Here is a 144,179-nt window from a genome sequence, read left to right as displayed (position 1 = left end):
GTATAATTGAAGCATACCAGTCCAAATAATTCATAAAGCACTCGACTTGCAGCATCCGATTCCAGAGATAACAATCCTCAGCATCTTCGGCACAGAATTATCACAGGTGGTTGAAGGCCTTAAACCTAATCTCCGGGATGCGACATGCAAATTTGAAGGCTGTTCCTTTGCTTCAGTCAGCCAGTGTGCATCTATCAGTCCATTTCAACATCAAATGTTCCTTATCGCGCAATGCTATCTCATATTTCAAAGGCTGTGGTTGATATGGCATGACTCCAGCCTGATAAGAGCACAAACACCTGCTTGCTCTGCAGGCGTGCAGCTTGGAGAGCCCTTTATATTGGCTTTGGATTGCTTTGCTGCAATATATGGTTTAATCTCTCTGTTTTTCACCTGCCTTTCCAAATCCTCTCCATGTATTTTTTCTCATTCTGATGTGTAGTAATTTTCTGCAAATTGTAGCACAAAGGACTATAAAAAGCTTTGCAGACAATTTGTGAAAATTGCTTTCAGTTGACGTAAGTTTTTCATGTGTCCTTTTCTCCTTTCATTTTTCCATTCCTTTATGCATCTTTCTGGGCCTTGTGAGCGAGTGTTCGTGTGCATGCGAGTGTGCTCGTACGTGGCTTTAGAGCAAGCTACTCTCACTACTTTCTGTTTCGCTGTGTAGGTTAACCACCACAACAGAGAAATTCACAATTCATGAGGAGCAAATACTCAATTCTCAGTATTCTCTGAAGACCATTCGAAGGGGAGGTGAAATGACTCTCATGAATGACGAATACAAAACTGTTCCCAAAAGAAATGTTAATCAATGCTGTAGATGTCTATTGAACCAATGGAAAATGTAACACAAGCAATGCTTCTCTTGTCTTTTATAACCTGACACTTTAAACAAGGAATGCACGTACTGTCTTAAAATTCATAACACAGTACAGACAGTACAGGAAAATACTACGGACACACAGCGAATGGCGGCTAATTTAGGCTATTTTGTGGCCGAACATGAGAAAAGCAACAATGGGAAGAGATTTGGGGCTGTTTCAGACATGAATCAAATCAAATGTTCTCAAGCCCTTTAATTATTCAACACTTAGAGACCAAAATCAATTAAAAGGATCACAGAATACATCCATGTGCACTTTTGGTGGTTTTGCAGCAGCACTCGGGGTGCATTTGGTAACAGGCTGAGCTAAAGAAAAATGTGTCATTCCTTGTAGGTGGACATGTTACGTGTTGGTATCAATAACGGCAAATAGCATTCGTGCATGTATCAGTCAAGAGAGGTTTTATGGTATTTTGGGCAAATATATTTGCCAAAATCAAAAAGCCTGTACAATGTGTGTAATACAACACAGAAGCCCGTATTAAGAAATGTTTATTTGAAACTCAAACAATGAAACCACTGTTAACTGTTTTCATTACTCCTGAACACTGCAGCATCCCTAAGTTGACTTCACCAACTGAGCAGAGGAATCGTGAAGCACGGCAGTGATTATCGTGGATGTGTTTTAACATCTCTGAAGAAGAGACAGCACACAGTTACCTTTCCCAGACTGCAATTAACAGCACAGAGACGAGTGATGCCAACAGCAGCAAAAACAAATTCTGGAGGGATCAACTCACTTCTGATGATGTGGTCGTCGTTGATAGTCCAAGTCGATATGCATCCGATCCTTCCTCTTGAAGAACCTGCAAAAACAGAGGCGGGAAATTAAAGCCTCGTATTGCTCAATACACATCAAAATACATTGGTAAGTCATGGTAAATGACCAATTAGTTATATCCTCTTGGTTATAATGGCCCAGCATCTATGAGATAAATAATGTACTGATTCAGGGTGCAGCTAATATTTTAAATGAAACTAAATGTAAGTTAAAACAGACAAAGATGAGGATTATGCTTACAGAAATCAGAATGAAATTATAACATTTGATACAAGAATTACATTATAGAAATGTAAATGAGGTAATTATATTTCTTTATGCTCTCCGCATTAGAAGGAGATGAGTTGCACGTACAGTAGCTGTAGGCCATACACTAATTACATTTGGATTTAGTGAGACAGTCCTTGTGTGACAAGGTTTACATCTAAACATACTAAAAGAAGAAAAGCTTTCATACGGAGAATTAACTCAACATCAGACATTCATGTCCGCCTCATTTAAATACACGACATGTCACGACACAACAAAAGCGTCTTACGGCCAAATTGGTTTTGTACAATTGCAAGCTGATGGACATTAGGCACACTGTGTCCACATTAAGCTTTGATGCAATCAAGGCAGTGATAGTTTTGTTGCTGGTCTGGCTGGAAATTGGCAGTAATAAGGATGTTTAAAGACATGCAGTGGAGACTATTGACGTCCCAGGCCTTTGAGACCAGCCTATAGATTTTTTTTCACTCGATTACCAGCTCCAGTTGCCAATCTGCTATCATTATTAAGGCCGTCTAGTCTTTACAGGCACCGTAGAATACAAATGAACTGAACTCTGTAATTATACTTGTCATGGAGCAACCAGTTATGTGCAAGGGCAGTTGGAGTAACTTGAACTTTCTCAAATGTCAACTATCCTTGCATTGAAATCATCATGCATGTACATGCAGCGCATCACAGTAGCACGAACGTTTTCCCGAGCACATCTCCACCCACACGTACTGCACTCATGCACTCGAAGACACGGACACAAAGACAACACATAACCAAACACAGTAAAATGTGTGTAGAAATGTTTTCTGGCTAGCGCGTGTGTAGGCTTAATGATGAGATAGCACGAGGCAGAGAGCGAATCCGTTCAGTTTGACACATGTTTTATTATTCCTCCATTATGCAACCATTGCTAAATGTCATGTAAATGCTTCAATGAATTTCAATTTACCATAAAGCCACTAAGCCCCAATTTGTACTTTGAGTTGATAAAGTGAAATTGAGGGATGAGAAAAAGTGGCACGGTAGAGAGAAGACACTGCATGGGACACTTCCCTGAGAGTAGTATTATCCAACTATGAATACAGAATGTCACTAACGGTGAGGGGGAAAAAGTCATTTGTCAGCTGTATCAAGACTCAGAGTAATTAATGTAGAAACAGCAGTATTGTGATTAGCCTTGCTGAACAAGTACAAGATAGGATGTGTCCAAATCTGTGTTGATTAAACGCCGGAACATTCACGGCAGTTCGGGGAACTAAATCTGCATCTGTAAGTGTTGGAGCTTTCAGTCTGACCGCTTATCTACATTTCATATACTGATGAAACTCTTTACAGAATGGCATGTAAATGAATCCAAGTTCACAGTCGGTCACATTTGGAGCTAATTATTTGACTTCACTTACCCAAAGACTTAGACAAACCTTGACGGGGAGCACACAACAAGTAAACAATATAGTGGCTATACCTGGACATTAGGCTTTTCCACTGAGTCACGTTGAGCTCTATATATGTAAGTATGTATGATAAATTAGACCTCTTAAGTGTGGATTACAGCAAAACAATATAAGCTGTCCTGACAGACCAGTATTCCAAAATATGCAACGTCCCAGATCTGATTCTTGCCAGAGACCTTAATTGTATTATGACTGCAAAAGCAAACCATTTCACTCCAGATCTCGTAGACGCCAGATGTTAGGCACAGTTACACTTTGAGCTAAATGCTCAGAAGACGCAGACAGTGAAATGACTAACACGCTGATCTTTAGCAGGATATATTCATCATCTTAGCAGACAGAAAGACATAGAAAGGCTGAGGCTGAAGGGAAAGTCATTAGTTTTGCACGTATTCACAACCAAAGCATTGGATAAATTCTGTTTTTGACTTGATGTTGGCACTGTATGAAAATGGAAGGGATCTGTACAATATTTCATATCAATCATCCAAAAGTTATTGGGATATTTCAGTCGGGACCAAAGTTGTGGAAAGACTGACTGATGGACAGAGCGACGTTGGCATCCTTAGAGGAGTCACTCCACTAACGTGTAGCAAGTACTTCCAGAATAACATCAAACTGAGGACCATATAATAGGAAACGATGAGTTCTTGAGAACATATATGGATATGCTATATGAGCAAATCATTAGGTAAAGATTATTTAATAACTATCTTTGCATTGACATACAGACACTTTCTTCATGAGTTGTTCCTGATCAGCTCTGACACTTTGACACCATGAATATGTACTAGTGTGGGCTAATGGAACGAGTGCTGAGTTATATGTGAAAATATCACCAATTAAAGACAACCAAAAAAAAAAAAAAAAAAAAAAAAAAAACCTCTCGGTCCGTTGAGTAAGCAATGTGTGTAATATCCCCCCAGGGTAAAATTGCAAGGCAAACAAACGCTGAGAGAAATGTGTTGACTTGAATTGTTTCAAAAGTGGGTTTTGTTGAATTGGTTATGTCAGCAAGAGTAACATTAACCATGCCCTTGCCTTTTGGAGAGAAATTAGGAAGAGGCCAGAATATAAATCTGGATGTGTAATACTCGACCCTGCACCTCAACAGATCTAACGTCTAAATCAATTTGGCAGATGGAGAATGAAAGTAAGCAGCACTTGTGCTAAGAGGTTTTTGGTCAGTTAGATTCCACATAAAACTTCCCGGCTCTGTATCCTTGAGATACAGAGACGGGAAGGAACGGAAACATGTTTAATACACATTTATATAAGAAGTTAAATTCTCCATCGGGTTAAGAAAAGGTTGGAAGTATTACTGCTCGTGTTTGACTCATTCGGCTGTCGTTCATTTGAGCCAGAGAGCGGTGCCAGCTGGCCACTGGCTGCTACCTGGCTGTTCATTTTGCTGTCATTTCAGCCCAGACTCGAGATGAGCACAATGAGTTTGAATTTCAGCAACAGCAATTACTAAGGAACAATTAGTCCAATTAGAGGATGAAATATTTGGCACGACTAAATGTAAATGGATGATATGAAGCTCGATTGCAGAAATATCATAGAAACACAAGAAGAAGAAGATTAACTTGAATCATAATGCTATGCTGGGGAAATTAAAGGTTGATTGAAATGAAGCGACTAGACTATAAGGTCAGAGTATTAAACCTTAAAATGGGTCTTCAAAACTGAGTATAATGACAGTATATCAATAGTAAATAGCATAGTATATGTCACAAATATATATATTTATTTGATATACTGTGTCTGCTTTCCATATCTGCGCATCTGCTTTGCATCTTTTGGTTAGTGTCTAACAATGCAGCACTGCGTTAGATTAGATTTGATTAGAGTCAGCTTTATTGTCACTGCACAGCACAAGTACCGAGACAATGAGATGCAGCCTAGCTTCTAACCAGAGGTACAAAAAGCATACATACAGACAGAGATGTACAGAGATATACATACTGTACATAAATAACAGTTAAGGGTGTGTATGAGTACGAGTGAAATGAGATGGTATAACTGCAAATATACAAGTACGTGTAATGCTCGTGGCAGACATTATATACAGAATATGAGCCGTATATGAGTGTATGAAGATGTAGATATGTACCGTATAGACAGTTGAATATCAATACAGTACAGATATATACAGCATGGACAGTGGCATAAATATGTATTGGCATGTGAGAGCATAAATAGTGCAGCAGTGTGGCAGTGGGCAGTGGTAAGTGAGTAGGGGCCAGCAGCCAGCTGGCTGACATAGTGCAAACGTCTGGAGGAGTGAGTGACTGACGGGGTCCATGGTGGAGGGGAGAAGAAAAGTGCAGACCTTGGAAGGTGAGTTGGGGGGGTTTGGGGACAGAAAAGTTCAGTCATTGAAAGAGTGGGAGGGGGATAGTTTAGCAAGGTGACACTTGAAGAGAAAAAGCCGCTCCTGCTGGTCCTGGAACAGAGAGTTCTGCAACAAAGGAGGAGGGCAAGCCTCTGTGACCGGGCTGAGAGGTGTCCCCGATGACGCTGTTTGCCCACACACACTGCTTGCGCTGGACAGCCTCAGTGGTGGGTGGAGAAACAGTGATGCATTGGGAAGTCTTCTCCACCCTCTGCAGTGCTTTCCAGTATGAGGCAGAGCAATTGCTATACCATACTGAGAGGCAGTTGGTAAGGTTGCTGAAGTTCAAAACAATCTGAGAGGACACGTGGATATGAAGAGATGCTTGTGAGCACTCTTGACCAGAGTTGTGGTCCAAGTGAGAGACATCCAGAAAGTTGAAGCTGGAAACACACTCAACCACATCCTGTTGATACACATGGGGCTGTGTGTGTCGCCTTTGGTCTTTCCAAAGTCCACAATGATCTCTTTGATCTCCTTGATGTTGAGGTCCAGGTTGTTATTGGCGCACCATATGGTCAGATACTGGACCTCCTCCCTGTAGGCCAACTCATCACTGATGAGGCCAACCACCGTTGTAGAACCATGAACAGGTGTGAGGTCATAGGTGAACAGGGAGTAGAGAAGAGGACTGACTGAGTTTGGTAGCCTCATATGTCTTAGTGATTTCTGGAATGAGCCGGAAATTGCTGCTAAAACTGTCCAGGTTGAGAGCTGACTTCCAAAAGTTCCTGCTGGCCTAACAAATGGGCCGATAGCTACTAATTTGCAGGATGTGGAGAGATGCTGAGCCATCTCCGTCTCGACTATTTTATTTTGTCCATATTTTTATTAACATTAATATCCCTCATTTCATTGTTTTGCATGTCTTGTATTATGAGCCTCTGTGCTGAATCTTTTAAATAGTATCTGATAATGTAGTATAGTATAGTGTCCTGAATGATGTTTTTACTACCATTAATATTACTTTTTCTTTTTATCATTCTTATGGATGCTTATAAATTTCAATACCTTTTACCTTAATATTCTGTTTTTAAGGATGACTTAGTAACATCTGTCCAGGGACTACAGATGAAAAATAACCTTTTGGCTAACTCTGGTACATTTACATCAATGGCTGTTAATGTGCACTGTCCCATAGACCAGTGAATCAATAAAATTCAGTCTTTCCCTGGAGACCCTGACCTTAATCATCCTCACTACATGCTTAACCTTAACCCCAATCCTCAAACTTCCAGTCTTAAAGCTTTGAATGCAATGATTTACACCAGCACACACAATGTGACTGTTAATTCAAACTTTTTCTGCCACAACAACTTTGTTATTTGTTGTGGCAGAAAAAGTTTGAATTAACTGAAGCCTTCCTCCTACTCCTTCTTCCCCAAGGGTCAGAGTAAAAGAATGTCAGTTGCAGTTCAGTTTTAGAAAGATGCTACTTATCCAGTATGTAAGAACAGATGGTCAGGAAGCTTTTTCCGTTCATGTCATTTTGTCCAACAAAAATGCAGTTGTGTATTGTGATCGGCATAAATCTGCAAATTGTCTCACCTCACCTAAGTGAAGCTTGTACTGAGTGAAAAGTAATTCATTTACAAAATGACTTACTGTTGAGCTTAATTTTCATAATAAAACTTTCCCATGAACCTCCGTTTTAAACCACGCCGTTATTAGGTTTATTGGCCCTCAGGCGTACAGGAGCACAATCATCTACTTAATTGGACTATGACACTCGAAAATGCCTTCCAGTGCTACAGGGCATTTGAAGCATATGAAGAGTCCCTTCAAAATGAACAGTGTGAATGTCCATTGTGAAATGAGGTGCTCCCGCTTTGTATGAAAATCATTCGTATGCGAGCTTTGGACATGTTTTACTTGACACCAGCACAGGGTGCCCTTCAATGTAGTTTTACAGAGGCAGCCGTATATACAAAAGTACATATGTCTGGAGCAAATGCGGTGAGATTTGTCTTAAATGTAGAAGGAAATAATGAAGCAGAGTATAAAAGCTCTACAAAAAATCCAACAGCTCGTGAAGGCTGTAGTCATGGCACAGTGGTGATTTATAGTGGAGTGAAAGCCTTGGGGCGTCAGCAACAGACCAGCAACAAGCACGCTTTCAGCCAGGTGTGTATGGATGTGCTGAGCAGAGTCATGTCCCTCAGCGTGAAATTACCAGCAAGTGTCATAATTTTGGAATAGAAGAAAATGTCAAATTTGATATCTTATGGTCAGCAATGATATGCAGAGGAAAGGAGTTTAGAGCACCACTTGAGCACCATTGCCTCCTTCAGACCTTGATATTTCTCCGAATTCCTATATCTCTTCTTGTTGATGTTGCAGAGCCACACGAGACAGCCACTTCCACTGCTTTCTGTTGCTTCTCCATTACCACAATGTCTGCTTGGTTGGCCAGTACTTGTTTATCTGTCTGGATCAGCAGGTCCCACAGGATCTTAGCTCTGCTGTTCTCAACCAACAGGGGCTGACTTGGATCCTGATAGCTATATATCTAGCTGGAGCCATAGATAAGGTGTAGGCTCATATCTCTGGCAAGAAATATATACATACGCATTTCAATATGCTGCTCCTCGAAGCAATAAAGTTTGCAGACTCTGTAAGACTCTGCTTTACTTTTTCTCATAGAACTACAATTAGTGTCGTTCATTTGCAGTCACATTTGCTTTTGAATATGAGCGTGACATTCCAACTCAAAAGCAAGTTAGCATGCTGGAAATAGTGAAAAAAAAAAAAAAAGACAGCGTATGAGCAGCACATTATATGTAATGCTAAGAACAAGCAGAGCAATCATGGAAAAACAGAGAACAGAGGGAGATAATGCTGGTGTGACTGAGGTATTTTTAGAGACAGCGTGCACATGAACATCCATCACTGACTCTCACTCTGGGAGTGGTGGCAGTGCGCATGGTGGGAGACATGGCGGCGGAGAGAACGGAGAGGGGAGCGAAAAGGGTTCTTTTCTGTCAGAGAAAGTCCACGTGCTCTTCCCAAAATGAATTTCATCTCATATACATGCGTAAATCTCGTCAGCCCCCCATCTCTCTCTTGGCGGGAAAAGCCGTTCGGAGAGACAGCTGAGATAAATCAGCGCGTGGGGCCCGATGTAGCCTGTGTGGGCTGGGACAGAGATGAAGCCACTGCAAGCGGCCTCTGGCTTTAATGATGTGCAGTGAGCCAGTGGAGGCGTGTAAATCTGCAGCTGGCATCTCATTCTCTGCAGCCTCAATTCCTCCCCAACCTCTGAGATATCTCTGTCAAAGTCACCTCTGTGCACCTGTGTCAGTTTCAGGTGTAACAATCCCTACAGTAGGTTAGGAGATACAGCAGGAAGTTGTACAGATGGCCAGAAATTGCTGCCCGAGGTTGCGACCTCACACAAATTCATGAATAAATGATGTTACGATGTTACTACAGAGGTATATCTACTAAATTAAAAGCCTGCATTGCAGGAGTTACACAGAACATGTCTTCGCGAAACACTCAAATAAACCTCAGGAGGCAGTTAATCTAGCTCCATCGAGGGAACGGCATGGGTGTGGTAAGTCATTAAACGCAGCAAACAGTTGCCAGTGGCATACATCAAACTTAAGTTAAAACACCCCTGTAAAGAAAAATGCTTTCCCCTGAAATAAGAATGGGAGGTAAACACACTCACTTTGATTAAAACTAATGGGAATGATGATGTACAGGACACAGTAATGGAATTGGGATTGTCACCACAAAAGCCTCAAACCATAACCAAGTCATTAATCAAGCAACGAGGTCAAATCTTTCCTATAAACTCTACATTTTTGTGATCGTTTATCGAAGCTTTTTACAAAATTTTGCAACCCTGTGATCAATTATGTCACGTGGGCAAATGCCAATATTTCATTCTTGCAATCGACCATGAGAGATTTGTGCGTAGATTGGAAAATAATTAAAGGCTGGAGGTCCGTTTGTTTGTCAGTGCTCGAACACAGTGCAGGACGTAACACACACGATTGGTAAAAGTGATGGGGAGATTGTATGCGACGGCTCTGGGATGAAAGGCATTAGTAACTTTTAAATCAACCCGTCGATCATGCGTCACTGCTCTGTAACTGCTTGAACGGCGATCTGAGCGCGACCTCTGTGAAAGGCAGGAAAACATCGTGAACAGGCTGGCAGTCTATTGCAGGGCTGGCATACTGACAGACAAACACACTCTCGCCTCACATCTATGGGCTACTTAGAGGGAGGGGAGGGCTTTCAAACCTCACACCACCTCACAAACTCAAACATCGGTTGGATTTTCCTTTGACTTTGACTCTGACTGCCAGCGTTGGAAGCTACAAGACGTAGTGTTAAAGGGTACTGTTAAATGTTTAATTTCAAACAAGGCTGTTCTCATCAGAAAAACAGCCGCGCTGGTTGTTTGTTTGAATGCAGGAAATAACCATATGTTCACATCTGACAAGCAGCCTCTTGTGTGAGTAATGACTATTCTGCCTAAGTAGAAAGGGCGGAACTAGTGTGACACTCCAAAATGGGATACATTGTGTTTAACTGCTTCCTCACTATCTTTGAACATATATGTAGTCATGTGCCACTTTAGTGCTTCTGAATGTTTCCTTATCCGTATTAGGAAAAATAACTTTGCTGCCATACCTGTAATGTTGTGCATTTACCAACAAGGCAAACAACCACGTACACAGTGTTATCTCCTGCAAACAGAGGCGTTTTACAGTGTGTAATACCAGGCAATTCAACACAGCAACACAATTGCACAATGCAATTCGGATGTCGGTATAATTCGTGGCCTTTGTATTGGCATTGGCATTTGTAATTATAAGGTTCTGTGTGTGATCTGAATGCTTTTGTGATATTGAGTTATAAAGTTTTAATATTCAGCAGGTACATCACAATGTGAAATATCAAATGCTATCGCACTGTAAATGGGGTTAGAGCAGGTTATAGGACTTTCTAATACTGAAAACTCATTTAAGGCTTGGGATTGTGAGGTAGTTTCTTGTAAGACATAAATGAAAGCAACAAATTTTAAAGGAAAAATTGACTCTGGCTCTGTTTTGATTAAAAAAAAAACCTAATATTAAATATTGCAGAGCATTCAGATATAAGATCGGTGATAGATTTTTGGGAACTCTCCAAAATGTGTCTATTTCATTCTGTCGGCTGTCACTCGGTCATGAGCGCTAAACCCCAGGAAGTCACAGTGGCAGATGATCCGCCCACTCACACACTGAATGGAAAGAGTTGGTGGAATGGTGCAGTCTAATGCTTTGGAGAGATCATGGCAGGATGTGTTGACATAATATTCTTGACCTTGTGCTTTCACAGAGGGTCTGCTGCAGGGTCCAGGGAGTGGAACTGTAATTTAGATAGCTAACATTTTGTTGTCTCTCATCTTCTCTCCAGCCTCTAAGGATTGTCTGAGTGCGGTCAGCAATGCACAAGAGGCAAGGTTGTTTGGACTGATTCCTTTAAAGTATCATGCATGAATTCTCTAAAGCTCTTAGCTCAGTACTACCTGATTGTTGGTCCTTAATCAGAATCAGTGTCAGAATCAGAATACTTTATTGATCCCAGGGTTAAATTGGGTCGTGTGCAATTGCTCTCACTGTACAACAGTAATAGAACAGAAAAAGGAAATAAGGAATATCTTATGGCACAGCAAATAGAATACAAATACAATCTCTCTATTTTGCATCATCTGAAATCCTGTCCCTGGAGGCCATACGTCCTCTGGAAGAATTCAACGCTCCAATAAACGACAGTGCTAAAGGTAAGAAAGCTGTTTATTTGCAAAAGTTTTGGGGCGGCTAGGCTTTTCAGTACCTGTTCTCCTGAGGGTACCTACCAGAATGAGCTCAACTCTCCACAGAATTCACCTCCAGACACGGGGCTAAGAGCTACATTCGTCTCCAGTGGACAAGCTTGCCTGTAATTGAATTGGCCCCAGCACCGTACTGGAGGAATAGGTTGTGATGTGTTTATTCATTTTTTGGGCATAACCCAGAGAATTCACCATGCATGGAAAGAACAGATTGTCAGCATAGTCAAAACAGCGGTTATCTTTCTCGCGCCGCATGTGACCAGACATTGTTCATTCATTTAATGCCCTGAGTCGAGTGCATCCGTTTATATGGGTTATTCATAAACGTTAAGGGATGGAAGTGATTTATATAGACCTACACTGTTTTGAAAAAGTTATCTGGATAGATGGGTTGAGAGGATACAGAATGACGTTACTTGTATTGAGGAGCTGTTATTCAACCCTTTTCCTCATTTGTTGATGTAAACGTGTATTTGTTGGGGAATTACACTCAAAGTTTGTTGTAATGTAATACTGCCAGATGAAGACAAGCAAAGTGGGATCGAGGGGAGTCGTGCCACTTGCACTGAAGCTTGCACGGATCTGCAGCTCGCTGCGTTTGCACTCTCAAACTCAGACATGTTCATTTTTGTATTCCACTTATAGAAATGGTCCCCTAAAGTAATTCCTATAAGATTAAATATAAGTATTCTCTCCTTTAAATATATATAAACACACTGTAAAAATGTTTGCACATCCTTGACACTGCAAGTGTTCTTGTCAGTGCTGAGGTATTCCGGATGACTGACCATTATCAGTCCTTGATGTTGCCTCTGGTCAGAAGCCCAACATGTTGTGGTAAATGCGAGATGCCCTCTGTTGAGTCGGATGAGCTCCAGATTGCTCTCAAAGGAGGGCTGACGTATTGAAGAGAGAACCCTTTATTGTGACTTATTATTTCCTCTTTCTACCAGTTTAAGACTCTTTTCATCTATGGCTTTCATAGTGTTACTGCACAAAGCCTGAGTTTCCTCCAGCTGCTCTGGTTTCCTCCCACAGTCCAAAGGAGTGTAAGTCAGGTGAATTGCTGGTAGGTGTTAGTGTGAATTTACCCGCAGGTATGAGAGTGAATGTGGTTTTCCACGTATGAACCCTGCGATAGAGCCGCAACCAGGTGTGTTTCCATTCCTTTCACTGAGCAGTGCATGCTGGGACAGAGTGCAGCCCCCAGTGTGGCCCCGAAGAAGCGATTAAGTGCAGAAAATTGATGAATGGTTGGAGTGGCGAGGATTATTGCCCCTAACAAAACACATACACCGAAATGTTTGCTCCCTTCTTGACAATGTTTTGTATATCATGCTCAATGACAAGAGAAGTTCATTACATCAAGACAACACACAACAAAAAGGAGATTATTTAAAGTCTACTTTCGTGAAAAAGATATATTGGATTGTGCTGTATATCTCTTAAATTCAGTTTTTCAAAGCTTATTGAATTGCATTTGTGTACACAGGAGCACTAAGCAGATTTGGAGAGAACCACTGAGCTACATAAACATGCTGCACCGCCTGAACCCAAATACCTCTTCAGATTTCACTTATTGAGTCCCCTGTAGTGTTGTTAGGTGCACAATGAAGTGCCCAATTAAATCACTGCTGTTTAACTGCCAGCATATTTGTCTTTCTAACCAAAATTGGAACGAAGCAGAAGAGATGTTTGACGGGATTGTTTCGTTCCTTTTTTGAGAGCGTAACCTCAAAGGACAGATCTGAATCTGTCTTCTTTCGAGTCTTTCTGTCTCCTTCGCTTCTAATGTTTGAAACGAAAAAGAAGGCAGATTGTAATTAGAAAAGAGAGGGCTAAAAAGCAGTGACAAGACTGAGGAAGAGAAGAAGGAAGAACAAACTGCTGGTAACACGGATGGGAACAATGCAAACAGCTGGAAGAAAAATAGAAAATGAAGTAATTGACTGAAAGACAAATGGCAAGGCGGAATACGGATTAATAACTGGGTGTTATGAATGCAAACATTTTCACTGTCACATCTTTCCTGCTCTCAGAATGAGGATGTTCAGCTCGAACAGATTTGTTGAAGCCAGAGTAGTTATGAAGAGAATAAAATAATGTATCTGAGGTACTTGTTCCCATTCAACATACATGGTAATATTATTTTAACTACTAAAAACTCTCTGAACAAATATTCATCATATCCTAACCTGTAAGAATAGTAAGATAGAACAAAGCTGCAGATCAGGTGCTATTTCCTGCCAACATTTCTCTAGTTCATATATGGCCTCCATATTTTCTGTCCGCGTGACGCGTCATGCAGCCACGGCGCTTTCAATCGTCCTGCCACTTCACACAGGCGCTGAGACAAAAAGCATATATATTGGGTCGACTCGTGGTTCTGCTTCAACTGTGCGAGAGCTATGATTGGTCCTCGCCCCCCCTCCGTCTACACTGCAGGGCAAACGATGCCCGATGAAGCTGAAATTCAGCCTCACTCTAAAATGTGAAACAGACTCAAATGGTACAGTGCACGTCCATCTTAGCAAGTTCGGACAGGATGTAGTTCCTTTTGCAATCCAGCTGCATTGAAAAAAGTTGAATTATTTGAAGCACGTGAAAGTAAATCGAAAGCGAGGGTGCGTGAGCGCTGTGGAGCTTTGCTTTGGAGTGGAGCTCTTCACAGCTGACACATGCTTATTACCAATGCACGGTTTGCATTTCACTGCGATGTTCTTGTCCCTTTCGCCAGCAAATTCAAAACACTGCGACGACGTAAAGGATGTCCTCTCCGCCGCCTAGCTAGCTGAGCTACACATGCGCACTGACACAACCGTAGGCTTGGACGCCTTCCACTGGTACATAGCAGGAATTTGGCAACAAAAGGAAGAGGGAAGCACGACGAGTTACTCGTTACAACAGAAAAGTAATCTAAGTACTTTAAGTAAGTACCAACACAGCTGCTAAAGAGGGAGAGAGTACATGGACCTTAAAATCAAAGCCTTACTGTGCTTGCTTGACTGTGTTTCATTTATAATAGAAACCTTTTTTGAAGTCTGTTGTTTGACCTTTGTGATCATCATACTTACATGCTGCTCAGTGTTTTAATTTAAGTCGCCGTCCAATTCAGTGCACATATCACGGAAGATTTATCTGCAGTGCAGCACACTCATTTCCACCCCTCTGAGGAGGGTTATAAGGGCTACACAAATGCATTTGTATTGACTTTACACTTGAGAACTCTCTGTTGGGTCTCTCTGAGCTTCTATTGTTGACTTTTTTTCTGCATTTTGAAACTGAATGCAGGTATATAAAAGGATTAGTTAATATGCTTAATGCATCTGAGACCTTTCTGAACACTTACTGTGAAACTGGACTGTATAAGCCTGTTGTTTGTTCCCAGCCCTGCGATCAGCACTGACTCCCTGTGTGCCTGGGCGTTCCTTTTGATCGGTCTGCTGGTAATTCCTAGATCCTGGCTTGTGACCAAAGGTGACCGTGCCTTTGCTGTTAGAGCCCTCAGACTGTGGAACACTCTGCCTATTGAGATCAGACGGGCTGCATCATTAGCGTCTTTTAGATCCCCTCTGTCTTTTATAAGAAAAGGTTAATGAATATTTAATACATTGCTGGGTTTTATTATCCCACTCTTGCCATTTTCATTTTTTTTAGTTTGTTGTTTTATTTGCTTTTGTTTTTATCTGCATTTTTTTCTGTAATGCACTTTGTAGCCTTATTAAGGAAAGTGCCATATAAATAACGTTTATTATTATATTATATACTGAAGGACTGCCAACATGGGTGTCCAAAAAATAACAAAAACCCCTGTGTTGACCCAGAATCGATCAGGGCTGTTATTTATCACTAATACTGAATAATCCCCTGTAATTGGATATAGAAGTAACAAGTGCGGGTTCAAAGACTCGCTCTCAATGGAGGACATAGATAATCTCAGGCTTTTATCAATGAGTTATAATTCTTATCACTGGCATTTGGTCAGGGGTGAAACATCCCATCATGAAGGTTTTTATGCTTATTTTCACAGAACTGACTAAAGTTTAGCAACTGGTATAAAATACAAGATGTGTGATGCAGTGTCTCTCAAGGACGTCTGGTATTATACTTGGTGCTCTTGTGCTCTAAGGCTTTTTTTTTTTTTTTTTGGTTTATGGAATTTTTGCAACAGAGATTGGTTCTGCCTTCTGTTCTTTGTTTTCTAATGTTTTCCAGACAAACAAGCATAAGCAAGCAAACACAGAAACAGGTGAGAAGCCTCGTATCCATATGAGGCACATCTAATCCAGCTGTTTTTAGCTATGTTCGCTTATCGCAAGTCACAGAGTGGAGTTGGCAAACAAAGCCACAGTGGTGTGTTGATGCAAATGAAAGTCATCTCATTGCATGGCTCTCACCGCTGTGCTGTGCCTTGCTGAGTTATTGTGCGCAATCTGCCTCTGGGGAATCTCCTGAGGTCCAGCGTAAGTGCAATGCATAAGCCGGACGTTCGTGAAAACACAACTTGATCTACGGGGGACGTGCTCAGCATAAGAGGACTTGGATGCGAGACTTAGTTAGGATGATGAGTCACTTTATTTTCAGGTGTCAGCAAAGATATTAACACAGCTGTGAAATGGCAGACATTTAAGTCCTGGAACTTCAAAAATTAAAGCCGGCAAATATCACTTGGCATTTGAGTAAACATTTCCCTCTAAAAACTGTTATGAAGTTGTTTTCAAAGCAGGCTCACTTTGCCAATTCCTTTGATACCTGTAATTAAAGATCGGCATTTTAATTTTAAATCTTGAAAGATTTCCCACTTTGCAAACATATAAAAATAAAAACATCCCACAAGGTATTAATTCCTCTGTATGTGCAGTGATTCTGTGGCCAGAAAAAAAAAAAAAAAAAAAAAGACTGGATGCATTTTGGGTAAATATAGCTGCTTCCTCTAATCCTGTACAATTTAGGCTTGAGGTCGCCATCAAAGTGGGTGGTAGCCTTGATTTATGCAGAGATGAGGCCGGCACTCTCAAAATGTAGTTCTGCCTGAATGCAATATTGAGCAAAAACAGGAAAGGTTTTGAGACAGACGAGTGATTTTAAAGGTAACCGATGGAAAAGCACTATAATTAAAAATAATCAATTTTTCAGGCTGTGAGAAAGTGTTATGAAACACTGGTGTGCAGTGTGTACAGTTTCAAAACAGTCTGAGTACAGAGATTATAACTAATTGTAATTACGTATAATCATAGAATTTTTATGGCAAGATGTTTCACGTACTGGCAGGAATAAAGAAAAGGACTAGAGGAGTGAGTGCAACTGTCATGACACATGCTTTGGCAAACACATGCAGTGAGCAATGGCTCATCTAACACTGTTGATATGTAACACCTGTGTCAGTCCTGTGTGAGTCTCCATTAGTGTGGTTCAGAGTTCAGCCGACAGTCCAGAATGAGGAGGGAAAGGATGGAAGCACAAACCCAATGTTAATAATGACAATATCTGCCATGCTTTGAGGCAGAGAAAGTGAGAAATCCACCGAGACATACATGACCGTTCTACTCCTATCTCAATTAGTATGGCCACGAGGCCATATGGCCACTATACTGCCACTATTTCTGGTGAGGACTGGCTGGTTTAGGGCGTCTCACCCGAGTGACACACTGCTTCAGGCATCACTGCCATGCTTTGTGTCAGATGGCTTTAAACCTTTTATTGACCACAGTTCAACAACTTGAGCCTGAACTCTCACGGTGTCTTTCAGCTGAATTTATGCTTCTATAGAACGAGTGGTTCAATGCAACATGACCTGGATCAAAGCAGAAAACACTGAAATCATACCATTCATACATTTTCTTGCAAGGAATGGCATCGGCACAATGTGAACCGTACCACTTCATGCAAAGGCTGCACGTTTCTTTGTAACGCATGAGGGGGGACAAACGAGGAGTTAACGAGTTCTAGTGACCAGAACTTCCAAGGACAGTCCCCAGGTTTGGTGCTTTGTCTTGGGCTGGCAGGGTCCCCAGAGAAGTTTTTCCCCTCTCTGCATGGCATTAGTATCAAGGAAGGTACTACAAATGTATTACTGCAACTCTGTATCATGCATTCCTTTACATCTTTACTCCAAAATGAAGGTGCTATGTTTTCATGTGTCCTACGAAGCAAGATAAATGGTTTAGCGGGGTATGTTGAGCCTAAAGCTCAGAGTTTTTTCAATGTCACAAAGGTGGCTCTCTTTTAACCTGGCTAGATCACTACGCAGATCACTAACCTGCTCTGGAGGAGATTATGTTCGGAGCACCAGATTTAAATTGGTTGTAAAAGCAGCCCTCTTTCACTCGCTCTTTTCCCGGCGACATTGTCTATGAGAATATTCTCAGCTGAGGGAATACGTTATATATGCAAACCTGCTGAGCCGTATGTCAGTAATGTCACTGAATGATTGTAATGTCATGTAATTACAGCAGTGCAAACTGTATGCATCGCGTTACGTTTTAAATCTCACACAGCATATCATCCATACAGTGAAAGAATGGTGAAGGCACAAAAACTACTTTGGATTATGTCTTGATGCTCGGTCCCGATTTGCTGCAGAGTCTGTTTTACACTGCCGGTGCCGCAGAACACCAATTAGAGAATTGATTAGCCTATTGGTATTCATCGCAGATGATTATGGGATGGTGTCAGACCTAAATGCATGCATCGCCTCGGATTGGGATTTTAGGTTTTGTCGAGGCAGCGCACGCAAAGAAAACCTGGCTATGTCGAACTCGATTTGTGGCAAATCCCCCCGGGCTCACGCACCTCTTCAGTGGTTGCTTGCTTGTTTTAAATGTTTAAGAATTTTCTTGATATAAAAGCAGACCTGGCTCAGCCCTAAGCCACTCTAACTCATCTAAGCTCGATATTTCAGTGTTAAGTAGCAAGTGTTACCCATCATGAATGTATAGAATTGTTGAACTGCTAAAAAGTACACAAAAATAAACCCCAACATATTCCAATAGTTGCCCATGCAGGTGCATATACAGTATAATTGCTTCCTTAATTACTAGTCACAGGTGTCTACCTGAATTGGGATAATTATCAGTGGTGCTCGATCAAAACTATGCACTGCTAGTCATGGGTTTTGTAATCTAACATTTAATATTAGCTGGTTCTCTCTTGTCAGACAAGCTATGGGGGAAAGGCTTTTTCAGAGACCGCCATCTAATGCATCTAATGTCAAACCGAAGCATATAAACATACAGAGCAAAGAAAATTGGATGCAAAATTAAGTGCTTTTTATGAGTCAGCGATGTGTTTAGAAAACTGACAGCCAATTACACCAGCCTGCAGTCAGTTACATGTTACATTTATGTATTTATTTTCTTAATTGGCCAGAGAGCACTTAAAACACTTAAATATATGCACACTGCGAAATAACATGCATCCAACGTGGTATGTCTCTAAGTGAAAGAGTCACGGCCATCATACAGAAATATCAACCTATCCCGTGTAATTCTTGGTACTGTTGATTGAACCAGGACTGTGAAGAAAACAAGAGTAGGGAGGAATGAGGTGGCACCATGAGTCAGACAGCAGCTCTGTGCGCTTGTTGGGTTGGTCATAAGAGTCCGAGTAGCAAAAGCCAACTCAAGGGTGTGGTCATTTTGAATTCTTGTCAGTTACAGCGTACTCCAATGATAATACATTTTCTTGGTAGAAAAAAAAGTCTTAAAAAAACGTCCATAGAAACTTCTGAAAGCAGTCCTGCAGCATAATCCCCTCCTCTACTGTCCATTCATATTCTCGGTAAGGTTCGCCAAAATTGCTAAATGCACTGTTTCCATGTGTCTCATGTTTCACCTGAGTACAAGTGCCTCGGAAATCTTGTGCTTGGTGCCTTCATTTAGGGGGTCATTACATGATGGAGACAGACGTGCTGGCGTAAAGAAGTGAGTTACACTCTGCTCATCCTTTGCTATGACGCAGAGCAGGACCACTCATAACAGCCCGAGTTCCCTCTGACCTCTGGACTGAAAGTGCACGCCGGCAGCCACGCTCCTGTTGTGTCTCTGCTCCAATCTTCCAAAAGAGGAAGTGACATATTGGCGTTGGGGAGCTTTGGGGCGGAGCGGGGCTGCATCAGGGGAATGGACTGGAGCCTCGAGGTCCAGACTGTTTCACTATGCTGCTGTTTTTTTTGTAGATGCAGATTTGCCCTTGCTGACCAGCAGAGACATTCAGTGTGTGTTCTCTAGGTGGAAAACGCTCATCAAAGTCACAAATACTGAATATTTGAATATATTTAAATAAGAATAAGCATATACTTAATAAAATATTATTCAATATGTGGTTAGGCTATTAACAACAACAGAGAAAAACACATATACAGAATTGGAAATGTCACACAAGATGATTTGCTCATTATAAGGGGCAAGGAGGGTGATGAAGAAAATCATCTATACATCATCTATACAGACTTGTGCAACATTGTATGGAAACCCTAGTTTAGCAGAGTTCTGTTGAGCTGCAGGTACGTGTTTGGTGGGACAACATAACACACTGACTTACATGTTAAACAATGCACTTCCCTTATTACTGAAACATGAATAGTTTGAATGAATGAATAGTTTATTTTGTTCTTTTTCTCAGTAGGCTTGAGTGTGCAAATGTTTCGACTTGTTTGACAACGCCCCAGTGACTTCAGGGAGGTTTGTGGCTTGCAAGCCTGTGGAGGAAGTCCTGGTGTGTTCCACCGCGAGAAACCAGACAGGAAGAGAAAGGCACGATTACAGTGACCCCAGGCTGCAAATCCAAACGAAAAACGCTCTTCTCCACAGCTGAATATTATTCAGCCGGTGAATAAAAGGGACGTATCTGAGGGAGATTTGGTGCTTGTTCGTATTCAAGCTTTCAATCATCAGCGATCGCAGGGCCGCGGCGTGTAGTTAGCGACACACAGCTCTCACTTAATGCTATGCTCTCTTGACCACTCCGGGGAGCAGCGGGGAGATAGAGTCCTGCCATCCACAGCTTTCATCAAAAGCCATTTGTCAGTGTTTTTTAGTGCACATCAGTACACAGAGCTGAGAGGGTCTAACCCGCTGCCCCCTTACCAACCACAGACATACTGCATCAAGTGGAAAATGGGCCTGAAATGTGCAGTGACGTGACAGACGCTGTCGATATGTGTGTGGGGAAATTGTTTATTCCTGCAGTGAATTTTTAAGCAGCGTTGATTTGAATTTTCTTTGAATACAAAGCAAAGCCGAACTAAAATATGAGCGAATTATGGAAAAGGTTTTGTGGTTTGCTGGTTTCTCTTGATACTGGACTCAGCGATGAAATAAAGTGTCTCCTTTGATGATGTCAACTGAAAGTTTGAGGTCAAAACAAAGACACAAATAACAATGAAAATCAGTTCACAGAGAGGGCAAAAAAGCCAGAGTGGGCTTATTGATTATCTCTACTTAATTAATGTAAAAAAGGGAAAAAAAAAGGATTATAAAACATGGATTAAAGATTTGCTCTGAAGCAGGATAATAATAACAATAATATTAATAATTCCTTTGTATCTGATTGAATCGCCAGAATCTTACAGAGCAGCAGAGCAGAGGTCAGTTTCAAAGTGTGATGAAGTCCATCAAAACCACTTTACCTTCAGAGCTTTCTACAGTAAAGGTAATTAAAAATTGGCAACTCGGTCTAAGGTTGAGATGATCACTGCCGATATGTTGTTTCTACTAAGATCTTCTTCATCTCATCTGCCAGTCCACAACTTTAGCCAGTCCCAATCAACTGGAGATGTGTGACGACAAATGAGTGTTTCATATCAGTTTCTCTTGATCATCTTCATGGCAGTCACACTCAATTGTGAGATGTGTGAAGAAAAATTTCATTTGCACTGAGTGGTGCTCCAGAAGCTTTGTGGTATCATTAGAAGCGTCAAGAAGTTCAAAAAATTGAACTTTTTTCTAACATTTTTTTTGTAAGGAAAATTGCTGCTGTACAGTCCTCCACACATTTCTAATCCCCACTGGTCATGTTTCAGGAGCGGAGTTTATTGCCTGCCGAGTTTTGCTGACTTGTTTATTTGATAATTTTTTTCTTGATGTTTGTGCCTCTACCATCGGTAAGTAGGCTTTGTGGTTAAATGGTTTCCTTTTGTGTGTTTTGTTTTTATTGTTGATGTACAATCGGGAGTCTGCACTGGGTGTTTTATTTTGAAAATTTACTGGATTCTCTACACCGCTCCTGTCTCTGACTTCCTGTCTGGCTCGATCTGATCTGTGCAGATTGATCGTCTGTCAGAAATAGACTCGGCGCACATTCTCCACAGAGCAGAGCGTAGGTATGCTTCTGGGATGCTTCTGAAACATAGCACCCGGTGGAAATGCACTCATTCACTAGAACGGCAGACAGAATAGGACGTTATGCGTAACTGGAGGTTACTATTAAACAGGATGACAATGTTGATTGGAAATGCACATGTGAGAAGCTGGGACCAGAAAATGATCCACATTTTTTGCTTAAAAAAATTCTCAATGATTATATAATCTGGTTATCTGCCAGGAAGCAACTTGAGCTAGTTAGTTCAAATGTTAGCTACCAATCAGCAGCCATGCTTACATCAGCCCTCAAACAGCTTTTAAAACCTTATCTGTTGATAAGGATGTTGTGCTAAAGAGGTTGCTGTTGGCGATAAAAGCCTCACAATATAGTTTTCTCCGCTTAGATTTGTTACACCTGCCGGCTGACAAGTTTTTACCAGTTAAAAAACATAGAGGCAAACAGCTGAGTCGGTCACAATCAGCTGGAGATATGTGAGGACAAACGAGTGTTTCATTTCAGGTGACAGCAGAGGAGAGCAGCAAACGTTTACCACAGTTGACGCCTGATTATAAATTTTTTTATAGATATCTGGTGTTCCTCAAGCCAAGGGCATTGATTGACTTCTGTTTTGCCTGCATGGCAGTCACACTCAATCTGAGGTGTGTGAGAAAAAAATGTGTGTTTCATTTTATTGCAAAATAAGTGCATTATTTTCATTATCGCACAGATAATTAAATGTGTGGAGTTAAACAGGTACTGTAGGTGTTAAAATAGGATGTCGGTGCAACAAAACCGATCGCTCCACAAGCACAATGACGACATGAATGAGTGTTATAAAATGAAGAGACAGGCAGTTGTGAAATGATTCAGCTGCTGTAATAAATAAATTCTATCAATTTTACTTCAGCTCACTAACTTTCAGAGAAGCTTCATTGGGGTTTAACTTTTTTTTTCTATTTTGCATGCCTGCTGTACAGTATTTTTATGTTAGTCCTTCTTTCAGATGAATGCAGACTTTGTGTTTACCGCCATCCCCTGCAGTCCAGATGTAGACCCTGACAAGCTGCTGAAGACATTCATAAAGATGGGACAGAGGGGTGACACACTTGAGAGCATTACGGCCCCCATGGCTCAGTTTAGAGCCCATTCTGAAATAAACAGGAGTTCTGCTGTCTTAAAATGTCATGTTTTATATTTAAGCTCTGAAAACATCATCAGTTACGGAAACCGCACCGAACAAACCATTCGACTATTCACAGGTCAATATAGTGAACTAAAAAACAGTAACTCTGCAAGCTACAACATCATTTTCTAACTCTGACTGCTTCATCTGAGCTTCAGAATAAGGTCTGTGGATTTAGTCCTCCATGTCTCACAGTCTAGCTGCGTTATGAAGGGCTCACTTCACTTCCAGTATGGACACGAGGCATGTGAGAGTGTTTCATGCTGTGTTTAAGGAAACCTAATATGCACTTCTGCCTATTTTGACTTTATTATTGAACGCAGAATGATATTTATAGTACGTGAGTGTATTTTATTTGATCTCATGGTGTTTAATTTTGTGAATGTGCATTCTACAGGTCGCAGGAGGAATACATATTATCACTGGATGCCAGTGTATAAACCAGCAGGCATCAGGACTGTCCCTGATGGCAAAACGGACAACTGCATTCGTGGCTGCCATCATGTTTGAGGCCTAGACCACCCTCTGAACTATCTATCAGCGAGCTGTTAGGAGCTTGTGATGGTGAGGCAGACATGACGCAGTTTTCCATGGTGGTTTATGGTCATTATTGCTCCCTCCATTGCTCTGATGATGGACTAACGCATTCTAAAAGCTTTTGACACGTACTTGAGCTCATCTCACGTTGACTCGGGCTGTCTTTTGTGTGTTATCTCCCTCCTGCTTTTGTAAGTCTTGTTGTCATTCTTCCTTTTAGATATGCAGTGTTCCTCTTCGCTTTTAACTTTGGTGGTTGTTAATTTTGCTCTTGTCTATTGTCCTGCTTTTACTGACCGCCTTCAGCACATAAGTGCCTTTAATAAAATTGTTTTTTCAAAGAGAGACATTTAACAGTCCAGTGACGGGATAAGCAATTTGCATTTGCACGTTATAACTGTGTCATTAAATGCTGATTATTTAAGTACGTATATACCTTTAACTTTCATCCGTGGAGCTGTGGGTGAGGATGTACAGTTAGTGGAAGCAATGTTGTAAACGTACTTACAAGATTTAGCAAGACCAGAAACATTGATATACAAAATACTGTAGAAATCAGATTCTGATTCTTAAAGAAAACATGTCAAATTTCACCTGCATATACAGCAGAATTTGGACAGAAAAATGTAAACTTAGACATGAAGCTCTAGCGATGCCTGCTCGCTCATAATTTCTAAGCTGTCATTGGCTGTCAATTGAGATATCAGCTGTTCTCACCAGCTGGTCAAATCTGTCCAATAGCACAGCAACACACCTTCATTGTGAGCCAATCATCATGCTGCTGCATATTTAAATATGACTCTCTCTCTCTGCCTCAGTAGAGAGAGAGAGTCATCAGCCACCACCAGTGTCTGGACTCCATGGGGGGGGTTATCTGGCTGCTGTAGAGTTTAAGCCCCAAAGACTTTCTGATAACACTCACTTATCTTCTGTCATAATAAACAATTATCTTTCCTGCATTCACTTTTCTCTTCTGATTGAAATCCATTTCACAGTTCTGGTTATAAATGTGAATTAAGAGGAGACTGTATTTTGAGCATTGAGCATGAGCATTTTGATTTCCCAGTTGGTGACCCATTTACAGTACTTTTCCATTCGTCAGCTATTGTTAATACTTTTGCTAGCCTTGTTGTGTTGGCAAAACAGCTGTCAGGTGTTCAAAAACAACCAAACAAAAAAAAAAACAGATTTTATTGCTATCACCTCAATTTGTGTGTCTCTCAAGATGGTGGAATATAGTAGGGTCGAAAACTGAAAAGAGACTTTCCCTTTGTGGGTTCCAATTATTTAATTTTATAGATGAGGAGGAATGTGTGCAACTGAGGCAGCCTCAAACTATGACTAATTTCTTTACGCATCTTCACACAGACAGAGCTCCGTTTCACAAACAGTCAGCATTCGATCGGCTGCAGTCGGGACGGTATTTATGCCTGACGGCTACAATCTGACAGCTAAGCAGTGTACATATGTCCAATAATGTGTGCACTTAGGATAGAAAGCGATCATCAAAGGAGGCAGTGCTGCCCATGTTGACAGGGGATGCCAAGAAACTGTATATATGTGCTGAGTTTAATAGACAGCGTCAGTATTTCTGGATGGATCTCGAAGCAGTACCGTCTTTTGAGTGGTTATATGCAGAGCTACGCCGCACTGCTGACATCTTTCCCATCAAAGTAACTTGCACACATTTCATCCTGGCGACAGGTGCTGCATCAGCCCCACAGGGTACCTGGGGAATGTGTGGGAATATCTTAAGCCTTCCTGATGCAGCTTGTAATGGTGGTGAACAATAAATATGTGAGGCACCGATGCACCAAGAAGCATAATCAAAGACAGATTCCTTGGTATGTATGAGATCATTGGGGTGCAAGTTTATGGGAATAAGGTCACGTTCCACGGGCAAATTCAATTAGGGTGACATGCAGAAATAGCTCAAAATGAGTTTTTGCACGAGGTTATCAGTTTTTTCCTGGAATGCTTCCTGCTTTGCGCTGTCCAATTGGACCTCAAAGATGAGTGATTTCAGAGAGCTGAATGGACAGTGGTTGCAATTAAGAAATTCTTTTAAAAAACGTTCGGATCGAGACATGACAGTGATTTCAGTTATTCAGGCAAAATGCAGACTGGCTGAATTTATTAGAATTTTTACTGAGGTAGATTTTAGAATGTTGCTCCAACTCAGGCTTCAAGGCATCAGCTCAATCTCAATGTGTAGCCATATTAAGCAAAACTCAATTAAAAGCATCAGACATTTAAGGGGAAAGCTGTCGACTGGCCATACTTCTCTCCAGTTTTGCAGAACAAGAAAGAGGTGTGGGTTTGTATAAATTTGAGCCCCAAATTCCCCAAAATTATAATCTCACAAAACTGCATATCTTAATCTTGTTCTAACATGTGATTCAATTGGCATTTTTTTCTGATTCGAATCTTGATACATACAAGTATTATGTCCAATACCCTTATGCTGTTGAAGCAAGTGCACACACACACACACACACAAACACACACACACACACACACACTGTGATTGATAGCACTGAAACAAAGAGCAGAACAAATCTATTGTCCTGTTAAGATCAGCAATCTGACTGCACCCAATGGTTGATGTCAGCAGACTGACTTATGAGACAGCATCCATCCTTACACAGTGTGTCTTAGTATCAGCTCTCATTGTAGTAGCGTTAAACAAATACTGTGAGCACCAGACACCATTAAATCCCTGCCACTGAATGACTGCCAAAATCTGATCAGACGGACAAATTGGTGAAAAAAAATGCTTCCATCCATGCACTCCATGTGATTTATTGTTATCAGAATGGTACTTTGCTCTACATAAAGGTTAATTTCTTAAAGTTATGTCCTCACTGTCATGTCTAATAATTTTAGAATACTACTGATAAAAAACAGACAAAAGCTGTGGTCTTTGAAAACAATGAAAAGGACAGAGAAATAGAGGATGCATAATGAGCACTGCAGTGCTTTCTTTTGTAATCTAAGGCGTTGCAATTTACAGTAGACAAGTGTTTTTTTTCTTCTCCTTTTTTTTTTTTTTTTTTTTTTTTTTAGAAAAACTGCTGATAAAAGCCTCCAAAGCCAGGAGGCATCTGATCTTCATACATACATTATACAAAAAAAGTTCAGCTTTATGTAACCATAATATGGGAACATTTTGTCTCCTGCTCCAGTTCTTTCATCACAAATTAAATGCAGTGTGCCTGGCAAAAACAATGAATAAATTAACAGCTTTAAAACACAAAATGCAAGTGACAGGCAACTAGAGGAGTGACAGCAACAATGATAGGCATGTAGGAAGAGGACTTGGCTGGATCGTTGCTTCCAGGCATTCAAACAGGGAGTGGAGCTCAGAGATGTGGTGTGTTCATTGTGCAAACATCACCTGCTGAAAACTATTTGTGCTGCAGTTTCCACTGCGGGGCTGCTCAATCGCAACAAAACACAAATACAAATACAAATAAACATGCGTCTCATATGCGCACAGGTACACACGTGCGCACAGGCACAGCTTTTCCATCGCAGGCTAATCTGTTGCCACTGGAATGAGAAACCAAACCTGACGCGACGCTTAGACGCAGCTTTCCGCTCGTCCAAAGCTGCAAAGTTGCTGCTTCACGCTTAGTGCGGCCAGTGTGCAGCAGATGGGAAAAAGCCTGAGCACACACAGCGTAAGCTTGTGTGGAGTGAGAGAATTTGTGCTGCTGTTTATGAATGCGTGAGTGTACAGGCAGGATACTGTAAGTGAAATACACAAATTCCCAGCCACTGTATGTATATATCACTCTATGTCCTCATTTAAATGTAAAAATCTAGGTTGCCTGAACAGCGGGAAACTCCAACAAATACAACAGGGGATAAGAAGCTTCAAGCTATCTTTGTGTTTCAACATGTTTGCCCTATTTTCACCTGATTGCATGTGGCCTGACTGACACCAGACTATGGGAAAAATATCTGTTAATGAAAAGAATCCAGTGGTATTAAAGATGCTGAAAATAGAGTTGGATCAATATTGTTCATGCTAAAACAGAAGACTGATATATATTGATTTTTAAACAATTACCCATTTCCGTAACATTATACCTTAAGTGCCCCTCTTTAGCATTTATAAGCAGTATAAATGGTTTATAACACACTATGACATAGTTGCATTAATCACTAATTATAGCTTCTATCTAATCCAATCTAACATAAACATTTATTAAATTCCATACACTGCTTATATAGACTAAGTCTGGCTTGAGCTAACAGCCTCAGACTGTTCAAATGCAGAGCACCAACAAGATGTTGTAGTGGCTCAGAGTTCCATAGGGAGTAATGGGGACCTCAATACAAATTGAAGATTATGCTTAAATAGCACATTGTGTAATAGGATTATTCGCAGCCCAGCCACAATGTATGTATTACAAGCTGGGGATAACGCGTCACAATGTGTGCAGAAATATTGAACAATGCAACGGCTAAAAACCCTCAACCACTTATACAGACAAATACAGTGTCAGCACTGCTAATGCATCTTTTCTATATTGAAATATTCGCACTGCTTCCCTTTCTGCTCCCTTTCAGGAAGCCACTACTTTTGTATATTCATCTTTCGTGGCAACTACTTGGCAACCACCGATGCACAACTGGTGCCAGCTAGCATGAGTTAACATGAATAAATATGCATGAATGCCCTGGTAGATATTGTTGACACTGAAATATTTGTTTCACCGTTTTTTTACCCATAATAAATTAGACACCTCAGTGCAGATTTGTACAGTAATGCATATTTTATTGACGTTTAATCAATGGATAATGCTAAATAACATAAATGAATAAATGGCCTTAAAAACGCCAAGCTGTCATCGCCATTAATTTAGCTGCAAAGCAGGGAAAGTTCACATACTGAATTTAATGCCAAGTGCATCAGCTTGTGGCTTCCAGGGAAGCCTAAATCTTGATGGCCAGTTAATTCAGAGGACTGTAATTAAAGGTCAAAATTATTAATTCATGCATGATATATCAAATACCGCTGATCTAATACAAGATACGCAGGGCTGGATCTCAGCACTGGTGCTGTATTGCAGTATTTCTCATGTAAATATATTAGATGTCAATGGCAAAGCTAACTGTGTTTACGCCATAAGAATATAGATGAAAATCAGCTTGAGGCCATCCTTAATGTATGCGCCCCATTGTCTGCGTTTGTATTTAATTACTCCTTTAATCTCAACACTAAAATGACTAATTCAATGTTAAAACAGCCTCCACTGCCTGTTGTTCACACCTGCGACTTGAGCAGTGAAGCCCTGAGACTTATTGTGGTGCTGATACGTGTTACATGTGAACTCCAGTCAGTTTGTGGCTGCGGCCTTCAGAAGCTGCACTGAAGGATGCATTTAAAGACTTTTTTCATATAATGCTGAAGTGCAAGAGAAGGAGTATATGACTGACACCAGAAAAAGACCTCGAAGATGGTGAATTTTAATTGGGAGCATATTCCTTATTTAAATAAAATATGATTAAAAAGAATGTGGCTGAAGCGAGGTCTGTAGCCAGCTTCCTATCAGACCTCCATTGCTGCTAAAAGTGGATTGCATGCAGATATTCACTGCACTTTTTTTTTTTTTTTTTTAGCATTCGATCTTTTGAAGACTGCTGAAATACTGGTGAGCTTTGATTGTGCACAGTGGAAAAACTCAGAGCTCCTCCTGAAGTCAACAAGAGGGGAGAGTCAACAAGAATGAATGTGATATCGTCACAATTTGTGGTGACTTTTACCTTTTGACTATATATATATATATATATATATATATATTTATACACACACACACACACACACATATATAAAAATGTCTGGCCATTGGAGAACAGTATAGCATGTAATCTTACTGCCCCAACAGACACACTATATGACAGAACCCTGCTTTCCCACCCTGCCCCACTTATTTTCTGCCTATTTACTCTGACCTCATATACTCATAGCACTGCTGCCTCTCTTTTAACCAACCGAAGGAAATCCACTGTAGTGACAGTAATCTCTAATCCCTGTATATCAGTGTGTTCTACAAAACCTTCTTATTGAACACCTGGAGACAAGGATGAAGCCATTCTTAGAGGGCTTACCTCGCTTTCCTCTTAAATTAGCTATTTACCATATGCCGCCGCATCGCTCGCGCTACATTTAAGTTCCATTGCATTCATCATGCAGTGAGTGCATGCATCATTAGCATCGCTGCTCCCAATCGGGATTAAACTTCTAACCCTCGCAGTGTTAGTGCTTTGCTCCATCAACACACCAAATACAGACACACTCAGATAGCAAAGAATATGAACTGGGTGTACAAACAGGACTGTATCTTTTAAAAGTTGTTAGCCTTAGTCCAACCCTTTCACATGATCTGCTCTATTATTCTCTCTTAGCACAAAGCTGCACACTTCATATTTCAAACAAATTAGCAAGATTAGGCCAGGGGAGGAGGATGTGTATATCTGTGAAAGTTGGATTATAGTACTTTTCACATTAAGCACTGAAATCTACCGAGGTATGCTCATCAAGTATGACAGATTTTGAAAAAATAAAAGATGTGTGTTTTGAAAATATGTAAATTTGAGTTGTGTGTGCCCAGTCAGACTCAGTATCAAGTCGTGTTGTGTGCATTCAAAACTGGCTTGTTCCCCCAAATGGGATTCATGATTCAGGTGTGGTTTGCTCCATGTTTGCAGGGTACAATCCTTCAACAGTAAAAAAAAAAAAAAAATGGACACGAAAGAAGACCAGTTACCTCTCAGAGAAGCAATTACAGGAAGCAATAAAGGCGTAGAAGTGCATTCAAGAGAAGCAATTTTTGGTACCTCTCTCCCCTTGGCAGTCCACTTGTTCTCACTTGCACACAGAAATAGAGCGAGGGAGAGAGGGGGAGCAGGGGAGTCGCAGTCTCAGAGGTCTCATCCCTTCCCTTTCTCCCTGCTTGCCATTTCTCATTGCAATACTGCATTGTTTACTTTCTACAGATGTGGGCAGAAAATGGTGAGACAAAGAGAAGAAATTTGGACTAACTAGATACTGCTGAGAGAGCACAACAGGGTCACAGTGGGGCCTGATGAATGGTGGCCCACTTTCAAACAGAACGGAGGCTGTCTTCCTCAGACGGGGTCCAGTGCATCTGGTAATGGCACAGATCTCGTAAAGCAGAGCGACTGTGGCAGAGTTCAGCGCCCACAAGGTCGGAGAGAAGTGTGTACTGTATTAGCACAATCATAAACAAACACACACACACGTGCCTGTGTGGGTGTGGGCTAATTATATCATGTTTCTGCTCATCCTGATATATGCCGCCATTGAACATCCCATCATCCTTTGCAAAGAGGTCAGCTGCAGCCTACACTTTGGAAAATGTCTTTTTTTTCCATGCTTCGATTACATTTCTGAGTGCCTTGATTAACGACTGCTAAATCTCATTATGTGTCAAATTTAGAAGCATGTTAGATCAACAAATCAATGATTACAGTGACTATTATTTGTAGTTATAGGTTATCTGCAGAGCTTTGTTTGTGGGCCATTTTCCCCAGCCACTGAATGATATAATCAGTAATATTCTTCATAAACACACATGCAGAACACTAGTTAAACAATATTAGATAATGTCCTATAACATATCTGTTGGGTACAGTCTGGTAACTTACAATGAGCAGAAAATAACATGATTCTATAATAAAATATTGTATTTATACCACCTATATGACATACTCAACACTATCATAATAGTAGCTTATCATATCATATAATACCAAATGCTCTTTTATAGCTACTCAACAGTGAGCTTGACATTTTTCTCATATTTCTGCCTGTGCTTCCGGTGCAGAGTCTCTCCAGCTAACAGGGAAGAGATCCGTCCACAGTCTGCAGCCAGCCAAGGCTGAACAGAGGAGGTAAAATATTCGAAAAATCACTGCTGACTACTATTGACCTTTTACCTCTGATGAGCAAGAGGGCACACGAGACAATGATCCACACAGTCGTCTGCCAAACGGCAACGTCAACATCACTCCAGTGCCAGGGAGACAACACGCCACCAGTCTGAGTCATTAATTAACGCGGTTTTCTTCTGTAAAACCAAACGCAAACAGATAAATAAATAAATGTTCCATCCTCACTGTCAACAATTTGACTGCAGTATGAATAAAATCTGCAGTGTTGCCAGTTTGTCCCTTGTGGCTAAATATTAGCAGAACAGTTTTGCAGCCACATATCAACCACACCAAGTTACCCCACCCCCCCAAACTCACAACACCCACTACTGCTTGTAAACTAATGCAGCCACAAGTTTTGTGTGCATCGTTAAGCCCTAACAAATGTGCCGGACGGGTTTCCTTTCTCACAGAACATTTGCAATGCTGATTTTTGGAATATTTTGAAATCTGTTTGTGTACAGCCATGTTTACATCAGCTAGCAGTCTCCATCTTCCTCACCTTTTTCCGGAGCATTTCTACAGCTGTTGACCAGTGACACAGCGTGGGCTGTGTGCATTAGATACCTACATAACCGCACAAAAGTCACACTAAACAAGGGACATGCTAACCAAAGTTGTGCCTCCAGTCGGAGCTCCATAGCACCAGCACCAGATGCTCCACAGGTTACCTTTAAATCCACCACCAAAGATAAATGTTGGGGTAATCTGAATACACTGGTGACTGGCATAAGATGCGTCGTTAGTGCACTTAACGTCACAAACACAATGAAATGACTCTTCATGCTATCACAGTTTGATCCATTCAGCATGAGGCTTATTTTTAGATGAATGGGGCACTACCTTGGAACGCTGTATACAGATTCCTTAATGCATCCATCACTGAAGAGTATCCACAGAACAAGTCAGGGCTGCACTAAAGATTATTTCCAGCACTAATTAATTTGTCAATTATTTTACAAAGTACAAAGTGACATCTCGAAAGTGCAGCCAAAGATATTCTGTTAACAATGACATCAAATGGAGGAAAGCAGCAAATCTTTGCATTTGAAGAGCTGATACCAGCAAATGTTTTGCATTTTTGTTTGATCAATAACCTAAGTGATTAACCAATTATCACAATTGCTCTTCTCAACTGACATATAAATGGTTTATTCATTGTTTCAGCACTAGCGAGAGTAACTGTGGTCCAGAAAGTAGCTGGTTGTGAATACAGATGGGTAGAAAAGGAATTGTGTTCAGTGGCATCAAACGTGATGGTGATCATTTAATCCATATTTTCACAGAGCAATTACAAGGTAGTTATCACCTGAAAGAACAGGTGACCAAATCTTAGTTCAAAGACATGCATGGTGAGATCTATAAAATAAGGATTACAGTGCGGCAGGAGACTTGCAGAGCACGCTGTTCCTGCTTTTTAAATGTTAAAGATTACCCTCTGTCGAATCAGTGGATAAAAACAGGAAAAATATTAAATACTGTGGTGAATCCAGCATTATCCTTTCCACGTCCCCTCAGGCTTGTTTTTGCGAGAGACGGATGTTTGTACCTCTACTTGCACTTTCCCTTTGGAAATATTCATCAGAAGTGCTGGCTGCTTTCACTCCATAACCTCTTCCTCTATCTGGCTCTCTGTATCTTTCCCTCTCCCTTCCTCTCCTCTAATGGCTTAAGTCTTCCCTGGGGGAAAGATAGCCAGGGATGATGCTTCTGTGGATGGGTTTAGAGTTGCTGAAGGTCTTTCTTGTCATGGGAACAATATAAAAATGATAAAGCTGGATTTTGTCAGGGCTTTCTTGATGTATTTCATTTTCTCAAAGCCAGATGACTGCTCTCTGCTTGGCTATGGCCCTGGTCTGGTTTTGAATCATATTCACAAGCTGTCTCTCCTAGTTATCTTGTTCTTTATTGCCTCTACTGTATTACTTCTTGCCATTGCTGGATGCCCAGATGAGAATCACAACTAAGGTGTCCTGAAGCCCATTTAACACATTTATACTTTTCTCCCAGAGGTGCAGATATTTCTCATTGTATCTTGAATAATAGCATTGAAAATTACATAGTGTCACCTTTTTTTTTCTTTTCTTACTCAAGGAAATGCCAGCTAATCTGTACTCAGACAGGGCTGCACTGCTGGAATTAACTACATTTCTTCAGAAAAGATATTTCATATTACCTCTCAATAATGATTTACCGCTGACTAAAACAACTCTGACACAAGCACATTCACGTAACATGATGTACTCAGATGAGATCCGCTTTGCAATTAATTACTTGCTAACAACATACTCTGAGCGATAAAAGCTTATAATGAGAAGCTTTATGAAATGAAGGTGGGTCAGGTTTTTCATTTCCGATGGCGACCAACAGGGCAATACATGGCTTCATTCATGGTAGCTGCATCCATGATCCATAGCACTAACTGAACTCAGACACAAATCAGTGTTTAAGCACGAGCAGTAACTGGTTGATAGCACAGCAGTCAGGAATATAAATATAAATATTTTCCTCCTATAGCATATTATGTACCTCTACACTGTGGTACATGGTGACTTTTACGTCAGTGAAAGTTCTGAGTACTTTTCCCGCCATTGTTATTAAGTGATTACTTAATTTAAAAGGGGGGGGGGGTTCTTTAAAACTCTCAAATGCTGCATACAAAACTAAAACTTCACATCTCTCGGACGTTACTGTCAGTTTCACAAGCATTTTGACATTTTTTATATTGGTGCTTAATGATGCTTTAATTTGAATCATTTCACATATTTTTTCTAGATCTCGATTTGCTTCACACACTCAGCGCGTAATTTGCGCTGTCTACATGTGAGATTTGTGTGGTACTAACATGCTTATGACGTATTTGACAGCAGGAAATTATCGGGGCAACAGCGCGGTCATGGCCATCTCTGCCGATTTGTCTGATGATGCATGATGTCAGATAGTAGCACGGAAAATGAGACTGCGCACTTTACTGAGGCTGGCACTCGCAAAACTTACGCATTAAGCTGCGATGTCTTATGAACGCCGGTCACAGTGAAACATTAAGAGACTTTTATTTCTCCTGAGCACTTTATAGGTGACAATATTAATCTCTTTGACATGAAGGACTTTTCAACACTGTATATGTTCTTGATTCAAAGCACTGGTAATGATCCACTACATCCACATCTGTTCCTTTCATTACGCTTTACACACTCACTATTTACTCTCAGAGCCACCTTCAGCCTTGATGGCACCCTCATAGGACTGAATTAATAGTTTGATCCAAATAGTCAAATAGTCACATAGACTTGCAGACAGAAATGTGAGGAGAATGGAGGAAGGCTTGTTTCTTTTTCATTTTGTTTCACATTTCTTTTATGCTGCTTGTACCGACTTTCTTTGTCCTCACTGTTCAGAAAAGCAATTGTCAAATTGCTCCACAGATGGATTCTGACAAACATGTCCATATCACAAGGACATAATCCTACAGCAGCACCTCATGTCTTATATAATGGAGCACTAAAAATAGTGCAGCAGACTGAAATGACAAAAAAAACAAAAAAAACTTTGGAGTACTACATTTGCAGTAAAACAAACTGCTGTAGGTATTTTTCAGCATGACTCAGTGCGCCTAAAGAAAAAGCCCAGAAAGCTGTCTAACCAGCTCTGCAACACGCTGGCATGTGGAACACTCAAACACACACAGCCTTAATGTTTATTGAGCGTTATGTCATTGAGCTGAACCTTTCATTTCCTTGTATTTTAAAGCTGTACATGTAGGAACTGAACCATCGAGTAATATGAACAGTGAGCCTTCAAATGTAATAGCGGCATGCCATGGCAACAAATGCAGTGCCATTCAGAAGGAAATACAGCAGGAGAGATGCACGCTGCTGCCCAGCTCGATGAGCGAGCGAGCGCTCATCAAGAGGGTGCAACAAAACCACCGTAGGATCACATCGCTCAGGGAACAGGACTAAAGGTCTCGAGCCCCCTCACTGGAAGCAGCTAATATTCACTGAATATTGAACAGAGTGGACTACATACTCCTGAGCTGGCAACAGCTAAGAAACAAAACATTTCTCCAGGGCGTTGGATACATTTAATTCTTATGCACAGCAAATTTCATTGAAAGTATCTCATTATGATCTGCAACATTGGCCAACAGGAAATTTTGACTGTGGCGTTGGATTGAAGGCTAGGAGGTAACTAAAGCCTTAGAACTCGTCCCCGGGGGGGACATTTCATGGCAGTCTGGCCAGTAGAATAAATTGTGTCTTGCTTTAAATCAAACTCTTGGTCTGATGGAACAACAAAGTGACAATGCCTTGTGTCCAGCTTTAAGAGGGTAAAAAGCCTTTACCTTCCAATGGGAGAATGACTAAAATATAGATTTGCTCTTCAGTATAAGTATATAAGCAGTAAATCCTACAGGGAAACAATGTCTTGCTTGGTAATTTCAATTTTCAGAATTCAGAGCAAAAAATGCATATAAATAAGTGCATTTGGAAATAAAATATGATATAAACGCTTGGTCAGGACCCCTTGGCATCACATTTCAAGGCAGTGGGAACCCCTTCAGCGTCATTTTTCCACATGGAGGTAGTCCAATTTCTGTTGACAGCCTGCTCTCACTTCCAAAATGTCAAATGACATGTTATAAAAAGTCCACCCGTGCAGCAGGTTGGGGAGGTTGGATGGGTCAAGTGCAGGACTTTCAACCAGAAGACCAAGGTTTGAATCCTGTGTGAGCGAAGTATCATGCCTAACTTAATGTACACAAGGAATGTATGTAACTAAGGTGCTTATTTTTAGCCAAATCATGATCTCTTCATAAAAATAAACTGCAACTGTTTCACAACATTAACCTCGTGTTTATTATTGCTTCATTTTGAAAGTCTGCTAACTCGCTGGATTAACCTCTAACCAACTAATGTTTGCTCAATTTCTAATGGTTTGGTTTTTGCCTCCACATCCTGTTTGACTCACTGCAACACCATTTTAAACTGAAAAAAAAAAAAAAAAAAAAACATTCTTTGGAAGAGCTTAAAGTAATGCTAAAAGACTTATAATAATAAGAGTTGTGACTATCCTTAGCTTCACATGTAAATTTAAATGTTCAGTTGCATTTTTCTCCTTTTATCTTGGCCATTTGGTTTAGTCTGTTTCCATCTGTGTGCCATCAACTTACTGTCACACTTACCAGACTTATTCACACCATCTGACTCTGGTTATCGTATTAAAATTAACCATTCATAGATGCAAAAACAATGCCAAAATGCAGTGGTGCCAAATTGAACAGAAGCGCTATCACTGCATTGTCAGAAGACAGCTGCGATCAGTCAGAAGGTGAAAAACAACTTTCTGTTACACACAGAGAGCTCTGACACAGTTTTTTTTTTTCTGTAAGTACATTTATGTTGCTGTGAGCAACCTCTTTGCTGCTGCTTGTGTTTGAATAATGACCAAATACGACTCTTAATTCTTGCAAGGCAAGGTCGCCATCACTAGTTTGCTACTAAGATACAAATGAACATAAGCAAAACTGGGTGCAAAATGACTATTTCCAGTAAGTTCACTGTAGTCGTTATCCATTTCTGTAGCCTATTTAGAACAAGATGCTTTGTTTGCAAAGCAGAATTGCAAAGGAAGTACTATTACTCTAAGCACAATGAGGGTATAATGATTTGTCTGTTAATTTGAAATGTTGGTGACAGGTTTAGGTGCATTTTGACAGCTTGAGCATTTTGCTGTGTATTTTATAAATTACAGCATATCACAATTCAATATTCAACAAAGATATTTGAAATAGGATAAAGATGGCTGTTTTTTTGTTTTGTTTTTTTCATTTGAGCTGTATAAACCCCACTATCTTCTGCTGTGACAGACCCTTGATATTATATCCTGTAGTGTAGAGTTAATGTATTTGCTCTTATGGAAAACAATAATATTCATAATTTAAAAAAAAAAAAAACAGTGCATGATAAGGAATCCCACTTGCTCCAGAAAAGACTGCAACACCAAGAAGGACAGAGAGTCACTGGGACAATGACAAATGTAGGACATCTGATTTAATATGAAACATGGGAGAGCCTTATGGGGGAAGAGCATTGAAAGCAGCGCAGCTACAGAGCAGAGCATCCCCTATAGGCCCATCCCATGTCACCGCTGGGCAGTGGCTCCACCACCACCATCACCACCACACCTGTTTCTCCACAACAGGAAGGTAGCCTCCTAACCTTGCCCACACAGCCTTAATCTTCCAAATGCTGCCCGAGCATTTGAATTTCTGCACATCAATCTCAGGGCCCCGTCCTGCCTTGATTAATGGTCCCCATCTATCACGGCACCATGTGGCGTGCAGGCCTTGCCCCGCCAGACAGCTTTGCTTTAGAATAATGGGTGCACTCCATCCCAGTCCCTACCATGCAATGATTGTGCATCTTTGTGATCTATCTGTCAAGCCCCTCTGTCAAAAGGGACAACAGGGGACAGTGCAGGTGGAAGCAATCAGGACGGGGGGGGCAGCAATGCAGCATTTACCTACAGTATGCAACAGAATGCCTTTGATTGTGGCTTGCTGTGCTGCCTGATAAACACAGAAGTATTTTCTCACAGACAATGCCGTGTCTCTCATTCTGTTGCACATGGGAGCATGAAGCCTTGGAGACATTCACTCTGCCATCAATAACGTTGGCAGGAAAAGCCAAGCCACTAATGGTGACTGCAGGTTCTATTCATGTATGGTCACTTTGTTGCTTCTCTGATATTCTAAACAAAATGATATGATGTACATCCACCCAAATTCACCGTCTCATGAACACACGGGGTGGGTGAGGAGTTCATTTTCAACTGGACAGGAACATACAGCAAAGCGACCGTCACGTTGGTTTAAAGGTACTCTGTTTAGGAAACACTTGTTTTCATCAATATTCGGAAAATAATTAGCTGCAATTATGTCTGTCTCTTACCAAAGCAATTACATGCCACATGATCATGGCCCTTTTTTGGGCACGCCAGTATTCTGTGGAGTCAAGAGCTATTCATGCCTTTAAACAAGCCATTCATCACTGTCATATGAATATTTCTCACTCTTGATGGCGCTTTTGTGTGCCTTATTACAGGCAGACAGGAGAACAAAAACTCATAGTCCCTATGGAAAACACATAAACCAGGCAGAAATGTGTCTCTCTTTAATTGAGAACTCGCTCGTAACAGCGATAATTAAAGTGCCATAGCGGTGCAGCATTTTGCATGGCAGAGGAACAAGTGTGGCCGCGTTCAGACGTCGGATCTAACCACTACATCTTGGTCGCTTGATATTCTCCGGCATTGTTTTTTTTAAATGTCGCAGCCCTATTACATTGCCCACTGGGATCGGCGCCGATATGTGGGAGTATTGTGTTGCTGCCTGTTGCTGACATTTCGACCGGCTGGATATTGCTGCTGCATTCCCCAAACATCACCCACTGGTCCACTGCTCACGTCTGTTCCAGGCGTGAAAATGAATGCCCCCAAGCCCCCCCTCGACCCCCACTCCTCACAGACGATCATAGCTCAAAGCTGGGAAGGAGCAGAAATAGAAGGAAGTTAAATTGCTCTTTAAGGTTTTCATACGTTACTGCAAGTGATGCTTAATATATGATATACCTGAAAAATCCTTTATAAATCTTTTCCGAACTTTGTTTCGAGGCAAATCTGTTATTAGGAGAATAGTTTCAAAAGCAATGCCCATCAGCGAGGCACATACATTATGGTATACACAAGCTTCTACGGACAGGATGGTCATACAGTCACAAGTGATAGTAGACACAGTTTTTGACACAACTGGCACCTTCTAGGGGCACTTACAATAGGTGACATCCTCACAGTCGAGGGCTCTAAGAAGCAAACTGTGAGATAGCAACGTCTCCTGGCCAGGACCTCTGTTGCAAATCACCCCCCTTTGCTCACTGCCCATGTTTCCTGTTTGTGCCAGCTGTCACATAATAAGAAATTGCCAAAAAAAGACAGGATTTTAGAAGGAGGGGGAAAGGAAAGAAGAAATTCATAGAATCCGTTACAGATCTCACATGGACGAAGTCTTTCTGTTATGAAACCACGCACACCACAGCCTCAGAAGCAAGAGTGAATCTGTGTTAGTATTAAAAGCATTAAATTACAACTCATGAGTACAGTTTGTCAAAGGAAAAAGAGAACATGTTCTTTTACTGACAGAAATTATTGATTCGTGGGGCACTTTTCATTTTATGAAAAGTCCAGTGAATTGAAGCATTATATATATATATATATATATATATATATATATATAGAGAGAGAGAGAGAGAGAGAGAGAGAGTAATTTAAGTCATATTATAATCTTGGATTATCCAACAAAAGTACCAGAGCCATCATCTGATCTGCCAGTATTTGTCCACTATGGCACTAGGAACAGGTTGAAATGGATGGTCAGGTGCATAAAGTTCTAGCAATTAAGAATAAATGACCATATTAATATATGTCTGCTACCTTCTCGGTCACTAAATTTGGTTTAGAAAATGCCCTCATACACTTTTGCTTTCATCACAAGAATTGCACATATAAAATGGGGTTTTTGTTATTCTGGATGTAGGCGCATTTCTGACAGACAAAGTGGGAGAGGGGGGAGGGCAGGAGCCAAAAACATGCGTGCATTCTCAGTTGACCTTGCCTGAGTTGGTGTGCAGCGGATGGCACATATATCACAATCCTGCACCGCTTTGGCGAATGGAAAGCGGCTGGAATGTTTTATGTGTGCAGGTTAAGAAAAACCATCACTGTGCATCTGGAAAGTAAATTTTCCAGCCAGGCCTGATGTCTTTCCTGTATGAAAGTAGGGCCGCGAGAGTCAAGAGCGAATACTCTGACCCACATACAGGTAGGCTCCAGGCTTAGCTGCACAGTCATATTACTTTCTTAGCATTTGTCACGTGTTGCAGCGCTGTGTGTTGCATTGTGTCTCTTTGTGTTCTCTCCTGTGCGTGTATGAGTGTGTGTATGTCCAGGTACCACCCTCCCCCACCTTGCAGCTGCAGTGAGTGATTGGTTGCAGCTGTTTTCTACCATCTCATCAGAGCCGGGAGTTTGAAAGACCTGGAGAGAGCTACAGACGGTGCCAGTGGGCCATTTGACAGACGTCCGTCTCTGTGTTGCCGGTGTGTGTCGGGTGTAGTAATATCACTCCATTTGGAGTTGCTAGCATGTTGCTGGTGTGCGCCGAGGTCAGTAAGCGTATTTGTTTTGGAGGGAGGATGTTTATAAGTGTTTTTATTTTTTTATTTAGTGGCTTCAGTTAATGTTCATCATAAGTTATTTACTTTGGACTTCATATGTTAATAAATCCATAATTTGTGCATTTACTTCAGTTTCCTTGCTTATTTTTTCCTGGGCTTCATTTTATTGTTAGTCCTCATGCCCGGGGCTTTCTCAAGGATGTAGACAGCATTTAAACAACAGATTAAGTGTTTCTAGGAGAGAAAAAGAGATGATTTCATTTCATTTTAACTTGCTAAAATAAATGGAAAATTGAATGCAACTGTGAATGAATGTGGTGCATTCCTGTTAAGCATACATGCAGCTTGTGGGCAGGCGAGCCAGAACTGCTTGGGGCCCCAGGCCATGACCCCCGAGGGCAGACAAACTTCACTTCACAGCAGCAGTGTCTCAAAATGTGACCACAAGCCCTCCTCCGCCTTAAACAACCAATGGATGACATCTCAGTAGGAAACATCCCTAAAGGGGCCCCATGTCATCCCTGTCGAACTTTGATGATTTGCAATTACCTTCTTGAATGTTTGGATTGAAAGTCAGTGAAGGCAAATGAAGACTTATCTGTCTGGAAGTGAAAAAGGAGAGAAAGGGTGAGGAGAAAAAGCAAGAGAGTTGTAAGTGGATCAGATAATGATTATTAAGTATAACAGCAAATAACTGAAGGCTGTTATTTAACGTAGCCTCAACCAATGGTGGAGAGATTTGGAATAACTTCAGCTAGCGACCCTGCTAACTGAAGTATGACAGGCAGAGTTGGAGCGATAAACTAAGTATTCTAAACAGTCTACCTTAAATCATGTCTAAATAGGTGAAGCGTCAGCAGAAGTGGACAGTATCGCCCTCTCAGTGCTCTCCTCCTCTCTCAGTCATGCTTGTGATGCTGTCACTCCTCCTGTTTTCTAAGCTCAGTTTTTCTCCACCACTGTTGATGTGAGTGGCAGCATTTTCAAAATCAGTGCTTTATGTGTTATATTGCATGTCAACTGTATATTACGCTCGCTTATTTGCAGTCCGTGACAGTTGTATTTGTCTGTTTGTATTGTTTGTGTTTAATGTTGCATCAATGTTTAGGCTGCCCTTGTGGCCATGTCACTCTTGGGAAAAGAGAATTTGATCTCAATGAGACTTTACCTGATTTAATAAAGGATATATATATTTTGTAAATTGCAAGGTTTACATTTTGACAATACTACTAAATAAACGCTGAAGGGGCCCCCTGGGAATGTTTGCGTAGGGGCTCCACAAACTCTGATATCGCCACTGCTGTCATGTTCTCTGACCTATTTTAGAAGCCTTGTAGCTTTGCTTTAAAACAGTTTTTGGAAAAGCGACAGGCCTAATGAGCATGGACTTTAGCTTGCCAAAGTGGAATACAAAATGCATGCCGTTCATTTGCCAGTGTGGGCCCTATTTTGTTTTCATTCAAAATTCAGTAGGTTATGGGCCACGGGTGTTTCATGTGAGCTGGGCGCCATTAAATGGTGAATTCCATACTACATCAGTTATGCGCGAAATAATGAACAGGACAGATAGCTGGCATAGAATGAGTGAGCAAGAACAAACATGGAGCAGCCTGTGCAGCTTAGGAAGGTTTTAGAGGAGGGGCAAGTGACTGATCCTGGTTCAGTGTCATCAAGAAATATTGCCATGGGGACTGTCATAGACAGACAGAGAGATTTTATTGCGCTGTTACAGCAGCATGATCAACAACGCATTAATAGTAGCAATAAAGGTTAAAAGCAGAATTGCAGATCTGCAGAACAAGACAGTGAATATGGAATAAAGAAAAGTTCAATATATACATGAAAACCAGTGAAGATAATAAAGAATGGGTGTGCAAAAATGGCAGTGAATAATGTCCACTATATATGTATGATAAAAACAGCATGTCCAGATGATGGCGCAGTCGCGTGTTCACCTGTCAGAGGTGAGCTGTTGTACAGTGTTAAGGTGAAAGGCAAGAATGATTTCCTGAAACGTTCTCTCTGACCGTTTTAGAGAATGAGCTCTACTGTCCCTGCAGTGTGTCATGGAGGGGTGGGGATGGATCGTCCATGATGGAGAGCAGCTTGTTCAGTGACCTCCAGCTCCACGCTGACTCACACGTCTCCAGGTTTTCACCAATGATAGTCCCAGCCTTGTGAATGAGTTTATTGATCCTGCTGGCACCTCTGGTACTGATGCTGCTCCTCCAGCAGGCCACAGTAGTTGGCGCTCAGCACCACAGACTGGAGGAGGATTTCCAGCATCTTGTTCATGCATTGAAGGATCTAAGCTTCCTCAGAAAGTAGAGTCTGCTCATCCCTTGTTTTGCACAGCGTCTGTGTTTGTCCTGCAGTCCAGTCTGTTGTTCAAGTGGACAACTGCTTACTTACTTACTAACAATTCCAGCCTGCTCGCCCATTAGTTTTATAGGCATGGTCGCAGTTCTCATCTTCCTAAAACTGACCATCTACTTGTCTTGTTTACATCTGATGACATGGCCAACGCATTAGTAGTTTAAATAACATTATTTTGGCTTTCAATAGAGAGAAACGCTGTGCAGCCATTTTTATTGATCTCTCAAATGCATTTAATACTGTTGCTCATACTTTGCTTTTAAAAAGTTTTCTCAAGATCAGATTTGATGAAACTGCATGTGCATTGTTTCAGAGTTTCCTCTTAAACAGACATCAGTGTGTCACTATCGGTAGTATTAAACTAATTGTGAAAATTGCCAAAGGTGTCCCACAGGGCTCCATCCTGGGACCTGTTCTGTTCACTCAGATTATACAGGTAATGTACATTCAGTCTCTTCAACAGTGCTGTGCTGATTTACAAGTTGCGCTCAGTGAGCATAAATAAATTCTCCATGCACATAAAAATAATTCAGATTTTTCACCTGAGCTAAAAATATTAATAATGATCTCCTCATCATCTTTACTAAGAATGGTATGGATATTGAAAGAGTCATGCAGTACAAGTATCTTGGAATTGAGCATATTAATGAAAAAAAGTGCTTTCTTCTTTAGGAATAAAGCATGTTTTGTTCCTCTGCGTTTTACGTTTACTTATTGAGGTAACCTCTCTCTCAGCCTTGGTATACGGTGACATTTTATACATGTATGCTTCAGCTGTGACTTTGAAGCCCTTGGATGCTATATATTATATCACATATGGTGTGCTCTGCTCTAAGATTTAATACTGGTGATATTTAAAATAGTCATTATTGTGGGCTGTATGCTAAGGTTAGGTGGCCCCCTCTCTCTCAGTACAGTGACTCTCACTCATAGATACTGGGTATTATTTATTTATAAAGCCCTTACTCTTTTTCCCCCCTTACATAACTTCTTTGTTGTCTTTTAATGTGGGCCCTTAACAAACATACTGGATTAAATTACATGTTCCACTCCACAAAGTATGTGAATATGAGTGGGATTAATCTTGGATCCATGCAGTGCTTTCTTTCAGTTTTAGACTGCCACACTACCTCAAGAAAGAGCTTTATTCACAGTTTGCTCTCTGCATCTTAAGGGAACAGTAGGCTGCAACAAAATTATCCGAAGATGGCGCCTTAAAACAGTAGCTATGTTTGCAATGCTTTTTTATGAGGATAACACTGAAAAGACATCTCATAAAATGAATAAATCCCTCTGTGACCTTGTTGCTTCTCACAGCCAAGATAAAGACAACTGCCAGGTCCTGTGACACAATTCCAAGTTTTATTATATAGAATATAAACTTAACACTGACCGCTCCTTGACTGATGCTTGCTACAAACTTGAGAGGCGCAAATATACCCGATTACACAAGAAGCTCTTGCTCGTTTTTGTCAACATAAACTCCTCTATGTCCCTGCTTTCTATTTTCATGATAGTTATGAATGCTTGCACTAAATACGACCAGTAAATGTGTGCAGTCGGCCGATAAGTACTGAATGTTTGTTTCACACAGCTGTTAATGAAGGTTATAGATTGTATCCCTGGATGTGGAGAGCCCTCCACATATGTCTGCAGTTGTACACACTGACATTTATACCAGTACTGATTCAGCCAATCTGGACAGAGCCACCAACTCCTACCAATATGGGCTGAAAAAATAGCCATACCCTAAACCAACATCTTCACAGCGAGGTGACAAGTCAAATTAAAGGTTGCACGAAAAGTGTTCTGCCTGCGGTCAAAGACATATGGTTACAGTATGTAACCATTATTCCAATTTCCTTCTAACAGGCTCTTTGGGTTTAAAGGAGCAGAGTAAAATGCCTGCACTTACTGTAATCACACCAATATACACAGCTGTACCGTAGCATAGTTTACAATTAGGGCCACCATTCAAGGCACTTCCATACTAGGTACCATACCTCTATATCCCACAATACCATGCCTCTATATATGAAATTCAATTCCATTAAGCAACCGGTAGCCTTCACTGCCTCAGCACCGGTAACAATGATTAAAATGCATTTAAAAAGGCACACATGTACAAAAGTGGGAAATGAACTGAATAATTATGATGACTTCTCATATCTAATTTGAGAAACTAACCACTGCTGATTTCACCCGAGAAATCTGTACAGATTCTGGCCGATTTCAGTGTCCCCCAGTTTGAGCAATCCCAAGGTCTGATTTCCCACAAGGCATCTTTCATAAGATCTGTTTTAAACTGTTGTGAGCTTGTCTTCAGATTATTATATCAGAAGAATTGCACAAAGTAATGCTTCTTTTCCCTATTTTTATCAGCTCTGAGGATGCTGTCGATATGTTTGAATAAGCTTTGTTGAAACTTTCAGTGGACAAAACTGACATGGTGCATGTTCAATGTGAGCAGATGTGTAATGGTTGATTAATCGGTGTGTACCATATGAGCATGAAGTTCACAGCTTCTGGCCATACAGAAAAGGCAGATTAAAACCGTTAACACAATGTAACTCACCGCTTCGTTCCCACCTTGCACAGTTTTTGTACTTGTACTAAACTGCTAAACAAATAAACTAAACTAAACAGAAAAGATGGAGGTGGTGACTTTGTCTGGAACATGACTTGTGGAGCTCTCTGAACCTTGACCATCAGCAGTGAGGGAACTGTCCGTGGTGCTTGCCACAGTTTCATCAGACAGTGCAGAGCTGGGCCTGTGACTGTGCTTCTGTGATTGTTGCAGCAGTGTTGGCTGTTTGTGAGTGGAAAACCATAAGCATTTTACATCCTGTTGCTGAGTCGTGGAACTTCCCATCCTGTTTCCCCTAGTTGTAGGCTTGTGCTATCCCAGTTATTTTTGTCACAGCTCAGCTGTATGGTCAACCATTTTAGCCTAACAAGCTGTAGCATTTCCGTTTTTCACCTTAATCATCAGACGGTTTATTCATGAGGCATCACTGAACCTCTGTCATCGCTCTCTGCTTGGGTCAGTATCGCAACCCCTGCTGTCAGCCTCAGTTTTCTGCATTGACGTGGCTGCTGCCGTGTTGACAGGACGAGGAAGCAGAATGGCACGGCAGAGTGTTTCATCCGCACATTACTCTATTTGGGATGGCAGAGGATCAGGTGAAAAATAGGTGCAGGGCATTAAGTCACACAGTTCTATCTCAGCTGGAAGAAAATAGGCTTGGTATCACAGATAGAGAGAAAGCCAAACTTTAAGCAACCCTTCATCACTTGGCCTTGAGGTCTTTCCTGCAGGCAGCACGGATGTCACATCACTCTTGCACTGTCTGTGGTACTAAAGACGATTGTGCAGGTACAGGCACAACAAGCAGTGGATGATCACAACAAGCAGATTTACTCTCCATATCAGGACTCCCAAATGTCAAAGCACAGTTTATTAATAACTGGTAGGAAGGATGGAGGAGGAGGCGGAGGATGAGAAAGGATGTGGGTGATTGTTATATGTAAAGAAACACTCTCACACATTATTCCACTCCTATAGATGAGGCAGATCCTTGCAACCTTTTCAAGTCAATAAAGGCACTTTCTTCACATGTAATTATCTGGATGTTCTTAAGGCTATGATAAAAGGTGATGACAGATTCACACATCTCTATACACAAGGTTCATTTCATTCCTTGTTAGTTTTCCTCGTAAAATATACCTACAAGGCCAGTATCGGCAATTGATACCAATGCATCAAATGAGAAATAATAATAATGTAATTTGCAAGACATTACAAACCAGAGCTAGCTAAAGCAAACTAGCTTAAAATTAAAAACGATTTAAAATAAGTCAGCTCTTTCTATTTTTAGCTTCAGCTTATGTGTTTATGATGATGCAAGGCGGCCGTCTTTGGCTGAGTCGTGAAACCCCTTGGATTCCCTGGAGTGGGCCTGGCTGTAAATTCAGTGTGGAAATGGGTGCAGATTAAAGCTTCATTAGTCAAGGTTTTAGTAGCTATGTACTGTGCATGCTCTCCCCCGCCCGCTGCATCCTTGCTTCTCTCCCTCAACACGTGTATTGAAACAGACTAACGCATACACAGCAGCGGAATGAAATTACTCAGACGATACAAGAGGTAGTACACAAACACACACACACAAACATGCATACTGTGCCTCACTGTTCTGAGAAAGCTGTTTATTTCAGACACAAGCACCATTTTTCTTTTATATACGTTGTTTTCCAAACCAGCACTTGCTTCATTCTGCTGTACTCTCCATGTTACATAAATTTTATATGTAGTTTATTGTGTATCTCACACACACAACTATTTCTTCTATAGTATGTCAGCTTGTCATTGTTTTTTTTTTTACAAAATGCGAAAACTTTTGCAAAACCGCAAAATGAAGCATCTGAATCATCTCTTTTATCAAATTTCAGTAAGAAAACATTAACTGCTGTGTAGTATGAATGAAATAATTAATGACAGCTCAGTTATTTTCAACATTACTTAAAGCTACTATGACAAATAGAAATCACAGGAATAACAACTTTTTCTGCCAAGCCTTAAAGGACCAGGGTGTAGGATTTAGGGGGATCAATGGCAGAAATGTAATATTCATGGTTAAATGCTGATTGAATGAAAATAAGAATCTAGAGAGGGGGTTCTCTTCCACGGAGTCCGCCATGTTGCACCGCCATGTTTCTACAGAAGCCCAGAACGAACACACCAAATACTGGCTCTAAAGAGGCCTTTTTGTTTCCCATGGCCACTATAAGGGAGGGTGAGATGAGGGCTATTCAGCTGGTTGCAATCAGCAATGTCCCCGTTACATGCCATTTAATTCTACACACTGGTCCTTTAATAATGTACCTTCAGTTGTGATAATGATGACAGAGAAGTATCATCTTATTACTGCATCAGCATTAGTGAACAGTGTGCAATGCTCAAGTCCACCCCTATGGTTGGAATATGGTGTTTTGAGTTTCATGAGGCGTTTTGCTTAACATCACATACTCCTCCATGGGTGACAGAACATACCCTGTGGCACACTTTGCAATTTTCCGTTTATTTATTCTCTCCCACACAGAAGCCGGAAATATTTAGCTTCCTATTCTTCGTGATAGTTTTGCAAACTCTTGCTTCTGACAGGGGGGTTTGAAGAGGAGGCACAGGCCATTTTTAAATCGGAGGCTGACTCCCACTGCCTGCCAACAACTCCTAAACATGGCAACAGCGAATGCAAACACACACAGACACCATCACACGCAGAGCGAGTGAGAAAACTAAGGACAAAGAGCTCCCCGCCTGCTTTTGTCATTACATTTGCTCTCTATTAGTCGCATCTTAGAAATTTACTGATTTCATGTTTTTTTTTTCTTATTCCTCTCTATATATTGTAAGTGAAGAAAAATAGAGCAAATTATTTAAGTTACTGACTCAAAGCAGAAAAATGTTTTTCACTAGATAAAGCTTCCTTGTGTGTCCTCCACAGTGGGGATGAGCTACATGATCATGACTGTCGTGTATATACAAAAACTAATCAATAATCAGTGTTTCTTTGGAAACAAGTATTAGGTTCTGCAGAATACAGCTGATTGAAAATGAATTTTTTTTTTGTAATTAATGTGATTCAATTTTAATTGCTGTTCATGTGTCACTGATGTTCTTGCCAAAGATTGTTCATTTAAAATACAACAGTTGTAAAAATGCAGTGTTGTCTGTTTACACAGTCAAGTACGGCTATGACTCATATCTGTACCTACAGGATAATAGTACACTTGCATCAGGAGACAGAAAAAGAGAGGGGAACATCAAAGGGAATGCAGACCGGCTTCACACAGCCCTGCATGTTTAAAACGCATGCATAATACAATACCAAAAGCCTGAGAAAAAGGTTGTCGGAGAATGTTCAGGGTCACTTCTGACACAAAACAGTGTTAGAAGGCATAGATTCCTTTAGTCATATTCTTCACTGTGTGTGTGTGTGTGTGTGTTTTTGTGAGTGTGCGTGTTTGTGTGTGTTTGTGAATGTCTTTCATATTTCAGCAGATGTAATAGTCACAGGAGAAGAGTCTTTATTTCATTCTCATTCTATTGCTCCTTGAGTTTGTTTTAGTGCATAATGCAGTGATTCCTTCCATCCCCCAAATTTATCTTTTGAGAATTTGTTGAGTTTCAAAACATAAGCCGTGACCTGAGAGGAAATGCCACTCTTAGTGGGTGCCATTAATCACTATAATACTGCCAACAGGAAAAGGAAAATGACGCCGAACACTTGCAAGATGGTTGTGCAAGATGTACTGAAAGTTGACAGACCCCAACTGATATGACTCAGAGACACCCTATCTGGCTCTGTGTTTTTGACAATCAACAGTAGAGAGTGACAGGATGTGTGGAGGAAGAGAAGAAGAGGGTAAAAAACAAAGTTGATCTTAACCGGGTGATCTTATGGCAGTTATATGGTAACACTAATCCCCCAGGAACCCCTGAAAAAGATATCGAATAATATAACACAACAGGCTGTTAATATGGACTAAAACTGCACACTGGCCAGTTTTATTCAGATGAAGAATTAGAGAGCCAGCTAATAATACCACAGTTGCATAGAGATACTTTCAGGCTCAAGGAGGAAATATTACTGGAAGCACAAAAAAACCCTAACCAATGCCTTTGTTATGTCGACATACAGACACATAACATGATCTGTAACTTCACTTAGTCCCAGAAAACACAGTACAGCAGTCTTAATTTATTGTGCCATAATTCCACTTCCACTATAGATACAGAGACTGTGAAGACAAACTACCTAAAAAAGAAAAAGAAATCTAAGCAGGATTATAACATTGTTGCTTCAGGCAATTGATGAGACAGCCAACTTGGCCTAAATAGGTATCCAACAGAGAATTTATAATCTGCATTGTCTTTTTTAACAATCCCTTAGGAATTAGCTCTTACTGTCACAGCCGACTTCAGTAATGTATTAATGTATGGAGTTTGGTTCACTTTGCTCCTCCCGTTTAAGTACAGACTACAGTTTCATTTTAGAACCAAAAGTAGACTGAGTTCAGCATAGAGTTTCAATCTATCGCACTGTCTTTCTTTGCAGATGACAGGCCGTCGTATGGGGCTATAATAAACCATCAGGAACATGGTTGCTGCAATGACAAAAAACCCCTATAGCATTAAGTTTGTGGCTCTTCTAAATTAAAGCATTAGGAAAAGTCATTGTAATAGTCGCAGTGGCTGGGGTATCTTAATTATCCCAGAGCTGAAGATTATTGTGGAATATGTGTAAACAAAGTACCATGTAGACCTTATTGCCTCTGCTTAATTAAATTTCCTCCTTGATTGAAAAATGCTCAGTCATTGTCAGTGATGTGATTTAGTTGAATTGTTTCTCTTTGCCATTCGCTGGTTCCAGCGTCGTCCTATATTTCCACACAGCTTTGAGTTAAAGGGAGTATCTGATAATGCAATCTCTATGATCTACTTTTTAAGGCTGGTTAATGTAATGATGATTAGAAAAGCAGGAAACGGGTTCTGCTGAATGTAAACTCTATCAGGGAAAAGCTCTGGCTCCTAAATGAATGCAATATGTGTGATCTAAAGACCAGGACCATGATTAGTGAAGTGGTTGCGTATTCATCTGTGGTGCAGTAATGTGTGACATCGGTGGAGGTTCCTGGTGAATCAGTAGGCAATTGGCCCCAATCCAACAGCGGACCCTGCATATATTATAATAATCGTGCTTCCTCCTGATACTGTGCGCCATGCTGGTTGCCTCACGTCGGAGCTCAGGCACAGGCAAGGTGACATTAACGTGCTTTTGTAGCTCAGGCCCTGATGGACTCCAGTGAGGATGTTTTTTGGTGCATTTTCTGCTTCAGCTGCAGCGAATCTTACAACTAAGCACCATATGTCTTAGCACTCTTAAATTAGTGTTTAGTCTGCGTACTCTACTGAAGGAATGTACTACATTTTACAACAAAAGATATACATTAAATGATTTAGAATGAGAAGATTCATATGTGCACTATTTGATCCCCAGGTGTTTTTTGAAGTTATTTTGTATGAGCAAAAAGCCTTTTTGATCTAAGAACATTTCACTTTTCAGAAGTCAATAAAAGCAATCGGAGAAACAAAAGCGTTTTTTGTGTTATTGTTCTCTCTGTTCGGCTCCTCAAAAACAACATTTCAATGATGTAATTCTTTTCATGCTCGCTGTGGAACTTTAAGGCTTGTGAAAGTTATCAACCCCCTCTCTCTCCAAAGGGTTGACCTGGAAAACACTGCCAGCCAAACTCATTTGAACAACATCAATGAAGGTGACCTCTGAACAGCAGGGCGCACGCTGCAGTGGCAATGCTTCAAACGCAATTTAACTGGAAATCACACAATCCGCCTTTATTCTCATTGAGTTCTTCTGTCAAAGAGTCATTTATGAGATATAGTTGTGGGTAATGTTGCAATTAGTGATGTGTTCTGCATTTAATATTCACTAAAATGAGGTTCTGTCAGAGCAAAGGCAATATGTGAGCTGGGGACTGCGCAGGGCAACGCAAGAAGAAATCACTTTGGCCATGATTTGAATTGCTGATGAGGAAGACCTTTACTAGGCCTTTGCTACAAACTAAAAGCTGCTGTTCACCTTTGTAATCAAATGCACTTTTATCTGTTATAATGGCACTTTAACATACCTTACACCTAAGATGTTCACTGGAGGTTATTGGTCTGTCTCACACTTTAAAAGGCAACCCTTACTCTATGCAGGTATCCTTTCACCAAAGTTAAATTTTACAGTTTCCTGTTAATGAGTGTTTTGTAATTGCTAATGCTGGCAATTACACAGTTGCCTCCTCTGCCCTATTCACAGCCCACAACAACAAACCTCTAATAGCTCTGTATGTATGGCAAAAAAAAAAATGGATGAGAGTGGCGGCGCACTCTATCCCTCTATCCGTCACTATTTATAGCCCAAACAATTAAGCTGAGGAGACCTTCATTAGCCTGCTGCTATTCAGCGGGACCCTGAGTCGCCTTGCCAGCCAGCCAAACAGGTGTTCCTTAATAATCACTGCTGAATTGCCAGCAACACTGGTTTGCGATTTTCCCTCCATATGTTTCAAGCTGTTAGCAGTCCTCTGCTGAGAAATGAATGACTTTCTGAGCCTCATTACAATATCTTACAGTACTTACAGGTGGCTGTTGGCTGGCAGTCTGACCCTAATATAAGACAAACTGGCAATGTTTATGACATTCAGCTGCAGCATCAAAATAACATATCACAGTATTTATTATCGGCAGAAGTTATTACTATGCCAATAGTATTACGATCAGAATATAAAGTTATTGTCGTGCCTGCACTCTTACTGCAACACCTCTTTTGCTCCTGGAAAATTGACTGTGTTTGCTTTCCTCTGAAGGATGAACACAGTCGTTATGAAGATGCTGCTACTGTGCTGACACAGTGGTAAGGGATGCATATTTGGTTATTTATGGGCATATTCACTACGAGGCACCTTGATTACGACCAAACATATATGGGCATTTTTAGCATTGCAGATTGGCTGCAATTCTCCACTGTAGCCGTGCCAAAAGCCAGGAGATGAGAGGCTGCCAGAGGTTTTGTAAATACTGCAGTGGCACGGCACCACTTGGGCCAGTTAGGCTTTGGTTCATTTGTTATCTCATCAAGCAGTGATAAAATATAATCACTGCGGGTTGTATATTGAGGGGTTGGTTTTGGTTTAGTTTGCTTCATTTTTCACCCTAGCATATCTGCACATGCATGCAATGTGTTAAAAAAGTATGTAAGCCCTCAAAAGCAAAATGTATACATGAAGAAAATATAACACCATTAAGTATTCTGTTTTTTTCCACACCTGCTTGTAAATGCACCAACTCAAAACCACAATTTATGAATTTGCTTAAAGTAAACTGCAGTATTCTTCACTTTCATACAATACAATAAACAACAAAGCACCTGAAATAAAACATTAGTACAGTTAACGGCACAGCATACAGTAAGCAGCAGAGCATAGCTCAGCAAATGAGTTAGAAAACAATGCTGCAGTAAAAAACAGGATGCAACTGATGCAAAGTGAGCAGGCTATTTTAAAGAGATGGCTTTTAAGAGCCAGTTCTGAATCCTGTAATGGAGTCCAGCATGTGGACGTGAAGGGGGGAGGGCGTTCCAAAGTTTGGGTGCAGCATCAGAGAAGGCCCTAGCACCCACTGCGCTGAGGCTGCCAGGAGATGTAAGCCTGAAGGAGGCCTGTGAGATAAACAGGGGATAGATTATGGAGCGCTTTAAATGTTAATAGTGAGATTTTAAAGTTAATCCGCTGTGACACAGGGAGCCAGTGTAGCTGAATCAGCAGGGGAGTGACATGTTCAGTGGACTTTGAACATCTACTATGAACATCACAACTTTCGTCATGCACCAAATATTGCCACTGATCTTCAATGTGATGCAAAATATTTATACGCTATATATATATATATAAACATAATTTATATGAGACTGAGAGGCCCGTGGCCTGCACACCTTTCTTTTAGAAGCTGGTCTGGCCTCTTCTACTTGCCCATTAGGAAACTGTCTGCTGCTTTCAAAGCAAATGAGAGGAGTTAATGTGATTGGACACCATGAAAGCCTGCCCCAACTTCATCTGCTGATAATATATTCCTCCCACTAACAATGCACTCATCCCGCTTCAGCCCCTTTTCCAGATTGCACCGCACTATGCCAGGCTTGTGCTTAACTCCGACCAAAATTAGACACATCCACCTGCACTCTCTCCCTGAGTTTGCTGGGTTTTCATCTGTTGAGTTCATTAATTCATTGTCACATATCGCATGCAGAATATTTCTATAACTGTCTATTTTGGCAGTGCCTGGTAAATTCATAACAGACTCAAGTAGTCAGGAATAGTCAGTATGTCAGCATGTCTGTAGGTAAGCCACCATTGACACTTCCTATTCAAATCAACAAATATTATTCTAATTACAGATAAATTACCCTACTATTTTTTTCTTCAGTTTTGCTCTAATTTATTCATTTTTTACATTATGTTTCATTTTCAGGTGCAATAAAAAACGCTCACAGTTTGACTGTATTCTTTCTGTCCTCTAAAAATATCTTTAAGATCAGGGAATGAACTGCTCCCAGCATTGAGTGATGGCTCCCACTATGATAGAATCATATTTCCATTCATCCATTCTACCTGCAGCATTGCACCAATTTAAATAGAGCTGTCGGTCTGCAGTCTTGCTGTAATTATGATGAAATACTAATTAGGGCAGACCTGACCTGTGCTGACATGCCCACGCTCTGAAATGTCTACTCCAGATGGCAGCAGGTACAAAGGATGTCTGGGGAAGAGACCTTTTTCAGGGTTGTCTGCACTAGCATAGGGAGGACCACTCCTAGTAGGTTAAGATTCGAGACGTGTCTCATTCGGTTTAGATTTCAGGTGAACAGTCTGGCCGATATCTGTCGAAGAGAACTGAGTTAGAGGGCTGCAATGGGGTTCAATGGCTGCTCAGGGACCCAACAAAAACGCTACAGGTGCTGTGTTTGTTTACCCCAGGAGGATGGCAGCAGCTGATCAACATCATCATTATGGGATGGAATTTCAGAGACGCTCATTACTGAGTTTAACCATGTATATAAATCCATTGTTTCTGTAGTTGTCAAGTTTGTTTCTTCAAATACACTTTCCATTTAGTAATAGTTAGATTAAAAAAGTACGAGGACTAAATGTGTCTGATTTTCTCTGCAGGATTGGGCCGACCTGACAAGAATGTTGAAATTGGACAATTCTGCAGTGACAGTTTTTTAAAAATCCAGCGGCAACGTTTTTAAAATTCTCACTCTCTACAATGGCCATGACATTTGGTTGGATGGGTTTGTGGTGAGAGGCGAACCCTGATCTCCTGCATAAAATTCAGCGGTGCTATAGGCTCCACCACCCTGACCTCCAGGCTCTTACAATCCACCTCGCTACATACTGTATGCGTGGGCCCGCTGCTTCCTTTATTTGTACTGAATGCTAGCACTGAATGCATTCCAGTGTGAGGTGCATTATTGTGAGCTGCCAAGACATAACTATTATTAATCTGGTAAAATGAATGATCTACTGCAAACAGATCCTCCAAACTAAAACAAATGCATCGCCATTTCAAGGCTGGCTAAAAAGGCATCTGCAATCTTTCCTCCTCCCAAGCAGGACCTGTGAGTAAGCAGTTTGGGGAAGTAGCCAGTTTCAGGGTCGTGCCCTTGTCATAGTTGTTGATAGATGCAGAGGCTTTAATCATATTTGCATTTAGTGCAGTTTGTCTGGGTAATGGGGATGCATATTTTTGGCGATGTGGAATTGCAACAGTAAAACTGATATGTGGACACAAGGCACATTAAATGACAAGCATAAATGGTGGTTTAAAGATCCCCTCCAGACATGTTTTAAGATGTATATAAAATATTCTACTTTGAATAATAATTTGTGTCTGATATGGTTTTTCCACCAAAAAAAAAAGTTCAATTATCTTGTTAAAATGCTTAAAATGACATCTACCCCTTCTCCCTCATTTAAAATTTAAGAATCTATGAATATCTAATTATTTTTCATTGCCAAAGTTTAACTGCTGGACGTTAGATGTCTACCGCTTCATTGAGAAGTCAACTCACAGTGTCTTTGCATCAGAGTCTTCCACGCCACACTTGTGTAAATTGAATACTGGACCAGGATTGGCTCCCAAGCTAGTTGTGATGTCACAAATAATGCTTATAAACCTGCCCCTTGAAAAAGGATTTTCAATGAGTGGAAAGAAAGTTTCCACTTTCAGAAGACGAACGTGAAAACATCTGCAAATTCTGCAGTGAAGCTCATTCACCTGTCGGAACAACAAGAAAAACACTTTTTTGAGGGGGCTTTAAAGATGGTGAGTGATGTTCCAGTTCCCTCTCTTGAACATGTACCGTTCAGCTCTTGATCAGTGACAGAAAATAGTCAAAATGCACATATTACAGGAGTTGTCAGAGTGGCTCCAGTGAGGCTTTCATCTCAGCCTCCGTGATTCTCAGAGAAACATATCAGTGCACAAAGGTTCCATTTCCTCATTTTCGCCACTTTTTGCAGTGACAGAGGCATTCAAAGCTCCCAGTCTAAGCTCCCCAAACTTCTCTGTGCCTGCTCCACACTACAGCTGCCAAGCTGGCGAGGGCAACATCATCAGCAAGGCACAGAAAAGAGGAGTTCAGGGGTCAGCTCTCTCTTTCGCTCTTCCTGTCTCCAGCTCCCTGACGGTCTGCGATACCTGCCACTTTGCTGTTCACCGGGGGAGAGTGTAGCGCGTAGATAAGCACAGAGATGCGCGCAGAAACATCCGCGAGTCCAAGTCTGAGGAGACAGTTACAGAGTGAATTGCACGTCTCATGAAACTGTTAAAGGAACAGGTCAAAAGCCTGCTTAGTGATTTTACTACACATCGTACCCACAGATACACAATTAACCAAGTTACCGGTATCCTATTTCAGAATAACACACACACACACATACATCCAGTGTTTTCAGGTTTATTACGAACTCATGTCGTATTTTTGAAGTGGCCATTGCAGTTCTTGTCATTCCTATCTGGAAACATTGCTTTACAGAATCCAGAGGAAACATCTGCAGTCAGACAGTGACGAATGTTTTCAACTGGAGCTGCAACTAATATTAACAAATATTTTCATAATTGATTAATCAGCCAATTGTTTTCTCTATTGATCGATTGGTTTAGAAAATTCCAGCAGACCGTCCAAGCAACAGTTCAAAACCCAAAGACTTTCCAGTTATATGAGAAAATGAAAAACAACAGGAGGCTGGTTTGTAATTGGTGATTTTTCATTTAAAAAATGATTTAAAACTATGAATCAATTTTTTTTTCCCTTGACTGACTTGATTTATAAATATATAAAATATATAACTGTTAGCAGCTGTATTCTGAATAAATCCTTTTGGTAAAGCAAATTTCTGTGCAAGAAAAAATTAAAAGGACGAACGTTATTATTGAAAATTGAATTCCTGTTTCAGCTTTGAGCTCCTGAATATGTTGTGGTTGTGCGTCTAGTGAGGGGTTATTCTTTGTGTGCCCTTTAGATTCATCTCCAAATAAAGAGCTGGAGTTAATCTGGCTAATCTGTTTATCACATGTCGGACCACTCATGCCTTCTCCCCCTTTGGACTTAATTGTGGCAGTTTTCCAGTTTTTGGCAATTGCACTGGTGAGTTGACAATGGCAGCCTATTACAGGAAAATAAGACTCAACTTGTAATGAACAGGTAGGATTCTCCATTAAAAAGATTTGATTTGTTATTGCAGCGAATGTACAGTACCAGTCAAACCTTCTCATTCAATAGTTTTCCTTTCCTTAACTCCTTTTGGAGTAAAAAAGTCACCTGCACTGCTTTAGCAACAGTCTTGAATGAGTTTCCACATACGCTGAGCACTTGTTGGCTGCTTTTCTGTCATTCTGCGGTCCAACTCATCCCAAACCATCTCAGCTGGGTTCAGGTCAGGTGATTGTGGAAGCCAAGTCATCTGAGGCAGCACTCCATCACTCTCCTTCTTGGTCAAAAAGCCCCTCACATCACTAGGAGGTGTGTTTTGGGTCATTATCAGGTTCAAAAACAAATGATGGTCCAAGCTCAAACCAGATGGGATGGCATGTCGCTGCAGAATGCTGTGGTAGCCATGCTGGTTGAGTGTGCCTTGAATTTTGAATAAATCACAAACGGTGTCACCGGCAAAGCACCCCCACACCATCACACCTCCTCCTCCATGCTTCATGGTGGGAACCACACATGCTGTTACCGTCCATTCATCTTCTCTGCGACTCACAAAGACATGGCTAGACACAGTACTTATTAGACCAAAGTACAGATTTCCACTGGTCTAATGTCCATTCCTTGTGTTTCTTGGCCCAAACAAGTCTCTTTTTTTTGTTGTTTTGCCTCAGTAGTGATTTCTTTGCAGCTATACAACCATGAAGGCCTGATTCACACAGTCTCCTCTGAACGGTTGATGTTGAGATGTTCCTACTACTTGAACTCTGTGAAGCATTTATGTGGGCTCTAATCTGAGGGGCTGTTCATTTACGTTTTCTGAGGCTGCTAAATGTAATGAACTCCTGGTCTTCCTTTCACTGAGCGGTCCTCATGAGAGCCAGTTTCATCACAGCTGACTGCACTTTAAGATACGTTCAAAGTGCTTAAAATTTTCCACACTGACCTTCATGTCTTACAGTAATGATGGACTGTTGTTTCTCCTTACTTAGTTGAGCAGTTTTTGTCATAACATGGATTACTACAGCAGCTAAATAAGGCTGTTTGCTGCATACCAACACCACCTCTGCGCAACACAACGGTTGCTCTAAAACAAATTAAGGCATGAAATTCTACTAATTATTCTTTGACAAGGCACACCTGTTAATTAAAAAAAGCATTCCAGGTGATTAGTCCATGAAGCTGGCTGAGAGACAATCAAAAAGATACACACATCCCAATGCACCACACGATGGGTGCTGGATCAAATAATTATCAAGCAGAGTTGAAACAAATAGATCACCAGTTAGAAGAAGGATTTCAGTGCTTCGCAACAAGGCAGATCTATTTATTTCAACTCTGCTGTCTGCAAACCTGTCACCAAAGCAAAAGGTGTCTACTTTGAAGAACCTAAAATCTAATACTTGCTCCCTATGTATTATTGCGTAGTTTTGGCTCAGTATTAGTCTGCAATGTAGAAAATAATAAAGAAAAAAACACTGAATGAGAAGATGTGTCCAAACCTTCGCCTGGTACTGTATCTGAAGTACTTGTTTTGTAGTTGTCAGTGTTGTAACATGAGTACACATCAGTAGATTTTGGTAAAAGCCAGCTGTGGCTCACTCTAGAGGTCCACCGGTGTGCTCCTGTTCCTCACTTGTTTTTGATGCTGTTCCTATTGTTTTCCTTGTTCAATAATATATAGCACATATGCTTGCTGCTGAGACTAATGTCTTTGGTGTGGGATTTGTGCTGGATTAAGCTTCAAAAGAATGGCTGACAGTCTATTGTTCAATGCTGGCATGCTCATGTCCCCATAGGGCTGCTGCTTTAGTGCAGTTTGAAGAAAACAGAACCAATATTATGCAATCTAGTATTATTTTGCCATTGTGCGTAGAGCACGCAGTTGGAAGCGTACTGGCTGATGGCTAAACAGGGCAAACTGAGAATAACAACCCACGTGACGATTAAAATATTGTGCTGCGCTGCCACAATCATCCACGCATTCAGTTCAGGCAGACACCGTGTTGTTTACCACAATGGCATGCGACACACATCCTTTCATTATGAATGGTGAGTGAATGAATCAAACTCTGCTCACTTTTTCAAGTGATCCCGTCTCGATGGAAGGACTTCATCAATTGAACTAATTGAAGTATGTTTGCTCTGATTTTGATGACGCATATAATTTCATTATGCATGGGTGAATGCTTTTTCTAACATCTTAATCAGCAGCAATTACCAGCCTTTCATCATCACGTCACTGCTCCGAGAATCACAAGTGGCATCAAGGGTTGTGCACACATGGCTCATCACCACATTCTCTCTCAGGGGCACAGCGCTTGTCCAGAATCTCGGAGGCCCTGATTGCATACAAACAGATGATGGCGTAATCTAAATGTGTGTGCAATGCTCCCTCTTATCTCAACAGGCCTGTGGGTGACAGAGTAGTGTGATTGCGGTAAATAGAAACCGCCCACCGGTACTCCAGTCCTCTAGGACACAGGCCACCAGTGTATGGTGTACTTGATTCTCAGTCTGTTTAGTACTTGACAATTATGGTAATGTGTAATTATAGTTGATACAGTTAGAGGTTAGACAAGACTGAACAAGAGGCAGGGACCTGTGATTGACACAAAGATGTCTGAATATGGATTACAGGGCTTTGCAATGATGCTAGAAGACAGAAGAGAGGCATATGTGTTTCCAGTACAATATTCATCTGAGAAAAGCACTAAATCTCTCACACAGATGTCCATGCATTCAATACACTTACTGTGCGTAAGTGTTCTAACAATGTGCCTTTTGACACCAACACCCATCATGCCTAGTGTTGCATTTACTGATGATATTCAACACAATGAATACCCTGCGACATTCAGATACACTTTGATCTCTTCCAAAACGAAGTGTGTGCTTTCAGCAGCGCTCCACCATGCACAGCTCTGACAGTGCAGGAATAGCATTCAACAAGCCGTGTGCAGGGACAAGCAGCAGAGAACTCTGCAGGACGAGCTAAACAAATCTGGACAGAGCTATTCAACACGAGCTCTCAGACCTGAGGTAATGAATTATGCTGATGTCATTCCTGACAGGTAGCGTGATTACTCTCGCAGAAGGGAACCGTAGCTTAGCAACAAAATTACAACAAGTTGATCTCGGTGGAGAAGCCTTGCCATGCATCAGTTAGCCTGTCATTTTTATGTTGGTGTAACTGCACGGCATCCATCCCTGCAGTCTGGGCTGCAAGGATGACAGAAAAGCTATAATTTGTTGAAATAAAATAGAAAAAAATAATGGAGAATGGCAAAAAACCCGATTTTATATATTTATACTACACAATGTTTTACAGTGATATCTGAGGTGCAAGAAACAGGTAATGACATTCAGCAGCATTGTAATGGCCAGAAAATGTATGTGTGTGTGTGTGTGTGTGTGTGTGAAGGTTGGAAACTCACCAGTGTGTTTGACAGAACGGTCCAGGTCGTCCCTCAGGTGGAATGAACAAGACTCACCGACAGTGGAACTGAAGCAAAGGAGAATTTTGTGGCTGTTTTCTTTGTTTTAGAAAGCAAATCTACTTTTGCTCTTCTGTTTTTCTTGTCATTGTTTCATCCCCACATTGACCCAAAAACTCAATAGAAATACAGGAAAGGAAAAAAAAAGAAAAGCTGAGGCCTACTTGGAGCACAACTTCTCATGTGTGCTTCTCAACGCCAGTAACTCCCCTGACTTCTTCCCATTGGATGCGACAGAGCTGTGATAAAACCCCTGGAGATCGGAGAGGAGTACTCAGGAGATTTGCATAATGTGCAGAACGCCTCTTGAGTCTTCTGCTGGTGCTAATGTCTGACCTGTAGAGAGACCCGCGCTGATTCTCATTCAAGCCACACTTTTCCTTGGCACGAATACCCCTTCAAATCAAGACACGGGAAAGGGTACCAGACTGACTGAAGAGTATCAGGAGGAAGAGGGGACTGATATGCTGCAAGGCAAAGCTGGAAAAGCCAACATAGTATTCCACAAATCATAGCGCTGGTGGCATTGAAGAGGTGCTGTGCTCCCGGTGTGCATCCCCTGCGCCTCCGCCTCTTTGTGTCCACCTCGTCTCCAGCTCTGGTGGAGGCACTGAGTGATGGAGCTGTGTCGCCGCTGTTGCTGCTGCTGCCGCCGCTGCTGCTGCTGCTGCTGCGTCCTTCCTGCTACAGCAGCAGTCTCTGCTCAAATAAATGCCTGGTCTGTCACAGTTCTCTGCTGCAACGCATTAGATTCATCCTTCCCCTCTCTCATACACTCCCTCTCCCTTTCTGCCCTCCTCCCTCCTTGCTCGCTCTCCTTCGTTCACTTGCACTCAGTCACACGTGAGGAGACACAGTGGGAGCCTGGAATACAAATAGGCTGTCTTCCTTAAAGACGTGATTGTGCTCCTTGAATTTGATGGGGGGTTTTTTAAGCCAGAGTGAAGGGATGGATGGAGTAGATGTGATCTATAGATCCCAGACTCTCTATCTTTGATCTGCCTTATCTCCAGTGGACTAAGCTGTCTGTGAGTGTTGCTGTGACTCTGGACGACAGATTATTCCTATCAGTAAAAAAAAAACAGAGAAAGTCAAATTAAGAAGAAGTCTGTTTCTAAGACCACAGCTGTTGTGGATTCCTGGTCTGATTCTGGGTCTGTGCATAGTGCCACAAGTTTTTAGATAGTGGCATCTCTGTCCCTGATGGGGGGGGGGGGGGGGCAACAACTTCAAAGCACACTGAAAAGCCACGTTCAATTAATATTTAATCTGGGAAATGCACTTGGAAAAAATGGAAGGAACCCATATTCTGTTTTCATAAAAATAAAATGCGGCAAAGGAGGCATGTGGCAAACAAGTTTGAAATAAATTCTAAATAATACATATAGTTTTCATAAAAAGATAATGGCTTAGAAAATAAAACACATTTATGAAGCATAACACAGGTAAACAGGTTGAGGTAACAGGTGATAGTATCATTACTGGTTTACAAGCAAGGAAGGAGCGAGGTTCACCACTTTGTGAACACATATTGGATAAAGGATGTTACTACATGGGCTCAGGAACGTTTTGTAAAACCAATGTCGATAAAAGCAGTTTGCAAGTTATTGTGTTTTGTTTTTTATCTATTTTATGCAGCATTCCTACCATTTTGGAATCAGGGTTGAGTTGAAAGACCTTAGTTTTCATTGGGGACGTCACCATTAAAAAAAAACATTTTTCACTTATTTTGACATTTTACATACGTTTGGGTAATCAATTGAAATAATAATTTCCAGATTTATGGATAGATAGAAATAATGACTGCTGAAAACACAACTTTGCAAGAGGAGGTGGAAGGTGCATTAATCAAACCAACCTTATTCGTTTTTATTAGCTGCAGCTGCGGTCACCCCGCTGTGACGTGTGGGGCTGCAAGTGTAGATAAGTGGAAATGTCATCACGATCGGTCAGTGAGCACAGGGAACGAAAGGTGGCTGCATTTTTGCAGCGCATTCTGAAAGTGTTCTTGAGAGCTGATGCCAATTGCATGTCGTGCGAGATGGATGATGATGGTGGAGAGGTATTCATGGTCGCGACGCTCCTTCCTGCCAGGATAACTAACATAAAGTGCAACACACTGCATGTATAGTTATCTATCATTATGTAGGCAGGGCTGGGGAGGAATAGAATGCATGTACAAATTCAATTTATGGCAGTTAATGTGAATAATGGACTTCAACTGATGTCTGTTTTTGCTAAACAGACACTTTTGCGTGACTTTGTGCCAAGTCAAATACATCAGGGCTTCTGGCAAAACACGAGATTCTGAGTGATAATTGCCAATGTGGCATCGGTGTCCACGCTGGAACTAATCTGCCACAGGCCTCGCTCTTGACTTGTCATAGCAGGAAAAGTGAGGGTGTGACAAAAAGCATTAATGATGGATGTGTTGCTAATGTACAGTAAGTCCTAGCAGTGAGGCAGCATGCACAGGGTCCTTTTACTGGCATACCTAAATGGCTATAATAACAGCCGTGCTTGACAAGTGAAAACGTCTATGAGCAAGGAGAGAAAATAGCAGGCTCCCTGGGCAGTTCACTACCTCCAGCACTGGACTACGCTTTAGTTTAATACACGCTCTTAGTGTCTGGGTTACTCTAGTTACATTGCTATCTGATTGCACACCTATTGCCAATGCTCTGCCTGCCAGCCACTTCTGCTGGGCTTTGTTTGCCTTATCCTGCCTTCCTATTGCAGACTGGAGGCAAGACTATCCAGTAAAGTGTCTGTTAACTTCACCTGCCTTGTCTGATGGGTGGACGCTTTTGGGCCTAAATCCTGCTTTACTGTAACACACACAGATGGATGCAATTAAATTCCTGTCGAGCACTCGAAATGTTGAACAACCATTTGTGGATCAACTATCTGACTGTGTGTGTGTGTGTGTGCGTGTGTGTGTGCTATGGGAATGCAGTGATTTCTGAAAGCTCAGGAAATCTAGTGGTATGTATAAAACGGTGCAGCATTAGCACATCTTAACTTACACATGCAGATAACTGTGCACAAAACACACAGAACTCTGAAAATAGAAAAAAAAAATAACAATAATCTTATATATTCCAGGCTATAAACTGCTGTTATCTAGCTGACAAACTACTAAAATCCTTTACAGGAGTCTAAAGATTTGTTTTTCATTCTGTACTTTTGTACTCAACTGACCTACTTCACTCCCTATATGCAGAGAATATCAATAAAAAACAGCCATTTTCTGTTTTCTCATTTATCTTCTATGAATGTGCAACAAACCCAACAGCTTGATGAATGCAAAAAAGATGCCAGTGGAGGATGTACTGTTTGTGTGTCTCCGCTTAAATATTCAAATGTATTCTTAAAGGACTATTTCAGACCCATGCTGAGGAAGAAGCGATAGAGGCCCAGCGAAGGTTACAGATCGCAGAGGCCATAAACCTGAAGTCAGGTTACGAATAACCTCCAGATCCTGTTTTTATGTGCTACTTTATTTTCCATCTCCAGAGGGCATGGATGATTTTGTCGTCTCTGACCATTTATGTATCCGATTATCTTATCTTGTTTCCATGACAGCTAAAGCTCTCCTGTGTTTTACTTGGACAGTGTTTTTTTTTTTGTGTGTGTGTGTGTGTGTGTTCTGCTGCTTTACCTTGAAACAAGCATGATTTTTATCAGCTTTATGAACTTTAACTTCACAGCTTCCAAATGACCGTGCGAGATGTTAAGCGAAACAGCGACAAAGGTCTGATTTAAAAGTTCACAAAGGAGTACAGACAGATGGCTGACACATCACAATGTTGCTTTTACATCAGAGGTAAGCGGAGAAAGAGTCCTTTTTGCTCTCTCACAGACAAGCACACAAAGAGAAAGAAGACAAACCCTCTACAGAACAAAACCAAAGCCACATGCTAAGAAAGTCTGGACTGAAAACCTTTCTGTTCTTTGTATAATTTGTATTCCATATATATCATACATGCTATATCTGATCAGCATTAGGTTAGTGTGCATCGATTTGTCTCTTTTCAAAAGGCTTCACTGCCTCATTAGTCCGACTCTCAAATCTCCAAACACGCTCCAAGTCTTTTCATTCCCATGTGCATAATCAGGAATAGTAAAGGTCCTGCGGACGTTTCTGCAGAAACATGATATACTTAGGAATTATCACCTGCTTGCAACATGAAAATTCGCTCCACAGAACAACAGAGAGGCCTCACACACGTCGCTGGAGGCAGAACTTCCTGAGAACGTGAAGGTCACTGTTGGTGGATATAAGCATTTTAGCATTTAGCATGTTAGCCAGACACAGCGTGTATTTGTTGGTCACTTGCTCTCTCAGTCCTCAGTTTCACAGTCTTTTCAAACGTTATTCTGTAGCATTAATAATAACTTGATTGAGATTGATTTATTGAGGTTAATACTATGCAAGTAGGGTCTTTAAGTAGGAATTAAAACTTTCTTGCAGTTGCACTCATTGTGAGTTTGCCCTTGGAAAGAACGCCAGCTAAATGGCTGGGATGTAAAATGTAAATGTAAGCTTTACATCATTGAACCACATCTGTTACAGCGTGACATTTATCCTGAACCCGACCTGGACCCACATTTATCAAAATCAGTCCAAGGAATCACAGCTCAAGTTTGACTTGGGCTAAAAAATAATTACAGCTTCCTCTGAAAGTCTATGCTGTCAGAATTTTATGACACTGGGAGCAGGCACTTAAAGAATGTATATGAACATCTCGCCAACTTGGGGTCATGCCAAAAGACATTTGTTCTTAGTTCAGCAAAATTTTCATTGTGAACTAATGTTTTTAACTCTACATTGCTGGACATCCGCTCAGGCTTTGGAATCTCTGTCACTTAAGTAAAATATATATCCATTGAGAAAACACATTTATTTTGTGATACTCTGAGTATGACTAATTAAACAATAAGTATGAAGGCCCATTCTTCAGGAGTGGAGAAATTAAAGAAATGTGGTGATACTGAAGGTTTTGTGCTGGCAATATAAGTTTGCTTTATGACCCATGGTTAGCAAAAGACGCTCCAAAGCCATCATTAGCCAGGTTTACATACAAATGGAGTCAGATTTTAATAGAATTTCCAAAAAATCACCAGAAAAAAATGCAAATGAAGGCAGTGAAGTAAACTGTGGACAGCAACGTATGTATGTATGCCAAATGCTGCATGTACACACAGATACACAGAAACAGGAGCTTTGAAAAATAGAAGCTGGAAAACAATCTCAGTTTTAGTGACCTAAAATGTTGTTTTCATGTGTACGAGTGTACGAGATGCCCTAAAGCAGAAAAATTGTACTTCGTAATACATACTGCATGCTGTTCTTCATTGTAGTATGCAGTAGGACACTGTTATATTGATTTATTTTGCAGTCTGCTAGGCCAGGTTAAGCTGGTTCCCAGTTAGTTTTGGAAATCAGAAGTAAACAATAAGACAGCTAATGGCAAAACACCACTACTGTGCAGCATCTCCTCTTATATTCCAAAGGAGAGAAGTTAAACATGTGGATTTTCAATTTTCATTTTACATTTTTTTGGCTGTGTTACTTCACAGCAAATATAAGGCGAGCTGGAGCTCGTCCTCCTGGTATTTCTGTTGCTTTGGAAGCGTAACGATATCCTTGCTTCAATCAGACTGGGTACTGTCTCATGAAACTCGTGATTGATTTTTGTGCCTGTTAATGCCCATGTTTGTTTGGTCATGTCCTGGAGGCTTCCCCCTCAGCAGTAGCTGCATAAGTTCCATAAAATATGTCAGAACTGTAATGTAGTGACAGAATAACAGTGGTATAAAATTTTAAAAGTATCTTTCAGTTGTGGGCCCGGCTTTCTTCTGTCATTTCTCCTGAATGAAGTCTGCTGCAGTGGTCTGTGCACACTGGAGATTTTTGCAGAATGAGTAGAACATCCAGGTATTTTTGGCACGCTAAAGATTTTGCTTTTGTTTGTGTACTGCACCCTACATGCTACATTGTGGCCAAACCAGTATGTACTGCTATAGTAGGCAGCTTCCAATTAAGCAATTGTGACCAAAATGTAAGTACAACACCTGTTTTTGCTCCCATTTTGCATGAGTTGACATAAAACATCTGATTTTTCCATGTGCACAAACAGCGTATTTGTTGAGTACTCGACACAATCTCGCAGGTGAAGAAGCTGAATGTGGCGGTCCTGGGCTGGCGTGGTGACACGTGGTCTACGGTTGTGAGGCCAGTTGGATGTACTGCCAAAGCCTTTTGGAGATGGCTCATGGTAGTGGGCAACGGCTCTGGCGTGCAATCAGCATGCCAACTGCATGCTCCCTAAAAACATGTGACTTTAGTGGCATTGTGTTGACTGCACATTTTACAGTGGCCTTTTATTGTGATCAGCCCAAGGCACACCTGTGCAATGAACACACTGTCCAATCAGCATCTTGCTATGCTACACCTAAAATTTGTGTGCACAGAAAAAAAAAAGTCTTAGATATTTTATTCCAACTTCCAAAAAATGTTTCTACTTTTGTTCAGTGTACTCCATGGACCACTAAAGATGGTGAATGTGTAAACTCTGCCACCCTAACATCTGAACTAATCAGCGGGTCAGAAGGATGAGCACAGTCTGCAAATGCCCACACAGTCCACTCAGACCAGGTCTAATCAGGCCATGCAAAAACCTCTGTGGAGGTGGACCTCGGGTGTGTGAGGCCTTCAAACAATAGCACGATGTGTTTTTTATCCAAACGATAGCTCTAACGCGTACTGACACATGTTGCTGCCTCATTACCAATATCTAGGAAGACAGGAGTTTTGTTCAGTGCTTGTGTTTGAATACAGCCTTGTCTGGCAGAACTGGAATGCTAATTGTGAGCGAGGTTGTCAGATTCAGAGTATTTGCCGTTTTGAGGATTTTTACGGCCACAACATAGGCGATGCTGTTCAGATTCAATCAAGCTTAAATAAACACACAAAGACACAATTTGAGCTTGGACACCTGTCACTCACAGCTTCTTTTTTCATCTTTTAAGAGACAACTCTATTTTTAAATCATATTTTTCAGTCCTCTGAAGAATTCTACAAATAACATGCTGGGCACTCTGCTGCAAATGCACATCCTCAGCATGCTACCATCAGACAATCCATTGTTGAAACCCCTTTATAGGCAGAATAAATGTTTATTTTTTTCTCTGTGCTAATTACTTATTAGTAGGACACATACGCTTTCCCTTAAGTGGTTTATACCCCCCCCCTTCTTTTCTAAATTAATTACATCTGAGGTTCAAAGAAATGGTGGAAATGCTAATGTGGCCCACTAACACCGCTGCTGTAGGAGCCGGAGAATCCAGGTCATAGGAGAGCAGCTCTTTAGGCATCGCATCCGGACTCTTGCTGCCAGTGGAGGAGGAGTGCGGATCAAGCTACACGCTTATGCAGAGCCAGATGTTTTTAGATCATTAACACTAAAATACTGCTGCCTTTGACAACTTGTAATGATCTTGTAATCTAGACAAATTACCCTCATTACTTCCCATTTTTAATGGTCAGTGTTGTCTAAGAAAGGGTTTTTGTGTGTTGTGGAACTTCAGCACAATCAACACTTCACTCTGTCACAGTAATAACCATCGAAAAAAAAAGCTTTATTCTTTATTCTTTACAGCAATCCCGTTAGCTTCCACAGAGTGGTTGCTAGTCTATAAGGGGTCCTTATTAATACGCACACAGTATCAATAAAACCCAAACAAAAAATGTTAAAAAAAAACACACAGCACCAAAAAAGAGGTACCAAACTGCTATAATACCAACAACATCTATAATTGATGATGTTTAGGTAACTTCTTGAGGGGAAATCTATTTTCGACCTGTTTGATACTGTTCCAGGCAGAACAGATGTTTTACGATGTAATTTGTATGAGGACTAGACACTGCCAGCTGACCACAACTCACTTGTCATTTCATGAAAACCAGGATATACTAGTTTTTCGTAGAAGTGTGGTGTATTATTCCTTATGACAGTTTGCATGGGACTAAGACCTTACGCATTATTTCATTCAGTGTTTTTCCATATTTTTCATTATCATTGACAGAGCTGCAGATATTTTCTTTGAAATGTTTTTTTTTTCTTTTTGATGTCATTTCCCCAGGTGACCTTGTTTCTCAACTTGCAGTAACAGCTTCCATTTTAAAGGACACCCTGATTTCAGAGCAGCAGCCTCTGCATTGTCCCTTTGAAGCATCAAATATCTCAATTCGTCATCTAGCCATAAGATAAGATAAGATAAATCTTTATTTATCCCCAGTCGGGGAAATTTGGGCATTACAGCAGCATTGAAAGCAGTGAGGGAAAAAAAAAGCAAAGGCAGAGAACATTCGAAAAAAACAAAATACAAAATAAAAAGTAGACTATATATATATATATATATATATATATATATATACATATATTATACAAGCGAAATGGAATTGACTATATAAAAGAAAAATAAAATATATATATAAGAAACTACTACTACTACTTATCCATGAAAGTCTCCCAAGCAACAGTTCAAATTGTTGTCAATGGAGCCTATTGCCACTGTTACTGCCTATGACCAAAACTCATGTATGTTAATGAAAACATGACCTGTACAGGTTGAAGTATTAGTTGCTGAGTCACAACCTGGGTAAAATCGCAAACACTCGCTGTTGACATCAGGTTTTTATGTAATGGACAATTTCTAAAAAAAACAATCAATATTCAAGTCACTCAGAAGTCAGTCACTGTATCAAGATGCTATCCAGATAGCTCTCATCAGACCTGTAACAACAACAAACTAGAGTAGGTTTGCTGTACGGATAAGTTTAATGTGGAATGTGCTCCTGAACATAAAATGCAACACCGCCACCACATCTGTTCCAATATCTTCTGTGTATTTTATATCCATCGCTAGCCAGCTCTGAGTCATCAAGTGTCATCCTGCGGCGTTTCTGAGTGTGAAAACATGAATGATGTCCGCAGAGCAGATTCTGGTAATCTCACGAACCTCAGTCCTGAGGCTACATTTGTTTAAGTGAGCAAGAACTAAACCCCTTCATTCGTCACCGAAAACGCTTGGTTGAATAAGAATAGCACATGAGACATTAAGTAATGTTTGGGCTGCTTCACCAGTTTTCACACATTCAGAGATGGAAAAAAAAACAAAGCCACTTCCTTCTTGATGTTTAGACACTGCAAATGCCCTAAAGAGCCTGGATGTGCAGCCGTCAAGGTTGTCACACTGCTACAGAATGACAATGTATTAATCACATAACGTGTCCTGCAAGTGACAGGGAGAGAGTGCACTGAGTGAAACAAGGCCCTCTGTGGGGATTTGCCAGTGGGCCCGTCCCTTCAAATGGCATGTGATGATAACCTCCTTGTCTTCTGCTCAGAGATTAACAGCCGGGCGCGCTGTATGGATGGATATGCTCTAGTGGTGTGCTTGGACTTGAGAGGCATAGAGGTCAGAGTCTATCTAAACAGCAGATGTTTTGCCGGGCCTCTCTGGGAGTGCGCTAAAATGGATTTAATACACAAATAAAAGTCTGCATATGAGCGCTCTCTTTAGCTGTAATGGAGGCCAGTTGTACAAAACCACACGGATGCTTCGGGATCTGATTTAAATCCTGCACAAGCATGAATCCACAGCACACAAACACGGCTATAAACTGGGAAAAAAAAAAAAAAAAAATCACGATAATATCTGGAAAAACAAGTGGGGGAGTTTGTATGAGTGCAGCAGACAGTTCTAGTAGACAGCAGCAGTGCTAATTACACAGACTAAAGCCATAAACAGCATAACATGCAGAATGCAGCCTTCCTCCTTACTGCACAGCCTCCAATAACAGCTGACATTGAACCACCAGCAATTTGGCCCTTCTCCTCAACCAGCCCTGTGCATAAAGGCCTTTTACTGTTATAATAAATGGCCTTGACTATCAAAATAAAAACCAAAAATGTTAGTTGGCACCTGTCACCTCATTGTGATATGAGTTGTGGCAGATGTTGTTTCCTAAAGCAGCCGAGCGATTCTATTAGGAGGGGATCAAAAATACAGCTGAGTTTTCAAATGAAATGCTCCTCTGAGCTCCATGTCCCCAACATCTGGAGTATAAACAATCACATCAGACAAGGCAATCATTACAGAAGGGGACCACGCACGAGCTGAAACAAGTGTGTTCATACATCATTAACACAGGCTGGAAGAACAAAGTGAAATGGCCTCGGATGCAAATGCGTGCACACCTGCTCACACAGTAAACCGACACGGGGTGCAGAGCACATTTTACGCCTTTTCAAATTAAAAGCATGAACCTCGATGTGAAATGTACATGTTTCAGCATACTGCAAAGTTAAAAACATGACAGATATTCGGGAGTTCCACATGTTATATTGTGGAATAATGCTTAGTAATAGTGACAGTTATATAACAGTGTCCCTGAGATTACATTTCTTAAAACCCATTTTCTGTGTGCGGTGCATGCTTGTGTGAGTGTGGGCGTGCATGTGCATGTGTGTACATGTGCATGAAGAAGTCAATATTAAATACATAAATACAGCCTCACACTGCATCCCCCTAACAAACATGGGCTTATTACATGACCATACAAGGTAATACTGAAAGCTTTGCTCTGAAACGCTTTCCTTTGCTAAAGCTCACCATGCTGAGACATCACTCTGCGCAAAAAGGTTATGGTAAAGATTAAGATGTAGACTCTCTGCTTTATACAGCATCGCTGGGATCTTTAAATTGCACATTGCTGTAGACGGTGCTCTTGAAGTGCAATAAACAGTAATGTAATGAGAAGCTGATCCTGAACATAGACAATCAAAGTCCTGCGGGCAACGGCAAGCCATGTAAATTAGATTTAGTGCCATTGAGCTCTAAGGGATGTCCCCTACAGGCCAACAAACTATGCCGCTGTTTTAAATGTTCCACAAGTCACTCAATTTCTAATCTTGAGAAATAAGCAAAGGGCATCTGCAGAATATTATCCCCTGAGTTACCTAAAGCTTACTTAATCAAAACAACTTCTAATCCTGGTGTAAGACGCACGAGATCTGCTGGGTATTACGGCACACCTGCAGTACATAGAGTAAGCTGACTCCTGATGTATAATACCATCACTGACGAGAGAAACCCCCACTGCAGAGACAGAGGAAACTGCATGCATGATGAACGTTCCCATATGCCTCTTTTCTCTGAAACGGAGGGAGCGTTCCCTGGGGGAGGCTCCGACAAAGACTGACAGACAGCCCAGTTTTTCAAAATGAGTCCTCAACATCTGATATTTCCACAATTAAAAGCAGTCTCTAACGGCTCTAATTCATTGAGAAGATGTGACCCAGGCTTCAATTTATGCATCCTCTGCGGCAGACGGCTGTGTTATTTTTTCCTCCCTCTCTTTTTCTTTTAAGAATACCACAATTGAAACACACTGAATATGAATGAAGGGCTCTACTCCCACAACTACTTAAAAAAACAGTTTATTTTTATTTTTTTTTTTAAAAAGGAAGACAGGAAGTACCACAATTTCTGTCAGTTCCCACATTGTGTGCTATTGCATCGGCTTAATTAAATTAAATGAATGTAATTTCACATTAATGGTCAATGTCTTTGCAACATAAGTCAGTCCAATACAAGCTGAATTTCACAGTTCACACGTGGAACATGGCAGCATTTACAGGCATGTATGCATAAGAAAGGTACCCTGAAGCTTGGCCAAAAGCTACGTTTATATCATTTAGCCAAATCAAGTGAATATCTTTGTCCTGACAGTTTTTTGCAGGTTCATTAATGGTTCCAGCGACAAACCTTCATGCAACCACCCGGACATACAGTCTGTCATCATACAAACCTTTGTCAAAATCCCTTCGTATGCAGAATAAATGTTTATGTTCTCAATGTGCTCATTAATCATTCGTAGGACACATACAGTGCATTTTCTCTTAAGTGGTTTATGCATCATTCAAACTGTAAGTGTAGGAGAACTGGCTGAGCTGGACTGGCAGGCTTCAGCAGTCTAAGGCTTGCGGGTACTGTATTAAAATGGATTAGAAAAATCAGGGCCAAAAAAATCCTCACCGTCTAGAAACTTCAGCAACTCCTGAACCAATCATTAAACCATCCATATTGATCGGCAGCAACATTAAACCCCTGCAGCCAGAGGTTACGGCCTTTTGAGGCGTGCATGCCTCATTTTCTGTGCTTGAGGATTTCATTTCTGCTGTTGACATCAACTCTGTGATTGACGAGTGACTGGACGGACAGATACAGTATAAGGACATGTTTGTGGTTTTTTTTTTGTTTGTTTTTTTTATTTGCATGAATTTTCTGTGTGGGAGATCTCCCTCCACTGCTTCAATTATCAGATAATTCTGATACTAACACACTGAGACTCAGCTTGCCAAGGCAGATATTTACATGACACAGAAGCCCGTGGTCCTGTTCAACTCTGTCTGCATCGTCTGTCTCTATTTATTTACATTTGCACTAATGAGGCTCTTTGCCTATTTATGTGTGCTTAACCTCCTGGCGAGCATTTCCATGGCAGGACATTACTCAGTGTGATTTTTATTTTCCTGTACAAAAAAAGATTGTTAAATTGTTGTTCAGTGGTACATATGTTGTATTGTTTTTGCTCTTGTTTTGTTCTTTTGTGCTGCCTGCTTCCATGGTATTGCCTCACCACTGTATTAGTGTGACTTGAATTTTGCAGGGTCAAGCCCATCAGCATGTAATTCAAGCTGGTTATATTGTAGTTCTTTCCCAGAAAATATTCTAAACTTGATAAATACTAAGGCAACATTTTCTCAAGAACAAATTCCCAATTCATTATCAAATGTGTTGCAAAACTGTTAGTCTGTCTAATACTGCCTTTCATGCATTTTGGTTTAGCAGTGTGATTAACAGGATTGCCATCTCTGCAGAAAGTGAGAATATGATTGAATAAAACTGGCTGTCATCCACATAATAATCCTGCTGGCAAAACAAAATATATAATGAAATAACGCATTGATTAATAACAGGAAATGGTGTTTGGGGTTTCACTGTAAGAAAGAAATGTCCTCCTGCCCACTCCGGATGATTCTGTGTTTGAAATCTGTGGGTTACAGTTTACCATTACGATCGGCAGAAACCCAGAGAAGGTCATGCACATATCTTGTTGAATCTCTGTTCTGTATCGGAAGATTTGACTAATTAATTAAGGTACCCATGCTGTTTGACCCGCACATAATTACACGCAGTGCATCCTTCGAATTAGAGACTGCAGATGGAATGCACATGTTAATCCCGCTGCTGTCTGATGAATACAAGTATTTAATCAAACGAAAGGGGAAACAATCTCATATATCCGAAATACAAAATGTTGTGGATGATATTATTGATGAGAATCGCTTATTAATGTAAGGCGGCACAGACTTTATCTTAACTGTATTAAAGATGGATTATGTTGATTTAAATGCGGAAATTGTGTAAGTGATGTAAGTGAAAAAAGTTCTGCAATCATCCGCAACCATTCTGCTGTGTGTGTGTGTGTGTGTGTGTGTGTGTGTGTGTGTGTGAACGGGTGAAATTGCTAAATAAGTGCAGGTCATTTAACGTTTACTCTGAGCACCTCTTTGCCAAGATTGGTGGACACCAGTGAACAGACGCAGCACCGGCTTGCAGACAATCGGGTGCAGAAAAAAATGGTCTTGAGCAAAAACAATAAAAAAAAGGTGGCATCACGACCGCATTCGCACCCATGCTGGGTTTGCAATTGTGACAGTTAGCGATTGCAGGCTGCTGCACAAATTTAAGTAATCTTATCAATGACCAAACTGTGCTGAAGCTCATACAGTCTACAGGATTACTCCCAATCCCCTGATAGCGCTTAATGGCAAGCATGAAGAAAAATAGGACTTTCATTTCACCCGGCCATGAAAATGAAACACTCAAACCAAAATGGCACTCAGCTAGCAGTTTTTGAGCAGCCTGGATTAGGTGGACTCTTGCCTTCAGCAAGGACAGATACTGTCAGTGCAACAGATCCCAGACTGAGAGGACACTGACTGTACAGGGCTACAAAGCCAGCCTGGTGCCAAGGTCTTGCTGGTGCCTTGTGGCTCTCGGATATGCATCTAAATTTAAATCATATATTTTGTGATCGGTTGGATCAGCTGACAAGAACGAAAGTCACTCCAGCCTTTTTAGTCTTATTTGTCTTGTTTCATCCTCTCCTTTGTCTGCGCCGTATAAGCTTCACTGCAGGTGACGCAACAGTTGAAAGAGTGTAGATGTAAACATTAAAGATTTGTCTGTTGGAAAGGCAGGCGCACAGATGGTTCACTGAAATCAATTCAAGTTTATCAAGGCGAGAAGATGTATTAAAGCCAGCGCGACACCTGGAGAGCACACTGAGGATAGAATGTTAATGGGTCTGATGGTTATGGCGGAGCTTTTATCGGCCCGAGATGGTGGGAGGCTTGACCGCCTAATGACCGCTCTGCTTCGCAACAATCAACTCGATGCACAAACCCCGGGGTGGCGGTGGTGTGCGTGGACTTTGACATGTGTATGAGTGCGTGTACGTCGACGGGCGAACTCCAGAATAAAAGCCGTTCTATAATCTTGCAACGTGCATGCAAGATGGATGGACAGGGAAAACATTTGTGATAGCAGGATGGGTATCTCATGAATTTTCAACATCGCGCCTCTCTCCCAGTGTGGCTAACCTCATGTATTTGTAAAGGCTCTTTCATCACTTATGTCAACTTCACCTACGGATAACCGACGGAGGATGAGCGCCCTTCCTTTCGCATGAAATGGTCTTGTGTCAGTTGGCTGCCGTGTGCAGAGAAAGATGCTGAGCGTTAATTAAGGGGAAAAAAGTGAGGTTTTATCAGCCACTTAATAACCTTTACCACTTTAAGAGTGTCTGAAGGAAGAAACGGTTCAGACTGGCGGCAGGTTACTCAAAGCAGGAAACAGAGCGAGTTAAAGATGACTTCTGAAAGGGAGGCAACAATGAGATGAGAGTACAACTGCATCTCCATTTGATTCACTTGTTACCTGAATGAATTCTGTGGGAGTCATCAGAGGACTGCTCTGAGGGAAGCATGAATGAGTTCAACAGCGAGTGTCTGCAAAACATCCTCATTCATTAAGCGAGCGACTGGCATTCAGAGATAGTAGAACCGGTGCGTCATCCCCCAGCTGGCGAAGTGCGTCGCGGTAATAAACTTTCCTCCTTGAGTTTCAGACTTGAAAACACGCGTTGTGAAAAACAACAACAACAGGATGAGCCAGATCCGACCTGACTGCACAGCTGTACTTAAAGTTGAGGGCTGTTAGAAAAGGGGGTCGATGTTTTTTGTTTTTTTTTCCTAAAGCAACCTCATGACGGTGCAATATTGATGTGCTTTTTGGACACAGATGTGCGCAGAATCGTGACACTGAAATAGAGAGGGAGAGTGAGATTGTGAGAGATGCAGTTTTTCCATTGTGTCTGCGAAACACAAACATGAAAAATGAATAAAACACGCAGTAGGAAAATTGGGTAAATGAATATTCATGCCCTGGATCGCTCTAACAAACACAGTGAGTCTTAAAATGTCTTTTCACTGTCTACAGTCGAGCATTCAGTTCTCTTTGTATGCTAACTGCATTTGCCTGATTGCTTTTTCTGTTTGTGAATGGTTTGTTTGGAGAAAGGCCTTGGCATGGGGTATAAGGCATCACTTAATCCTCTGGCAATAAGAAAGAAAGGATAAGAAACAATGTGAATGCATGGCAGAATAGGCATCCAATGATGCTTCTCAATGGTGATCATTCTGGTATTCTCTGACACAGCATGCTCAATGGATTTTCCGGTTATACTGTATGCCTCAGTTGCTGCCAAAAGCCAACCGACTGAATTGACAGAATTTGTCATTCAAATGCGACCTTTATTGAAGATGTGTGCTTCTCTGGGCGGATACAGATTTTGTTTGGTTGTTTTTATGAAGGTGAGTGCATTTTTAGTCACAACAAGATAAAAGGATGTTAAAATGTGACTTTCCTTTTTGCTGTCGTTGTCGTTCACTTATAAGATATATAAATAATTTAAGTGGAGGGGTTCGCGCAGTGGTTGACTTTAGGGTCTCACCAGCTGAAACAAAACGAAGCTTTTTACCACGCGTGTGAATGGGAAAAGCTGAGCTCTGCCAGTCGCGTGCTTTTCTTTCCTACCCTCTGGAAAAGATTTGCCAAGCATCTGGACCAAAATCCAGCGATTAATTAGTTCATTATGTATTAACATTTAGAACTGCAGATTTTTGAGATTGTTGTAAATAGCCATGCTAACAATTTGTTGCTTGAATTTCTGTTGATTTATCAACTATTCATAACCAAATACAAATACGAGCCCAAGGGGTTTTTAATTAAGCTAATGGAAGAAAAATAAAAGATAGTACAAGCAATAAAAAGAGAAATTAATTATGAAATACTACACAAAATAAATTATGCTAAAACAGTAAAATTGTAGAATAAAAATAAAATAAAAATAATGATCAACAGTAAAATGTTGACATTAAAACCCTAAAATTCTGAAATACTACACAAAAGCCAGACTGAACACATAAAAAAATATTCTGATTTTCCACACTTCTCAGACAGTCTGTTCCAGCGGCTCGGAGTGTAATGGCCGAAAGCAACATCACCAAATGTTTTTGTTCTGCTCTGTGGAACAGCTAACAGAGAAGAACTGGAGGATCTGAGAGGCCTTCCTGGTTCATAAACCAAAAGCACTTCTGAGAGGGAGTCTGGTGCAAGGCCACGTACAGCCTTAAAAATCGATGTTCTTTAAACATACACAGTAGGCCCATAGCTCATCATTTCACCCATTTCTGAGAAGTACACTAAATGCAGTTGTTATTATTGTTGATATTCATCAAGATTACATTATTTTAGAAGATATAAACTTGAATCTCTGCTGAACAGCCTTGTTCTACATTATAAAAGTACCAAGGAGATGATAATATAATGCAGAGGTGTCAGACAAAACACACTGAATTTTAAAAAAAGAGTAGATTAAGTATGGATGATTGCTAAAAAAAAAAAAAAACAAGTCTGTCATTGTGAATAATGATGTCTATCAGGTTTCAAAAATATGGTCGCTGCGATGTAATTGTAATTTGAATGTACGTTTTTCGATGAGTATATTGAGATGTATTACTAATTTCGTTTTTCGCCATCTGTCTTCACTGATCCTGCAGTCGCTCTGTGGTCAGACAGAGCCGGATTAGTGACCGAAGATATACTGATGCTAAAACAACACGACAGGATTAAATCCAAGGTGTGTATGTGTGGTTTAAAGGACATTTTGGCCATGTGCCAGATTATCAACATGTACGTATGTTGAAATCGTAAAAGAAGCCTCCAACAAGTCCACAGCTGTCATGCACTGTGGGCCTGAATTGTTCCTGATGCGCCGACAAGTGTTCGCGCTATCATTTCATCATTTGCAATGTTGTTTAGTTTCGGAGCAGCTCCAAATCCACCCATATTCAGAAAGGCTGCCTGCAGCTGTATCTGCCTCCCCTGCCCTTGACGTCCATGCTCTGCATATTTAATTCTCCGCTCACCCCCTCACTTTGCCTGTGCACAGCGCTCGCCTCTTCTCTTACTGTCAGGAGCACCTCTGCGTGTGAATTTTACAGGTTCAAAGATCAAAGCAGAGAATCCCAAAGGAGGTAAAGACGGAGAGAAAATGAAAGCGAAGATAAAGAGAGTTTGAAATCCCCTTCAGTCTCCGTATTTAGATGTTTGTCATCACTTTGTTTGTGTTTCACCGCAACCTTCTTCTCACCGAGCTTCTGCACCCCGCAGCCTTGTTTGGACTGCCTAAGTAACCTGACAGCTACTTAGCGATGACAGAGCATCAACAAATATTTACCCTCATCCCACTGCAGTTTCTTTCCTGTCACAAATTAAGTAACAAACACTTTGCGTCAATTTGAAAACCTACATCTTTACAGCAAGAAATGGTTTTCTAAAAATACTCATTAGAAGAAATTGCTTGAGATTCAATAAATGACTTTTGAGCAGACAAACCTCAGAACCTCATGAGATTTTTATTAAACTTCATGGTTTCTCCTATGTCTTCTTCTTCAAGGTTATCAGCAATGTGCAGATTCCTGAATCACAATAGGGCCACTGTTTCACCAGTGTACAGGGCAAATGAAAAAGATCCTATCAGTTCCTACTACCGGATCACATCACGTGTGTTCAGAATTCAGCTGTCAGGCCACAGTATGGTGGCAGTATTAATGTGACGGCAGGGCGTGTGGCCCGATGCTAGCTGTGAAACTACAGGACATTTAACCACAATTGTTATTTTCAACAGACATATGGAGGTTAAATTGTTTATTGATACCAGCCATGTACATGCCATGTATGTAGAAAGTTTTAACACATTTGAATGAATGTCACAATGTGCGTTTTTGGAACTAGTGTACAGTACTACAAGTGAATACTGGAACGCCTCAGTACATATACATTTCCACAGTTTTTGACCCATCCATCTACCCTGACCTCATCTGTCTTTGGACTTCTTCCACTCTTTGTACTCCGTCAGCTTACTCTGAGTGTTAGCTGAAAACCTGGTGTGTGTCATACGAACACTAAATGGTATTTTTTTTGTCTGTATGAGACAACGTGCAGCAGGACGAAATGTTGGTATTTGATGACCCGGGAATGAGAACGGTCTGGTATTTGCCTCGCTGTCCGTTCTGTGTCTGCAGCCATTCGACTGGCGCTGCACGGCAGATGGTGCTGAGGAACGGGCAGGGAACAGTTGGTCTTAATTAACCTTTCTATTCTGTAGTGTCGTTAATGTCAATCCGGTGCCGTCACTGGAGATGAGCTCGGGCTGAAGCGAGCGGGTCAGGGTGCAAACGGAGAGATGAGCGGTGTGAGGAGATGGTGAGGGTCACAGAAGCAGACAAGTGAACAGCGATATGGAGGGAGGAGGGTTGAAGGTCTGAGCAGAGAGAGGGGAATATGTGGTGAGCGGGGAAAGTCTCGTTTGACCTTCCTGTGTGAATGACAGATGAGGAGAGGGAGCTTGCGGTTAGACATTTGTTTCAGCTACAGAATTCATGCTGCTGCCGAGTGGTAACAAGTCTAAATGCACGGCCAACTTTTGACCTGCATTTTGATGAACAAAAGTTCTTGTTTCGCAACAAGACAGAGAACACAGATTAGGGAAAACAACCACATCAGAAGCCTCTGAAATGCCACGGTCTTGTTCTCTCTCATATCACTAAAAAGTAGGGCAGACAATGTTAATGGCTTTTCTCAAAATGCGTGATTGAAGTGTTTGTCAGCTTCTCCAGCCAAATCCTGGGGCAAAAGCATAGATTAGAATGTGCACATAACAGTTCCTGCATCAAAGACATCACAGCTTTCCCAAAGAACATTTGGAAAGGAAAAAAAAAAAAAAAAAAAGCAAAAGGCTTTACATAGAAAAGCTAGAATATACACAGTTCTATTCACGTCGGTCAATACATATTCAGCCAAGACAGACTCTGATTTAAATCTGCGTTGAGCTAGTTTCAACTTTAAAATGGCAAAGATGATGAACACTCTGTTAAGAACAGAGATTGTTCTAGGTTGAAAAGAGGAGGGCCACTTTTTCCTGCATGTTTTATTATTAACTTTTAAAGAAAGACAACGCTGCAAAACAACAAACCTAAATTTGGCATCTCCTGAGGCAAACATGACACGTACTTATAATTAGAAATATCTAATCTGCTGGAGTATTTAGTTTTTCTGTCTGGATTTCAGGGTTTTCTTTGTCAAAATACTGGGACGCCGCTGATATTTCTGTTCAGCTCCTTTCCTCTGAGGAAAAGGTTATTTTGTCCGTGGGTTTCTGGTGCAACAGACCTCTCGACGAGATGTTTGGAGAAGTGCTGTGTGTTTGAGTTTGAATGTGCTTTTCAGGAGTGAAATGATGTACAAAGAGGCAGAGAATGCCCGTTTTGCTCAACCTTCTTGGCCTGTTTGAATCCATCCACAATATGCAACCGTCAAGCTTTAGCTGAGCGAAACCCTGCGATGAATGCAAATGCAGCCAGTCTCACCTCAGTAAGAAAAGACTGATACACAGTGTTCTCTTCAAGTTCTTAGTTCATTTTCCTTTTATTTATAATTATTATTATCATTGTATTCTTCTTATTGTTCTTGTGACGGTGCAGTAAAGTTGTATCAACAACAACAAACTTATAGATCTATAGATGCCTAGAAATATAACATATAGATTTGTGTGTATATCTTTATACATTGTACATTGCACCATAGCATACTGGCATTAGATTTAGTCAATATGTAAGCGACAGGTTAGAACTATTTTTTTGCTGCCAGTTGAGATGAACAGGCGTGCTGCCTCCAGTGTTCCCTCGCTGTGGTAATAGTGAAAGATTGATCCGCAAGACATGCTCAACAATTAATTCATGAATTGATTTTCTGCTTGGGATTAGTATAGCTCCAGTCTTTGAGAAAAGCTGCGGAGTCTCTGGCCCGGAGCAAATTTTGTTCGCTAATACGTCGAACAGAAAGGACATGAAGGTCAGGGAGTGTTCAACAGAGCCAGAGCGGCAGAGACGAAGGGCAAGACTGAGCATCTGCTGAAGTGAGCCAAGTGTGTTTGCTCCAGAGGCGCTGACGGGAAACATCAAAATGGTGAGCACAACGGCAGAATTGTTGGTTTTATATCACTGGCGATGTCTACATCAGAGATCCTGGGTGTGAGGACTTTAACATGCTTTGCTCTAAAGTCACACCCACATCTTTTCTGATGAACATGCTGATTTATCACGCTTGCAGGAGCACCTGTAGCACCGGTGGTGCTAAATCATCACGGGCCTGTATGCAGCATTTTTTATGGGCTCATCTCCATAAAAGCTGGCTGGTGATAACATTGTTGCCCACAGTCTGGTAAGGAGAATCCATCAATTACTCTGCTGCAGTGGTGACCCTTACAAACTGTGACTGGTTACCAACATTTTAATCAGCTATACATGGTTCCCTAACAATACTGATTGATTTTAATTGGTGTGTCATGCCTCATTGGAGCTCAGGCTATATGGACTTAGAACACATTACTCATGTTCGGTGATCAACGGAGGGTTTTTTTTTTTTGTGGATTACACATTTCTTCTACAACAAGGAAAAGCCGAACAGCAAGCATGCTCTCTAGATTCTGACACACACGAAGATGGATGGTAATGACCAGGCTTTACGTGGCTGTAAAGTATGCAGCTGCATGGAGTGCCCGCTCCTTCTGGCAAGCCATTAAGAGTGCATCATCAGGGTCTTCCTTCACACCTGGAAAAACAGGTGCAGGGCCTCGACCTCGTAATGGAGTACAAGGTGAGCTCAAATAGTAGACAACTCCCTGTTTGGGAAGTCCAGGAGGCAGCAGTAGTGGGAAGACTGTGTGTGTGTGTGTGTGAGGCACTTTTTAAAAAACACTTTTGCTGCTAAAATTTGATAGCGAAAAACACGCCTACACTGCAGTGCAGAACTCGTGCCAATTATAGACAGCAGCTTGAAGTCTTATCCGTTTGATATAAAATATTGAGGAAACACATCACATCCCTCCAATCAGGTGATATTTTGCACACGCAGTGTTATTGCCTCTCATACGACGATAAATCATTTATTTAATTACCAGTTTAAGGGAGGCTTAGATTAAAGAACTCATTTGCATTATTGAACATCAGACCACTCTGCTAGAAAATATATGTACTTCGTCAGCGAGATAATGACTCCATCGAAGAAACAGCACAACAAGACGGTGTCACATTTTACTGTACATCATAAAACGCATCAAGGGCATAGATTAAGTTGCTCTACACCAGGACGGTCCCACGAGGACAGACCGGCGTGATGAAAACTAGGTTTACGTGAGGAGACGTGGTAATGGCTGTTGATTCTCAAGTGTATATTTGACATTGGTTGTGGCCCTTAAGAACAAAACGCAATACTTATGCAAAGTACTAATCAAGTAGTATCAAAAATTCACCATGCCAGGCTCGCCTAAGTGCTTTCTTGGCAGATGTGGACGTTTACTACGTGTGTATGAGCGTGTGTGTGTGTGTGTGTGTGTGTGTTTCAGAGGGACAGATAATAGTTCTCACTTCATTTTAAAATCGGCATTACAACAGCCTACGGAAATGTTCCTCACGTGGCGACTGTATTGAACGAATACTCCCACTATTCCACTATCCTGACAGGAATATAAAACAGCAGACCCGTGTCTGGAACCTCAAGCCAGCCATTTGCCGTGGCATCTGTGAGGGTAATGGGAGAGGACAAGAGGGGGTTGGGATGTGACACTCATTGCATGCACCTCTGGCTATGGCGGGCATGCCTGAAGAGGTATGTGAAAGTGGACTGATTTGGGCCGCTAAGACTAGCGACCGTCCGTCACACCGGCAGCAAAGTAAATTTGAGAGAAACGAGCCCTTATAGATAGTGTATTGGTCCTGACTGCAGGCAGTCAGCATCCATTTATGGTAATGGTGAGGCACACAAACCGAGGTGCCTGCCTCGGGTCCTGCTTATTTCCTTCCCCTCTCTGCGCTGTTTCTGTTAACCTGCCCTTAAATGATTCTTTGTATTTATTTAGGTGTCATGCCCAGATTTTACCAGCTAATAAGTTTTTAGTTCGGCTGCGTCTTGAGACCTTTAATCAGCCCCTGCCCTTAAAAAGGTCATGTTTTCTCTTTTATTCTCTTTTTGAATTACTTTCACTGGTTTAAAGTCTCCTTCATATTTGATTTATGATGATATTTGACTAAATCTGATCTAATTCCACTATGTTGAAACATGACCCAGGGTTAACATCAGAAGTTAATATTTCATTCGCCCCTGCTGTAACTTTGGTCATTGAGACAGTGTTGATAGGCCATTATTAGTGAGTGATGGAGTGATTGCTAATGAGGGGGATCGAGCAGTGCAGCCAAGCCCCGGTTGATGAAGTGTGATAGATAAAGGAAGAAATTGTCCTGCTAATGTGTAATTGAGTTTGAGGAGACATCACCATCTTCAGGTGAGGGGCGATTATAGATGACCCCCTATTATTATATTATTGTGGCAACTTTTTAGATATGAGAATGTCCGTGTTTTCCATGTCACTTCACTTCACTTCACGGTTAATGAGCGGCTTGAAGAATGTGCCTGCTGAGGCGGTAATTTCACTTCTGATTGAAACATGCAGGTGCTGTTATTCTGCATTTCAAGAACAATTATGTCCAGAAAGAGAATGGGACGGACAGGTTGACAATGCTATCAATGAGCTGATGCATAAACATATGCAATGTCTTTGTCCCCACACGTGTCTCTGCCTCTCAATGCTGTAACACCACTATATAAAATGCACAGCTTTAAACATGCAGACATATTGCTCAAACTGCGAGACAGTCACGCATATAAAAGTAGGACAGAGCTTAAAGGCAGGATGTATTTCTTTAAAGAAGTCATCCATACACATATACTAGACTCAATGTTTATGTTGCATTTGCAGTTAAATCACACAAGCAGTGACCTCACCATTTTCTTTCTTCATAAACAGCCACTTAGCTTGATTACCTCCTACCCGCTGCTCCCCTCCTCTCACAGATCTGTCAAAGCCTTTTCCACAACAGCGTCCCATGGTGGCACTGTCTGGAAGATTAAATGTATGGATCGCAGTTTCCCCGTGCAGGACCACCCGAGTGGCAATGAGTCGGGATGGCATCACCTCCCTATCTGGGCCACGCCAAAGTAGACTCAGGTTCCAGACCAGCGGGAGTTGATCAGTCAGCGAGCAAGGCATTAATCTGCTGTGACACGCTGACTCTCCCCTTGGAGGACGTCCGGCGCTGGGAAGCAGTCCAGCAGCAGTGCCTATCGCTGCTAGAGTAATGCAGGGTGTCAGAGAAGCTGGCATGGATGGAGGGACGGGGTATGGAGGGATGGAGGTGAACGGACAGAAGGAGGGGAAACGCTGAGGTGCTGGATCAGCGGAAGAGAGAAGAGGGATATGGGAAGGAATAAGAGGGATGGAATGTGGCGTGGAGCAGATAAGGACTATAAGTTAGTTTGAAAAGAAGCTGAGTTAAGCTGGAAGCGAGAGTGAAATCTCCATTGGCTGCTCCTTTCCCTGTTTTGTGGTCAGATTCTGTTGAGAAGTGACTAAACATACTGTATATCTTTGCAGCCATCACAGGCTTGTTATCGCCGCTTTACAGTTTCGGTCTCAAATGGTTTATCAGTCATACACAGGTGTCGGTACACAATACAATTTCTCTCATTTCACAGAAGTAGTCATTTTAAAGAATCTGCTATCAGTCCCAAACTTATGCCACGTAGATTCTAGCACAACAACTAAATCAAATGTATTAATGTTTTTCTTATCCTGTAAAACTTCAGCTTCAGTCAGCATGGTGGGACACAGATATGACAAACCCAGCTATCATTTCTTAAATTGGCTATAGTGGATATTTTTATAACAACGATGCATCAAGCTTTACTGTTTCGGCTCACTCTCACCGCTCTCATAGTGTTTTCAGAAGCAGCAGCTGTTTTACGGCTCTGCCGTACACTACAGACGAAGTTAGCGACTCGCAGGCCCACAAATGCAGGATGTAGCAGATAAAGAATTGAGAGTTGAGACCAAAAGCAGAGCTAAAAGAGACTCGACTCGACAGTTGTAAATGAAGAAGTGCTAAACTGTGATTCTGATTGTACTTAGCAGCGTAGCTCACAGTAGTGTCGAGATCTAGACCTTCGGTATTTTGCTGAATATGAAGTAATGTTCCAGTTTCCAGCTCTTTGCAATATTTCCTTCAGATGAGAGATTGGAGGCGGCTATAAAACACAGCATCAAATATCGTATCTTGTATGGTATTTTCATCTGACCAAGCTGTTTCAAGGAATTCCTTAAAGATGAGATTCGTGCACGCTGCTCTTGATTTTATGTGGAGTCGGCACAAGTCTTTCAATCAGTCAGTTTAATATTCAGGTCCCTGCAGTCCATCTTCAAAGCATGGCTTCGTTATGCTGGGAATTACACCATATACATATATATATAACATAGGATCCTCTACGCCACAGTTGATTTCACTGAGGTATCAAAGAACTCAACTGAAGGCACTAATTGCATTGTGGTGGGTTACATACCATTCATGATATGAAGGAGGACAAAGCCTTCATAGAAAAAAAAAAAAAGTGTTCTAACTACTAAAACAAATCTTAAAATGGACTCAATATATCAGAACAGTTCATACAAAATCTGGATAGAACATAAAATGATAATTGCATACGCCCTATGTTTTGGACGTACGGATTGCTGACTGGCTCAAAGACTGATTATAAAATATGTAGTAAATGCAAGAGCAGTGTGCAGGAAAAGATATTAATAAATCCCCAGTGCAACTGCATTAAAGAAATTTGATGTGCTTTTCTGTTTTTTTGTTTTCTGCGTGTAGTACTTTCTGAATGGTAAATTAGGAAATCACCTTGGTAATTTGGTTAGAATAACAGACATCTGTACAGATGTTGGTGCGTTGCCCAAGCAACGGTTCATTCAAGTAACTCTGTGAGCACAATAAAGAAATGTTCTTTATTTTTACTAATTTGAATGCATCATATAAAATACCTTGTTTTCATGCACAGGTACGCAAGATGAGACAGTGTATCTGTTTACTGGTAAAAGTCTGGACAAAAGTCCCAAGTTGTGGTGTGTTAATGAACTGCTCCTAAGTGGTGGGATATATCAAATAGTTCTTGTCTCTAGAGCCCCTTCTTCCTCCACCGCCCAGTTTGTCTCCAAGGAATGTTGAGCATAAACATCAAAGCAGAAATTACATTAATCTACCACTCTGATGTTGAACTTTGTTCCAGAAAGTTTCTTTCATATGAAAATACAGAAAGAGTCCTTTGCTTCTCTGCATGCTAATCGTTCCGGCCTCCAGTTTACATAATCAGTGTCCTGCACTGGTGCATGGGGGAGGAGGGAGTAATGGAACGATGCATATGCCATACAGGGGATCAGGTGCGGCGAAGTCATGGTTGCTGCGCTCCCCCAGGGCTTGGAAGACAAAGGCTGAAGACCCGCCCCGCAAATGTCAGAGAGAGCACCTGCTGCTATGAATAACTACAGAGATAACAGAGGCAGGACACATGCCCACCTGCTGGGAGGGCGCACACAGGCCACAGTGCTTCACAGAAGAGTGAAGACATTCAGGGCAACAGAGAACACATGCACAGCATGATGGTTAATTACCACAGCACACTGCAACAAACCAAGGTTTGATGTTATTGTTCAAGGCAATGCTTTCAAGTAGGTGTTAAGAGAACAATTAGACACAATATTTAGCCAATTTTAATGCAGTCAAATGCAATACATTGAACATTTTCGATGTTTCTTTAACAAGTTTTTTTCTTTTCTAATTTGTCCTTCACAGGCATACCAGAAAGATCCTAATTGGAGGTTGTCCAATTCATTGTGTAGTTCATGGGACTCATTTAATATTGCCTGGGTCTGACTCGGAACCTGCTGGGAGCACTGTTTGAAACTTCTTTGAGGTAATCCAGTGATTTTAGAGCACCTGCTGACAATGCCAGAGGAGTCTGTTTCCGATTGTCAAGTAACTAAGAAAGAAATGTAGAAAATAAAATTTAAATAACTCTAAGATAAGAAAGGAAAAGGATAGAAATCCAATTATAACTTCAGTTTGGTTCCACCAAAATGAAATTAATTCACAATCTAACGCTAATTTCTCTAAGGAGTCTCCAATTCCCTGCTGGTGAAAAAGTGAATGTGCCTCTTAAAGCTAAGTGTTGTCATTTGAAGATTAATTTAAAAAAAAAAAAGGGGGAAATGTATAAACACATTACAGATATGACTTTGTGGATTGAGACTTGGCCATTGTGCTGCAAGACCAGATTGGGTTTCAGTGCAACAAACTACACCTATGATAACAAGGAAGTGAGATTAAAGGATGTGCTCTCTCATTTCATTCGTTCAGCACCATTAACCCACACAAACACATGTCAGAGGTCACACCTGATACATAAAGTGTCTGCCACCATGACACAATACATGTCTGCCCTCCAAGCCAACTTGAAAGGAATGGCAAAAAGGGTGCACTTAGGAGAGAAATGATCAGCAATTCAAAGCCAGATTCTTCTTCATACTATCTCTGCACAACCTCACTTCTCCATGGGGGTGCTTTGCCCTTTATCATGGCCAATATTTGCTGATATTAGCCACTAAACAAGTAAGACTGTGGGAACAAAACCCCCAGCTGTGCCACACTGAGGATGGGTATTTGCCATTGCTTCTAAATTCAAAATTCTTGTTTATATGAGAAGTGTTTAGTTTGTTCATGGCTCAAAAAGTAGCAGTTTGCTTTAAGGGGCTACATTTTACAAGAGTTTGCATCTCCTGTTGACTGGAAATGGACAAAGGACATTGTGGGTGAGGCTTTATTCAATTCTGGCATGACACTGAGGAACAAGAATTGTACAGTGAAACACCACCAAGGGTATTCATTTTATCTGTCTCTGGTATTCCACGATGCAGTGCTTTGGCTGCCAAGGCTATGCTTCGAGCAAAAGTGGTTTGCATGGAGAGAGGGAGAGCTGATGCTGATATATTTGGCAGCGGAGGTGAGATTTTACACTGGTGCCACTACAGTACTCCCACCACTGCTAATCTAAAACCTTTCACAACACCCAGATTCACACCGTTAATTATTTGTTTCCAGCGGAAATAGCTGTGCTCTTCCCTGCCCTGCAGTGGCTCTCGCCAGAATCAAGATTGTGTCTTTCATCGCTTCAAAAAAAAAAAAAAAAAAAAAGGGTGGGACCACTCTTGACAGCCAATCAGTGAGTTGAACAGTAATCTAGCAGGAGTTGTTGGAAAAATTAGGAAATTCAAAACTTACCTAAACTAAAGTTTTGAGGCACAGAACTGGCTGGCATGAGGAGTCACAGGTGGATTTTCAAAAAGAGGTCTTACCATTTCCAAAATGTACCGTAAAGTTCAGAGCCGATGATGGAAGTCAACTAAACACAACTGAACTGAACGGTGAAACTTCTTTAGGTTTTAACGGTGGCCGGCGAACCAGCTTATAGGTGCATTATCACCACCTGCTGGACTGGAGCAGGACCGTAGATTAGAAGAAAAAAAAATACATTCTTTCCATTATTCTCGTTCCTCTTTAGAAGACTGCACACTTTCCATATCATCTTTCCTGGCGGATTCCACAATGTAATCATTTAGTGCCGACACTGATTTGCTTATTTCTGTTGCGATCTGCCAGCACATGTTCGACAGTTTCTGGTTTATTACAGTGTGTGCACAGTCCGGTGAGGTGCTTGCCTATGATATGGAGTGTTTGATTAAACCTGAAAGTCCTGTTCTCAGACAGGCAATGACCATGTCTTCCTGTGGGCTCCTGCTCCTGATTCCACCAATGCCTACATTTTTTAACACTGTAAAGATGTCTTCCTGTGTCGCTTGAGACCCAGTGTTCCTGACCAAACAAATTGAAGTAGTATTTTATTATTAAAGGTCACTCAGAAAACCATGTGCTTGATTGGATAGCCTTTAGACCGTAACCATGACAATTTCCACAGAGGGGTGGTGACATTCTATACATGTCCCCTTTAAAGCCAAACCTGCATCTAGCTGTTAAACTGTGAAGTAACATTATACTAAATTTCATGCAGTGAAGTTCAGCACTCAGATGTGTACCTCTGCCTCCGACTGCCTGCGCTATTAAAGCAGCTTTTCAGCTGGCTTCAGCACACAGGAAGGTTGAGTCTGCATCTGCACAGCACAAGTGGGCGGTAGGTTGATGGCTAAACAATGCTCAGCAGAGGTTACCGAGTTTACTCAACTCCACAGCCCGGAGTGTGAATCTTAACTCTGACTGACAAGATGTGCCGGAAATAGACGCTGTCACTGGGCACAAAAAATACACGACATACCTGTAGATAAACAGACAATGGACCGCGGTCACTGCTGTATTCAGGTGGGAAGACGATTACGCAAACAGACTATCAGAATGGTCAAGTTTTCGGAAGAAACTGCAGAAACATAATGAGGCTCCCCACCGTGTTATCGGCTATCTATTACAGCAGCGACCCAGCCACCCTATGCTTTTGACTCGGTGTAAAAGACTGTATGGGTGGGTTGGCACTTTATATTGAGTGCAAACTTTGCAAATGCAGCCTGATGGTGAAGACAGATAGGGGTGCAGAGGGCAAGAGGGGCACCATAAATCAACATCTATCTGAGCTGCCACATTTAGTTTGGAGTGATGTCTCCTCAGCATCCCATAGGCACTGGGTGCAGAGCTCATAGCGCTTCTCCTGCTCCATGACAGCGGGCATGATTGCATGTTTCACAACAACACCGGTCAGAGAAAACATTTTTTTCATTTGTTTTTTTGTTTTTTTTTGCTCCTTCAACAGCATTAGTACAAACTAAAGCATGCCAACAATTTCAAGTTAGGTTACTACAAAGCATGCCATTACAAAGGGAAATTAATGAGTTAGGGCTCAAAACAGAATATTCCACTGAAAACCTGTTAATCAACGAGAGATGCAACCAGCTCCAAAAACAGAATCAAACATTCAGCAACTTGTCAAGCAGCCATTTCTCGGCTGTTCATTTCGATGCTCTGTCTAACCCAACGTTCGTCTCCTAGAAATTCCATAAATTTAGAAGGAACTGTTTTAACTGTAATTATCACATCTGGCATGTCACAGAAGTGTTGATCCTGAATGTGTCAGGTAAATGTTCACTGACAACATATTTCACCTGCTTTCCACCTAAAACCTGATCTTGAAAGACTGTTTGCAGAGAACGCAGAATTCTTGACTGTTATGTTTAGAGACTGGCAGCACTTTAGGGAAACATCTAGCTGAAAACACAACCTTTTGTACGTGAACCAAACCACACTTTGGAGTCAAAGTCCTGAGCTTTTTACGCTCACAGACCATCCCGATCTGCAACTCTGGTGCGGTACATAAATGCGCTTCATTCACTCAAAGAAACGATACTTGAGAACATGATCCAGGAAGCAATTATGTTTTTCACCACAAAAAATTGGGAAAATAATTCTGTATTATATAAACAGAATTTGGGAGAAACCGGGTTGATCTACACTACAAAGCAGTGGCTAAAGTTTGGCTACAAAGCTTCAGTGTGTTGCCAACACAGTTTGTGTCTGCCGCTCACTTCCATCTTCAGCAAGCAAAGACTGTAATTCTCACATGTTTAGCCCTGTTTAATCAAAGTCTATTACATTTTCTGGATTTCTTGTTGCCTCACAGGACAAAAGGCCCAGCACATAAGCATGGCTTCAATTTTTTTTATCAACTTTGCACAATGCGGGAAAAAAAATCAAAACATTGTAGTAGTACACAGCCAGAGAGATGGATGAACTACAAACTACAGAAAACCTGTTTCTTAGGATCAAGCTACGATTCCTCTGGCCCCCCTGTGGCACAACTTTGTCCACGGTCCAGTTGCAAAGTCTCTTGAAATGTTTGGTGAAGCAAACACTAAACAATCACAGGCAAACAAAGGAACCAGACAGAAGACTGATGTGTGCACCGGGGAAGAGAAGAGCAGACGTGGTGAAAGGCAGGCGGGTTTGGTAACGAGAGATCAGTCTAAGGTTGAAAGCTGGAGAGTCTTGCACGAAGGTGAAGAACAATCTGGCGCTGAGTGAGTGTGTGAGAGCAGCTTAAATACTGGGCTGATTGTGAATGAGGATCAGGTGAGCGGACAGGTAGGCGTGGCTGGGCAGGTGAACAAATGAATGAGACGGTAGCTGAGGGCACTTTGATGATACAATCACAATACGAGGCACAATAAACGGCAACAGCAGACAGACAAGACGTTTTTAAAATGGACATAACATTGCGGCAACTCACCGATTATGTGTCTCAGTGATCCGCAGATCGGCAACATCGACAAAGGTCCAGAAGATCCACTGCAGAAAAAAATATTTAGTCCAAAACATGACAATAATCTACAGAAAGATGTTTTCTCCTTTCAAATTAACAGGCGATGTGTTCGTCTCCTGCTTGTCTTCTGTGGTTTCCCCGCTACAACTTCTGGAAACATGCACAGACTGGCCACCATAACTCTGTGGAGTTTCAGGTCTCAAATGACACCTCACTCGACCAGTCACGGTCTGCCATACGTAGCCTAGCAACCAGAGAAGCCAATAAACGCCCGATTTGAACAGGGGGGCCTCTTCCCTGCCTCTGTGTGAATATCAAGCCAATTGCAACCGAGTTTGCAGATGACTGACGCTTCGAATAGCCAATGAAGTTCTGAACATGCAGACATTCCACTTCAGCGGGTAATTTCAATAATTCTGTATGTTTCAATCACTTCAAGTCAAGGATTTCAGCGCTAATAGGGACATTACACATGGCTTGAATATAGATACATATGGTAAATGGCCTCATTATAAAGATATATCGCCAAAATATACATAAAGATACATTAAATATGAATATAGCTTGCTGAAATTTAGATTTTATGAATATAAATAGCAATTTTTATTTAGATAAATATAATACATTAATGCCTTTGTTTGGAGAATGCCTAGATAGACCATTAGACAAGACCTATGAAAATATTCAGTTTCTGTGGTATTTTTTATCAGTTTTTATTGAACTTGGACGAGAGTAAGGCTTCATGCTGTGCTCCCATTGTGTTGTCCAACTAATAAGATATCGTCATCTGCAAGCATCTATAAGGAAATATTCAGGCAGAAAGAAACAAACAACTCTTCTACTACAGTGTGTTCAAACTTCAGCTACCGAACGTCAGTAGCACGTTCTGACTGCTGGGGATAAAAGTTGAGAGTGTTACCTTTCAAAAGACACCACCACTTTAAATTTTAGGCTAATTCTTACTGAACCGGCACATTGTTAAGGAGAGACTATGACAATCTGCACCTGTGGTGGCATCTTCAAGACGTACTCTTTATTGTTTGTGGTGGTGCCATAAACGTGCCACAGATATGATGTGAACAGTGACTTTGTGACAATAAAGTCACTGTTCAAAGTTCTGATCGTTCTTTACAACTATCCCATTCCCTTAACCCAAAATTATAAATACGTCCATGAGCCACAAAAATATGACCTTAATGATCAATATCTCTTCTTTTTATTTTTTTAAGTAGTTTTCAAGCTGTGTTCAGCGAGACAATTGGTGTATTGGAAGCTGCATGCATTTCATTTTTCATTTGAAGTTGCCTCATCATTACACAGTATGTTGTTATTTGACTCTACAAGTACATCATATTCCAACTCTCTCTCCAGAAGACAGAATGGTGCCTGTACTATTTCAAGCAAGCTGTGCAGACTGTGCAGGATGTCTTAATCCCAGTGGTGAAATATGCTCTGTGGTACAGGATCCCAGGAAATGATGGACACTGTGGCACCGTGGCATACTGTGATATACAGAGCATGGTGAGTGCCAACTCATCCTTAATTTGAATTACAAAATAAGTAACATCCCTGCAGAAACTGCATGCGTGTTTGTCTTTTTGTGTGCATGAGCACGGAACAGGTGAAGGTAAAGAGTACAGCTGCCCGCTTTAATTACAGAGTTGCATCACTTTAAATATTGGAATTCTACCTCAGGGAAGAGGTTTTTCGAAGAAAGTTAGAGGGAAGTGATCAATATGTCGATTGAGGCTCCAAAAAAATAAAAAGTCCAAACTCTGCATTGCTGCTTCTCAACAGCCCATTAGCTAAATCCCTCACCACCATTTTACAATATGCTTGGGTCAAATTTTCATTTTAAGTCGACGCTGACCTCCATCAATATTTTAAAAAACCCACAGCGCAAGGAGCTGTTTTGCAAACTCAAATTATGTCGAATTTATCAAACACATTGACACTTTTGCATATTTGGCATAAAACTTGTTATGTGGTTCTCTTTAACACAACTCCCCTCAAATTAGAGTCTGTCAAAATGACGAGTGATTAAAATTAAAATTACAGCACTTTTTTTTTTTTTTTTTTTTTTGCACCTGAATTGTAATAGCCGAGGTAAAAGGTCTGTCAGTTCTCTGAGCCAACCTCATTTGGGACTTGAGCAAGCATTTGGGGTTGGGAAGCAATTTAAAGCAACAGAGTTCAGGCAGTGAATGCGCCCAAGCTCTTTGTCATGAGGAATTAGCAGCAGCTTGTTTAATGTCTTTAGGATTATGATGATGTGAATAGTAATTACGATCATGGTAATGATGATTAAAATGTGGATGCCTCCGAGGTAAAACAAAATGAGAGAGAAAAATAGGCTGTAAATGAATTGGTTTTTAAATGATCAACTGCTGACTAGCAGGATGCTCGATGCAGCCGCAGAGCCATCAGCTTTGGTTTGATCAACGGAAGGCCCGCCTGTTTCCATGGGCTTAACCGGGGGGGGCAACCCATGTGCCACCCCACTCTCGGCGTAGCGCTCAAATACTCGGCCTCATGCTGATATTGAGGTTGACTAGAGCTTGCCTGCACTCAGCGTTTGTCACAGTATGTATAGGTCGATTATACTTTAACTCCAGGAAGACGGACCATGAAGTGTCGGCGGTTTTGAATCCTCAAACTGAATCTCGTGTTTTTTAGCTGTGCAGATGTTTAACTTCTCCACTTTTCCTCGAGCCAACATATTTTCACCCAAATAGTTTGAGATATTCGTCACTATGCAGGGAGAATGATATGACTCACTAGGTAGCTCTGCTGATGGGCCTAATTTGACATGTAGGGACACACTCATGCTTCATGTGCCAGTATCATTGAAAAGGATTCAGAGCAGCCGGCAAACACAGCTTCTGTAATACAAATGACATGAAAACAGCTCTTACTTAGAATAAAAAGTCCAAATGCAATAGCTGAGAGTGTTTCTGATACTGTTATTTCTTTCTTTTTCATGCTACTTGAAATGTTGCAGTTCAGCTTTTCTGTCTGTTCATATAACATCTCTTGAGAATCTAGAGAGCCCAGTCATGAGGGGCAACACACATCTGCAGCATATGACTGTGACTATGACACCATTGTTTTCTATGTAAAGCCTCCACATCAAATTAAATCGTCTGTATACACCGCTGTAAAGCAGCAATTTTACCACATATTCTTCCCAGATTGTCACGAAATGATCCGACGCTATGTGACGGTTGATGTGTGTCGCACATGAGGCCCTTTGCTCAGCGATATCGTGTGGACTCAGGCCTCTTTCTCGATGGCAAAAAAAAAAACGTTGAACCCTCAGATTTAAACATCATATTATTTCATATCAGTGAAGTTTCAGCTCGCAGCTGGGATCCAGGCAAAGCGCTCGCATTTCCATGAGCACACAGCTGCTGGACGGTAATCTGAGGGAAAACAATGGCTCCGGTGTCATCCTGGCTCATTTGTTGTATGTAGTTGAATGGGTAAGCAGGAGGGAAAGTTTTTGAGAGTAATTATAGTTCAGGCAGCAGTTTATTCACCATCACATGATGTTTTAGTGATTGAATGATTATTTCGTTTAGTTGATGCCATGCCACTCTTCTCCTTCTTGTCCTTTCAGCCATGATGCTGATCTCTATCTTTGTGCCACGGTGGCCTGAAGCGCGCAGACTTGAGCCGACACAGACACGTCGTAGATCATCACTGTCATTGTATGAAAAAAATTGTATGATATACTCCTGGCTTTACAATTCATGCGGGCGACTCGTGCACAGCATGTATGTCCCGCCCAGAGGTTCCCCAAATAAAAGGGACGGGATCCGTGTGCCAGTTGGCCGCCGCAGGTGAGAAAGCTTTAGTCAATCTTGAACGCTGTCAGCAGAATATTACGCACACATCAGGAACACCACACCCAACATGGCAGCGAAGTCTGCAGGAGATTCCAAGGGTTTAGCAGAACAGCGAGCCAGGCTGGGGGAGGCGCAAATGGCACAGCGGAAAACAGAATATTGTAAGTAAATAGCAGGAAGCGGGCGCAGGCAGCAGCAGAGAGACTGGACAGGAGTTAGCCACAGCTGGCCAGAAGGACATTAAGCCGCCAGTTAATCTGTTTATGAGTGAGCCACAAACTTCAAGCCAGAATCACAGACCATTCAGTCACAAGGCGAACACGGACGTCCACGAACCTCAGGATTTTATTTATTTATTGGAACCCAGGAACCTCTTTAGGTGCTGACCAGAGGAACGGATTTGTGGGCAATGGCTTTGTTTTTGAATATACTGCATACTTTGTGATTTTGATCTCAGTTATATAACTTCTTACTCAACAAGACCAAAAAAGAGAAAGACAGATTCAGAAAAAATCAGCTGAAACTTAACTGAACTGAAAATATGGTTCCTACTAAAGCAGAAAACAAAGGAATGCAGTCAGCGGACAAAGCAAAAGAATTATATATGGAATTCTAGGACTTTTGAAATACAGATTTCTTATCTGTGCATATCTGAACTCACACACATTTTGTGATGACTTGATTGGTGGAGTAGCTTAAATCACCATCCCATTGACAAAATCTGACAATCTGGCTCCTTTTTCTAAACGCCAACTGTCTCTTCAAGACGGTGGCACATGGCGATGTGGCAATTAAACAGCGTGCCAGCTTATAAATACGCACATCTGTTGGTATGCCACGTTCTGGCTGTTTAGCACCATGGCCTACAGCTCTCCTTCTCTGCCTTCCTTCCCTGTCACTCTCCCCATCCATCTCTCACATTCTCTCTGTTGGTTTCCTGAGGCATTGAGCTCACCACAACAAAGGCCTGTCTTCCTTCCAGCTGGTGCATTGAATTCCTCCAAGTTTGGACATCATGGCGATGATGCATTTATTGTCAATGAAGGATTTGTTGGACAGAAAAACAGTCTGTGTTCCTGGGAAAGGGAACCAGTTATAGTATCCCCCCATGCAAATTTTTCACTGTGTGCAACAAAAGAGTTCAATTGGAGGAGCCCCAGTGACACACTGTCAGCTGACTCTTAATAGGTTTTAAACAAGTTGTGAATCGCATTACTGATGCTTTCATTTGAATCTACAAAACATTTTAAAAAGATGTAGCTGTGCAAACCAGATGTCTCTGCATTGTCTTGTTTTGCGGACATTTCCCTTTCTATCTGAGTTACACTATGATATTAATTTTCTTCTACCTACACATATTTTGTATGAAAATCATCCTCATGGAGCCAGCAAGACCACACACGCACACACACACACACACACACACACGTCATATTTATAGTGATGAAAAATGCAAATTATCTCTCTCTCTCTCTCTCTCTCTATATATATATATATATATTAAAAAACACACATAAGCACTCAAGTCCTAGATAAATGTTGTTGCATCAGTTAGTAATGAGAGCTGGTGTTATGATCCAGCAGGCACAGTTCCTCTCACTTGACATTATGTGAAATCGCCAAAACAAACAGTGATGCTGTCTGGCCCAGGAGGAAGCAGATGTGGTGAAACTGTGTGTGCCAGAAGGAACATGGGGGTGTGACAGTAAGGTGCATCAGGAGGATGGCAGCAGGCAATGGACCAGGAGATCTCCTGAGTGGAGCTTTATCAGGCAAACAAATGCACCCGAGTGCTGCAGGTGAGGCCCTGACTTTGAATGCGATGCTGCAAAACTTTCACCGTCTTTTACAATAAAACGTTGAGAAAACCACTTAATGATGGAGAGGCGAGGCGTGTCCGCCTCAAGCCCGTCTGATGGAACTCCTGTTTTAATCAATCCAGCCGCACAGGCCACATAACATGGCTATCTGTGTGTCGCCACATTGATTTTTCTGTTGGACTCTCAGCGCTGCCAAAACAAGCTGCTGCTTCTCACAGCCTCTTTGAGTGGAACCAGAACAACAGACTTACAGTAAAGGCGCCTTGAAAAGCCTTTAAAATGATTACCCGTGGCGTAGTCGTGACCTTTAAAATGCTGTGGCATTTTAAAGGGTTTGGGAGGTTTTTTTGTTTTTTTTTTGTAGTGAAGGGTTTGGTGGCAAATTCAATTGGAACATGTAATTGCTTCCTTAGCTCTTCCTCCTGTCTGTCTTGTGTCTCAGGCATCTGATGTTGTGAGTTAATGCTGTATGTTTTGTTTTTTGTGCTTTTAGTCTTTGTCTGTATGCTGCTGTAATGCTGCTAGGGCTCCCTTAAAAAGAGATTTGGTGATCTGCACTGGACTTACCTGGTTAAATAAAGTTTTAATTAAAAAAAATGGTTTCACATATTTATTACCCTGTACAGGCACCACTGTTTTAACACCTGTTTAGCAAGAACACATACAATTGTGGATTTTGCATTACTGTGAGACTTGGTGAGATCGTTTGATGAGGAGGCCCTAATTGTTTCCATATAACAAGTTGCAAATCTTTATAAATGCAGCTGATTACATTCCAGGCTCCATGTACCATCCAACCTGCAATTATGAGGCGTTTTCTGTGTCCTGAAAAATGTCTCACCTTATGAACCAGCTGTTCAAGGCTCATTCCCCGCTCAAAGCAGAGACCAAGCACAGCTAATGTGAAATGGATAGAAGCCTGTAATTGTGAGGCACGTTCCAGCTGGCATCCTGCCCTGGAAGGAGACACATCCCCCGCCTCTGTTTGGGTCCTTAACCAGATCTGCCTGTTTCCCCTCTGCACATAGCTAAACGTTTAACCTCTTCAATGACTTTTCTCTTGGAAAAAAAAGAGAGAGAGAATTCTGGGCATTGCTAGCACTGCAGTGGCGCCACTCCAGGCAGGATCAGTGGCTGTCGCTCATGCTCACAGATCAGTAGGAACTAAGGCCTGCCATGTGTGATGGCAGAGGAGCTCTAGGGGACAGAGGGCACATTGACACAGGGCTGGGTTTCCTTTTCCTTTTTTTTTTTTTCAAATCAAATTTTAGGCTTTCTGCTCTCTGCGTGTGTCCTTGTTGAAGACCCAGATTTTTTTGTTGTTGTTGCCAATGTGATCTTCCAACTAAAGACTCCCAAAATGATTTTTTGTGTTACAGTGGCATCTTCTTGCTAATGAAATTCAGCGCTCCGCTTTAAGCCATGTACTGCAGTATGTTATGTAGGAAGAATAGGCAATCCTGGTCATGAACACTGTGTCATAACTCAGATATGTCTCCTCTTTACTTTATAGTTGAATTTTCCTCATGTTTTGTCTGTCGTCATACTTAAGAGAGCTGGCATAATAAGATGACATTGGCTACAATCCAGCTTTCCTCAATTTAGGAAAAATGGCGCCTCCTAGGGCAACAAATGGCAGTGCATAATCTGTGCTTTACTCTCTCCCCTCTTCCCCCATTGCTTGTCCTTTGTTTCTCTTATTTTGGGGCAGCTTCAGGCTCTCAGGGAGAGACGTGTTGCAGTTCAGGTTTTGCAAATGTGTGGAAGGCTTTCAAGCAACTCTTGCTGTGCAAAGTTGCACTCAGCATGGAGAGCATGAGGAATGCTGTTGCAGTGATGGAAGGTAAAGAAAAAAAAAACACTGAAAGAAGCTCTGAGCATTATGAGAGAGAGAGAAAAGCAGTTCGTCTGGCAACGCACATGAACATGAAATGAAGGCCAGCCTGTCAACCATCTGTAGACAATGAAACTGTTAGATAGTGAAGCAGTGCAAGAACATACTGTGGTATCCAAGTCACTCTAATAATGCCTCAGCATATTCTGTGTGCTTCAGGTTTCTCACAAGGAAAGCTTACTTTTCCCACAATAAATGTTTTCAGTTTTCTAATCAAGTTTGCTCTTCTAATACAACAGACATGCCATCAATTTGAGAAAAAAAATCTTGCTATCACAAGTCTCCTTCTAAATTAAAATCTGAAAAAGCTGCTTCTGCTTGAGCTGGTAGCACATTTTGAATTCAGCGTTGGACTTTTCTCTCTCATTTCCCCCCCGCCTACTTATTTACTGTAAATTTCCTGTTCATGTAATTGCTACGGGACTTCACGAGGAGGTCCTTGTAAGAGCAGCACACGTCAAGTGGGCTCTTGGGTTGAGTCACAAATTAGGCGCTTTGAGTGGGTTGTGTTTGAAACTCAAGCTCAACACCATCACCCATCTGTTTCTTGCCCAGAGAGTATTTTTATGGGGCTTAGCAGTTCCTCAAAAGTCTTCTTTCATTTGACAGTTTATTTTAGCATTTTCACGTTCTTACTGTGAACTGGATCTGGTTGTTGACCGTTCTCACCTCCAGAATCGCTGAACGATTTCCAGAATGTCTGATCTGAGCCGTCTTCCGTTGCCTTGCCAAACTCATCGCTCACCAGGGCTTTTGCCTCGAAACTGTAGAGAAGACAGCTTCCCTCACCCAGTGTCAACAAGCAGCTCCTCGGGTTGCAACCTTGGCAGGCGCTGGCCGCAGCGTGTTGCAGCAGCCCATATGACCGTTTCTTGTCATCTGAGTCTCATTCTCTGGACTTTCTCAGATTTCTGATCTTGTCTTTTTGTCTTACTGCAGCACTTTGTATCGACATTTTTTTTTTATAATGACAAATGATCAACAGCTCAAAAGTGGTAGTTCTGCCAGTTCTAAAGGTGCGTAGTGACCGCAACAGTTATGATGCATGTAAAAAGAAAATATTTTTTTTTACTACGTTATTCTATCTTGGATCCAACCCAACTTCTAAAATTATTAGAAAAAGGGCCAGAAACCAAAAGGTCAACTGTGACTCTGTCAACTGCTATTGGTACATAGCTAAGATAAGATAAGATAAGCTAAGACTTTATTAATCCCCAGCCGAGGAATTACAGGCAGCAGGTAGTAGAAAAATATATATATATATATTTATACAGTAGAATACCAGTATGTATTGACAGGTTGAGTACTCAATGAGAGTGAAAAAAGTAATATTGATAAATCACACATCAGTGCAAAAACAGTCTGAATATGGACCCAGTGCTACATGAAGCAATGCTGGAGTTGAACACTCTGACAGCTGTTGGTATGAAGGACCTGCAGTAGTGATCCTTCTTACAGAGTGGATGCAGCACTCTGCTGCTGAAGATGAGCTGTTTTGATACTAAATATCCACTAGCATCAAAACAGGTGTCAGCTTGGAGGATGTTGTTGATAAAATCCTCAGCCATGCATCTAATCACAGGTGATTTAAACTTTATATAGTAATTCTATCACACATTCATGCATAGCTTAAATCTTAAAATCAAATGTGAACATGGTGTAATTTGCTATGCACAATGAATATGAGTGTGGGGGAGACTCTTAACCAAGTGCGAAAATGTTTAACTCTCTGAAATAACGTGTAAAGGAGAGCCTCACTTTAGAGTCGTGCAGAAAGATGAGAAGCAAATTAGTCATGGAGAAAATAGAGCTTTTGCAAGGCAAGGGGTTGTGTGTCTGGTGTTTGAAGCCATATGAGGAAGGGCTGCAAGAAGTTGTGCTGACAGGTGTGTTCCCTGATGAGTCTTACTGTTTTGGCAAAATGACATGATGCACATGGCCAGACGGGCAGTCGCAACAGTCAGAAGAAATCAGTCACTAGCACTTTGTTCTGTGCACAAAGTAAAACTTCTGCACTTGAGGAACAGTGCACACAAAAAGATAACGAAGGATTTTATTTTATTCAACAAGAAAAAAAAACAGATTGCTGAAGAACAGCTAAATCACGAAACCTTTTGTTTTGCTTCACTTTAAACCAACAAAGTTATAAAAGCTACAAAGAAGAATAGAACAAGAACTTAGTCTGTTAGATATAAAACATTTAGCCTCAAAATGACAAACTCATAGCGAGAACATTTGATGTGGTTTTCAGTTCTTGCAGCACAAGCTAGTTACAACCAGAGCTTTGCAAGTGCAGAAAACCTGGGAAATAAAAACTGCACTGAAGCCACAGCAGTTGATAATAACATTTGCGGCCGTGTTATTTCTTGAATTAACGGAAACCCAGTAGTACAGAACAGTATAGCAGTTTCTCAAATGATGATAGACAAATATTATTTTGCGTAGTAATTCATATAATAATTAAGTAGCAAAACAGATACAGTCTGGTCTAGTCTTAGGTTATTAAATATACGTATGTGTAATCAGGTTAAATCATGTTAAGCATAATGGAACCATTTTATTATGATTGTTTTTCTTTCTTGTTCCTTCCAAGATACATCCTTATCAATCCTCACCAAATGCCAGGAACACATGGAAAACACTGTAAAAAATGTGTTGGCAAACCTATCAGCGCAAGAAAAAGCTTGTCTGGCTCCCACACAGGCAGCCACCGCTGCTACTGTTGTGTGGGAGATATGGACGGAGGGGAGCGGACAGAGTGTTGTGTTTGAACTTCGGATAGCTATAGCGATGGCTTAATTCTCTTTTCTGTCTCAGTCCTGCACTCGCTGACCTTTCTTTCTAATCCCTTTTCTCAATCTCAGTATTTGTCAAAAGCCTGGGTGGTGTGACCTGCTTCCCAGGGTGATAAAATCAAATTCTTTCCATTCATGGACACTGCCGCCGCTTCTATCCGGATGCATATCCTCACGAGCATGTTCAAAGTTCATGTGTGCTAGGAAAGAGGCGGAGTTTATTTTTGTCTGCAGGCTATTTGTGTTAGCATTTTTCACGTGGGGTCGGGTTATGTTTCTTGTGCAGTATCGTATTAAAATTAAAATGACTTCTACATAGAAGAAGAAATAGAAACGTGCACAAAACTCACAAGTTTTTGTTGTTGTGTGTAGATATAATGTGCACTTTCTGGCCCTGGGTCCCCTGGGTGCCTGCCCTCCACCGTCTTGTCCCCCGTCCCCAGATGGAAGGTGGCGTGTGTCCGGGGAAGGAGAGGGGGGAGGGTAATGTACGCTGCATTATTTATCGGTTCTCATCCATGTCAATGCTTTGTGCTCATTTCCCTGTGACATTTCAGGGGTTGAGGAAAAAAAGCAACAAAACAATGTAATGGAGAGAAAGACCTTCAGCACAGCACAATAGAGCTGAGAGAAGCGTGACGGATGAAGCAAATGCCTCGATTAACACTCGCAGTTCCCTCTCTTGCTACCTGTCTGTGCAGCCTGGTGTGCGGATCGCATGTACACGAGACTGGGAACACAACAGCGAACCAGGGTTGCTATATTACACGATCACCCCGTAATTATATGGGAGATATATTATGTTGGATCTATTCCCTCCATCCCGTCTTCACAGGCCTCTCTTTCATCTGTCAAGTCTAATGAACAGATGTTGCTCAGCTGTTGGAGTCAACATGATGGACCGAGCCGCTGGCAGGCACATCCTTCTGCTGAGAGAAAGTGAGAGGGGTCATCTGGACAGTGAACAGCGTGCCGGGGTGCCTTGACTCTTCCGCGTTTCTCGCCTTCTTCCTCCCTCATCGCCGCCCTCATCTCTGACATTCAGGAGTCTTTCCACCCCGAGCCCCACCCCCAGCACTCTACCACCCACCGTCCTGTCCATCTGAGCCCTTGTCAGCCATTCTGTTCGACTGATCACCTACCTGTAATGTGCCCTTGTCCACAACCGGAGAAGCCAGCCGGTGAAAAGGTCGAAATATTTATAATAAGGTCAGCAAGGCCTCTGAGAGGTGAGGAGGGGAGGACGGAGAGGAGCAGCGGTGGGAGGGATGTGATCGGATGAAGGTTACATGAAAAGTCACTCAATATTTTTGGAGATGGAGAAATCACATACTGTAAGCAACGTGATTTAATGGAGAATTCTGAGATATATCACACGTTTTATTCCTGACTGGATAATTCAATCCAGATATGAACAAGCCTCACAATGCTTCCAAACCCCCACCCCACATTACTGAAAATGTCAATGGGTGATGCACACATGCTGGTGACACACACACACACACACACTTAAAGTTGCTATAGCAGAAGCCAAAAGCGAACCAACTGTATTCCCACTTTCAAGTTTCCTGACATATGTAAAGAGAAATTATCAGCATTAAGGGAACTGTTAGTAAGGTTGCCACTAAACTACTCAGTGCTGCCACAAGAAGGAGCAGCCTAAACCACCTGGGACCTGAACCTCAGAGCTAACACAAGGCATCAAGCCAGTCCAGAATGTTGGTAGTGAAATAACACATTTAATGACGCCAGTTTTTTTGGGTTTTTTTTTTTTTCAGTTTGGTTTTCAGTATGGTTAAGGTCAGCTTGGAATCAGACCTGCTCATTAACTAGCTGCACATATCTACACCTGTGGCGAGCTCGCAGGTGTAATATCCTCGATTATATGGATGATATTGTTATCTGGCTGTGACATTATTCCCACTTAAATTTCAGATTTATTTACAGAAAATGCAAATTGTTCATTCTTACCATTAATACACGTATGCACCTAAGCGGTCACGGCCGTGCTTGTATCCGGAGCAGTCCCCTCCTAATGAAGGGTCCCTGCACGCATTAATAAACTGGAATTTTCTATTAATGGCTGGTTAGGGTAACTGAAGGCAACTGAAACACTTGGTTAAGGTCAAGGGAAGATTATTGTTAATGAAGAGACATATGGTAATAGGTTGATTGCAGTCACGTGATGTTAAATTCAGATGGAGGGCAGGAAATTAGAACCGCAATGGGCAAGATGGAGGAAAGTCTTTACTTTTCTAGTTTAGATGAAATTATGAGCGAAAGGTATAAACAGAAAATCAGAGCACATGACCCCTACCTCATGAAGAGGAATGATTTTTCACCTGAACTGAAAGATTTGCCTGCTGTTGAGGCAGCAGATATAACCAACTAACTGCTCATTCAGACGTTGTTCTGCTCTACAAACCAAATGAAAGCCTACAGAAGTCTACAACTGGAAATGACGCAAGACATAGACATTGTGAGTGTGTGTTATAGTGCCTCCTCTGCCAAAAATCATCTCCTGCCCTCCATCTACAGTTTGCATGACAACAAAAGAGGGACGTGATGTCACATGCAACCAACCTAACACATGTGCAGAACATCTAAGTACATCTGTATTGGTTGTAAATCATGTGCTGCAGATTTGTCCAGGAATGTTGTAATTCCTCAGAATGGCGTGCTGAGTTAAGTTGAGGTTTTGCTAAGATCAGCAAAATTGGTCTAGACCACAAACTGGGACACGCCTTACTTCCTGTATACATTAAAGTGCTGCAGTGATCATATCAATTCTAGTACTTTGTTCTAACACAATAATTGAGGTGGTGGATTTTAAACTCGGTGGAGATGAAGGTGGCAGGTATATCACCCTCCTCGATACTCTCCTTGTAATGGGACAGCATGCACCTGCTCCCACTGAAGTGTCCTCCTGCAGTGAAAATTGTTCCTGCACTCATGGAGCAGCAACAAGAATACCTGCACATTTTCAGATACCGTCTGACATTCTTCAGAAAGTAGTCCAGACATACTTAGCCTGGGCTTTTATCAAATCTGTCAAGGCCGCTACAACTGAGGAGATTTTTTTTCCCTTAAAATGGGTGATAATAGCACACCATACCGATTTCCTTTTTTGTAGCAGGTGGTAGAAAGTGAGTGATAGCTGTAACTTCATCCTGGACTTGACTTTTCTTTACTGGACCTGTCACAGTTGTGCCAGCAGGCTAACAAGGGACACAGGGAATATGACCCAAATGCAGACACCAGAGGCAGAGCAAGCGCAGTTCAGTGATTTTGTTAACACAAAAAGGGTACAAAAGCTTCCAGGATGGTGACACAGGGTACAAAGAGGAACTGGTGCGGCGCGAGGGAAACGCACAGATCAAATACGCCAGGGGGGAGGGGGAAGCTAATGAGCTACAGGTGAAGCGAATCAGGGCGGGGTAAGCAATCACAGACAGGTGGGTATTTCAAAATGGAGCAGGACACAATGAATGAATGACATGAAGCAAGGAAAACATAACGCAGGGCAGGGCTGAACAGGGGCCGACTTCCCCTGGTAGGTGACGGCCTTGCCAGACTCACATTTTCCCAGTTTGGTCGACCATACCCAAGCCAATCTGTCAAACACCTTTTTCTCTGTTGCGTTCCCTGTTTTGTTGCCTTTAGCAGGACTCACAGCTCTGCGTGTGCTCACTCAGTGTTAAATGTGTAACTATGGGCATGTCTTGTTTTTCATCGCTGGTTTCAGCACATTTACAGCGTCCTCAACCATGTATCATTCTGCCAGGGTTACATCCAACAAGGGCTCATTCTTCTGGTGAAGTCATGGAAATGTAGAGACATCAAGTTTAAGTTGAGGGGCTTTTTGGTCGACTTGTTTTTGGTTTTTCTTTTTTTTTTTTTTTCCTTTGTCCCATCTGCTTTGCACAGCAGCAGCGAAAGGTCAAATCAGGTCTTCCTTGAGTGCAGCGTTAACACTGGGCTGATCTGTACTGCAACTTTTGCACAGGCCAGTTCCAATAAATGTCAGGCTTTGACACACTCTCCTGCTTTGGATGTAAAACCTGCAGGCAGAGGGGCAGCATTTGCTCACAGATGAAGGTGAATACCGGCTCAGAAGCTACCACTCAGTTTTGCTGAAGTGTCAGAAGAGATTTAAACACAACGAGGTCAGAGGTCAGAATTGGGTACAGGTAATGTGCTAGCTTGTTTGATTGCAGCAGCGATTTGCATAAAAAAGTTCTTTTAACTTCACTGAGCATGTTCTTGATCCTAATCAGAGCAGTATTACTATGCACTTGATCTTATTATGACCTTAAGACCTTTAATGCTTTTGAGGTTTCCACTGTCAGATCACATGGGCTTCATTTTGCAGAGAATCCAGTGTAGTTTTATTCTCATTTGATGTGCTTGATTGCCTATTGGAACATTTAAGCTGCTCTCCCTGCAGTTCGAGTTGCTCCTCTTAAACCCAAGCAGAGTTCTTTTAGACAAGGTTCTCTCTGATTAAATGAGCTGTCAAATTAAAGGAAATGTGCATGTAAGGAAGAATTCTAAACACAATATATTATATATGAACAACTGAAACATCTAATGGTGAAATACAAAAGTGGTTAGGGTTAGGGGTATGATAGATATACACTGATCAGCACAATATTAACATCACATGCACATGGCCTCAAACGGTGTTGTTTTGTGTCACACCTCCCTTCAGGTTCTGTCACATTTGTCCCTCTCCTGTCATGAAAAGGCCGCTCTTCTTTGACAAATATATGGCTTGGTAGTTTGGCTCTGTCAAGGCATGCAGTCTGAGCTCTCAAAGACTAACCCATATGGTGACTGACAGCTACAGCGCCAGGCTTAAGGTGCAGCGGCAAGACAGAGCGCTCAGCATGGCCCCCGTTGCATACCCTCAGTTGTAGTATCACATGTGAGCAAGATGTGCATTCTCCAACCCAGAAACAGCTGCATTCCTCTGCAAAAAAAAAAAAAAAAGCGCCTCTGATGCTCTGATGTCAGAGTTTAAAGACTGACAGGCTCCATAACTTGTGGGGTTATCAGACTGACTGATAAGGCCTTTCAATTTCCTCCGGACTTTCATCGGTCTCTGCATGAAGTCCGAGCGATGAGGGGTATGCAAGGGGAGTTCATGTTGTCCCTTATTCCCAATTCAATATGAAATGCAATTTCTTTGTCTCACATTTTACTCCCAATCTGCCACACTCAACCACCTCACTCATCTAATCTCATTCCCGAGCAAAGAGCTCCCCTGATGTGGAGAAAGAGAGATTGAAGAGGGGGATGAAGAGATAGCACTGTGTTAGGGACGGAGGGGGATGAATAAAATAGATGAGGGCGTCCGTACAGTAAAAACACTGTCGACGCGGATAGCTCTAATTTAGGACACACATTTGATATTGGACAATTACAATATTCTGAATTATTCCATTTCATGAAGCCACTCCCTTCAAACAGAAAGAGCATCAATAGATGAAGATACATAACTGAAAATTTAACCAAAATAACTGCAGAATCAACTCTTCAATTCCAACAAGAGCTAACAAAATGGATTCAAAATGGATTGGTCGCTGTACCAATAAATGCCTTAGTGTAATATCATTAGATACAGACAGAGCATACCATGTAGCTTCCCAAATTTGGATGCAGTATAACTCACACAGTCACAGTCTCCCTTGTTTTTCTTGTTTTTGGTCCCAAAAAGTGAAGACAAAATGTTGCACAGCGAGAAGCAGCTGCTCCAAAGATGATTATAACTGCGAAGAAGTTTCCCATCGCACGCCTAACCTTGAGACCCTTGCGCTCATTATTTATCCATCACATGTCTCCTCATGTGTCGGAAAATTTCTCGTGCTCATAACCACTCAAGCAGAAGGGTGTCAGGATTCACCATGTGATGGGAAATTCCTTCACAGTGACGTGCAGGTTTATACCGCAGATGTATGTATGTGTAAAATAAGGGCAGCCAGCTTCTGTCCTGTGCCAAGTTATCACAGGCGCACGTGCGTCCCAAAGACGATGCATTTCGTGTCCCGCCACACTCGGCAGCATCAACCGGTGATTATAAACCGCTACAGACACCTGTGGCTGAGAACAGGTGGCTGTGATGAATCATGAATGAAAAACACAGCTAATACATACATATGGATTAATGTCACTCAGTTGCCAAAGCAGTCCTTGCATTAATTAATACCGCAAACTACGCAGCACAACATACGCTGCGCTATGCAGTTTCAAGTTCCAGTGCTTTTCATCACAGCTCGCCACATGATCACTCGTTACCAACTGGTTTGGTTCACAAGGACTTCTTCATAAGACAGTAACCCTCACAGGGATAGCTTCATGGGATGAAGCGGAGTGAGCAAACCCACTCACTCACATAGAATATTCATGGGCCATCGTGTCAACAAAGAGAGATTGGCTGCCGCGTATTTTTGCAAGAGAAAAGAGCGGCAATAAAAGAGCCCAATAAAAAATGTTGCTAGTTGGAAGCTTGACTAACACCCTGTAATAGATGCTCTGAAGTGTGCTCAGTAATCTGTAAATATATGGCACTCTTTACAACGCAACAGGTACACTCATATCTAATAGGATAAGCCTCACAGAAATAATATGATAAGATGCAAATAAAAAATGTATCCGTGCAGATGCATAGACCTTCCCACATGCTGCCCAAGTTTGAGCAGTGCTCTGGAAGGTCACTCCCCTGATAAGGATTTTGCGCCTGCTAATTTGGGATGACAGCCCATGTCACCGAGAATGTTTTTTCTAGGACCTGATTATCATCAGAGCTGCCCATGCAAATGACAGGGAGACCTTAAGGGATATCATTTTCTATTAAAATATGTAAGAGTCTAATTACAGATAAATGTCACATTAGCTGTGTGAGATATAAAGACCTGGAGTGAATAGGTGGTCGAGGAGAGGGGTTGGAAAGGGCCAAGCGCGCACACAGAGTGATGCGTGAAAAGAGGGGAGAGAATCAGTGGATCTAATAACATTGTCCAACGTCATTAGCACACTTCACTTAGCTGTTTTTATAGGAAACATATGAGAATGTGCATGCGGAATGAGAGTAGCAGGTGCATATGGAATGCGAGAATATGAATAGATTGAGGGAGAAGAAAGTGCTACTGAAGGGTAGAGAAATTCTATATGTTGGCTTGTCAACCGGTGCAGGAGTATACAAGGGTAAATCTTAATGGTGTCCTGAAATAGCATGAACAAGAGGGTTAGAAAGCTCAGGTTTGTTTCCTGTAATGGCTTAGTATCTATTATTTTACAAAATATTTCTTTTATTCATGCATACTGACTCAAAAACCTGGAACACAGCTCTGAGTAATCCACCCTTCAAAGGCTAAGTATAGCTTCCGCGGTGACTTTACAGAGGAGCCAAACTTTGTGACTTTCTACCGGAGTGTTCACGGCTCTGTCCTGCAGCACTGAAGAAAATCCAGTTCCCCGGTTAAGGTTTTTTTCTTGTCCTGAATTATGCCTCTTAGACAACACTTTTTCCCACGCTGTGCACCGTTCCAAACATCCACCACTTTAGTGGTAATGTTAAGTTAGAGTAGAGGTGGTTAAGTTGCTGTCAGACCTGGAATTGGCAGGGCAAAATATAATCTCAAACTGCGGTGAAAAACAAGCAGGGTGGAGAAAATAGTGTTGGCAGGGTTATAACCATAATCTGGTAGTATAGTAAGACTGACAACCATGGAAATTTTAGAAGTGGTCTGTTTTTGCTGGCTGTCATTTTGTCTGTACAAAGTCTTTTACCAGCAAACATATCAGGAAAATCACAGGCGTAACTACAGTAATGACAATGATGGCCCCGCTGATTACCCGATCGCCCTGCACTCAGAAAAGTGAAAAAAAGACATCAAATGGAAACAGTCTATGTGAGCGATGCTGCAGTTTTGTAGTCTGGTAGTGGTGATGACACAACGCAAGAATGAAAAGTCAAGTCAAACACACTGTTGCTTCACTGTTTGTATAGCAAACACTAAAATAGATCTTTGAATTTGTCACCTGTATGGTCTTAAATTGAGATTGGCGCCAATGCCAAGTCTTGCCAGTGAGCAGCCAAGTGCCAAACCAGGACCTGCATTGATGACAACAGTGCTAGTTGTAATGTCTGCAAAATGATAATTTCCAGTAAAGGTGGACGCACCAACAACATGCTGAAACATCTTTCTACGCAACATGGGATTAAGTCCCAGGATTGTATGTATTTGACAACCTACACACGAGTACCACTGCTTGTTTCTTTGACTTAGAAAACCTAAATGAAAACCAGAATATTCTATTGTTTCATCCGTTTTGGATGTTGGCAGACTGTTGCGTCAGGTATGCTGCAGGGAGCTCGGCTAAAATTGATCAAAAATCAATAAGGGAATCGACACAGAATCGGACAGATAAGCAGAACTGATAACGACACTGGCATCAATAAAATCCTATCAATTTGTATCTCTAATATTGACCGAAAGCTGGGCAGACACTGTGCTTTTATTGATCTTGTATCTTGTGATAATTGTGCCTTTCTGCACAGATCATGCGACTTTTACGCTCACACTGTGCCGATCAGTTGGTGTGTGCATGCTTTGAACAGGGACAATTCCAATAAAGTGTATTCAGTTCAGTTTTATATCCCAGCCATTACAACACTGCTGTCTTCGCCACAATATGAAAACAGTTCTCCTTTAACATTAAATCCAGCCGATCTTCCCGAGCCAAATTGCAGATCGCTGAATGAATCTTTTCCCGCTGTGCATGAAAGTCTGTCTCATTTGACAAGGAAATTGTTCAACTTTTAATGAACAAACTCATTAAAATGGGGGTTATTTTCAGAAATATCCCTGTTGGCTCGCATGCACTAGATTGAAACCTCTTTTCAATTACCACGCCGCCCCAAAGAGACAGACAGCTTTTAAGGCCCTCTCTGAAGCCACACCATTAAAATGTCATGAGAAGCTGTCCAATTGCATTCCTGTGCCATACTATAGGACACACATCCAGAGGTGGATGAAATCATGCACTCAGTGAGGGAATGTTTACTTTTATGTAATATTCTATTATACTAAGTTTGTGTTGATTTTAGACAAAAAAAAGGCATCCACCAACAATTTGGAGAAGAGTTAGAATTTTAATCAGCTGTTGTATAGTGGGGTGTTTTATTACAGAGGCCAGATATGCTAATGCTCATTACTGTAATTAAGGCCAGTGCTAAAAGTCCCTGATTAGTTAATAGATTTGTAGACAACTTGAAATACAATAAGGCCTTAGGGGGTGCTATACATCTTTGAAAATGGTGCCAAGAGAATGTTTAAAAGATTAATAGGTTAGGTTTTTTTTACCCAACTTGCTCACATAACAAAAAAAAAGTCCCCCAGATGAAACAATCAAATATAGTAATATAGTAACTTCTAGAACAACCCACATAAGCGATTTCTGTTCTGATGCTCCTGTCGCCACGATTACGTTGTTTGTTCCTTCAAAAACCGTTACAAATCTCCATTGAACAATAAATCTGTGTCATTATGTGACGATGCTGTGAAGGTTCAGTAGTCTAGTTTGGGTTAAAATGATTAATGCACTTAATGGGAGATGGAAACATCTTTTTCAGATAAGTTAAGTTGACTTAGCAAACAAAAAGAAGAAGCTGTTTCTGCAGTTTAAAACGTCTCCTCACTGCTACATGCAGATCTGATGTAACCTTCCTCACATGAATACATGACACCAACAGAAATGTAATATTTCCATCGTTTTTTTGAAACGATGGAAATATTGAACTGGCGCTCTCATGATTACATCTGTCAGGAAGGTGGGGACTTAAGGGAGACTATGAGGGGAACTAGGGGTGAATTTAAGGGTTGAACCCAGGTGCAGACACAACGGGAAGCATGGATTAACAACACGCAACACAACGAGACAAGACTAGGACAACACAAGGAACTCACTAACACACAGGGCAAGACTATGGATAATACAATAAAAGGAAAACTCAATCAGGACATGAACACAGACAAACCAAGGGACAGGCTAGATTGTAATTAATAAATTTATTGAGACAACGAAAACCTACAACTAAGGAAACTAATTAACACACTCAATAAACACAACGGGGCATGGATGGAACAGGGACAGCACAAGAACTAACTAACTTAGAACAAGACTACTAAAGACACCAAGACTAGCAACAGGAGGTAACATAGAACATGACAAAACTAAAACACTATGGCTACAAAACTAGAAAACCAAAAACGCTCCTTAAGGAGGAAAACACAAAAGGCTATGAAACGGACTGACCAACTGAAGAACTTGGTAAGAGAAACTAACAACTCAAAATGCACTCCTAGCAAATTGAGGAACAAGCATCTGAATAACAAAAGTAAATAAACAGAAAATCGCTCTTAAACGAGGAGAATAAATCGGCTAAACTATAACTTAAGACAAGAACACAGAAACTAGATTATAATGTAACAAACAAATAACACTATGAAAAGAACATGGCAGGGAACGATAACTAACGAGGGAAACGCAGACAACAATAAGGACGCGGACTCTACATACGACAAGACATGAACAAAGACAAGAACACGGCGATAAACAAACCAGAACTGTGGCAAGTAAAGACAAAGTCGAAACAAGGAACAACTCAAACCTGAACAGAAACGCGGACAGGAACAAAGGAAACGCAACATGAAACACTTACATGAAACAAGACAACACTCTTGGAACTAAGGAACTAGGGTAGAACTATGACTATGGTGAAGATGGGTGGCAGCAAGGTTACACAGACAATGACCCGACAAGGACAAAGGGAAGACACGGACTTAAATACACTAGGGGCAAACACTAATGACGCACAGGTGGGAACGATCAGACAATCACACGGGAGGGAAAACACAGGAAGTAAAGTAACAAAAGACACATAACATGAACCTTCAAAATAAAACAGGAGGTAACCAAAACCAGGCAAAGACAAGACACAATGGGGAACTTAACAAAATACGAACAAGACAGGGCAAGGGTACAGACTAAGACAATACAGAACTCTAACATAAAACATGGCATGACTATGAGGACATTAGGAATACACAGTAGAACAGAGAAACGAACCTGAACAAAGAAGACACTACAATGAACACTTACAAGGAACAAGGCGAAAGATCAACAAGAGAAAAACTAAACTAAACCGCCGTGCATGGCACGGGTCATGACAACATCATCTTATTGTCCACTCTTCTTCTGCAATGGTATAATGGTTTCTGGCTACAGAATTGGGTCCTCCTGCTGCTTATCTTGAACCAACTCTTAATAATTGCGTAGCAGTTGCGGATGGATGAAAGCACTCATTTGCAGTTTCTTTTGTTGATTTTCTTGAAATTCTGTTAAAATTTGTAATACATCTGGATGGAAGCCTAGCAACTGAAGGCACTGTCATCTCCGCTCTGCAGATTTGCAACTTCTAATCATCTGTGGAGCTTGTCTGACTGTTTTTTCTTGGTTTTAGGTAACAAAAAAAGGATTTTTGAAAAATCCAATGGAACAAAACTAAAAGCACTGCATTTAACTTGAGATCCTTGAATCTCCTCCAGTAAGAACACTCAGCACACTATGGATGGCTTGAATTTATGAACTTATTGTTACAACACAACACCTCCTCAGTATGGCAGATCAAGAAAAGATGCCACTCTTTGCCTTCTCAGAAATATCCCAGCAAAAGGGGAGGACAGCATTTACTGACTCATATTTGTTCCCTTTAGCATTCTGTGGCCACAGATGGGCTGAAAATCTCCATTGCAGAGAGACTCCATTGGGGTTTAGCCAATGCTTCAACAGTATGTGGACACAGTACACATAAAGAGGCTCCCAAATCCTGCAACAGCCTCCTTCGAGACCCCTGAAGCAGCACAACGAGGTCTTCTCATCTCAGCCAAACTTCAATTCTTCATGGCTCTATGCTGGTTCTTCAGCCCCCACTTGAAAAAATAACAACAGATGAACAAGGGTTGCCATTTCATTGCAAAGTTTTTACAAAGTTGTTGAAGAAAGCCTAATCACTTTTTATTCACTTTTACATTTCTGGCAGTTTTAGTTTGTAGCAGATTAAGAAAAAAACAACTTTGTTATTGTAATGACTATAACGACTGCTGTACTATAACATAAAAACATGTAAAAAACATAATAATTGTGAAGACATTTTATTGTTTGTTTTTTTTTTATTGCTTTTGTCGTCCATGATTTTTTTTTTCACTAAAATGAAACCAAGACAAACATGACCAGGCCCCTGGAAGACTTTGAGACTATTGTTTGACCCAGATGAAGCTCTCCTGCCACTAATGTTGCTTTGAACTGGAGTTACATCCTGGTAACTTCTATTTCAGTGCTTCTACGTGTTCTGTGCAGACTTCTTCTAAAAATTTACCTAAATCCAAAGACGATCGACAAATCTTACAGTCTAACAGCAGTTGTGGGTGTGAGAAGAAGCACTAAAGCAGTGCCACTTGCACAGCGAATGCCAGAAGCTTCTCTTTGCTGGACCAATGGGGCAGCCACTGTGCGTGTTTTTAAGGAAGCCTTACACTGAGCTGTAAAGTCTCTGTATAGACTCATGCTTTGGTCTCATGTACAATCATTGGTAGAGAGAAAAAGGATCAAACAGAGGAAAAAGTGGTTGAACCCTGCAGGGGTTACCCCATCCAGGTTGTAGAACTCAAACAGTCCTACCAGTTCGGCTCGGTTAGTGCTGTGCACAGTTACAGCATTTTCATACATGATCAAGAGCCAAGAGGAGGACTTAACAAGGCAGGCAGTTAGTGCGTTTACATGTGTGGCATTGGAGGTTTGACATTAGCCAAGCAAATACACTACTGTCATCACCTTTTGTAGGTCTTTGGGGACCTGGATAATGCAGGCCCCCATTCTGCGACACTCACAATATAGATTGTTCAAATACGCCGACCTGGTACAGCTATTTTGGTTAAGAGTTTAAACCCTTCTTACCCACGAAGACTCTGCTCGTATTTGTGCTGACATATTGCTTCGGTGTAGCCAGCAAACACCAAATGCAATGATTTTTCTAGTTTTTGCAGATGCTCTGTGCGCCTTACTAGTTCATAGAATAAATCAAATAGCCTGTAATCAATGAGACCAAGTAGACCAGACCCAAGGCCAAGTCTGCTGAAGACCCAAGACTTTAGAGCATACAGTCAACAGTGTGATTTTAGATGGTTCTACACCTCCATTGTCCTCAACACAGATGGATAGCTGGAATGGAGAGTTGGAGTTTTTCCTCCCCCAAAGGCTGTGAGAATATGGCTTCAGGGACGGCAGCCCCCAAAAAGGACAAGAAAGAGGGGACAGTGGCAATAATTTAAAAGATGGGTTATAAAAAGTATAAATAGGCGTAGTGAGTAAGATTGCAAAGATACAACAAACTGTGTTCCAGAGAGGGCACAACAACACAGTGTCTGTCAGCTGGAAATACTCCCCAACTTGGAAGGACAACAGGGGTCTGGATTTGGCCATCAAGAGTACAAGCTGTCAGTGTCCTCCGTTATCCTGTCCCTGGGTTCCCTCCACTAAATCCCTGAGTTAGACATCAAGGCCATTGTGATCTGATTTCATCCTATTTATCTAGTTCAGCATACCCACTTTTTTCAGTCCTGGCTGTTGGGGAATACTCCCGTTGTGGCCCATTTGCTTAGAAATGCAAGAATGGCTGCGGAAGCATGCATTTGTTTAATGTGTCAGAAGGAAAACTAATATTCGTCAATACTTCCTGGGCTGCGCTGCTAACTTGATGGGACAAATCTTTATTTTTTTGTCCGCTCCTGTCAGTTAAGTCTGTTTTGTGCAGCGACACAATTCAAGTCTGGTGATTTCACTGAATGTTTCACAACAGCCTCATACCGATGCAAATGTGCAGCTGACAGAATAGCCCACCAGATGGGATGGAAGGTGTAAGTACTAAAGAAAGGATGGGTGGGGGGGCTATTTGAAATATGGGCCTTTTCTTTTTTTTATATGAGCTCCAGATGAGGGCCATTGAAGGTTTAAGTATAACCATGTCAGACAGGACACCAGAAAGTCACTGCTGTCCCTGAATTATACACAAAGGAAAAAAAGAGGTAAAGAGCTCAGTGTCTGTGCTTAGCATCGAGATACTGACACCAGGCTAATAAGCCATGTTTACATACACACCAAAAAAAAATGTGATGGAATGGAAGACGACAACATATGAAGCGAAAATGTCATGTAAACATTCTCAACATTATTATCTGATACTTTGATAAAATTTGGTAGAATGCTTTTGGTAGAACAAAACAGACACAAAATCAACGTACACTGTGTTATATGTTGCTCAACTCAGCATAATGTTTGTGGAATAAATCTGAATCCACACCATCCATTAGTAGAGGTGGTAATTAAGTTGAAAAAAAAAAAACTGCTTGCATCCGTCTGGTAATTTTATGGCTCGCAGCAACATCACACCCACATAGCCCTCACTAAACTCCCATAAACCTCTTATATGCAAGTTATGGATGCTTGTTTCACTTTGATATGCATTAAGTAGCTGGAAAAAAATACAGGGTCTGCCCTTGAAGCAAAAAATGTGCATCTGAAACCACATGCGAGTGTGTTTTTACACCAGCAGGTACATGTAACAGCAGCAGCGTTTCCATCCTTGTCTTGCCTTGATGAGAGAATGACTTTTAAGCTTATTCTAGTTTGATCCTTACGTATGATGCCAGAAGCGTGTATGAGGTGGGTGTGGTCAACATAATCATATAGATCATATACAATATATCATATATAGATCAGATCAGACTCAGACAAGCACCGCCTATGGCTGACTGTCAATCATGCTACAGAGCCACCACAGTCTGTAATGATGCATTGTCTCTAATTAATAAGCTTTAAGTGTATAAGCTGTGTTGACCTACATCCAGGAAGTGGTGCCAGCTCCATCAGTCACAGACAGTGTATGGCACTCCTCTTCCATTGGTCAGAACCATTTCTCATCGACTTATCAGTAGCTATTGATCTCCAGGGCAATAATTCTCCACAGGATGAATGGTACCACCACAGTAATGACAGCATATAGCTTTCAGTCCAGGAACCAGCAAAAGGAGCAAGTAGCAAGAGGGAAAGAAACAGGGAAGCGCTGTGACCAAGTGGGTCAGTGTGTTTTGTCAGTTATAAGTGAGGAAATAATGTTTTAATTGGGAAAATGGAGGGCTTGTTCGCAGTTGTGACAAAGACATTGGATTATCTTCAGCAGTTTGCTGCGGTCGAATTCTTGGAACCAGTGACTGATTTTTATGTGGAAAGTGTGACAGGGAGAGGTTCAGGTGGGAAAAGTTAATAAGTTTTGCAAGTACATCAAATTATTTATAACCTGCAAATAATTCTTTAAAAATGAAGCAGCAGCATAATTTTTACAGTTAATCTTGAGTGCAATTCTGACTGTTGAGCACAGGCTTAACTCAATATTGTATAACTCTAAATGAAACATCATTGTACTTGCCCTCAACACACCAGTCTGTGACAAACTAATTATTAAAATCCTCCTCAAAGGTAACGTTAATTGTTGTGAATTAATTAAGGGTAATGCTTTAAGATGTCTGCGACATGACCTTGCCATTGCGTCTCAGAAACACAGTGGTACTCTGTGGCATCTGTGTGTCAGCAGTGTGAAAGCAGAGCAGCATGAATCTTTGTAGGGCAGCAGAAAGTCCTGCTTTACGCTATCTGCAGATCTGCACTGCAAATTGGCTTTCCGAGTATAGTGATGAATGAATCTTTCGAATTATCTTCATGTGAAGTACAGAAACATCCGGTATTTTTCTTATCGTCGTGACGCACCAAGCTGATCTCACAGAACTAACTCTGACATCTTCATGTTGAACTTGAATACACCGCAAAGGTTGCTGCCGATGTTGTGGAGGTGTAGGATGAAAAGTCAGAGGATCATCAGAGTCATCAGAAAACTGAGTGTAAGTGCACCCAAGATACATTCAAGACCCTCTCCCTGTATCTCATAAACACAATTCATTCAATGGTCTTCTGAGGGATAGATGTTAGCTCATGCTAACAAAAATGCTATTGTTGTTGTAATTGCTAAAATGCAGAAATTCTTCTTCTGTCATTTCTTGTCATCTACAGGGCGGCTTCAGGGGCGTTACCACCTCCCTTTAGTTGACCATTAGTTGCTGAGATATTTGTCTGGACAAAGCAGAGGACCAACAGCCTGATAATGGTATCCCCTTTAGTCACACTGTGACTGCGCCAAAAAAAAAAAAGTATCTGTCCATGAACATGAATTCAGAACATGTCTAATTAAAGCATCAATCAACAGCGTAAAGTGCAAAGACAAACAATGTTGTCTCTTCTCGCTCTCGCTCGGCAGTGGGACTGTCAGCTCTCTGTCTTTCGCTTGGTGGAGGCCACAAATCAGTAGTGGCCTAACACCGTCTGACGGCTGACTCACAGCCCCTGTAAGTGCATTCACGAGTGCAAACAAGTGTCATATGTGAGTGCATAGGTTAATAATGCAAAACATTTTCTTGAATGGATATCTATAATGCAGTATATGTACCTATATAATGCATTAACACATGCATAATGCATTTTATACAGTGTATTATGTATTATTAAAAGTTACTATAAAAGTCCAAACAGTATGCTGTATGTCTCATAAATAGTCATAGAAACTATAACCCTGTGCAGGTCAAGTAGCTCTTGCTCCGACTAACTAGCCTTCCTTAGCTCACCTTCTGCTTCAAGTAAAATTAAAATGTTGTGAACATACCAGAGCTCTGACAGAGGCGGGAGCGGAGCTTCGTACCATTAGTCGCTCCTGACGTGAGACTTGAGAGAGCGTGACGCAGGAAACAGAACAGGGGCCTTGTTATGGGAAGAAGATCTCTTATAAATTTAGAAGCAGCCTTCACAGACGCCGCATTTTGGACACACTGCGACACGACATACATCATTATAATGTCAGCGGTTCTTGGACCTGCTCCTGTGGACCCTTCTCCTCCACTGGTGACGTGTCGAAGTCCAGTCGCTCAATAAATGCCACAAGATTAATTCAACTGTGAAATAATAACACAAAACTAATTAATGAATGCATCAGTACATGCAGAGGAGTTAGCTTTGGCCCTGGCCTGAGAAATGAATCTGGGGACAATTGTGCTCTGTGTTCTGTTTTAGCATTGCCACATTTACAGGTTACTTTTAGATTTACAGGAAATTGACTGGGGATGAGTTTTAGGGACAACGCTGGTGGCTCCGACTTGGTCCCACTGCACATGGATTCAGAACGAGCATACATGGGCCCCTCTTGATTGGGGTTAGATTAAGGCTAAGACATGCCTTCAGGCAATGAATTCAAGTCAACAGAGTGTCCTCAAAAGAGACCTAACCCCTAATTGTATGTGTTAATTGCTTTGTTGGTTAAACTAACCCTAACACTAACCCCAAAAAGCAAATCTGAAATCCTCATTACCAACTTTATAAACAATGACATAGAGCCACGCTTGCCACTCCGCGTATGTTTCGACCAGCTTTTACTTCCTCTCCGTTCATCCTTTCATGAAATCCTTTCTACACTGAATTCTTCCACATTAAGAACTCTTACACTGAAGCTCAAACTCCAATGTCTACACGAAAAAGCAAGGCTTTGAGGTAGATTTTTAAAGTTAGGTGTAGAGTTGCATACTGATAGGATGCATAATGATGCATGATTTCTTTGATTGTGGTATTTTAATATTTTTAGAGAAGGGTGTTAGCATCAGCTCAAATTGGAAATTAAATGGAAATCTTTGATCAGGCTCAGTCTTTGCCATTGCAGCGTTGGTCTCTGATTTTTCTTTGACAAGATTCATTGCCAGCCTCTGAAAGTAGTTGTAGTTGATGATTTATTGCGGTTATACCAAAGATATGGATCATTACTTTACAAAAGCGCCTAACATGTGTTTGTGTTTCACTTAACTCTCTAAATGGGAGAATTTGGGCCCAGCGTGCAGAGAATAGTGCTGTATGTGTTGCTACTGATGCACACTATTGTCCTACAATGCACAAAGGAAAAAGAGGTGCTGCCCACAACCGAAACAAAATAAATTGTGAATGTCGGTGAGGCAGCTGCAGGAAGATCTTGAAACAAAGTGTGAACTTACTGGAACACCTTATTTCTTTGTGATGTTTCATCTGCAGTGGAAATGATTACGATGATGAAAACAGTTGGTTTCTGAAGCTGCAGTTTCACTGCCGGCTGATGACAGACCTGTATGACTTCTTGTTACTGTACAATGGTAAAATATGTCGATGTCTTGAACACTAGTTTAAATGCAAGCTGCTACACTATAAAGATAAAGTTATGTAGTGCATATTATACACAGCTAGTATGTAGTGTAGAATTTGGAAACCAGTTAAATTCTGTATTCTGTAAATTCTCCATGTGCAATGCTTTCCATCTGACCCTGAGCTCTGGCCCAGTCTCATCACATATTTCTGTACAGCCTGTAAATGCACTCATACCATAAAAAAAATAAATAAAATAAAAAAACAATTTAAATCAAATTATTTTAAAGCAAATGCTTCAGAATTGTGTCTGGATGCATGCGTGCATTTCTGCCAAAAAGTTCCTGACGCCTGAGGGAGATTTTTGGAATGCATTTAAAAATACTGATAATGTAGAGTACAACAGCAAATCTCACTGTGCACCAGATATGCATGAGGATCAGGTCCTCCTTTTTTCAGGTTACACATAAACACGTGCACACTCACACATGCGCATGCACACATACTCTCTCCTCTTTTAGTTGAAATTCTGTTTTCTAGTATCAGGAGTTGCTAAGCAAAATAAATCTAACAGTCTGCTGTCTCTTGGTGTGGGTGGATGTTTTTATATCTTAAGGTTACAGACAGAATGATGCAGGTTTAGTTTCCTAAATTAACCTCCTATCAAGCTGTCGAGTAATATGAGGCCTTTGGTTTGGCTGAGGAATATGCATTCAGCCTACTTGTCACCCTGCTGTGTTCCATTTCTTACTCAAGAGCAGCAAATTGATGGTAAAATGTTCCAAATCCTGGTGCCAACGCAGCTCTCGGGGGAGATGCACAAATATGGGGGTAAGCTCATCTCTTTGATGTCATTACATCCTAAGTCAACTCAGTCAAACTCAATTATTTCTCTGATCAGGTTGAGTGTCAAAATGATGCTAGTACACTTCTTTTACTGTAGTATCTCAAGAGCTCAGACTCACACGGCTCTCCTCACATCCCTCACATCATTAAGCCCTTAAAGCCACGTAGCACACCGCAAATTGATTGAGACTACATCTCCGGCCACTAAAGACTGGGAGGGTGGAGGAGGTGCATCTCAACAGGTAGGAAGGAATTCCCTGCCCCATCTCCCCCATTGTGCATGTCCCTTTTTCTTTATAGTGTTATTTTTGTCAGCTATTTTCTTTATTAAGACTTTATTAAGTCTCACCACGTTTCACAGTCTCAAATATATTCTCGGTTATGGTTTCTGGGGTATTTGTTCCCGTGGCACCAAGACTGACTTAGGACAGTGTGACAAGTTACACATGCACCTAAAAGGAAACTTTTTGAGGAAGGTCACCTCTTTTGCACCTTTTAACCTTCCAGCGCAGCTCACAGCTTCCAACAGAGAATTCATATCATTCGGGACATACCAGACATATACGTGACAAAGCCTAAAAATTCACACACTGTCCGCACTCAAACATCACAAAGACATAAACACTTTCAAACACACACAAGCCTGTGTGCGCGCACATAAACACACATTTATGTGTGTGTGCATACTGTATATTCACACATCCCTCTGGGGTGTGTTGGACTGCTCAGCTAACCCATAAAACCTCGGCTTATCGCCTCTATGAGCCTCGTGGTTCTGCAGTTCCCTCAATCCATCCCAAGGCTCCTCTGATAATCAGCCGTCTCTGTTTGGCCTGAAGTCTGGGTGAATATCCCTAGGTCTAGAGATATGAGATCCAAGCCCAGGCCTCAAGGTCTCAGTGTGCAAATACAGTGCAGCTAGAGTAAAAAAGATGTGCAAATCCACAAAAGCGTCCCCGCTGCATGTGTGAAAACACGTCCAGAAGTGCACTTGTTTACTGCCGATGCAATGAGCGGCATTGCGACTTCTAAAAGAGTAAGATGCCCTGACTTAGAGATCAGAGGCACGCGAGATATCTTTTGTCTCGGTCTAACGTCACATGCTGGATTACTGCTGTGGCTTAGCCACCCCCCCTTGTGAAACACCAAAGGAGAGAAGTATGGAGAGCATGTTGAAGTAAGGAAATTGTGGAGTGGGGGGTAAAGAGAAAGAAAATGAAAAGATAAGCACCATCAAGTGCAGGCTTATCCAACACCCTGCTATAATTGAGACAGCTAATGCATTACAAAGACAGTGTAATCCTAGGTGTCAGGAAGCAATTACATGTAGCTAATTACTAAATAATTAATGCAGACAGTTTAACCGGACAGACTGCAAACTTGCCTTGAACTGGTTTTTATGTTTTTCTCTTTTCAGGGTTAAGTCGGGAGCCTCTGGGCCTCGTGACAGTGGAGATAGCCCTTAATTACACTGTATTTTCGTAATGGCTGTCAAAATGCACACTCATGTGAAAGACCTTTTCATCTTTTCATTTGAAGGGCCACAGTGAGGGTTGGCATATCGGCCGAAAGATGAAATCACAACCAAACTACAACGATTATGTAGCACCTGGTAATCATACACCTGTTATGTTGAGGAATGATGAATTAAAGTTCATAGGCTCCATCTGAATCAGTTTATGACAAACGCTGTCACATTTACTCAGAAAATAGTTTCAGAGACAATGTTTACAGTGAGGTCTGTGGATGAAAACAGCCCACAGCATTGTTCTTGAAAGACCCAGAGCTGTTGAACCCTTGTGATTTGTTGACACTGGCGTCTCTTCCTCATTAGTTGGGCTCACCCACCAATGTATGAGTAAAAAATCAATAATCATGATAATTGCAAAATTAATTTCATTGATATTCTTTTTTTTTATTAGGCATTAGTAGAACATCAAATATGTCATGTTTTATAAATGATATGGGCTCCTTACTTTCTATATCCAATTCTCAACATTGCTGCATAGTCAGCATTTACAACATGTATACATGTGTACCTGTTATGTGTGAAAAACCAATAAATTGTGAATCATAAAAATAAATGAATAAATGATATGGGCTCTGCAGGCCTGCTCTATTGTTTAGCAAAAATAATTAACAAAAATGTCTACAGCACGGTGTCTTTTACCCTGAGAGAATAGGTATAAAACAATTTATTAACCAACTCCAATGATAGCAATCAAATCAATTACTTGAAATTTGGGAGGTTTGGTGCAGCATAAACAACACCAATAACAGATAAAGAGCATATGAAATGACTAATGTCATTTATCTGTGGTTTGGGCAGCACAAGAAAAAAGGATTTCACCTCCATTGTGGGTAGCAGCAGGAGCATCTGGTCACAAAAAAGCTCTCAGATATCATTGATGAGTATTTTGGTGACTAAAAAAACTAAAATTCAAATGCAAATCATAATGCTGATTGTTGAAATGAAAACATGCATTCATCTTAAACACAATTACAATGTGGTACCATATGTGCATTTTTGCCCTCAGGACGTCCTCCTGCACCATCTCTGCTGCACTCACTACCAAGCTGCCAGGATGTTATGGTGGCACGGCACTGCTTTTAAGGGGTTAAAAGGAACCAGCGTGATTGGCTGCGACTGCTTCAGCCCCTACGCACCCACACATAATATATGATAATGGATTCTTTCTCATCCACACGCACACACGCTGCTTCGCACATTGCACCTTGATTCATTAAGATAGAGGCTTCAAAGTCAAGAGAAGAGGACGCAAATCATACAAAACGTGGAAGAGGAACAGGTAAAAGAGACGAACAAAATGTTTGAATGTGAAAAGGATGCAGGGACAGGTTGGGCTTGACTTTAGGATTAATTTCATACCATATTAACAGAAATCAACTGTGGTCACTGTTAAAAGTCCAGCCCATGCATATTAATAGCTCTCCAGCTTAACTCCACCTCTCCAGAATGTCAGACTCAAGACACTATGACACAGTATGTGTAATTTGTACGATCCTGACAGCCTTTGTGGTAACCCTTCCTTCCCTGGGAGATTCCGCAGGTAGAACACAGCCCCTACTGTACTTTATGTTAATATCATGAGAAAATTCATCCCCTCACCACACAGTTCAAGGAAAATACTATATTTGATCATCTAACGTGTGTTTTTTTTTTTTTTTTTTTTTCCCTGTGCGTAATTGTATTTTTCTCTCACTGTTAATTCTCTACTCCCCTGGAAGTTTCGCCATCTAGGTCAAGGGTATCGGAGGGAGGCAAATTGCTGTGACTGCTCCATGCAGATTGGTTCACAGCAAAGATACTTCCAAAGACACAATGACTTTCTCTGATATTTCTGTTTCCATTTTATCAATCTGAAGTAAACTGGAGAAGGAAGATGAATACTTTATCTAATACAAATACACATAACAATGTCTCTATGGATCAAAACTCCATTATACTATATAAAAAAAACATTGAAATACAGTACTGTCAAGATGAGAAAATATATGAAAGAACCAATGACAAAAGAGTGTAAACAGCCAGCCTCTGGAGTCACTCATGCAGGCCCTATACTGTCGCTCCGGCCATATAAATGTGGCACTAACGGCCTCTGATCAGGCTCTAATGGTATTCATAGTTGCCATGGGTCCTTTCACCGAGATATTATTAAGATCATTTTTATTCATGATATCTCCCAAATTGTCCTTGGAAGAAACAGCAGATTATGGGAGGCTGCTGACCCGTGGGTTGTGAATAAACATGAAAAACAATCACTGTTCCATTTAAACGCAGAATGGTGTTCCAATCCTGAGCCTCTGGGGTGAGATTGGAGAAGAGGGGCATCAAAAGAAGAATGAAATCATTAGAAATGAAGCGAAGTGAGAATGACTGATGCTGTCCTTTACCACTTCATCCAGTTCTCAGCCTCTGCGGTATGTACATGGAAAATTAGAAGGGGTCGTTTAAGCGTAGTGTGGAAGATGCAGTAAAACCTCATTTTGTTGCCATAGATTTCCAGTGATCATAATTATGACAAGCTGCTGGGATTTCAGCATTTAAGCTCTGACCCACTAGTTTCATTCAGTTTGAAGCAATTTGCGAAAAGCATTTAAAAAACATGTTTTACCAGGTTGCTTCACCTTGCTTAAAGTATTTCAGTGTTTCAATACGCTTGTTAAGATCTACAACAATATTCCACCTCTGTTAAAGACATGTGACCTTATGAGACATTTTGAACTAGCAATTGTTTCGTATCTTTTGATTCTGACTTCTATGATAATAGAAGTGGTTGTATGTGATTATATTTATTATCTATTTATGTCTATTCTATGTGTTTTGTTCGCATACAGTTTAGAAACCACTGTGTCCAAAATGCACACATGTGATTTGAAATAATGGCTCACCATTCTGCACCACTTGAGCAAATACTAAAGAGGTGAGATGCCAATTTAAGATTCTTGTTTTCTATAATGTCTGCAAATGGCAGCTGTGCTGTGAAGGCCGTTGCACTGATCCTGTGGGGCTCCTCTCTAGTCTCTCACTTACTTCCTGTGACATGTAACCATGCTAAAATGTTTGGTTATATTTGTCCAGCCTTTGAACCCAGTCTGTTAGCATGGCAATAGAATTTTTAGAGGTCGGTTGGTCAAAATCTGGGCAAATGAAACCAAAACCATCTGCATGACTATGTGCCACCACATACAAGTGAGAACATCTACTTTTGTTTGTTTGTCTTGTAATTTGGCCAAACGCGTCATTTTACTGTCAGATGTGAGGTATGCAGCATCTTCTCTGAGCCGTGTAGGTTCTTCTTACACCTCCGTTTGGTTTGCTTGTTTGTCTCTGATGAAACAGTCTCAGCCATGTTTCTAAACTGCCTCACTTTTTGCTGTTTTTCTTCCCCGGAAGGAGAAAACCCATCGATTCTGTTGCTGATGACATGACCTTTCCTCTGGTGCCAACATCAGGCCAAACTTTTTCTCCTCTCGCTTTTTGCCACCTCTTCAAATCTCTGAAAGGGTTTTCCAATCTGACGAATAAGTGATTTTAAAGCACTGCCACTGTAAGGCCAAACCATTCCTGCTCTTCAGGTCAGCAGGTACTGCTCCTCTTATTGTTCCCAGAATAAACTCCAGATAGGGTCGAGCTGCTTTTAGCTACTTTGCCGCACATGTGGCCTGTTTTTTGGAGCTGTTCTATAAAGTTTATTTCATTCCTTCACCTTCTTGTTTCTTGATGTTTATTTGTCTTTACATCTTTCATTTATTCTGTTGGAAGTGTGTGAAGTGATGGTTATGTGATGCACTGAGAGTAAAATGTATTGGCATATATTATTGTGCGTTGACCCTGTCCTCCAAAGTCTGCATACATTTGGATTACAATACGTGAGAAGCACTCGTGTTCCTGATGGAATCAAGACGAGAGTGGATTTGGTTGTATTGTCAACTGGAGTTGGAATCTGTCCTCCACGTTCTCTGATTGAAAGAGAAAGGGATAAACAAGTGGAACGGCTGCCTGTAGGCACAAACTGTTCAGGAATATCCATAGAGAGACAAAGGCAAAACTAGCAGGAGGGGAGGGAAAGAGGTTGAGTGACAATTCAGAGAAAGTGCAAGCGGAGCAAAGGGATGCAGGCAGGTGACTCTCACTCTCTGAAAGTCTGTCTCCTGCAAACAAATTGAGCTGTAACCATGCGCCTCGGCACAGTAACAAGAGGCTTTTTGTCTTTCAGATCTTGACAGTTGTGTTGAGAGCGAGGCTTAGGGCACGGAGTTGGCAGTTACTGTGTCGAGCTGTTATATATTTCCCATCAGCGCTTTCCAATAACATGGGAGAGACAGGAAAGGGCCCGGTTTCAGGAGATATAGGGGAAAACTTGCTGTTGAAGCAACCAACAATCAGTGATAAAGGCACTCTGCCTACCTGTGCACCAACAATTCAGGTTCAATGAGACAAAACTCTTTTACTTTCTATTTTTAGCTTTCTCGCTATATAACTTAGGTAGGTTTGCATGAGTAGGCGGGTTGCAGAGGTACAGATAGTTATTCAGACATGGAACCATGTGCAATCACTGATAAAACTGTTTTGCATAAACACAATTGCAATATTCATTTTAACAAGCACCTGCTACCTGCTCTGCATTTTCAAAATCCCTCTTGGGAAACAGCTATTTAAACAGCTCTTATTTTGCATGTGTGTGTGTGTGTGTGAATGGATTTGTCTGTGCTTTGTGCGTACGCGTGTGTTGGAAGTGGTGGTGGTGGTGGTGGTGGCCGGCACTGTCTGCATTTGCATCTGTAGCAGAGAATCTGCATGTGATCCCGAAGTCTGCAAATGCATGCCCACTATGCCTTTTTATTTCCGTGCCCGATAGTAATATGAGAATAACGACAGCTCGGAGGACTGATGAAACTGACCTTGGTGTTAATGAGCTTCTCACAGACAGACAGCGGTCCTCTATACACCTTAATTGACACAGCACCCCTGCATGCGCAGCACCACTTACCTGTGTCAATCTTAAGAAGACTTCTCAGCCCATATCTGCCATAGCCATTTGTTCCAGCCACCCTCTCAAGGGATGCAACAGCATTCTCATCATCCTCTCTTAAGTGCTTTTCCATTTATTCCATCATTGGATGCAGCCCTATTTTTAATTTCTATTTTTTCACAGTTGTGTGCCCGGGGTAAATTAATGCACTTTGTGGATTGTGTTCAACAATGAGCACAACAATTGCAAGTAATCATTTGGAGCTGGTGAATTGGATAAAACTTTTGAATGTATGATAAGCTCAGAAAGTATAGCTGTTTTCAAATGAATAAAACAACACAATTCTCATACAAAAAGCCCATTTTGGTGTTCAGCCCAGTATACTTTTGGGTAAACTTTTTCTGACCCTGAGGCTTGTCAATTCCATTATGCTCCATATTTGTAATATATTGCCTCTATACAAATTCTCTCGTAGACATACATTACATAACCAGTTTTTCTGAATGCCATCATAAATTTTCCTTTGCAAGTCCCTATAAACATCACAGAGGAGCTCACAATGAGAATATGTGTGCACGTGGGGTCCGCTTGCGTGTGCAGTCACATGTGTGCACAGACACAGCGGGAGGTCTTGTGAAGCCAGTGAGGATAATTCATATTTTATGGACAGAACAAGTCAAGTGTGTAAAGTTCAACAGAAACATCAAAGAAAATGAACAGAGGCAATGACATTTTAATCGAAACGACCACCCATGTAAAAATAGCATTGTTGACAGAGGTATTTCATTTATCCGGAACATATTTTTCGTAACCCTGACCACTCGTTGTACCAGGGAAGACAAATGGATCTTTGTTTGCACATGAAGGTCAAATATAAAGGCGGACAGAGGGAACAAATGGCTTGATGTGCATGAGACAAAAACAACACAAATATGCCAATTTGGATATGTATATGAAGCAAATTATATATATATATATATATATATATATATATATATATATATATATATATATATATAGTATAATATTTTATATGTTACAAACTACTTTCTAATGGTTACATTTTCAGTGATGTGAGTTTCACCTCGGTAATGTAAATCTTGGTAGTTATCCAGCGTACTGAACAAGTCAAACAACAGAGGACGTCTTTATTAGTCGGATACACACCCAAAACTGTAATAACTAAATGCAAATGTTCTTCAAATGTCAAAATTACAATAGCAAGGTGGACTGTAATATCTCCCAATGATGTGTTTTATTAATTTTATTCAAATATAAAAGGGACCTTCATCAGAGACATTGGAACACAGCAGCTATAATAATTATTTCATATCTCTGAAAATATCACTTTCATACGGGGGAAAGAGTGAGGCGCCTCTGGCTGTGAGGCGAGTTGGTCATGGGTTTTTGGACCATTCTTTGAACATCAATCACCGGCTGGCACTGGGGGGAGCGTTGCTGCTCTCCACATCAGTCACTGGCTCCCTCCTGCCCTTACCACTTCAGCACAGGACATGTTCACGCACTATCAAAGTCAGAGAGCTCCAGTCTGATGACAGTAATGGCTGAGGATGGGAGTGTAAATGGTGGGAGAAAAAGAGAGATTCTGCTCCTCTTTAGAATTTCTAATGAGACAGCGAGGTAATTGTATGTAGTAGCTGTCATAATTGTGTATCTGTGACAAGTACAGTTGCATGTTTTGATCTGGTCTCTGTTGAGACCACAGGGAGGAGAGCAGGAGCGAGGATGCACAGTTCATGGGATTTATTGTGGACTGTGCAGAAGACATGTGTGCCTATATGGTAGATCTCTTATTACAGTGTGGATGTGTTTGTGTGTGTAAAAATAGCACGAATGTGAATTAACATACTTTCAAAGCAATAAAGGCAGACACAACTCTTAGCAAACTCAGCATTAATTAGTAAATGCGGGAAACCCCCCATGGCAGCAGTAAATTAGGAGCATGTAAATCACTAAACATATTTAAACACCACAACACGAGATACCACCACTGTACTGCGTATTGATAAAACTAACACAACATACTCATGCGGTGCCCTCCACACAAACTGGGTAATTAAAAGCTAATTAAGGGAAAAAAAACGGTAAAACAACGTAGTTACAAGCAAGCCCAGTAAATAAAAGCTGCATGACAACACTAAGGGAACATGAAAACAATTTACATCCTGGCCATTTATGTTGGGAAAAACTCAGGAGTGTCCAGACTTTGCTCCTCTGCTCTGCCTCTGCTGTGCATGCTAACACTGACTGTGACGACGTCAGCGCTCGTTACCCTGCTCGTTAGGGTTAGGCAGTAGACGGCTTTCTCATACACGCATAACCAACTGTTGTTCAAAATCGGCCCCTGAATATTTCATTACGTTATATTTCAATTTGCACAGTTTTGTGGAGCCGGGCCTGTTACAGAGCAGAATGTACAACCCTGATTCCAAGAAAGATGAGACGCCGTGTAGAACATACATAAAACAGAATGTGATAACTTGCTAATCCTTTTTGACATATACTCAACTGAAAACAGTGCATAGAGAATATATTTGTTTGACCTCATCAACTTCATTGATTATTGTAAATATCTCCTTAGTCTGGATTTGATGCAGCAACACATTTCAAACAAGTTGTGACAGGAGCAACAAAAGACTTGTAAAGTTGTGGAACGCTCCAAAAACACCTGTTTGGATCATTCCACAGGTAAACAGGTTGATTGGTTACAGGTGATAGTATCATGATTGTGTATGAAAGGAGCATCCTGGAAAGGTTCAGTCGTTCACAAGTGAGGATGGAGCGAGGTTCACCCCTTTGTGAACACATGATTGTATAAAAGATGTTACTACATGAGTTTAGGAACACTTTGTGAAACTGTAATTTGATGCAAATTGTTTGCAAATGATTGCTTCTGTTTTCATTCACATTTTATAGCAGGGCAACTTTTTCTGAATTGGGTTTGTACCTGGAAAGATGAAATTTAGGGATCAACTGAAAACAGTGAATGCTGACTCCTTGATCGCACGTACACACACATACACATTAGTACACTAATCATATTCAGCAAAACACACTGAAATGGAGAATCCGAAACCCGGTTATTTATATCCCTGAATATGATCATACCAGTTGCTGCTTTTAAATGGAACTCGCGAGTTTGTGATTGCGACATGTGAAGTCGTCCACACTTCCCGTGTCAATCACTAAGTCGTGAGAACTCCATCGCTAGGCAATGGCAACACGGATGTTACTGTTGGCATCTAAAAACCACAGAGGGAACAATTTAGCTGGCAAGTGAACAGGTAACGCAATGCAGGAAATGCTAAGGCATATTGACAGAGGAAAAACATAAGGCCTTTGGAAAGTCAGTCAGTCAGTGTTCAAACAGACAAACACAATAAAATCAGAAAGATAAACTTCTTGACTTCTTTATGTTAACTTGCCAGCCATGCAAACATGTCACTATTCATGACTTCAGCGATTTCCACTTGTCTTGAACGCTGTAAACACCACCTCATTTGATGGCAGATCAAGGTTTCTGATCGTCTGCCAGCAGGTGGGTGTTGTTTCCTCACAGCCACTTATTTCTGTACTGGCTGAGCTACCTCAACAGTTGAGGCATGTATGGAGTTTTCAAAGTCGTTTATTTACTTGATGTACTCCCACCCACTGGACCCGGTGTTGTTTCAAAGCAATTGTGTTTGAACTTCTGCCTTAAATGCTGGTGGAAAGAGGAAGTGTAAACAGTGATAAACAATTTTGACCTCAATATACATTGTATTGATGTGTATTCCAAGAGTTAAAGAAATAAATATATTTTTAAATGCTGTTGAAATGAGGGTCTGTCTTTATGGATGCTGTTACAATTTATCATTTTCCTGCACGTCTTTTCTCCATAACAAACACATTTCACCCAACTGAGTAGTCTAAAAAAAAAGGCAGCAAGTGATCCTATTAAGCGCGAGCGTCTGTTCTGAACCGAGTTCCCTGGTCAGCAGCGGTGGGCAAAGGCGTCAGGAGGAGGCCTGAACTGTCGGCAAGTTTGTAATCCTCCCACTGGGTCCCTCAGAGTTTGACGCCTTCAGGTGATCCATGGCCTCCATGTTAGTTGTTGCATTGTCACTAACTAAAATATTAAGTTGCAATTCAGTCACTATATATAGCCGAGAGACAAATATAATAATTTTCTCACTCTAGACTACAGAAAATGAGAGATTTTCATGAACTATTGTCCTCTGACACAACAAAGCTGTCCAGAATGCATTTTCACAACTTACTGAAGTAAAATTCTGATTACTTGACAGGAGTCAGAGCCAAATGGTAAAAATCTGCTGCTGCGTCGTGGCTCTTCTTGCACTGGTTCTAGGGCCAAACAGAGCTGTGGGATGTAGCAGGATGTTCAGGGATGTAACATTATTAACGTTGAAGTTCAGGTTTGTTTGACTCTATTTTACTCTCTCATGCACTAGTATTCAAAAATGTATTTGACATACACTTTGATTCTTTAGTCTGACCCGTGTCCCGTGCGCTTGAATGGAGGGGGTGGGAATTATGCCAGTGTAGGTCACATTTCATACAATGTAAGCTCAAATATGAACACAATAAAATAGGACATTGATACATATTTTAATAAATGTAAAGGAAAGATTTTCATAAAACAATTATTCATCCCCTGCCCACCACCAACATGACTGACCCACCCACACATGCCCAGAGAGAGTGAGCAGACAGACAGACAGAGAGATGGAGGCCCTGGCTCACCATATCATCAGTCATTTTGTTGCTGAGATTGAGCCCATGGTAGCTGAATGTACCCTCACCAGATTTACTTCTGATCACAGGCATGGCGAGAAGACCCCTGTCTAATGATCTGTGAGCTGTCATGTTGGCCATCGGTCACACCCCTACTGTTTAAATGCCACAGTGTCCTGGTTTATGTCACAGTACAGTGCAGCACATAAGGGCTATTCTGATAGGACACATAGGATTCTACCAAAATCCTGATGATAACCAGGACACTAGTGTGCGTAAATGCTATCAAATACTGTTAAAAAACCCATCAAAGACATGAGTAATGATGGACAAGGAAATGATCGAAATAACAATGTGTTAATGACCTGTACATTTTGAGGTGTGGGAGAAATATTTACGCTTGTGCATGTGCAGTAACATTGGGGCGCAGTGATATTAACAGCACCGTGTCAGATTTGAATAACGCATCATGCTCTGGATCATTGGGCTTGTTTTCCAGCATAAGTTGGGCAAGAGGTTGGGAAGGCGCTGGATGTGATAGCAGTCTATCACAGAGCCGCATTCATACATTTCCATTCACCTACTGTAACCTGTGCACGGCCCTATCATAGGTCGTAAATTAGACGCGGCTTCCTCCAGATCAGGTAATAATGCACTGAGCTGAAGGCCCTCGCCATTTTAGTTAACATTTTAATTTAGTGATGCACATGACCAAACTCATCTGCAATTAAACGCATCATCACCACAAACCAAATAACACAGTGGGATCCTGGGTCAGCGGCTCACTTTGCGCCTCAGTCTCTCCCATAATGCACAACAGTTTCAAAGAAAGCACGCAAAGCCAACCGGTGCTAACGTCTGCGTGCCACTGAATTCAGTCGACACGATGTGAGAGAAGACGCCAGGCCAGAAGTGTCTTTCAAAGGTGGGAGGGGCGACATATTAGAATATCATTAATGTTCTTTAATATATTAAGGATTAGAGGTTACCCAGTCCCTCTCAGACATCATTTCTTTCATTAGCCCTGCAGTGCTCTGGGGAAGAGCGCTAAATGTTGCATATGAGCTGTCATCAACAGAGGTGGATAAATGGCTGGCTCATGTACCGCAGTTCTGCCGCTGCGTGAGAAACGGTGTCAAAGCATCATTGCGAGTGAAAAAATCACCATGAGACACAGTTGCTGCGGAGTACTAACTCCGACTCGTTATGCAATTTCAGCATGTGAAGGTATCAGTGGGTCATAAAGACATAGTTTAATAACTCAATTTCAAAATCTCATGCAATGCAATATTTCAGGATGACAGTAAGGGTTGCACTCCGTATGTATTTATTTACTTCAATGGAAAATCACTACACGGCGACCGTAATAATTTTATCCACTCAAGCGTGTGGTAATATAATGGTGGGCTGATATTATGAGCAGATCAGTTTCCTTTCTCCATGTGAAGGTGAGGCCGATGCTTTCAAGCTCAGAAACCACGAGTGTTTCACGTCTGAAGACGCAGTGAATCGAATGAGTATTAAATAGCAAAGTGTGTCCCTGCTAATACATTTAAGATAACCTTAAAATAATATTAAGAACAAAGAATGTTAAAAAAATATATTAAGAGAGTTATTTTGCATATGTTAAATGTGTCTGGAGGGGATGTGAAGTGTACTTAAATATTCGTTGTCTTTTACTTTTATTGTATTACAACAGAGAAACTGCAAAGGAGAGTCAGTAAATGGATCAAACAAACTTTCTTCTCCATTTTTCTCACTTGTCTTTGTCGTAGGCTAAGCTCTGAAAACAGAAAATATTACATTCCTCTAATTCATAGTAGGTTAGGTTATTAGGTCATTATATTAGGTTAGTATGTTATATTCCAGTGCTTCAGACCTTTTTCACCCGTAGTGAGTGCACTGGTACTTGGACCCTCTTCGTCCTTGCATGTGCGAGCTGGTGCTTTCTGCTGCCCCTTATGATCGCGTCACTGGAACAGAGCTTCAAGTCTCCGTCCTCCTGCCAGCTCAGCTGTCAATCAAATAAAAGATTTGATGGAAAGTAAGTATTTTGAAGTACTTTTAATTTACTGGTGTGTTTCCATTTTGTATTACTTTATTCTTGTCAGGCCGGGACTGAATAGAGGACTCAGGTGCAGAGTGGCAACGTAACAGGCTTTTATTGTACACACAAAAACAACCAGTGACCTCTTCGATGAACGTGAAAGCAAGTGGCTATGAAACTTATTCTAGATTGACACGTCCTGGACCAGGTAGTGGCCAGAACATGAGGGAACAAATTAACCTATAAGAAAAACAACACAAAACGCTCTGAAGAGAGGGATCGAGGCTATAAAATTTAGAAAACAGAAATCGCTCCAGAAGGAGGAAAAATAACAAAACTATCAATTATCTCTGAAAATTATGAAACAAAAGGCGCTCACAAGGAGGATAATGATTAGGCTATGAGGTAATTTCGATACTATACTATTAGGCTAAAACAACTGAAAAACTCTCACAAGGAGGACTATGAAATATCTAGGACAAAGACTACTAAACCTGAACAACAAAAAAAAACACTCACAAGGAGGACTATGATTATACAAGGAAATAACTAAGGAACTCAAAAACTCAGAACTAGACTATGAAAATTTTCAAAACACAAAACGCTCACGAAGAGGATCAAAGGCTTACTTGGCAACTTGAACTATGGCTGTGGATCTTGGGGGGCACGGGTGAAACGACCATCTGACGAAAAACACACTGGCACGGGACAAGGGAGACGCAGACTATTTAAACACATGGAGGGTAATAGGCAACAGGTGGAGACAATAGGTAATCAGGAGGACGCACCAGTGACACATGAGGGAGGGCAAGTGCTCTGAAACGAGAGGAGAGTTAGGTTCACAAAATAAAAACAGGAAATAACAAGACAAAAACCCAAGACGGGACAAACCTCACCGCGGTGTGACAGAACCCCCCCCTCTAGGACCGGCTACCAGACGGTCCAGGCTGGTCACGATGCCGTCTATTAAAGTCCGCAATGAGCGTCTTGTCCTCTATGAAACGGGAGGGGACCCACTGTCTTTCTTCCGGGCCGTAACCCTCCCAGTCGACGAGGTACTGTTTACCCCGGCCCCTGTTGCGCACCGCCAACAGGCGATTCACCTTATACACGAGCCCCCCATCCAGCATCTCCGGAGGAGGAGGGGGAGGGAGGGTTGGGACCATGGGGCTCTCCTTGGCAGGCTTAACCTGGCTGACATGGAAGGTGGGGTGGACCCGGAGGGAGCGTGGCAGGCGGAGACGGACAGCGGCCGGGCCGATGACTTTAGTGACGGGGAATGGTCCGACAAAACGTGGTGCCAGTTTCTTCGAGGGGACCCGAAGGTGCAAATCCTTTGCCGAGAGCCACACCTTCTGTCCGGGTTGGTAGGCAGGTGCCGGGCGTCTCTTGCGGTCCGCTGCTTTCTTGGTCCTGTCCCCCTGGCGAATGAGCACTTGGCGAGCCGCCGCCCAGATGCGGCGGCATCGGCGGACCATGGCATGGGCGGAGGGGACTGAGACTTCGGGTTCTTGGTCTGTGAATAATGGGGGTTCATAACCATATACACATTTGAATGGGGAAAAGCCTGTGGCTGACGTGGGTAAAGAGTTGTGGGCATACTCCACCCAGACCAGGTGTTTGCTCCATGTGGAGGGGTTCTGGGACACCAGGCACCGGAGGCCGGTTTCCAGCTGTTGGTTGAGACGCTCGGTCTGGCCGTTAGCCTCCGGGTGGTATCCCGAGGTCAGGCTGGCTCTGGCCCCGATGAGCCGACAGAATTCCCTCCAGAACCGTGACACAAACTGAGGGCCCCGGTCTGAAACAATGTCTTTTGGGAATCCGTGAATTTTGAACACATTGTTAATCATGATTTCAGCCGTGTCTTTGGCTGACGGGAGCTTGGGTAAAGCTATAAACCGGGTCATTTTAGAAAATCTGTCGACAACGGTGAGAACTGTGGTATTACCTTGTGAGACTGGAAGCCCTGTGACAAAGTCCATGGATATGTCGGACCACGGTCTGGAGGGAATAGGCAGGGGTTGCAACAAACCCGTACGTGACCCGGAGGATGGCTTGTTTCTAGCACAGACCGAACACGCCTCAACGTACTCCCGGACCTCCGGCTCCATGGACGGCCACCAGAACCTCCGCGAGATGGCGAACATCGTCCGCCGAACTCCCGGATGGCAGGAAAGCAGCGAGGAGTGAGCCCAGTGGATCACCTGTGGGCGCAGATTGAGAGGGACAAACAACCGATTATCTGGGCACCCACTAGGTGGCGGGGTCTCCCCATTTGCCTGCTTAACCTCCTTTTCTATCTGCCAAGTTACCGCTCCTACCACACAGGTCCGTGGAAGGATGGGCTCAGGTTCCTTGGCAACAGGCTCGGGGTCATAGAGACGTGACAGAGCATCGGGTTTGACGTTCTGGGACCCCGGCCTGTAAGAGAGAGAAAAAGAAAAACGGTTAAAAAACAGCGCCCACCTGGCCTGGCGAGAGTTTAATCTCTTGGCTTTGCGAATATACTCCAGATTTTTATGATCTGTCCAGACTATGAACGGGTGCTCAGCCCCCTCCAGCCAGTGTCGCCATTCTTCCAGCGCCACTTTTACAGCCAGCAGCTCCCGGTTGCCCACGTCATAGTTCCTTTCTGCTTTGGATAGGCGCCGCGACAGGAACGCACAAGGATGCATCTTTCCGTCCTGCTCCGAGCGCTGGGACAGCACAGCCCCGATGCCCTCATTGGAGGCGTCCACCTCCACCGTGAATTGCCGCTGGGGGTCCGGCAGAGTGAGGACCGGCGCTGTGGTGAAGCAAGTCTTGAGCCTCCTGAAAGCGGTCTCGGCTCCGGGTGTCCAGGTGAAGCGCACCTTGGGAGAGGTGAGAGCATGCAGGGGAGCTGCTATAGCGCTGAAGCCCCTGATAAACCGCCTATAGAAGTTCGCAAATCCGAGGAATTGCTGAACCTTCTTGCGGCTATCGGGTGTGGGCCATTCAGTCACCGCACTTACTTTCGCCGGGTCCATCTGCATCTTCCCAGGGGCTACGATGAAGCCCAGGAAAGAGATGGTTTCGGCATGAAATTCACTCTTTTCAGCTTTGACATAGAGCTTGTGATCTAGCAATCGCTGCAATACGACCGAGACGTGCTTCTTGTGTGTCTCGATGTCAGGTGAATAAATAAGGATGTCGTCAAGGTAAACATAAACAAAATGATCTATGAAATCTCTTAAAACGTCGTTGATCATGGCTTGGAATACAGCAGGGGCATTGGTCAGACCGAATGGCATAACTAGATATTCATAGTGGCCACTGGGGGTATTGAACCCTGTCTTCCACTCGTCACCCTCCCTGATCCTAACTAGATGATAAGCATTCCTCAGGTCTAATTTAGTAAAGACTCTGGCCTGTTGGAGCTGATCAAAGACGGTGGACATGAGCGGAAGTGGATAGCGATTCTTAACGGTTATGTCATTTAACGGGCTGTAATCTATACAGGGTCTGAGGGATCCGTCCTTCTTGGCCACAAAGAAAAACCCCGCCCCGGCCGGGGAGGATGACGGGCGGATTAGACCCGCCCTAAGAGAGGTTTGAATGTATTCATTCATGGCCGCTCTCTCAGGGCCGGAGACCGAATACAGTCGGCCCTTGGGAATGGTGGAGCCGGGGATGAGGTTTATGGCGCAATCATATGGTCTATGAGGAGGGAGTGACATAGCTTTGGTCTTACTGAATACCTCACGGAGGTGGTGGTAGCATGCGGGCACGGATGTCAGGTTGGTCTCGGCGTCTGTGGTGACATGAAAAGAGACATGGTTAATGGCAGACGTGTTATTTCCTTGAACTGTGTTGACCCCGCAGTGATCGCTACAGTCATGCCCCCACCCCCTTATAGCCCCAGTTTTCCAGTCTATGTGTGGGTTGTGTCTGCATAGCCATGGATATCCGAGAACCAGAGTCTGTGATGTGGATCTGAACAGGAGAAAGTTAGTACATTCCTTGTGCCCGCTTATAAGCAGTTCCAGTGGCTCCGTGGTGTGCGTGATAAAAAATAGTTCTTTGCCGTCTAGGGCCCGGGCCCGAACAGGGGTGGGCAACGGCATGGACTTTAACCCCAGCTGGGTGGCCAAACCCCAGGACATTAGACTTTCATCGGCCCCTGAGTCAATAAGCGCTTTGAGACTAGTGGTGGTGTTACGGTGGATTACCTTGACCGGGGTGAGGGCTCGTGGAGATCGGTCCGGCGTCGCGACCGCACTCTCCGGTTTAAGTTTCTTGGTGGGGCATGAGGCTATGAGATGACCAGCCTCCCCGCAATAGAAGCACCGACCTTCCATCAGCCGACGCCGGCGCTCCTCAGGGTTTAACCGCGCCCGGCCGAGATGCATGGGTTCGGGACCTCCACTCGAGGAGGCGGGGAAATGTGAGTCTGGGAGCGAGGATCGGGGTTCCAGCCACACCCGCGCCGGAGCGCGTGCGAGTCTTTCCTCTGTGAGCCGATTTCCTCGGCAATGCTTGAGCTCTTGTATTCGGTTGTCGGTGCGGATGGCCAGAGCGATGAGCGAATCCAAGTCAGGAGGCAAGTCCAGCGGAACCAGCATCTCCTGGATGGATGAAGACAGCCCTTTCAAAAACACGTCGTATAACGCCGTGGAATTCCACCCACTCTCTGCCGCCAGCGTGCGGAAATGAATGGCGTAGTCGCAGACAGAATTTTTGCCTTGTTTCAGTCCACTCAACTCACGAGCCTTCTCCCTGCTGGTTGTCACCGGATCGAATGTCCTCAACAACGCCTCTTTAAAGTCATTGAGTGCGTTACACAGAAGTGAGTCGCGATCCCACTCCGCCATAGCCCAGGTCCTTGCCCGCCCGGTCAGGTGCGAAACCATAAAGGCGATCTTGGATCGCTCTGTGGGAAAAGCATGAGGAGAATGTTCAAAATGGATGGAGCAGTCTGTAAGGAATGACTTACACTGTCCTGGTTCTCCAGAATAACGCTCCGGTGGTGCCAGCTTGGGACCTGCTCCGCTGAAAGGAGCGTGCTGCACCGAACCCGTGGCGGGAGGTGGAGGCTGTGGCTCTGCAGGAGGCATGGTGGTTTGCCGCAGGTGGTCGACCAAGTCCCTCACCTGGGACGAGAGTTGCCCGAGTTGGGAAGCCATGGCCGCCTGAAACTCCTCCTGACGGGAGATACGGGCTTCCTGGGCGTGCATGGCGGCCGTGAGCTGGTCGGTCTCTGCTGAGTCCATACTGGCCAGTGTGTACTGTCAGGCCGGGACTGAATAGAGGACTCAGGTGCAGAGTGGCAACGTAACAGGCTTTTATTGTACACACAAAAACAACCAGTGACCTCTTCGATGAACGTGAAAGCAAGTGGCTATGAAACTTATTCTAGATTGACACGTCCTGGACCAGGTAGTGGCCAGAACATGAGGGAACAAATTAACCTATAAGAAAAACAACACAAAACGCTCTGAAGAGAGGGATCGAGGCTATAAAATTTAGAAAACAGAAATCGCTCCAGAAGGAGGAAAAATAACAAAACTATCAATTATCTCTGAAAATTATGAAACAAAAGGCGCTCACAAGGAGGATAATGATTAGGCTACGAGGTAATTTCGATACTGGACTATTAGGCTAAAACAACTGAAAAACTCTCACAAGGAGGACTATGAAATATCTAGGACAAAGACTACTAAACCTGAACAACAAAAAAAAACACTCACAAGGAGGACTATGATTATACAAGGAAATAACTAAGGAACTCAAAAACTCAGAACTAGACTATGAAAATTTTCAAAACACAAAACGCTCACGAAGAGGATCAAAGGCTTACTTGGCAACTTGAACTATGGCTGTGGATCTTGGGGGGCACGGGTGAAACGACCATCTGACGAAAAACACACTGGCACGGGACAAGGGAGACGCAGACTATTTAAACACATGGAGGGTAATAGGCAACAGGTGGAGACAATAGGTAATCAGGAGGACGCACCAGTGACACATGAGGGAGGGCAAGTGCTCTGAAACGAGAGGAGAGTTAGGTTCACAAAATAAAAACAGGAAATAACAAGACAAAAACCCAAGACGGGACAAACCTCACCGCGGTGTGACAATTCTGTACTTCCACCACTACATTTTACAGGGATTTTTGTTTTTGGCAAATTCAGTATTTTACATTTTAAAACGCAGCTGTCACTGAGTTGTTCACGGGACTTTTTCCCATCTGAACTTATAATAATAAGATAATTAACTGTTAATCAAATATTAATCATCTCAGGATCTCGACTCACACATATTCTACACACACAGAACATGTACTGTTACTTTTGACACTTAATCTACATTTTGACTATAATACTAGGAAGACTTCAAATAAATGACTTTTACTTGTAATGGAGTACTTCTACTTTGTGTAGCACCTTAAAAACTGGCCTTACCTCAGATGCAAGGGATCCTTTTTTCAGCACAAATTCAGTCTGACTTCTTATTTCATCAATTTAAGTGTAAGTGTAAAACTGCCAGAAAAACACAAAGCACAAGCACCTATAAAAATGTACATATCTTTATGATCCTCATTTTTAACTTATATTTATTGGCGTTATTTATATTTTGAGGATTTTCAAAATGTGTGTCTTGATATTTTTTGTACTTTTGTACACCTTCATTCATAGTTTATATTTGCACTCTTTCCTTCTTTGTGCTGCAACTGCTGCACAATTTCCCTCGGGATAGACTGAGTAAAGTTCTCTTTTCAAAATAGTAGAATAGAGTCATACAGTATAGTCGGACTAGAGTCAGCAGTTCAAGGTTGGAACAGGTTTCACTTTTTACGCACACAAATGTAACAGAAAAATGGAAGAAATATAAATATGATACATTTCTATGTATAGTGATTTTATTCCAACTCTGTTTGTGCCTTTTCATTGAAAATTGTATGCTATTGTAAACCACTGAAAAAATTCATGATTATTAAAGAAATAATTAAAAACTTTTTATGGTGCAGTGCAACACTTTTTCACGCTCTGGGTGCTCGTTTAGTTAATTTTTTCAATGTGCAGGGCTCTGTGATTAGCAATAAATAAATGTATAGCGCCCAGTTAGCAACATTGGGTTAGGCTTTCAAAATAAAGCTTGCTGAAAACAACAATAAACACATGGATAATGTTGTGACCTCTATCAGGCTACAGTGAAAAATGATGCCAAAACGGTGCCCAGGGCTTAAAAAAGTGACACCAAGCATCCGTATGTGATGAGTTGGGTGTGAGAACATCACTGGTCCCAATATGATTTATGCATATAAAGTTAACTAAAACATGCTTAGTGTATTCACTGATGAACAGACAGACTCTGCAGCCTGCACTCTGTCTAAAAGTAAAGCCAATATATCATCACCTGTATTTGAAAATCATCAATTGAAGTGGGTTTTTTGTAATTCCAACCGATCATACACAGACACAGCATAATACCACCCTGGCATTTGACAGCATTAGTCATCAGTGGTTTTGTTTAGCTACTACAATTACGCAGCATCTTATCATCTCACCTTTTGAAGGCGATTACTGTTCAAGTGTCCTTTTGCAACAAAACAGTTTGATGAGCCTCAATGGATCGATACTCTCCTAGTACCTGAGGAGAGTGCGATGGACTAAACACTCTCATTTGTAACCTTTTTATAATACCCCCTAATGTCGGCCTTGGAAGATCACCCTATTGATCCAATAAAAAAAGGCTTGGGAGGCACAGTAATTCTGTTTTACCCACATGAGGGATCTGCAATTTTCGGCTAAATGGGAAAGGTCCCGAGGATCAAGGTAGAACAGAGTATAAACACACAGGGGGAGGGGAAAAACTAACTTGTACCTTTGAACAAAGCCAGAGGGACACCTATGCAGGCCATCCATTGTGAAGCCTAAACTGCTGCAAGCCACTCCAGGTGCAAATGAGCAATTGTTCTCTCTTTGAGCTGGCGTGTGTTCCAAACAGTACCTGCAGACACTTGATATGCTCAAGCTCAATGGCAGTTGGAAAGTATGTTCTGGCATATTTCACCCTGTTTGCACAGCAACAGAGCCACTTCACAAAATTCTACATTTGTCCTTTCCTGTTTGTTTTTATTCCTCTCTATTATTTTCATTTTTTCCCCTCTCGTGCTCGGTGGCTCTCTCCCTGTGCTTGTATTTATATAGGTGGAACAGCATTGGAGAAGTGATTGAAAAGCTGTCCTGTAGATCAGGGTGGTTTGTGGGGCCTGTCCATGCTCTAATCCATCCTGCCGCCCCGCCACACAAGTAGAATATCAAACAGGCAATCCCTGAGGAAAGGGAGAGAAAAAGATGTGGAGGAGAGAGAGGGGCAGAGAGGAGACACAGAGAAAGAGATGTGAGAGAGGAAGGAAAAAGTCTTAGAAAGGAGAAACATCAGGACTTAAAATGGAGAGCAGGAAAACTGGGGGCTGCTAGGATGAAAAAAAAAAGAAATAAGAAAGGTAGAAAAAAATAGAGAAAAAGAGGCTGAGAAAAGTTTAGCAGGGGCCTGTCAGTATACTGCAAGGGAGAGAAACAAGGCAATTCCTGCAGTCTCACTCCACTACTTTTCTTCATTTGACTCTGATTAGCTCTGATAATGTATCTGTGCCATTATGCTGTTAATAAAAAAGGGGTGGGTTGCACAAAGTGAGTGGGGTAATGGGGTCCTGATCCACCTTCTAGAATAAACTGAGCAGTGACAGAGAACTGTTAAAAAAAAAAAAAAAAAAAAAAAAAAGCAGCTTCACCGTAAGGGAAAGATTGATGCCAAAGGTGTCAGCACAGCAGACAGGTGGGATTTAATTTGTGAATGGTAATTATTTAATTTAACTGTTTTCAAAATAAGATGCATATATAGAGATATAGATATAGAGAGACTCAGGATGCAATGCCAGTGAATTCAATGTCAGACTCTGTCCGCTCCGCATAGCAGAAAGCTGGAAGCAAAGCAAAAAGTCGGCTGTTACTGAGTCTCTGCACAGCGCTGTGTCAGCGCTGGAGAACGGTCTGGCTGCACCCATTATCTTTCTGCTACTTTGGGGTGGGGTGTGGGGGGGGGGGTGCTCTCACTTGTCTTTCCTTAAACCAGTCACAATCATATTGGGTGGCGCAAAACCAAGGATGCTGCAAAATAGTGTTGGGTGGAGGCACTTGTGTTGGTGGAACATTTACATGTGGGGAGGCGAGCCCTGGCGTTAAAACGCGTAAATCCCTGCAAAAGAAAAGGTAGCAGTTGCTAGCGTGTTTAGTTAGCAACCAGTTTTGGGTTTCAGTG

This window comes from Chelmon rostratus, chromosome 6, assembly GCF_017976325.1.
Source record: "Chelmon rostratus isolate fCheRos1 chromosome 6, fCheRos1.pri, whole genome shotgun sequence".
Classification (NCBI taxonomy): domain Eukaryota; kingdom Metazoa; phylum Chordata; class Actinopteri; order Chaetodontiformes; family Chaetodontidae; genus Chelmon; species Chelmon rostratus.
Note: the sequence above shows the minus strand (reverse complement) of the source record.